At 31.8% G+C, this 134451-nt stretch overlaps 10 protein-coding genes, 1 non-coding gene and 1 pseudogene across 14 annotated transcripts; 8 read left to right on the top strand and 4 right to left on the bottom strand.

Moving 5' to 3' along the window:
• The first annotated feature begins 297 nt into the window (after nt 1-297).
• On the top strand, nt 298-4854 carry LOC124837143 (BED zinc finger and hAT dimerization domain-containing protein). 2 transcript variants are annotated; one of them, XM_047312433.2, is made up of 5 exons: nt 298-658; nt 796-865; nt 1287-1508; nt 2463-3334; nt 3697-4854. In XM_047312433.2, exons 1-5 carry the CDS (start codon nt 632-634, stop codon nt 4612-4614), a joined length of 2109 nt encoding a protein of 702 aa, XP_047168389.1. In that variant the 5' UTR covers nt 298-631; the 3' UTR covers nt 4615-4854. The 2 variants fall into 2 exon arrangements, with proteins under 2 accessions (XP_047168389.1, XP_047168390.1); XM_047312434.2 differs by having other exon boundaries at nt 300-658; nt 792-865.
• A 197-nt stretch (nt 4855-5051) lies between these two features.
• Nucleotides 5052-9507, bottom strand: LOC124837144 (uncharacterized). 2 transcript variants are annotated; one of them, XM_047312436.2, is made up of 7 exons: nt 9163-9507; nt 8921-9049; nt 8171-8520; nt 6849-7593; nt 6494-6590; nt 6353-6407; nt 5052-5517 (listed from the first exon to the last, which is right to left on the bottom strand). In XM_047312436.2, exons 1-7 carry the CDS (start codon nt 9368-9370, stop codon nt 5458-5460), a joined length of 1644 nt encoding a protein of 547 aa, XP_047168392.2. In that variant the 5' UTR covers nt 9371-9507; the 3' UTR covers nt 5052-5457. The 2 variants fall into 2 exon arrangements, with proteins under 2 accessions (XP_047168392.2, XP_047168393.2); XM_047312437.2 differs by having other exon boundaries at nt 8921-9044; nt 9163-9334.
• A 933-nt stretch (nt 9508-10440) lies between these two features.
• LOC124837156 (Oleosin family protein) lies at nt 10441-11427 on the top strand. The gene has a single exon (XM_047312451.2). The coding sequence runs from the start codon at nt 10467-10469 to the stop codon at nt 11109-11111; it is 645 nt and encodes a 214-aa protein (XP_047168407.1). The 5' UTR covers nt 10441-10466; the 3' UTR covers nt 11112-11427.
• A 7142-nt stretch (nt 11428-18569) lies between these two features.
• Nucleotides 18570-19355, bottom strand: LOC124837150 (uncharacterized). The gene has a single exon (XM_047312444.2). The coding sequence runs from the start codon at nt 19317-19319 to the stop codon at nt 18867-18869; it is 453 nt and encodes a 150-aa protein (XP_047168400.2). The 5' UTR covers nt 19320-19355; the 3' UTR covers nt 18570-18866.
• Nucleotides 19356-35227: 15872 nt separating this feature from the next.
• On the bottom strand, nt 35228-36186 carry CLE13 (CLAVATA3/ESR-RELATED 13). Its single transcript, XM_088115447.1, has one exon. The coding sequence runs from the start codon at nt 35831-35833 to the stop codon at nt 35516-35518; it is 318 nt and encodes a 105-aa protein (XP_087971573.1). The 5' UTR covers nt 35834-36186; the 3' UTR covers nt 35228-35515.
• A 2493-nt stretch (nt 36187-38679) lies between these two features.
• On the bottom strand, nt 38680-51103 carry LOC124841038 (transcription initiation factor IIE subunit alpha-like). 2 transcript variants are annotated; one of them, XM_088105135.1, is made up of 10 exons: nt 50945-51103; nt 50666-50788; nt 50125-50245; nt 46806-46931; nt 46505-46614; nt 46222-46405; nt 44347-44544; nt 43112-43351; nt 42792-42987; nt 38680-39124 (listed from the first exon to the last, which is right to left on the bottom strand). In XM_088105135.1, exons 1-10 carry the CDS (start codon nt 50962-50964, stop codon nt 39021-39023), a joined length of 1422 nt encoding a protein of 473 aa, XP_087961261.1. In that variant the 5' UTR covers nt 50965-51103; the 3' UTR covers nt 38680-39020. The 2 variants fall into 2 exon arrangements, with proteins under 2 accessions (XP_087961261.1, XP_087961262.1); XM_088105136.1 differs by lacking the exons at nt 50666-50788; nt 50945-51103 and adding an exon at nt 49797-49827.
• A 5525-nt stretch (nt 51104-56628) lies between these two features.
• On the top strand, nt 56629-83377 carry TAF2 (TBP-associated factor 2). The gene is made up of 25 exons (XM_088105137.1): nt 56629-56855; nt 57011-57350; nt 58717-58862; nt 58984-59050; nt 60518-60717; nt 60812-60965; nt 61124-61208; nt 61325-61416; nt 64584-64709; nt 64832-64885; nt 65707-65775; nt 66888-66985; nt 67079-67423; nt 67501-67588; nt 68500-68625; nt 68705-68761; nt 69696-69775; nt 69862-69904; nt 71141-71227; nt 78437-78526; nt 78928-78986; nt 79071-79161; nt 79241-79406; nt 79970-80153; nt 81875-83377. The coding sequence occupies exons 1-25, from the start codon at nt 56737-56739 to the stop codon at nt 83076-83078; spliced, it is 4170 nt and encodes a 1389-aa protein (XP_087961263.1). The 5' UTR covers nt 56629-56736; the 3' UTR covers nt 83079-83377.
• On the top strand, nt 60009-60081 carry TRNAF-GAA (transfer RNA phenylalanine (anticodon GAA)). The gene has a single exon. It is a non-coding gene; the product is annotated as a tRNA-Phe (tRNA).
• Nucleotides 71734-77381, top strand: LOC148206964 (uncharacterized; annotated as a pseudogene).
• An 8976-nt stretch (nt 83378-92353) lies between the features above and the next one.
• On the top strand, nt 92354-94097 carry LOC124847675 (transcription factor TEOSINTE BRANCHED 1-like). Its single transcript, XM_088115452.1, has 2 exons — nt 92354-93531; nt 93828-94097. Exons 1-2 carry the CDS (start codon nt 92482-92484, stop codon nt 93888-93890), a joined length of 1113 nt encoding a protein of 370 aa, XP_087971578.1. The 5' UTR covers nt 92354-92481; the 3' UTR covers nt 93891-94097.
• Nucleotides 94098-113734: 19637 nt separating this feature from the next.
• MSH2 (MUTS homolog 2) lies at nt 113735-122113 on the top strand. The gene is made up of 13 exons (XM_047317197.2): nt 113735-113999; nt 114139-114188; nt 114696-114728; nt 115370-116440; nt 116615-117169; nt 117369-117479; nt 117615-117704; nt 117810-117881; nt 118064-118174; nt 118612-118738; nt 119889-120088; nt 120936-121091; nt 121632-122113. The coding sequence occupies exons 1-13, from the start codon at nt 113948-113950 to the stop codon at nt 121830-121832; spliced, it is 2829 nt and encodes a 942-aa protein (XP_047173153.2). The 5' UTR covers nt 113735-113947; the 3' UTR covers nt 121833-122113.
• Nucleotides 122114-125526: 3413 nt separating this feature from the next.
• LOC124841031 (Transmembrane Fragile-X-F-associated protein) lies at nt 125527-133417 on the top strand. Its single transcript, XM_047317193.2, has 14 exons — nt 125527-125969; nt 127235-127325; nt 127579-127663; nt 127903-127987; nt 128320-128389; nt 129438-129507; nt 129736-129781; nt 129892-130138; nt 130216-130421; nt 131336-131410; nt 131990-132059; nt 132306-132386; nt 132856-132935; nt 133058-133417. The coding sequence occupies exons 1-14, from the start codon at nt 125854-125856 to the stop codon at nt 133134-133136; spliced, it is 1401 nt and encodes a 466-aa protein (XP_047173149.1). The 5' UTR covers nt 125527-125853; the 3' UTR covers nt 133137-133417.
• Nucleotides 133418-134451: the final 1034 nt, after the last annotated feature.

The raw sequence follows: 134451 nt of genomic DNA on the forward strand, positions 1-134451 counted from the left end.
AAATATGGTATGGAGGAACTCCTTTGTTGCTCAAAATGCTTTCTAAAATATATATTAACACTTACCACAAACCTGAATACATATTAACTCATTGTCTGGTTAGAAGTCAAAAGCATCACCCACCTACAAGTACCAAGATTGGGTGTCATTAATGTAATGAAAGAGAAAAAAACAAAATAGTTATTTCCAAAATTTGAAATTTGAGGGGTGCATAGAGAAAAATGGCTTAGGGAGCAAAAAGAGGACCCAAACCCAAATTTGAAAAGAAAAGAAGGAAGCCGAGTGACTAATGCGAGTGACGATGGGCTTACGTGAAAGCTAGCTGATGGCTCCAAAAGCCAAACTCAACTCCAAAACTCCCTTCATTACTATTCCTATTGCTGTGTTCTCTTTTTTTTTATTTTCTCATTCTAGTAACAATAAATAAATGAATAAATAATTCCCAAAAATAGTTTTAGGCTTCAGCGAAGCCGTGTTAAAGCTAACAAGTGCAGATCTCATCAACCCTCAGCCACGCCGCTTTCTCTTTCTCTCTCTTCGGCTCCGATCCACTCCACGCCGATCTTCATCAGCTTCAATCATCGCTCTCTCTGATTTCAATTGCAACTCAATTCTCCGCCAAAATTGAATTATGAGTCTCATGAACTCTCCCACACGGGTATGTCAAATTCCCTATTTTCATTTTAACGCCACCACAATACTACTCTCTTAACAGTCTCCAATAATACCAACACTGTCACAGAAATAAATATTATGTATCACATGCTTATGCTGTGTTTCTTGCTGATCAGACAGGTGACGGTTGGTGATGCTAATTACATGGACTGGACTGGCGTTAACAACCACTACAGAACTGCTTACAAAGGTATTTCAACAGTTTCTTGCCTATAACCAACTGGGTTGTCAAAAAAAAAAATTAAACTTGTTCTTGTAATATTGCTGTTCAAAATGAAGCAAACTTATTCAAGACTAACTGTGTTTGGAGTTCTGGTGTACTACTTGACTGTGTGCCTGTTTTAATAAGGAATCCATCAAACGATACTTATCAACTATATTTCCAACATAATGTGTGATCAAAGAAATGAGTAAATAGTTTGAAGAATGTTTGTTTTCTAATTCAACAGCAGTTAACGGTTATGGAAGATAAATTTATTGGATTTTGTTGTACTGCATATAAACTGCTTTTTCATTAAATGATGGTATAAAAACAGTATAAAATTAAAGTTGAAAGAAATGAACCTGGTTTTCAGCATTCTATGTGGCTTAGTTGTGTTTTTGTTTTTTAGTGGACGACCAAAAATCCGTGATGGATGTGGCACTCATTTCAAACATGGATCCTGTAAATATTGGGCTGGCTTGTTCAGACAAGCCAGGTCCCGTCACTTCCCTGAAGCCCAGAAAGAAAACAATGACATCAGTGTATTTGAAGTTCTTTGAGACGGCTGTTGATGGCAAGACTCGCAGATGCAAGTTTTGTGGACAGAGCTATTCCATTGCAACCGCTACAGGTTACTTTCTGCATCATCCTATATTACTCATTATTTTACCTTGTGTCTTTCTTTTCTAATGGGGTCGTGAATATCTTTTCATCACTTAGGTTTACATATAATAATCAAGCCTAACCTATTCTTAATTTGCCACGAAACCTCTAACAATAATGGATACCGATGGAACTTTGTTTTGTAACGATTAATATAAGATTTCGTCATCTCGTTAAGTTAACCGTTCCCGTCTTCTCTCTTTCACTTTTCTTATTTCAGTTTATGTTTAAAGTTTGGTCAAATCCAATTTTACAACCAAAATATATGCTAAGTTAACAAAAAAAAAAAAACTTCTTCTATCGTTTATTGTGATATGTTGTGTTACGTAAATTTATAATTTTGGTCATCACTTAATGTATAAGGTTGTGTATAGAGTTATTTTATATGCATGAAAGGTTCAAAAACACATCTTTAGAATTTTGCAGACATTTGAAGAGAATTTTCACATATTAAAGCAAGTTTATTGAATTCAGAAGAATAATGTTGATTGGAAATTCAAATGTTGAGTACAAGCCTGAAAGAATTCAAAAGGTAAAGTATGAGCCTAAAATAACTAAGGTCAAGTATGAACCTAGAGCCCAGTTCAAGTCTAAAATAATTAAAAGGCCAAGTTCCAAAATATCTTACAAGTTCGTTCGCACTCATGCTAAGAGCTTGGGAGCTTGTTTCAGTGAGAGTTGATGTCAAAGAGTAATTTGTAAAAACTCTCTCCTTAGTTTACTAGGACATATTTTTAATACCAACTTTAACAGAATCATTGAGCATCAAAATGATCAGTTTCTCATAATGCAATGACCTTATAATGACAGCAACAAACTCGAGATTGGAACATTGGTGATGAATTTTAATTTTTATACCCTATAACTTTTTCAAATAATTGTTCTTACGTGTATATGTACTGATGTTCCTTTGTTCGTGAAGGTAATCTGGGAAGGCATCTTGCTAATCGCCATCCAGGTTATGACAAGTCAGGTGACGCTGTCAGCAATTCAACTGCAAGGCCTATCACTGTGGTGAAGAAGTCACAGCCTCCAGGAAAAGCAAACCAGGTGGATTATGATCATCTAAATTGGTTGCTCGTTAGGTGGCTTGTTCTAACTGCTCTTCCTCCTTCAATTCTAGAAGAGAAGTGGCTTGTGAATTCCTACAAGTTTTTGAATCCTTCCATACAACTCTGGCCAAGTGACAAGTATAGAACTGTACTTGATGAAGTCTTCAGAAGCATGAGGGAAGATGTAAGAGCATTGTTGGAACAGGTTTCTTCAAAGTTGTCCATTACACTTGATTTCTGGACCTCCTTTGAACAGATTTACTATATGAGTGTGACATGTCAATGGATCGACGAAAACTGGTGCTTCCAGAAGTTGCTTCTTGATATCTGTCGAATACCTTATCCATGTGGGAGTACAGAGATATATCGTTCCCTCGTAAAAGTTCTCAAATTTTACAATATTGAAACCAGAATTCTGTCCTGTACCCACGACAATAGTACAAGTGCCATGCATGCTTGCCATACTTTGAAAGAGGACTTAGATGGCCAGAAAATAGGGCCTTTCTGTTATATTCCCTGTGCTGCTCGAACTTTGAATGTGATAATAGATGATGGATTGAGATCTGCAAAACAAGTAATTTCTAAGATACGGGAGTTTGTAATAGAGTTAAATGCCTCACCAGTGATCTCTGAGGATTTTATTCAAATATCCACTGCTTATCAAGAAGGCATGTGGAAATTTCCTCTTGATATTTCAGCGAGGTGGAGTGGAAACTACCAAATGCTTGATCTTGTTCGCAAGGTAGACCATTATATTTTCACCTGTTTTTAGTTACTGCGCACAAGAATCTAAAGAAAAAGATAATTCTTGCATTTTAGTACCAATGTTGTTCAAGACAACTTATATTTGGAATAACTTTACGTGCATCAAGTGCCCCAAGTTTGCTCGTCTGCTAACTGTAAGAATTTTTCTGTGTTTGGTGATGAATTCAGCCTGTCTTGATGTTGATATTTTTCGATTTGTTTACTACAACAATGTAGCATGTTACGTCACACGTGTAAATTGAATCATAGGAATTAAGATGTCTTGTGATGTATCTCATGCATGGCCATTTCCATCGAAATATGGAACAAGAGTAAAATAAGGTGTATATTGTGGTGCAGGCAGGTAAATCAGTGGATGCTGTTATTCGAAAATACGAAGAAATGCTAGGCAGCAGGATGCTGCTGGGATCTTCTGACAAAAGTGTGGTTAGCATCATGCATCAATATCTTGAACCATTCTACAAAACCACAAACAACATCTGCACAAGTAAGGTGCCAACGGTTGGGCTTGTGCTTTTCTTCATGGATCACATATCAGAGACCATTAATTCCTGCAGAGAATCGCGCCACAGCCCAGAATGGCTAAAAAGTGCTGCAGAAGAAATGGCTAAAAAGGCCAGAAACTACATCCACCAGGTTTGCAACATATTCACTTATATGACTGCAATTCTAGATCCTCGAATAAAGGGAGAGCTGATCCCTGATAGTTTAAACTCGGAAACCCTTTTGGACGAAGCGAGATCCCATTTTATAAGAAATTATTCTACCAGCCATTTCTCATCCATGAGTTCTGGATACAATGCTCAAGAAATTGAAGAAGCAGGAAGCGTTTCCTTTGCAGAGGAAATTGCACGCAAGAAGCGAAGGACAACCATGAGTTCTGCTACTGATGAGCTAACACAGTACCTTTCGGAGGCTCCAGCTCCAATACCAACAGATGTTCTAGAGTGGTGGAAGGTCAACAGTACACGCTACCCTCGACTATCTGTTATGGCTAGAGATTTCCTGGCTGTGCAGGCAACTTCAGTTGTGCCTGAAGAACTTTTCTGTGGCAAGGGTGATGAAATTGACAAGCAACGAATCTGTATGCCACATGACAGCACACAGGAAATTCTTTGTATCAAGTCATGGATTCAGGTTGGCGTCAAGTTTAAGTTTAAATCCACTGAAATAGATTATGAGCGGTTGATGGAATTGGCAGCAGCTGCTGCTGCAACAGATAATAGTCCTGCAAGTTCTGATAAGAAGCCAAAGTAATGATAGAAGATGGAAACGGCTACAGATTAATTGATTAATTAATCGGGCTTCATTACTGTCACTGTTAGATTATATGTTGACTTTGGGCCGTTGCCACTTCAACTTAGAAGGGGTAAGTGGTGGGTGTTTTGTTCTTAAAGTACTTCTCGTTGTATCATATTAATATATAATTATGATGTACAGTTCTGAAAATTACTAACCCAGAGAAAAATCAAATATGCATCAAGTAGATGGACTCCTCGCTTTGTGCCAACTTTTGTGTCCTCACTTCACACACAGAAAACGTATGCTTGAGCTGACACCATTGAGACCGAGGCTACATATCAAACACTTACAGGAAGACTTGAAAAAAATTTATTAATTCTGTTGTTTGTTTGGATCTAGAACCATGACTGAAAAGACAATATATATTTTACACGGGGAAAATGACAGTTAAATTAGTAAGAAAAGCAAAATAAGGTGACATTTCATTATTATAATAATATCCCAGGAGTCATATGTCAATCGTCTTCAGACTTGACGTTGTGATTATCTCAGCTTCGGCATGCTGCCAAGTGCTGATAAAAACATAGGAAACTAACTAATGGGTTGTACAAATATGACCCAATAGTAAAAGATGATGCTCAATTGCCTCAACTAAGATCCCTGTTATTTCTTCGACACATCATTATCAATCATTACAACGCCGAGTATAAATAATTATATAATTGAAAATAAATGCACCTCCGAAATTGCTGATGCTGGGGAATTGAAAGCCTAATTTACTAAAATGATATATAAAAAATTTCCATTAATCTAAATCGATTGCAAGGCTGTTAACACCACTTTCTGACTTTTCTGTGTCTACATCAACAAATGCTCTCGATATTCACGTACTATTACAGGCACGCTTGTAGGAGGAAGCTGTAACAGAAACAAGAGTAAATGGAAGTTTTGGAAACTAGTAAGCTTCGTCCAACTAAAAGGAAAATAAAAGATACCAAGTATCATCATGTGTATCATCGTATGAATATTCTAAAAATATTTGAAATTATAAAAAAAAATAATGTATAATTAATTCAAATAAATAAAATATAAGCAACTTAAATTAAGGGGGGGAAGGGGGAGGGGGGGAATCATATCTGATACCAGTAGTTGAGATTGAAACAAAAAAAGAAAACACTCTAATGCAGAATTTAAGAGAAAAAAATAGAGAATTCTAAAATTAGAAGGAAAAATCGAAATCAATTAACTTTTTGGTAACAAGAAATTAATAACTTGAGGATTTTTAAAAATATAAAAAGTAATAAATATAATAGTGAAGCCATCGTGAAAAAAAGAAAAGGGTGAGCATGACAAGTCATTTTAAAAACGAAAACTCAAATTTATGATGTAGGAGTTTATTCAGGTGAAAAGCATAACAGATGTGTCTTGAAGTGTATGTAGGGAAGAAAACTACATTTTTTCAAAAACACCACACCAGCATGGCGCTATTCCCCTTTCAACCCGTTCTTGCAAACGAAAAAGATAACTGAATTTAAGCTCACAAAGTATAGAGACCAAAGATCCATCAAAAGTAAACAGAATTTTAAAGTTTTGCCAATAAGTACTCAGAATTCTAAAAATTGATTGATTTAAAAATATGTGTATGAAGCAGTCAACAAAGTATGCTAATAGATTTGGAAACATAAATATAATGCACCAGGTGACGACTGATGGACCCAGTCTCACCCCATACTAGCATCAAGAATTAACTTACCATGCCATAATCCGTCACGATAACCGACACATAATCTGAAGGAGTAGCATCATACCTGTCAGGAAAAATAAATCAGTTGTAATCTTTCGTTTTTTTCTTGGGGGATTGGGTGTTCATACAAAGAAAATATCTTAACCTTACATCAAATTCAAAAGCCTCAAATTGTCTTCACTGGCCCAATTATCCAGATAATTGACATCTATTCGTCCAGGAACCCTGGCAATAGCATCTGGGTCACCTGCAAGCAATTGAAGTTTATCAACAGACAACTTCCAACTCCTTTACCAAAATATGAGAGCATGTATAAAGCCGACGATTAAAAGTGCTTAAATTGAATGGAATTGGGATGAAGATGCCCCCATTTTTGGTTTTTTGCATCAACAATACTTGCTGCAAAAGAAGAAGTCCATTCTAATCCCCCTTCTTGAAACATAAAGACAGTTTATACCAAAGGCAAAATGCAACATAATTTACAAGCTGTTACAACAAAATATACCTAGTTCGTTAGAACATATTGAATCCAGTAGCACCCTTTCATGAAATTTATATGCTTCACAACAGATCAATACAGGAACACGAAATGCATGAGCCACCATTGCAACACAAGAAGTCCCAACCCTTGAATATACAGTTCCATTAGACAAAACTGCAGAAGCTCCCAGAAGAACTCGTGTGACCTCATGCATGATATAAGAAACAGCATTTATATGAGTATATGTGCAACTTAGACCCTTAGCCACTAGCCTACGAAGCAAGGCCTGACCTTCTAGCCTTGGCTGGGAATCGACCACGACAACACGAAACTTTTTACCCAGTTCATGGGCATATAAAAGAATCATCTCAACAACACATGACAATCCATATGTGAGAAGCACATCCCCATCCTTAATCTTTGTAAAAGCATGTCGGACAATCACCTTATCAGCAAGAATTATTTTTTCATTTATAAACCGGTCAATATCTGAACATAGGGTTGTTTTTGCCTCAAACTCAGAATAATTTAAAGACAGGTTGACAATACGACTCTTTACAAACCTAATTGCATTTCCCATGCTCATTGAAAGTGGTCTGCATTCAGCAAAGAATGAAACATAACTGTTGATTTTTGCAGTTAAATTCCTAACAAGGGCCTTTTCATGATCTGTGCAGTAATCTCTAATGGCATCTTGAAGTGCTCTTAGCATTGCTATACAACGAGCATTACCCCCTGATATTTCTCCTGCCGAATAACGAAGACCTACCTGAAAATTAAATAAGACAAAAATGAGAACCATGTCCGAATTGCTATTTATGTTTTGACTTTACTTTCATACATACAAAAAACTCATTTACATTGAAGAACTACCTATGTGCTGTTCAAAGCTCCAAAAACAATTTCACGTCAAATCTGACTCCTACATACTAACCAGTCATGACAGTATACAAACCACTGGCTACAGAATCTAAAAAAAAAAATTAAATTAAATGGTTTGAATGAGAATTTTGATGAGAACTCTCATCCAAAGGAAGAAGAGTGAATGCCCAGCACACTGGGTGTATTTACATTGGTTAACATAATCTGAAGCATGCAAACAAAGGACATACAGTTTAAGTTAAATACTCGATAGCATCAAGGTCTTAAAAAATAAACAACAAGGCATTAAAAGTAGTGAGATTCAATATGAAATGACAATAATTAAGAGACAAGTGGACAACAGAGCAAATATATACAACCATAAATAATTAACTATCATGAATAAACAGTTGTCAGCATTAATTTTGTAGATCACAATGTCCTGGTCTACAAGTAGACCTCATGTGAATTAATTCCAAGAGTACCTCAAATACAGAAGGGTGAACTAAATCAAGGTGGAAAAACTTTGATTCAAGACTAGAAAGCTTAGTCCCGTGTTCATATTGAGGCAAATGCTGAAATAATTCAACTCTGGTTCTAGATTCAGTTGGATTGACTACTGCACGCCTTCTAGCCTTTTCCATTCGGCTTTCATCATCAAATTGCAATCGTGGATGAGGAGCATCCTTTTTCCTGTCTTTATCCGAAGGTCGATCTCCTGCTTTTTTATCAGCAGCCACTGGAGAAGAAGGACCAGCTTTCTTTTGTGAAGACTGCTTTGTACTTTTACCCAAGGCAGCTCTACCAGTTCCAGCAACAGCCTTACTTCCCTCGACTGTAAGAAAAATGACCAAAAGCCTAAGCACAAGTACACAAACTATATAAAAGGATGCAAAGTAATTCAAGTTCCTGAGTACTGCAACTGCACTATATAACGCAGAATTCCGTAGAAACCACACTAGCACGGACTAAAATTACACGAGTTTCATTGTAAAATAGGATTCATAATCCAACATCACTCTAAAATTCCAGTATGAAAACAAGAATAATTCAATATAACACGTTAAAATTTATAGTTTAGAAAAAAATGTATGCAGAGAAGTAATCAATCAACAAATACCATCTGAACTTTAAACTAACGACCATGATTTAATCAATTATACTCATAATTTTAGTCATGCTCAAAGTACAAGGGAGAGAAAAAATTGTAATTAACACCGAAAACCCTAATCAACCGTTAGAAGAAGCAGCTTTAGCAGCTCTCTGTGCTTCTTGCAAGGCTCGCCTCTCCGCTTTGGTAGTTTTTTCTTTCAGCGGCTTTGACCTTGATTTTATAACCTCTATCTCTTCATCTTCCCTCTTTTCTAATACATGAAAGAAAAAACACGTCAATAATCAATAATTAGAGTATAGTTCAAGAATCATACATGCACAACAACAGAGACATTGAACAAATAAATGAGAATTTCATGTGTACCAATGCCAGTTTCAAGGTTTCGGTTTTCCGAGGGATCATAGCTCCGAGATGTCACTTGGCCATGGACGGAATTCTGCATCTCCGGAACGGGAAGATGACTTGGCGACAGTATCTTGTGGGAATCGGTGGTGGAGGATTCGGGAACAAAGAAACCAACTTGACGAATTTTGGGATCCCCAAGGTTATGAGAGACACGAGTTGAATCCATGTGAGGATGAACGAGGCAATGTGTGTTTCAGTTAACTGAAGATTTGGAATTTGTTATATAAAAGGGAAATTAGGGTTTGTGTTCATTTGAAATTGAAGGATTTTTTTCCCTCAAAAGTTGCGTTGTCATTACGTTCTGTTTCTGGCCGTTATTTCATTGCCCTGGAGGCGGGAATCCAATTTTTATTTATTAACTACTTAATTTATTTATTAATTATTATTATTATTATTACATCCATGCGTGTTTTTTAAATATTTATTATATATTATATTATGACTGACATGTGTATCCCAATTTTTAAATAGTTATAATACATTATATTATAATTTATATATATGTTTATTCATTTTAGAGGTTTTTCTTTTTTTTTTAAATCTCAAATCAGTCTTTTATTTTTCTTTTGTTTTAATTGGGTCATTTGAATTATCTTTTGTCTTATGCAAAAGTCATTACAAATTATCTTCTAACTTTAGTACCGAGTTATACTACAAATATTATTGTAATGAGGCTATTATATATTTTATTGTTCAGGAGGTTTTTGTAAAACTAAATTGAATGGCCAATATATAGCAGCAAATATGTTGGTAGGGAGGGAAAGATTTGCTACGGTGCTCTTGATGAGACCCACAGAAATTGTTATGTTGTGGCTTTCAAAAGTTTTTCCTCTGACTCCTCTAGGTGCTTCAAGTCTTTATTGTCTCCTTCTTCCAATTATTATTCCAAAATTCATTAATATGGTAGGAGTTGACCTCCAAAAACACTATGATATTTAAGTAAAATATATATTTCTAAAATATATTTAGAAGAATTAGATCATGAAAAATACGTCTTTTATCTTCGTATCAAACCTAGATTTATAAACCTTATAATAACAATTAAGTCAAACTCATTAATTATCAATTAATAATTGTTATTATTATTTTTAATTGTCCCTCACCAAAAATTTAAATAATTTCTCATTAATCATGTATATGTTTACAAATATGTAATCGAAAATTTTAAATGAATAATATTGTAGTATTAGAGAAAGAGGGAGGAAGGGAGGAAGAGAAGATTGTTGTAGGAGAAAAAGTAGAAAAGAAAAAGTCTGAATGTGATGCAATTATCCAACACGTATCCTCTTGCATGTCACCATAATAGCCCTTCTCAATCTCACACCACACCTCTCCTTCATTACCTCTCTTTTCCCTCGATCACTCTCTCTCTCTCTCTCTCTGTCTCTCTCTCTCACACACACACAACGTTCAAACCTTCAGGCATGGCGGACCAATATCCAAGCCCGGCCCAAGCCCAGGCCCAGAGACCCTCCCTCTCTGCCGCGTTCCTCCAAAAGCTCCAAGACCGGGGCCCCAACTCTGCCCACCTGGGCGGCATCTTCACCCTTCTCGTAACCGCCTCCGTCTTTCTCCTCCTGGCGGGGCTCACCCTCACAGGCGCCATTCTCGGCCTCATCTTTTTCACGCCTCTAATCATTGTCTCAAGCCCCGTCTGGGTTCCAGCCACCATCATCTTGTTCGTCATCACCGCGGGCTTCTTCTCCGTCTGTGGATTCGCGGTGGCCCTTGTCGCCGCCTTGTCCTGGACGTACCGCTACTTCAGAGGCCTCCACCCACCCGGTTCCGACCGGGTCGACTACGCCCGGAGCCGCATATACGACACCGCCAGCCACGTCAAAGACTACGCCAGAGAATACGGTGGCTATTTGCACAGCAAGGTCAAGGATGCAGCGCCCGGCGCCTGAGGGACCCACCCGATTACCATTAGGTGTGTAACTGTGTAACTTGATTACCTTAACCTTTGTTATTCTTATGATGCTGTTTGTGATATGCTTAATTATTCCCTCCACGTGTATCTTTAGCTTCATCTGAGTCAGAATCACCTGCCACGTGTCTGTTTCGTCTCTCTCTGTCGGTTTCTGTTTTAGATTTCTTAATGCAGAATGTAGTTGTTAGTCATATAAACTTGGTCTGTTTTTTTTTTTTTTGCTCTCATGAAAACCATGAAAAGGGAAATAAAGAGATGCAGAAATGAAATGGAAGAAATGTGTATGATGACAATTTTCTTTTCCATGCATGATTAGGATAAAACGCATTATTTCGATGGAATTTGTAATTAGTTAGCTCAAGATTAATTATTATTCAACACAAACATGACAAATATAAAGAGGAAGAAAGAAAATGAAAATTATTATTTAAAAATATCGATATGTTAACTCGTGTTAACTTGAATATCAGAAACAAAACATTGTTTAAACTTGTTCTAATCTTATTAACCAGCACAAACAAACACATATACATAAGAGATTAGGTTAGACTTAACATAAATAAATATAGTATAAAAACTAAATGTCTAGTTTGATTAATTAGTTAAGGCTTTTTCCTTTTTATCTGATTTGGCCTTTTAAAAAATCTGACGACTTTATTAATTTACTTAGAAATCTTTTTCTAAGTACAACATACAAATAAGTTAATATAGTTCTAAAGCGTAAGCTTAACAAAATATAATATGCATATAAATTTTAATATATTTAAATAAATACAAATCGCCGCATCTGGATTAATATGTTTTTTAATTTAGGCTTAGTGTAATTAAACAGGTATTTTTAACAGTCTAAGCCTAGAACTTTTTTATTAAATAAGAAAATTATGCCCTTAAATGAGTCAGGTTATATTTTATGTGGTTCATTATCACTAATAAATATAGGATATTATTATACACTTATGTGTGTCCATTTATATTACGTAAATAAAAATAGTTGCCGCAATAATTACCACAACTGTCAAAATGTTTTTCTATTAATAAAAGTAATTTGTAAAACAGTTTTATGTTAGATGAAAAACTCTTATAATTTAAATTGAATCAAACTATTTTTATTTGATATTTTAACATAAGATTAGCTGGTTTCTGGTTTTTAAACGTATACACCAACTAATTTATAAATAATAATTATATTCTATAAAAATAATATATTATGATAAAAATATGTTATTAGATCATATGTATGTATTATAATTTATGCATAAAATCATTATATTAAAACTAAAAGGATTCATTGATATAATTTAAATTTTAAAAGTACATTCGTTTAAGAAAGGTTTTTTACTTCCTGCACCTCCATATCCCCACAATTTTTTCGTGTACCACCTAAGTTTTCAAAATAACTATTTTATCTTCTATGAAAGTAACTTTCCAATTATATGTTTCGGAAAGTTTTTAAAATGAATTTTTCATAATATAATTTCAAAAATATACTTTTTTGGGAATGTATACAATATCTTTCGAAACGAGTATTCCAAAATATCCGTGGTGTAACAATGAAGGGTGTTGGAGATTGTTTTTTCTGCTATTGTGGGCCCGTAGAAACAATTAAGGCAGTTGCTCCTTCCACCACCACCGAGTGCTTCCTGCATCATTCCATATCAATTTTGTCCTTTTCTAAAACGGATATCAACATTTGTTTCACCTTCAACGATCCGTTCGTTCACATATTTTATATTTTAATTTATTGTTTTTATTTTAAAAAAAAAATCTTCAACAGATGTGGCGACATCCTTTAACGGATTGCCACATGTTTTAATAAAATTTTTAAAACTATTTTGATTATTATTTAAATAATAATATATAAATTAAATTAATAATAATTATTTTATTAAATAAAATAAAATTAATTCATAAATAATTAAGTAATAATTTTAAATTAATTAAATAATATTTATATATTAATTTAAAATATAATAAATTAAAAACTAAAAATTTAAAAAGGAAAAACTTCTTGGATGTTGCCCACATCAATTTTAAGAAAATTTTTAAAAACTATTTTATTATTTAAATAATAATACATAAATTAAATTAATAATAATTATTTTATTAAATAAAATAAAATTAATTTATAATTAATTAAATAAAAATTTTAAAAAATTTAAATAATATTTATATATTAATTTAAAATATAATAAAATAAAAAACTAAAAACTTTAAAAAGAAAAAAACTTCACGGATGATCCGTATCCATTTTAATAAATTTTTAAAAAGTATTTTACTTATTATTTAAAATAATAATACATAAATTAAATTATAATAATTATTTTATTAAATAAAATAAAATTAATTTATAAATAATTAAGTAATAATTTAAAAAAATAATATTTATATACTAATTTAAAAACTTAAAAAAACTAAAAACTTAAAAAAAAACACTAAACAGATGTGGGACATCTGTTGAAGAATTTTTTCTTCAACGGATGTCGACATCCGTTCAAGAAAAAAATAGGAGGTATAGGATATTTTAAAATATAAAGGATAGTTTTGGAATTTAAAAAAAAATGTAATGGTACAAAAAGTAATGTGTGGTGGTGTAGGAAGTAACCTTCAACAATTAATTAACTACACATTGGGTCAGACTAAATAAACATGGGTTGAATCGTACCAGCCGACCCAAGTTTATTAGGTGGGCCATGAAATTATTAATCCGTTTAACAAATTTACCTACAGTAATTATTATTATTATTATTATTATTATTATTATATATCGAATTTAATATGTTTTCGTAAAATTAGAATTAATCCTTATTTTATATATTTTAATGTTAGATTTTAAAAATAAATAAATATAGTTATTTTAATTTAATAATGTTAATTTTTTTTACTTGATAAATGGTATTATGTTATGAATTGATATTTGAATTGAAACTTGTTAGTGTAAAAACTTCGTCAATATGATACATCGATTGTTCAAAGACTTTCTTTCACAAAGTTTGATTATATTAATTATATCTATTTGTTTTATAGTTTAAAATATTAAAATTTGAAAAAAAATCAATTTTAAATAAAAATTTAGGAAGTAAAGACATATTTAATTTTTATATATATACTGGTAAAAATATGTGTACGCATTTATTCACTTTTTTATGATTATAGAAAATAATAAAAATATTATTATATATACTTATATATTAAGGGACTATTTTTTAAATAGTTTTTATTAATTTTACACTTTAAGGTCTCCGTTAAGTTGATAATAACGACATTAAGTTCATGTTGATGTGGTCGTACTTTTTCTCTTCTCTCTTCTGTTGTCCAGCTTTTTTTCTCGTTTTGTTCAATTTTTTCTTTGATGATTTGTTGAACATGTTCTTTCTTTGTGGACCTTATTCATATATTTTTCATAACACAGGGACCCAATATCTTCATTTTTAAAACCGGATACTAAACAGAAATTTACCTCTTAACATGGGACGAAGTAAGCATTTAAGCCTAATTTATAAATTATAATATATTTGTTTAAATCATATTTTTGTGAGTAAAAATGTCCAGGGAAGGTTCAGTCTTACGTTCAACCTTGACAAGACTTACGTGTCTACACTTTTGGTATGAATAAAGCCAGACAATTTTCATCCAATCACAGGTTGCGGGGCGATGGCACAAAACCCAGGGAACGCTCTCCGAGAGCTCCTGGTCCTAAACTGAGTGGTCACAAGTATTCGGCCATACGGTCTCAAACCACAGCACACCGCCCGGTGATTCAAAAGGGTAATCACTCCTTCCCGCCACTTTAAATTCATCAGTCGTATTTAAACCCCTTCGCACCTACAAACAACTGCTCGGGACTTGAGGGACTTAATGTACTATACCTGGCAACCGACCGACTGTCAGACAAACTAATAAGGAAAGGTAAATATCATTAATGGCCAATTAATACGTTTAATGACCATATTTAATGCGAATATACGCTATTTATGAGTGTTTAACAAGTCATATTGCACAAGAATATGATATTAATGGACAATTAGCAGGTATATTAGCAAGTATTACTGGATTTATTGTCATATCAAATATGAATTAATGAGCTTGATTGTCATAAGCCTTATAAATATAGGGTTAAAACCCAGGTAAAGACATACTTTTCTATCCTAATAAAATATAGACCTCTTTATGAAACATATCTAACTTGAGCGTCGGAGTGTCTTATGCAGGTCAACAATTCATCAAAGTGAATTGCATTCTCGGAGAGAATTAAAGATTAAAAGAGAGCAGGGTAAGAAAGAACGACCGATCCTCGGACCAATTCAACCGAAACATATATATATATATATATATATATATATATATATATATATATATATATATATATAATTCATCGATAATACACATTTAATTTATTAACGAAAAATCTATCAATAATGTATATTTAATTTATCAACATAAATATTTGTCGATAAATCCACCAGTAATATATATTTAATTTATTGATAAAAAAATTGTTGATAAATCTTTCGATAATACAAATTTATTTTATCGATAGAAAAATTCGTCGATAAATTTATTACTAAAACATATTTAATTTACTGACGTAAAAATTCGTAAATAAATTAATCAGTAATGAATGTTTATTTTATTGACATAAAAATTCGTCGATAAATTTGTTGGTAATGTATATTTAATTTACTAACAGAAAATTCATTAATTAATTTTGTCAATAACGCATATTTAATTTATTGATGAAAAAATTCATCAATAAATAAGTTGGTAAAAAGAGCAGCAATTTTCTCGCTACTTTTTCTCTCTGTTTGTGACCTACAATATTCTTAATTGATAAATTTGTTTAGAACGTGTGTATTATTCTAGAGTGGTAAAAAAGAAAGATTAGGGAAAGAAGATGAAACAGATCACGATATTTACCAATGGAGTTTTCTATCGATAATTACGGATAGATTTACTAACAGAAAAATTCATCAATAATTCCCAACTGAAAAAAAATTTGTTGATAGAATTTTTCAAAAACAATTTTATCGACGAACTTTTTATTGTCAATAATTTTATTTTATCAACATATTTTACACATGTCAAAATTTTATCGTTAATAATATCATTTTTTTTTTGTGATGAACTTAATTTGTTAAAGATATAAGCTTTAAATGTGTTGAGACTATTTACTCTTCGTGGGACATGAAAATTTAAATTTTTTTAGATAAAGTGAATTATTTAGATGAAGAAATTAAAAAGGAAAATTTACATTTAAATTTTTTTGAGAAAATATTTCGAATAACTGAAACATATAATTTAATAAAACATAGAATTTAAGATCTACTATAAAAATTTAAATTTCCACTTAGTCACTTTTTCTTTATACACATAAACATTAAAAAAAGAATTAAATTATTAAATTGTATGTTTAAATTTGAATAACATTTTTTGTAAATGCTAATTCTAAAATACACATTTTTAAAATGAAATTTTATCTCAAAAGAGAAATTCAAATAATTTAGTAAAAATGAAAGAATTTAATTACAAATAATTTAAATCGTGCATCTTAATTTTTTGAAATTATTGAAAGTTTTCGTTTAAACACAATGTTAAATTATTTTATTAAATGAGTTGATTAAGTAAAATTTTAACATATAAAATATTATCAAATTTTCATCAAAATATTCAACAATTCAAATTCAGATGAATAATATTAATAGTTAATTGTTACATGACATTAATGGAAGAATTGAACCCAGAATCTCTTACAATTTTTACCAACCTTATAGCTCCAGTGTCTATTAACATAACGTGATACAGTTATTTTCATATTTAAAAGGATTAAAAGCGATAATGTTTAGTTTTTATAGCAGCCGTTATAAGAATAGTGTTATTATTATTATTATTATTATTATTCAATCAATCTAAAAGCGATATTCACAAGTGTCAAAGTTTTGAACACTTGACTTATGTATGATCGTTGAATGGGTCAGACAGAAGTTGAAGTCAACTATATCGTTTTTCATCAAATATTTATTAATGTTTATCTTTACATGCTTTTATTTTATTATTGTAAATCACGTTCACAAATTTATATGCCAATGCCATTTTGTCATATATATATATATATATGTAATTTCTTAATTACATTTTTCATGTGTGTTCTTTATCCATTTCTTTTTAAATTCTACCCTATTATCTCTATAAAATTATTAGTCAAAATATGTTACTAATCAATAAACATAGTAATAAAATAAAATGACTTTTTTAATTTATTATTTCATGTTGGAAAACAAAAAACGAACAGAACAACTTATGTTACTCCGCATTAAGGAATAAATATATTTTTCTTTTGCAAAATTAAAATACTAGTTAGAAATTTATAGAGACCAATCCACAACACTAACAATTAGTTACTTTCAGACACTAATGAAAAAATGAAATTCGTTAATCAGGGATGATACAATTAATAAAATAGATAATTAAAATTAAATCATGCATTTATGTAACAATTGAATGGAGTTAAATTATTGCTCATAGAATAAAAAAATTAACAATTTTGAAGATTCAAACAATGAATGGATGTAATAATTATAGCAGTTGAATAGATACATAATATGAATAAAAATAATAATAAAGGCATAACAAATCTTAACAATTAATGAAAAGATAAAACTTATAATTATACAATATAATGTTTTTCCATAGAAATTATATACAAATACAACTACTTTGTTTAGCTATTTATATTTTGTTTCCAGATATAGACATTGTTGAATGACATAATGGGGTGTGCTATTACCCGACCAAACTGCAATTTGACAAATCTTCCATTTCTCTTTCTAGCTTTTTAAATATCACTTCATGCCATTGTCACTGTGATCCAACCAAATTCGGATTAGACTTAATCAAATACACTGTTGCATTTTTTATACATATCTCACTCGCAAGGGAATCATCAAATCTATAATTAAATAAAACCGTGTTCTCGAATCTATTATTCTCTTTAAGTTATGTTTCATTATATTATCTCTCTCTATCTCTATTTTAATTTTCAAACAAACGCTTAATAATTGTTTGTGATTCCTCTTCCATCCTTGTCAAATATAAATTTCATACAAAAATTCTCTCTTTGTTTTTTTTACTCATAAGCTGCGTCGTTTCTCCAAATTATTTTTTTTTCTTCCTTCAATTAATTAAAATATTTGTTAATCTACAATGACTATACATATAAAAGTATTAGAATTCATTTAAATCATGTAAAATATTGAGAATTTGATCATTTTCTAAATTTAGTGGACCAAAAATGAGGATAAAATTTAGAGGAGAGGAATATATATAGTATAGTTTAACTTGTTTTTTTTTTAAATACACGAATTTAGGCACAAGTAAAGCTTGATTTTTTTCAACAAAGATATTTTGTAAACAAGATAAGCAGAGACTAATTCTTTTGAAATGTAGAAATACTTTTAATTAAATTATGTTGAGTACAATGATGAAACAAAACCCTAATAACATATATTGACTACGAAGTGAAGCTTGATGGTAAAATGAAAGCTAAGAAGTTGTAATTTAATCTCACACGATTAAGCAGAAGGAGGCTGCTGACAAGTGCAAAAACCCTGTACAATGTTTTCACCAACCAAAACAAAGGAACCACCTACGACTACAACGCTAGCAAAACAAACAGTGATTTCAAAATTAAAAATCTAAAATAAGAGAGACGCGCCGCGTGGTGACGCTGAAGGAAGATTCAGCGGGTACGTTGCGGGGTGAGGCGCGTGAGGTAACCGGGCAAGGGGCTGGCGCGTGGCGACCTGAGAGGTATTTCGCTCAGCTGTTTCCCGTTTCCGTCGTAGTAAATAACGCCGGAGAAATCTAACGGCTCGCACTTGCCACCCATGAGAATCTCCTTCTGCCAAACGCCGCCGTTTCCCCACCCTCCGTTGTTCTCTTCCTCCGCGCTGCTTTGCTTGTTGTTACACTTCTTGTGGTTGTGAAAAAGCGCTTTGTTGCTTATGTTGCTGAGAAGCTTCTTAGGCATCGATTTCTGCGACTTAGGATCCATTTTCCAATCATCGTCCTTGTTCGGCTTCGACTTGCGCGCGCCGCGCTTCGTCAACAGCGCCAGGATCGCTGAGATGGTTACGATGAAGCCGTGGTTTTGGCGCTTCGGCGAGTCCGAGGTAGCAGCTTCCTCAACCATGGTGTTTTGTTTCTCTTAGACTCTTTGGTTGAGTTAGGATTGGTTGCGTTATATATAGGTGCATGAGTGGAAGTGGAATTGGAACCACGAGAGAGTCCACCATTGTTTGGGTTGACTCGCTCTCTGTTTTGTTATTCTTATTAAATAAATTACTTTACTTAGGGGATTTTGTTAAACCCTACTCTTTTTATTAACATTTTTTTTTCTTTTCAACATTATAAATAAATAAATCATACTTACACTATGTTATTCATCAAGTTTTCAGAAAATTTTAAAATATTGTTTTTTCGGGTTTTGTATGAGAAAAGGTATATTAGATGTGTGAGAAATGGTATATGTGATAAAAGAAGAAAAATGTAAATAAATATTTATGAATAATGATCTTAAAAGTAATTTTTATATATATTTTTTTAAAGAATAATGATAATGATAATATTTTAATATTATTTTTTTTATGATTAATTTATGTTGTTATTTATGATTATTATTATTATTGATTGTGGAATAATTTTTGATTAATTATATAATGATATGTAAATAATATTAAAATACGTTGAAAATATGTTGTGATGTTATCGATATCCTGTCTTAAAATACTGCGTACATTGCATGTTGGGCATAGCATGATGCAGAATGCACGCCATTCTTCGGATTTCGTCTGCTAATTACTTGACAATGACATATGTAGGTTTCTTATTAGCAGGTGTGGTTTTTTTTGGGTAAACAAAAATTGAGTTTGAAGGCGAATTTAAGAAGAAATTGATAAATGTTTGGACTTTTTTTTAAAGGAATAAATGTTTGGACTTTTTAGTTAGTTTTAATTTATTTTATTTTTTATTGATGACCTATTTCTAGTTAATGAATAATTATTTTTAGTTTTTTAACCAAAACTAATTTGTTACCTTCCTTTGAAAAGTAAATAATAAATTACTCTTCCTTAATCAATAATTAATTTTTTTATGGTATTTTAAAGATAAGATTGTTTACGTAGCAAATTTTATAGTTTTTTAATTTATTTGAACAATTACATATGTTTGCAACAATTACATAAAAAGAAATGATTCGCATTTGTTAAACATTTTGAAACATTTGTAAACATTTTTTAGTAGAGATTATTAAACATTTTATGATTAAAACTTGTCAAGTATGAATCTTTTTATATGGTTGTTATCATTATATAAATAGTTTTATAATTTTCTCACATGTTGTAAATACATTGTATAATATATGATTAAATATTGCGATACAGATTCATCATTTTATAAATATAAATATATTTTAAATAAAATAAAATAAAAAGGAAAATAATATCAAATATATATACTTTATTCATATATATATATATATATATATATATATATATATATATATATATATTAGTTTTTAAGTAACATTGAATATATAACATTATATTTAAATATAATAAATTATTTATTTATTTCTGTTTTCCATTTTCAATCAAACTATTTATTTTTTCTATAAAAGTTAAAAAATAAATTTTGACGGCTTTTTTATATTTTGGAATTATTTTAGTTATTTTTTTAATTATTCGATTTGGAACACTCTATGCATAAGAACAATATCAGAATGAAAATAGATAAATAAAATTAAATATATATATATATATATATATATATATATATAATTATTATATATTCAACAAAAGTATTATACTTTTCATATTTATATATTTTAAAATAGTAATTAATTAGTAATCTATCAACAGCATTTTAGTATATACGTATGGTAAATTCAATAGTATGTAAATAAATAAAAATATCAATAATAAATTTAATTTATTATTAAAAAAATTTAATTATAATTTTTTTTGTTAATCATAATTTTTTAGAAAAATAAATTGTACATGTTAGTCTAAAAGTTTACTAAATCAAATGAAATTATAAAATGAAAATTAGTGATTGAACTTATAAACTTTAAAATACAAAATTATTCAAATGATATTAAACTTATAAAATTTAAAATACAAAAAGATATTAAGAATATTATATTTAGTCAAATATTTTTTTCTTAAAGTTTTCGTCGTTTGAGTTGTGAACATAACTTAAGTGAAGAGGAATAGATAACTTAATTTCAACATTATTTTAAGCGATATTTTCCTATTTCCAAAAACATGTTTGACTTTAAACAAATTATATTATAATTACATATACATACACAATTGAATTAAATTATTATTAATATTATTATAGACTCTTTTTTTATAATTACGAAATTAATTATGTGAAAATGAAAACAAATTAATTTGAGATTATGAAGCAATTTCCTCCTTCCAAACTTGGATGAAACAAAGTGAAATCATTGAGAGGAAGAGAGATTTAATATTTATTCTCAACACGAGTGATATATTTCACTAAATATCGGTGGTATATCCAAACCTTAAATTTATGGAATTAGGATAGTTTTTCTTTTTTTACAAAAAATATAAATAAACAATAGTGAATGAACCTTCTTTAGGTTTTCACTGCTTAATATCTTAATTTACTAAATTTAAATGATTACTAAAGCTAAGATATATTTTTTCGTAATTATCTTACCAGATATCATAACTATAACCTAATTACAATGTCATCTCATGCATCTATTTTACTTATTTTCGTCGTTACTATATATATAATATGAATGGGACATACTTAAATTAATAAAGGTTAATATTTAATGTGTCATACTTAATTAATAAAAGAAATATACTACACTCTCCCATTTGATTTATTTAGGAACAATATTTGAAATGAGTAAATATGTGTTAATATTATATCAATTTGATTAATTAACATCAATATTTTTTGTAATTTAGTTAGATTGATAATCTCAGATAAAATGGTTAGTTGTTCTGACTTATATGACAATCAGTGTTATTACACTTTTTATATATGGGTTAATATATGAAAATTTATATAATTTAGTTTAATTTTGGAAGTATTTAGTTTTAATCGTAATTCAATTAAATAAACCTAAAATTTTGGAGGTTAGAATAATGGCTCAAGCTTAAGCGTTTATATTATGTTTGTTGTACTTCATTTTTTTAAAATATTTTATGTAAGATTTTAATATATATATATATATATATATATATATATATATATATATATATATATATGGGGTTTGCTAACTTGTCTACGTCTATTTTCCAGTTGGTACATTTTAGCAATGTGTATCAGGTTTTAGTACACAAAAATACCCTACTAGTATATCATGGATTATAAGTTATAAGGTTAAGAGTATTTTAATAATTTTCATTCTCAAACTAAAAAAAATAAAGAAACCCGCCAAACACTTGCTCACCTCCCTCGTTCCTCTTAACTCTTACTCTTTCATCTCTCTCACTCCAATATTTTCTTTGTCAACGCTAGTTTCAATTGAAAAAATCAGAAACACTCATCTAACCCTAATCTACATTCCTCACTTATCCAATTTGTTTCTCTCTCATCTCCATACTTTTCCTCACTCACACACAACAACCCCCGACATCGCAATTTGTTGCTCTTCCTCTGTTTGTTCATTTGTTTTCCAGTTTAATAACAAAATAATTGATGACGTTGATGTTGATTTTTGATTGGAGAGCTTTGTTATATATTTTCTCTTCTGATTATTATTAAATTTTGTTTTTAAATTTTAGAATTTTGATGCGTTACAAACTCCCCCTCTGCAGACACACCACCATCAATAAACCAAGATCAAAATCAAACAAAGTTTAGCCAATTAAAAATTAAGTCAGAAGAATGTAATGATAAATAAAACCTTTAACTTCACAAATCACATAAACAAATTGGATAAGTGAGGAATATAGATTAGGGTTAAACGAGTGTTTCTGATTTTTTTTAATTGGGACTAGCATATGGATGACAGAGAAAATGTTGGAGTGAGAGAAATGAAAGAGAAAGGGTTTAGAGGAATGAGAAAGGTGAGCAAGGGTTTGAGGGAGGTGAGCAAAGGGTTTGCGGGTTTTTTTTTTTTTTTAATTTTGAGAATAAAAATTATTAAAATACCCTTAACCTTATAACTTAAAATTCATGATATATTAGGATATTTTTGTCTACTAAAACTCTGTACATATTACTAAAATGTACCAACTGAGGACAATAATAAAAACACAATTCTTAAAATATTTACGGTATACACTTCTCATTTAAAAGTAAAATGAATATGTGAATCATTAACAAGAAGTTTGTAGTGAATCTAAACTTAGACTATGTTTTGATTCAGTGCGCAAAGTTAAAACAAGTTGTTGAATCAACGGGAGGTGGAACTGACGCAGTGTGTTGACTTTAGATTTTTTATATTTATAATTGAAAGTTTTATATAAACTATTTATTTTTAATGATTTTTTTTTTAAAATTATTTATTGAATACTCAAAAAAGTTATATTTTTACTTAAGTTGTTATAGTTTAATTTTTTATATTAATTATGAAGTTGTTACCTTAATGATATTGTTCATTTATTTTAATAAATAATTTTCTTTAAGTATTCAATAATTTTTTTTAGCAGGTATTCATCTAAATATATTTAACTTTATGATAAAATTAAATTTTAGTTATATATATAATATTATATTGTGAGAATAAGTTAATCAGTCTATTAATACAAATTACAGATAAGAATTCATACTTAGTTCTAAGATTTATTTTCTTTTGAGAAAAGAAGATAAAAAAATGGAAGAATTTATTATGAATTAATATAATTTGATGGAAAGTAAAGAAATTGTAATATGATTTGGTAGGAGAGGATGATGAGTATTAGGTATTGATTGGTAGGTTACCTTCCAATTTGAAGGAATATCAGATGATGAGTTTTTGATTTGGTCAAAGAGAAGTGTGTTTCTGTCATGATCATGCATGGTTCAACTCTTGCCAAATCAATTACTAATAAATAATATTTAAATGAAGAAGAAAGTAAACCCTTTTGCTTACGCAATGGACTCCGACCTACCCTTTTAATGATTCCAAAGGATCATTTGAATTCAACGTCATGTCATAATCGTTCATCAACGCCTCTCTTCTTCTTCAAATCTTCTCTTCGTTATATACATACAACATGCTCAACCAATAACAGGATAAATCAATTACTATTGCGGCTCAAACATGTAATCATAATCACATTACTTTTTATAGCATTTTCGATTAATTATCATACTTTATCTAATCATATTTAATCCTTTAAGAGGTGGTCTTTTCTATGGGTGAATATGAGAGAGTAAGTAAGAATTAGTGTTGTTAAAATAAGTTAAAACTTATTAGTCAACTTGGCCTACAATGAATTTGGATTGAGTTTGGTTGGGTTGAAAAAAAATGAAACGAGTCAATTTTGAGTTCAATTCACTAAAAACTCGACTCATTCGGATTGAATATGTGGTGAGTTGCGTTGGCTTGCCAACCATCTAATTTTGTTAAAGTTTGGAGAGCAGGGTAAAAGGGTTGAAGGTAGAGGGTGAAACACCCAATTTTGTTTTTTGTACTTGTTTTTTATTATATTTAAAGTTTAAGATGATTTTGGACTGTATTTGTATCCTATTATTGCTTTTTTTTTTAATTATCTTTGAAATTTAACATGATTTTGGATTAAAAATTATTTAGATTTGAATTAGAAAAAAATTGTTATTTTTTTTAGAATTAAAAAGAAAATTTGTCATTAAGTGTGTTAGTGAACCAATCCGTAATGAGTTAGACCAGGTTCAAATTTGTTTAGTTCGCTAATAAATGAGTTGTGTTGGATTTACTCACTAGGTGGTCAATCCATGGTGAACCAGGTCGGATTAGGCCAAATGACTTGTTTTGACAACACTATTAGGAGTAACACATATGTTTTCTTTTAAGAGGTTTGTGGAAGAATATGTGAGACTCCGAGTTGAAATCCCCTTTATACTGAAATAAAGTAATTTGAAAGATAAAAATGTAATTACTAAATAGTCATTGATTTTTCTGAAATTTATAGTTATTTATTTATAGTAACTAATAATCATAATAAAAAATAATAATAAGTTTAACAACAATAATAATAGTGAAATATAAAGTATTTAAACTTAATATTAATGGAGAAAATAATACAACATCTAAATAAAATAGTAATAAAAAGTTATAACGATAAAAATAATTAGTTAATTACAGTATTAATTTTTTATAATTTAATATTTAATTAAAACTATTTTTTATCAATCACGTTTTATTTTAATTAATTACACTTCTTAATTTTTTTATAAACATATCATATTATTTTATTTTAAATTAATTTAATCAAGAGAGAAATATACAATTTTATCACTTAATTGGTTAAAACATTCTTTTTATCTATCATATAAACCATTTATTGACTTTATTTTCAAATATTTTGTATGAGTAGTCTCATTCAATACCTTTCTTAAATATTTTTTTAAAATTAATTTATATTTTACTTTTATTTTTTAAAGTTATAATTTTATATTAACTTTATTAATGTTATATATTATTTAGAAATAGTGAGAGCCTAAAAAATAGAGTATTATAAATAATAAGATGTTTTAAATAATGAAACTCACTTATTTTAATATTAAAAGTTTAAACGTATAAATAGAATTTCAACGAGTTTCATTATTATCTCTCTAAAACTCTTTCTCTCAAGACTCTTTGCGATTTCTCTAACCCTTTTCATTCCTTGTTCATTTGTTTAAAAACCAGAGAGTACCTAAGTTATTCTGAGACAAGGTCTTTAAATATATATGATTAATTCTTACAAAAGAATAAGTTAGTTTATGCTATTTTCTCTAGTTTGTATTTTATCATGTATATGGGTATTGTTTTTGTGGCATGTGTTATAAAAGTTTTCTATAAGACTCTCTACTGGTCACTGATGCTAATAGTATGACGTGATCATAATTTTGTTATTTATAAAAGTAGATAAAAAATTTTGAGCTAAAAAAGTAATTATAGATTCCATATAGCAGTTTGAACTTCTAACATAGCAGAAGTTAAATATCATTAAGTTCTAAGATGAATGGATTATATAATAATTTTCATTTAACTAATACTCATCCAAACATTTATTTTATTACTAAACAATTGAGTGAATATGTTTTTGAACTTCACATGTAATATGTTCATTGATTTATTAATATATTTAAAGGATATCCAAATATTGACCTATTTTTTCTCAATGTTCTGTTTTCTTAGAAGTACTTAAAGTAAAATAATATTTTTAAATTCTTCATTAAAGTTAAGTGTAGAGAATTAACATTATTTGTTCGTTCTTAAAATGGTTGTCTTATTTATGAGCTTATTTGAATATCTTAATTCATACTCCTTTTTTAACTTTCAATGATAACATAGACTATACACATAACAAAAAATCATACATTTCACGAATATACGAATCATGTTTAAATTTATTATCATTTAATTTGAGACAAACTTCAAGATAACTTACTACCAATTTTCTTGTCCTATCAAGATATAAAATTACTTACTAAACCTCTTCATCCTGAAGCATGCATACCAATTTTTTTTTTTCAATTTTCTTACAATTCTCACATATCATGTAGTGAAATATTATTTGTTTTAGTTTATAATCATTTTCGTTTAAATTTGAACTACATACAAAATTAAAAAGTAGTCAACAAATATTAAAAGTAGTAAAATAATTAATTTTCTCCATATAATTGAAATAAGTAATAATAAATAAAACTAAAATATAAAAATGTATTAATTGAAATATAAAGGATAATAACTAAAAAAAAGCAAACAAGTTAGTCTCTAACTCACGTAATGTACAAGTAAGAAACTCCTAAAATAAATTAGTTCAACTTACTTATCAAAGAATTGCTGAAAACACAATTGTTTCTTATTGTTTTCACACTCTTGCTAAACACACTATCCTATTTTTGTTTTAATTTTTTCCAAAATACAATCTGTTATTGCTACAATAATTTCTTAGATTAATGTCTAAAATACGAATGGTATTTAGAAAAAAAAACATGTAAGTGAAAAAGATAAAAGAAAAAAAGGTAGAAAGTGATATATATTTTTTTTAAACTGTTGGATAAGAAAGGAAATAAAAAAAAAAACAGAATTCCTTCTTTCTTTATGTTTGATTTTTTTTAAATAAAGTCAAAGAAAAGAAAAAAATACATTAATATAAAATAACGTTAAATAAAAATATAATCAAAGAAAAGAAATTCAAATAAAGGTATTTTATGTGTCATAGTAAAGTTTCACAACTATTAAAAATAAGATTAATTTAAAATATATTATTTGATAAAAATCTTATCTTAAAAGTGAGTTTCATGTCAAATATTATATATATATATATATATATATATATATATATATATATATATATATATATATATATATATATATATATATATATATATATATATATATAGATTTAGATTAAGTTAGGTTTAAAGTTATTATTTAACATTTTATTAAAAAAACTTATTTTTTCCTTTTACATTTCATTTATTCTTTAGTCTACTTTTTAATAAATAAATGGGGAGTTGAATTTTTAATTTTTCTCCTCTTTTTCATTCCATTCTTATACAAATCTAAACTCTAATACAAGGGGGAACACGTTTATCGATTTGTTTTCTTTGCTCTATTTCTTTCACATATATCTTCTCATATTACTAAAATTCGCAGCATTATTAAGTGATGTTCATAATTATCTAACGTGATAATTCAAAGGGATAAAACTTTGTATCTTTGAAAAGCCTATTACGTATTGGCAAAATACGATCACAATCAAATGTTTTTCTTTTTTTTTAATTGACATTTGGTAGGCAGTTGTCTTTTATATTTAATAAATTTCTCCTCACGTTAATGAAGAATTTGTTATCTTTGGAATTGATTGGATCCTTTAAAATTTTACTTTGGTCAATATGAAAGATAAAAGAAAAAGTTGGAGGAAGAAGAAACCTTGAGAGTGCAAAAAGCAACTCCGATTTAGTATTAGCAGTGGACTTGGATATTTTTATACCGAGAGTTGCTCCCACCATCACTATCAACCGCTTTCTGCACCTCCCCATACCTAATTTACCCTTCTATAAAACGGATGTCAACATCTGTTTCACCTTCAACGGATGTTGACATCCGTGGACGGATGTTGACATTCGTTTACATATTTTATATTTTAGTTTATTATTTTTATTTTAAAAAAAACTTCAACCGATGTGGCCACATCCGTTTAATAGATTTTTAAAAAATATTTTATTTATTATTTAAATAATAATATATAAATTAAATTAATAATAATTATTTGATTAAATAAAATAAAATTAACTTATAAATAATTAAATAATAATTTTAAAAAATTAAATAATATTTATATATTAATTTAAAATATAAAAAAATAAAAAACAAAAAAAAAACTAATTCAACGGATGTCGCCACATCCGCCGTTTAGTAGATTTATAAAAGAAATTTTAATTATTATTTAAATAATAATACATAAATTAAAATTAATAATAATTATTTTATTAAATAAAATAAAATTAATTTATAAATAATTAAGTAATAATTTTAAAATAATTAAATAATATTTATATATTAATTTAAAATAAAAGAAATAAAAACTAAAAAAAAAAATGCAACGGATGTCGCCACATCCGTTTTAATATATTTATATCAAAATTTTAATTATTATTTAAATAATAATACATAAATTAAAATTAATAATAATTATTTTATTAAATAAAATAAAATTAATTTATAAATAATTAACTAATAATTTTAAAATAACTAAATAATATTTATATATTAATTTAAAATAAAAAAAATAAAAAAACTAAAAGCTAAAAAAAAAATGGAACGGATGTCGCCACATCCGTTTTAATATATTTATAAAAAATATTTTAATTATTATTTAAATAATAATACATAAATTAAATTAATAATAATTATTTTATTAAATAAAATAAAATTAATTTATAAATAATTAAGTAATAATTTTTAAAAAATTAAATAATATTTATATATTAATTTAAAATACAATAAATTAAAAAACTAAAAATTAGAAAGAAAAAAAAAAGAAACTCAACGGATGTGACACATCCGTTGAAGAAAAGAGGTGGGGGTGTAGGATATTTTAAAATATAAAGGATAATTTTGAAATTTTAAAAAAATGTGGGGATACAGGGAGCAAAGTGGGGTGGTATAGGGAGTAACCCTCTTTCATACCCAGCTCTTGAAACTCAGTTAAGCCCACATTTTTAGCCCAATAAGATAATAGAGTCAGAGCTACTTCTTGAGGGTTACTCCCTACACCATCCCACTCTGCTTCCTGCACCACCACATTGTTTTTAAATTCCAAAACTATCCTTTATATTTTAAAAGTTTTCAACGGATGTGCCACATCCGTTGAGTTTTTTTTTTAATATTTTAATTTATTATATTTTAAATTGATATATAGATATTATTTAATTTTTTAAAATTTATTACTTAATTATTTATAGACTAATTTTATTTTATTTAATAAAATAATTATTATTAATTTAATTTATGTATTATTATTTGAATAATAATTAAAATATTTTTTATAAATATATTAAAACGGATGTCGCCACATCTGCAGTTGAATTTTTATTTTTTTTTAGTTTTTAGTTTTTTTATTTCAAATTAATATATAAATATTATTTAATTATTTTAAAATTATTACTTAATTATTTATAAATTAATTTTATTTTATTTAATAAAATAAATATTATTAATTTTAATTTATGTATTATTATTTAAATAATAATTAAAATTTTTGTTATAAATCTACTAAACGGATGTGTCACATTCGTTGAATTAATTTTTTTTTAGTTTTTAGTTTTTTAATTTTTTATATTTTAAATTAATATATAAATATTATTTAAATTTTTTAAAATTATTACTTAATTATTTATAAATTAATTTTATTTTATTTAATAAAATAATTATTTTTAATTTAATTTATACATTATTATTTAAATAATAAATAAAATACTTTTTAAAAATCTATTAAACGGATGTGGCACATCCGTTAAAGGATGTGGCCACATCCGTTGAATTTTATTTTATTTTTAATAAAAATAATAAACTAAAATATAAAATATGTAAACGGATGTCAACATCCGTTGAAGGTGAAACAGATGTTGACATTCATTTTATAAAAGGGCAAATTAGGTATGAAATAGTGCAGAAAGCGGTTGGTGGTGATGGAGGGAGCAACTCTCTTACTTCTTTGTGCACCCCCATAGTTTCATGTGCATCTCATGAGAATGGTAAAAGACCAAACTGCTCCAACTGTCACCATTGTCATTATCCCTTTATCGTCACTGTCACCCTTATTTATGTATTATGTTTTGGATGAACTTAAGGAAAAAATGTGTTGAAGTATATAATTCAAAAGTTACTTCTTTTAAAAAAAAACTTGTATATTGTGTGATATGCAAGACACTTTTTGGATTATGGTTAGTAAAATATTGATTTTTAAATAGTGCAATATAGAAGACAATTTCAGATAACATAGTTTGAAAGTTTTTTCTATAAAAAAAATTACTTTTGGATAATAGAATCCATTTTTTTCACAAAAATAATTAATTATAGATTTTATAATCCATAAGGTTTTTCCATACAAAAAGTTAATTTTGATATTGTAAAATCTAGAAGTCAAAAAAGTTTATAGAAACTTTGAATTGTCAAAAAAGTTTTGAATTATGTAATTTAGAAACTTTTTTTACGTGAACAAAAAAAAATGGGAATTGTAAAATCAAAAGTTATATGTTTTAAGAACAAAGTGAAAATTTTCATATTTATGGAGTGTACAAGGAAAGCACCAGGTGCAAAAAGAAATATCATTAAATTAAGCTTAATCTCTTAATGGCCCGTTATTAGAAAACTGAAGATCCGATCATAGTAAGGGTGTTGCTCCCTCCACCCCCACACATCTCTTCCTCCACCTCCCCTTTACTATTTTGCCCCTTCCTCCACCTTTCCTTTACTATTTTGCCCCTCAGTAAAATTTTATTTTTAAAATTGTTGTTTTTTAATTTTATTCATTTATAACATATTTCACTGATAACCTACGTAGTTTCTTGTATGAGTAAAATATTTTTCTACAAAGCTTGGTGATCGTGAAAAGAATTATCAAACAATCTTCTTCTTGTTCTCGGTGCAGTACGTGGTGCAGTGCGTTTATGATGTAGTGTCCTTGTCGTGGTTCCTCTCCAGGTACGTAGTCATAATCCTTCCAATAATCCTAAACCCTAAATCCTTCCCATACTTCCAATAATCCTTTTAATATCCAAGCCTATAATCCTTGCATGAGCCGCAAAACGTAGTAAAATAAAAACGAAACGTAAAAGGAACACTGCCTATGGACGGATGACATCCTTCAACGGATGTCAACATCCGTTTAAGGCAAAACGGATGTCGACATCCGTTTAAGGCAAAACGGATGTCGACATCCGTTTAAGGCAAAACGGATGTCGACATCCGTTTAAGGCAAAACGGATGTCGACATCCGTTTTGCCTTCAACGGATGTTGACATCCGTTGAAGGATGTCATCCGTCCAGAGGCAGTGTTCCTTTTACGTTTCGTTTTTATTTTATTTGTTTATTTTATTTACAGTAATTTATATTTAAATTTATAATTTTAAATGTTATATATGGTTAGTTTTTAAACGTAATAATTTTGTTAAAATATGAATTTGTTAAAATATGAATTTGTTATAGGTGGAGAAGAAGCTTAACGAAAGAGAGAAAGGTAAACGAAAATGGAAGAGAGGAAGAGGTGCAGAGGGAAGTAAATCAGAAGTTTTAAATAAATTAAAATATTAAAATAATAAAAATAAAAAATTTTAACTTTTGAGGATATAATTGTCATTTTAGAAGGATATAATTGGCATTTTAGAAAATTGGGGAGGTGGAGGAAGAGACGTGTGGGGGTGGAGGGAGTAACACCCTCATAGTAAATTTTTCCCACACCTCCATATATTTATTCCCACACATAAAACATTATCATTTTGCTCTTTTGATATAATCCATTAGTTAAAAATGGATTTAATCTGGAAACTATGTTTTCTTAACTTTTTCCAATTTTTAAAAGTTATTTTTGACTTTCTAGTTGTGTAATCCAAAAACGATAAAACGAGAAGTTTTTTCATATGAAGGTGTAGGAAGAAAATATAGAGGTGCAAGAAGAAACTGCATCCTATCATTATATCTTTAAGACTTATTGTTGTTCTTTGTTGATTAATTGCACTCCAAAAAGGACAATTGAAGTTTCTACAAACCTTTTGGACTTAACTAATTCACTACATATGAACATATTTCTTTGGAAATCTTAAATATGTAAAATATATTTCTTTGAGAATTTAATTTCGAAAAAAATTCTTATCACTTTCTAAATTAATTTGCTGAAAAAGATTTAAAACTTGATTTTTTTTGAGTGAATTTCATTCTCAACGAAGCGCTCTTTTTGAATTTTAATTTTAAAATATGTCAAACACTCCTCGTCAAATAATTACTGAGAGAGGAAATATAATCATCTTGATATTAAAACTCATAATATATTACGTATTTATTTTATATAACGTATTAATTAATGGACAATGTTATCCAAGATTTAATAAGTTCGTGCATGAGTTTCCAAATGTGTTTCTCTTACTTTGTTCATCAAATTATGCTTCATCATATGTTTTCAAAGTGATTTTTAAAATTCAAGACAATTTTAACTGTTTTTTATTTTTATTTTTACCTTTTATTTAATTTTTAACCACTTGCTATATTGTGATATTTAAATAACGATTAAAAATTATTTTATAAATATTTTATTGAAAAAATAACTTATTTATTTACTGAGATTTATTAAAAAAAGCTTAAATAATACTTTAAAAGGGTGAAATGAGTATAACCAATAAAGCCTTTTGTAAATCAATGCAAAGATTTGAGATACATTTCACTTATTTATAATCTTCCTTTACATTTGTTAACAACAATTTTAACAATGTAAGAGTCTTTATTAATGATGACTAAAAAAATAAACACTGTATGTCTTAAATTTTTTGAACAGCGATAACTAAACTAACGCCTGTTTACGTAGTCTTAAATTGTGATGTAACACTTCTGAAATTAAAATAAGTAAAAAAATACAATTTAACGAAGTTCATCAAGTTTTTTCATTATAGATTAGTCTAAATTTTTGTTTATTGAACCAATATCTAACTATCTTAATTAATTTCGATAGTTTAATATTATGACTATTATTTATGATGAGTTATTATTATACTTGGAATAAATATTATGATAAATATAGATCTATCAAAATACAATTAATATTTTTTTAAAATATTTATTTAATAATCACTCATATTACTATATTCATATAAATCTTAAATTTTTTTACTACTTCAACATAAAAAAATCTTTTACATATAAACATCTCCCTCTTAGCATTAGAGTTTAAGACTAGTGAATTAAAAAACAACAAGACTCTTTAAATTACCGAAAAAAGACTAACTTAATTACTCCTTGTATATAGTTATATCATTTTAAGCTAATTGATATAGTAAATGAAAAAATTGTTAAATATCTTATGCATTTATTCCTCCATTCATTAATTTTATATAATACATTAAAAGATAAAATTGGTAACTATTTGTGTTACATGTTTACGTGGTGACTTGGGCCTATGGGCATGCTTAATTTTGGAACTAGATAACTTTAAAACCTATCTACTCCATCTATCAAAATGGGTTAGCTCAACATCTAAAGCTTTAAAACAGGAGGCACAGTAAAGTGATCGTAATAAAATCATAAAAACAGTAAGAAAAGATATATCAACCAAATCCATATTTTGAATCCCAACTCTGTCAACTTTCTTTAAAAGACAAAAAATTAATGTTATTGGTGATTAAGTAATATAAAATAATTTATTCACAGGATCTTATAATGTGTGAAAAATGAATTGCAACAAGTTATATATTAAAATTTTGTTTAATTTGAATATACTGTTTTAACTAACAGGGTTTAGAGAGCATAAAGGAGATATTTTGAAGGGTTTTGAGAGGTCCCCAGGCACAATAAGAGCACAATAATACCACAATTAACCAATCCACCAAACAGACCAAAAAGAGGCCTAATTTCACTGTCCTTCCATCACTCAACCAGTAAGCTTTAAATCTCACGTGAAATTGTGGGGATCAAAATCAAGTGGTTAAACTTCTTCAAACTAATACCCACCCACTTCAAATTTCAAAGAGCAATTCAAATACAACAAAGGAATTTAATAATTTTTGTTTTTTAACAAATTAGACGTGATGACTTATAATTGGTTCGTTTCAAATACTTTTTAAAATAAATTTAAACAGATCAATAAAATAATAACACAGTCATTATAAAAAAATTGTTATAAAAGGTTGTTAATGTATCTATGTCCTATTACAAAATGATGGAAAAACTATAAATTTTAGAATCCCGATATTTTAACAACTTTTTTTAATAATTTTTTAACAATAAATTACGTGTTACTGTTTAATTGGTCTGTATATTTGAAACGAACCAATCACAAACTATCGTTGTTGTTGTTGTCAAAAAGTTGTCAAAAAAAATTGTTAAAAGAAAATTTTCGTAAATTTTATGACCATCATATCATATATAAGAACTTTAAAGTCAACCCTTTTCTAACATCCCTGCACGATCACATGTATTTTCAAACACCCCTTTTTCTCATAACTAATACCAATATTAAAATGCATTTCTTCTTCCTTGATGTCGTGCCGTCGCAACCACTACCAATCAATATCAATATACTATTTTTTATTTTCTTCTATCAATCGCATACTATTTAACCATCTCGTTATCGATGTATCTAGGACAATTTCATTAGTAGCTTATATTAATTCAAATTCGCGCGTGCTTCATCAAATCCTAACAATATATTTCGAACCACTTGATATTTACAAATGAATGCTTCTCGCTGGATCAATCATGGCGCAAATTCTAAATTAAAAACATCAACAGATCAAGAAGTGTATATATAACAGTATTCGTCGCACACATGTACACAAAAAATATAATATAAATAATAACGATTTTAGTTTATGAAGAGAGGAAAATATGTATATATAACACTTTTTTTTTACTAGAACTAGACAAATTCTCCTTTATGAATACATAAAAATTACAATATATGACGGTGAAGAATAAAAAGAAGAAAAAAAAAGAAAACAAAAGTATGAACCTCGTTAATGGTGCAATGGGTTTGGACCGGTTGGAACGAGGCGTTTCTCGACACCGTAACGCGGATCAATCTCGGGTCGGTTTGGGTCGGGCAGGTGAGACCGGTGGCGGTGACGGCGGTGATGTTGGTGTTGGTGGTGGTGGTTGTGGAGAAATGGGGTGAAGTCAAATCCTGTGGCGGGAGTGGCTAGGATTTTTCTGTTTGGGTGGAGTTGGTAACGAGTGTTGGAATTGAAATGAAAGCAGGCATGGAAGAGTAGAGAGAAGAGGAAGAGCCAAAGAATGAAGCTGAGTAGATGTCGGAGTGTGATGATGAGGGCCATGATGAAGTAGAAGGAGATCGGAATGATTGCATGGAGAGAGGTTTTTGGAAGGAGAAACAATAATGAGGCTTTAGAAGAAGATGAAGTATATCAGTTTTGAAGGGTTGACAGCTTGAAGATGGTAAGCATGCATAAGAAATGCTGCTACGGAAGCTTGGCATGGGGAGTGTTTGCTTCCATTATAGACTATGCCATATTATTTTTATATAAAACTGATAATAATTAATTTGGAGAGAGAGAGAGAGAGAGAGAGGAAGAGGGGTTGAGTTAATTTGGAAGGTCCAGTAGATGCGGAGAGGGGGCAGAATTGTCGAGCATTCTTCTTCCAATGAAGCTTCCTTTGCGTTCAAGAAACAAAGTCATTAAGACCGCATTGTCAAACCTTCTATTATATATTGACACTACCACCACAACACCCTCATCAATTTCTAACTAGCCTAGGCCTCTTTGCTACGCCTTTAAATATATAATTAAATATTTTATATATCAAATCATTTCTCCAACCAATTGCCAAAATTTCAATTCTTTTATTAGTATTGTAATCTTTCTCGTATGAAGCTGAAATATGATCGCTAATTGCCTAAAAAGATAGAGACGGAAAAAGTTGGGGAGGTCTTGAAAAGGTCCTTTGTCTAGTAAAATTCGGTGGCTTCTTAAGGTCCTCAAAACTATCAAGCCTAGCTTTCAACACTCGTGTATGTAAAACAGCGACACCTCCCTTTAGTACTTTTGTGTACAAGAGAAGTGGAGCAATCGAAAATGGTAAGAAGCTAAAATAGAAACACATTATAAATGCAAGATGAATACATTTAATTCGATCTATCTTCCCTCCTGTTTTCCCGGATTAAATATCTATTGTGAAGATATTCTTCGTCTGAACGCAGGGAATGGCAACATGATGTATAGAAACCGGCAGAAAAAAAGAGCTGTGAGATTATTTTGACTTAGATTTTTGTTTTATGGCTATTGACCGACGATTGATTTAAAATATGGAAAATGAACTTATACCAATTTTCTATTTTCAACCATATGTGTAATTATGAAATGTCATTGGTATTTGACCTTTAGCTCAGCTTCAGCACAAAAGAGCTGGCATTAAATATTCGGATACGTTTCACCAAAATTTGAATATAGTTATAACAATCATGTAAACAATATTATGCGAATTCACACTTCTGTACTCTACATTATATATATACATATACGTTGGAACACGCTAAAGTTGCATAGGAGAGCTGAAAACACTTGCTTCAACTAGACTCTTTCTCGCGTCCTCTTTCAAATATATTGTTTGTTTTGATTTACGCTGACAAATGAATTGATAAAAAATGTTCTCATATACCTCTTCTAATGGACTTGGGCATGTGGATGTGGGTCTTAAAAACTTTTCTAGCTTTCTCTGACTTTTTAGTTAAGGAACCATGTTATCACCACATAGTACATATATGTTTTGACCTCCATACTTTACAGTCCGCGGATAAATGCATGAAAATTGCAACTTGATTCTTATTAAATCTAAGGAAAACTAAATTGTAGCACTCAAATAGTTGGAGGTAGGGTAACCCAAAATATAAGACACCGAAAAGAAAGGAATCCGGGTTAAATGAAGTATTTTTCCTTAAAATGATCACCAAAATTAAAAATCACGATCACATACAAATTATTTTCAGTGATTTTTTAAAAAAAAAAACTTTAAATTTTAAAAGTATCATATAAATTAAAAATATCTTAGAATTTTAAAAGTATTATAAAAATTAAAAATATCTAATAATAAAATAGTAAATCGAATTTCATGGGATATCAATTTTGACTTCAATTGTAGATGCCAGGCAAGGCAACGACGACACTGCCCATCTCTAATATACTTTTTCGCCAAACAGACAACTTGGATATGTTTTGAAAAATAAGGGCCCTGTCTGGAATGGCCAGAGGAGGGAGCTTTTTTCTGCACCTCCATACATTTCAACCTACACTCCCATAGAGTTGTGAAATAATCCATTTATTTTTATCTTTTCTCTTTCATTTTCTTCTTCCTCCACCAACCCAGAGTCCTCTTCACCGTGCTTCATCTTCTTCCTACACCAATCCCAGATCCCTCTCTCCCACTCTTCATCTTCTTCTTCCTACACTAGTTCCACACTTAGATTGTACATTTTGAAATACAAATTGTGCAATCCAAAACGCATTTTTTATTTTTTGCATTTTAGAATGCAAAATCCGAAATACAAAACTTGTATTGTGTTTCAAAATATACAATCCAAAATACAGAATTTATATTTTAGATTATACATTCCAGAACATCACCATATTTTACATTTCAGATAGTACATTCTGAAATTCAAAATGAAAATCTTAAATTAAAGAAAAATATTGGAATTTTCAAGTGTATGGAGTACAGGATGAAATTATGGAAGTGTGGGAAGAACCAGCTCTCGAAGAGATATAATTCAGGGCTCACCATTTTCTTCAATGGTGTGAGCAACAACTCAGATAAAATGGCAGTTTCTTCCTACAACTTCATAAATTTTCTTCAGCTCCCCGATATAAAGAATTTGGTTTTTGCCCTTTTCAGTTAATTCAGAAGTCAAAAAGGATTTCCGAATTGTGCAATCCAGAAATATTTTTTTCTTTAACAGAATACAGAAGTTAAAAATGACTTATAGATTGTGTGATCCATAACTAAAATGACTTCCGGATTATAATCCAGAAACCTTTTTTTTTTTTAATTTTCTTCTGCTTTTGGAAGTCATTTTTTACTTCCACATTACTCAATCCGGAAAGGGAAAATTTTTAATTTTTTTTACATGGGATTACAGGAGAAAATTTATGGAGGTAGAGAAAGAAGCTGCCTGGTAAAACGTTGGAATGTCCATTACTAACAAATCTAGGCATCCACCGGCAAATAGTAATGTGATCACAATAAAATAAAGTTGGTGACACTGATTTTGGACAGATATAGCATGAAAAATTTCCGAGTAGTATTTTTCATCCAATGTATGATTAACAACTAAAAAGTCAACTGCGCACCTTATCTGAAGCCACGGTCGCATAACCACAATAAGATGCACAAGCAAGAACATGTGAACAGTTAATTCCGGTCTTGTACTTTGCAGCGGCATTACTATATGAGCACTTGCCTTTGAAAATCAGAAGAGGCCATTACACACGACTGACCAATAATTTTTCATCAACCTTCCTCCCAGTCTACATCATCGTCGTCGTCGTCATCTGCTGGAACTTTCTCAGCTTCAACATTCAAATCCCCGACCTTGTAACCTCCATTTCCATTGCCTGTTAAATATTACACCCAGCGCATAAATCAGTGGACACAAAAAACATTTCAATCAAAAGAAAAAAAAAATTAAAATCGTAATTGCTGAAAAGGAAATTTCAGAAGGGGACCTAGTCAATATTAATAATACAAAAAAAAGGTTTATTAAATTTTAATACTTCTCGGGCCAGTCAAATCTGGAAGGGGGGAGGCGTTTTGATCAATAACAAACAAACTACGAGTCCGTAGCTCCATCAAGCCAATCATAATGTCTAGTCCTCACATAACGTTTCCTATTATAGTTAATTGGCTTAATATACTAATTTGTCCCGCTATTATTGGACTACTCTCTATTTTAACCCACCTTTTTAAAAGTTCTCAAGTAAGTTTCTTTCTTGTAAAACGTATTCATGTGGTCCTTCCACAAATTTGAGTTTAAGTGGGTGGCAATTTAGTTGATTGTGTCACACGAGTTAACAGCAGACGATAGTTTCTTCCTCTCCAAACCCTTTTATCTGGGAACACAACCCCACCCCAAGAATGAAATAAGAAGGAAAAGGTGGAAGAAATGAAATAGCAAAACTCATGAGGTTGGATCATTACTTCAGACGGGAGTAGGCTCGTTGTGAGGTGGTCACGCGTAAAAGAGGGATGCAAAGGGAGAAGTTGCCATCAGTTGCCAACTCGTTTGACACATAATAAACCAAATTGTCTTGCCATTCCACTATTCTCCAATTTATCCAAATCCGCTAATATCTAGACTTCAAATCCAACTTTGAAAAAATTATAGCACCTCAAAGCTCACAAACAATTCATCAATCACAGGGATCGGTAATTTATCAAGAACTAGGCTATTTAGTTTAATCCACACAGAATTGCTACACACCATCTTTCTTCTTGACCAAAATGACAGGACTACTAAAAAGGCTGGTTCTGGGTCCAATATCTCCAGCTTGTAACATCTCTCTAATAATCCTTTCTCTCTCATTTTTTTGGCAGTGAGGGTATTGGTAAGGGTGCATATTTGGGATCTGTGATCTTGATCTCTCTTAGGAGGTACCCCTTGGCTCTCGAAAGAGATCATCAAACTTAGTCAAAACTACTTCAGACCATACCTGTAGTTTTTCTGTTTCACTTGGTACGGTAATTACAACCTGACATGCCTCAACAAACCCCTCCAGCTTGCATTGAAAGGCTGAGTAAGATCTTCCAAGCAGCTTAAGTTTTAAACAAGAAATGATCTCCTCTCAATTTTTTTTGGTTATCCTTTCCCCACTTAACAGTTAAATATTTGAGTTGGCTTCTCCATCCCCCAAAACTAACCAGCCTACATCCCTTTAACTATGTGAGGATATAAGAAGAAGATAAATTAGTTAAGATAGTTAGAATACTGATGAGTTAGTGGTCACTTGAGGTGTTAGATATAAAGGATGTTAATTTTGTAGATTGAGCACTAGCTCTTTGTGAAGGGGAAATCCTTGGAGGAGAGAGTGCTCTCCTATTTTTTGTTTTCATTCTATTCTATAAAAATCTTTCTTTTCTTTCTCTTTTCAATTATTGGCTCCTAGCAAACTACTTCAGTTCCTCCAAGTTCTGCTTTATGGCTATTCCCTGCTGGCCTGATAGTATATCCTTGCAAAATCCTTTATTTCTCACCAGGAAATAGCTAAGTGGAACTGGATCCAGCCAGCCACTGCCTTCTTTATAACCAGATGATTGGGAACTCCAAGACATCCACAAAGAAATCTTATCTGTTAGGACAAATCAGCAGGGAATCAAGGAAGCCTAGGTGCAATAGCAGCAACTACCAGCATGTGAAGGTATTGTTGAAGGGGGGAGAGATGATACATGCCCAAAAAGGCCAATTATTTCTAGGTGTATGTGAAAAGAAAAAAGAGGTTTATCACCTTTTAGTAAAGGAAAGGACATGTTTCAAAACTTTTGATTAGGTGGGACCTAGTTCTACTAGGATGATATATACTAAAAAGAGATTAGCCCTATTGAATATAGTAAAAACTGTATGGGATTAATCTCCCTTATGTAGAAAATGTTGGGTCTATCGAGGAAGAGATTCTCTGGAAGACTTTCAGAATAGGGACCATTATACTCATCTAAGCCGGTCACCAAGACAAACCATCGGCTCTGATACCACTATTGGGTCTATCAAGGAGGAAGACACAAACACCAATGAGACCTAAGCTCAACCATATAAGGGATTGACACCACTCTCTACCTTAAACCTTAAGGTAATGGGTTAATGGGTCTTTCATCTTTATATACTACTCTACTTTCTCATTTTTATCCAATGTGGGACTTTGACTCACACTTGGATTCCTAACAGAAAATACATATATGATACTTTATTTACAATAAAGGAAATATTGGCTAAACCCAAAATAAAAATAAAGAACAGTAACAAAGTAAAATTCACCCTCTAGTTGGTGCATATAAATTGTATGTATCAAGTTTGTTACAAATATAATCAATTCTCGATCGCCGTAAAGACTTAGTAAAAACATATAATCACTTGAGTTAACGAACTCAATCTTGATATCTCCAAATACAATCTTTTATCGAATGAAATGACAATCACTCTCCGTGTGTTTGGTCCTCTCATAAAATACAAGATTAGAACTAATACGAAGAACAACTTGATTGTCACATATAAGTGTCATTTTAGTAACATCTCCAAATTGTAACTCTATTGCTTAAGCCAAACATGTTCACAAGTGGTTGAGGCTATAGCTCCATTTTCTGCTTCCGCACTAGATCTTGCCACACAACACTTTGTTTCTTTCTTTTCCAAGAAATCAAGTTACCACCAATAGAGATACAATATCCGAAAGTATATCTTCTATCAGAAGATCATGCCTAATCAACATCTGAGTAACAAACAATTCTTGTATGGTTATTGGAACCATATAACAATCATTTTCCAAGAGATCCTTTAATGTATTTTAATATACGGATGGCTGTATTCCAATGATCTTCACATGGGGAATTAAGAAATTGGCTTACTATATGGTCGCCCAGCCGATACGATCAAAACTTTATGGTTGCCACCAAAATTGGAACATCATTCATTTTGTTGGAAGTCCCACATCGACTAGAGATACGGCCAATTCAGTGTATATAAGTGGGTGCAAACCTCACCCTACAAGCCGATTTTGTGGGGTTGAGTTAGGCTTAAATTCCACTTCTAACATGGTATCAGAACCATGGTTATAGCCTATCCTAGCGATATTTGTTGTTTGCTAGGCATATTGTTCCACCCCCTATCGAGCTCCTATCGGACCACCCATTAAAAATGTCTAAGTGGAAGTCGGTTTTGTGGGGTTGAGTTAGGCTTAAAGTCCACTTCTAACACATTCCAAGTAAATGTCACCTTTGTAGCACCTAATAATCTCAAAACCACAATCATAATAAGTCCTAGATGTGAATCCAAGGTGATGACCATGTTTATTAAGAACATAATTTAGATACAGCAAGAAATGCAAGCAATAATATAATCAAACTTATAAGTAATCACGTGAATTTCGAAAGTTATTGTTTAAAATTTTTTGCCTTGCCTTTATTAATCTTTAGGAGTTTGGGAGGGAGTATTAAACACAAAATTCTGAAACATTAGGGATTTAAACTTGAGGATCCAAATTTTAGTCGTATCACATTAAAAGACTCCAATGTTACCTGCAATAGGAGCCTCCTCCCACTCAGTACCATCGACATCTTCCTCACGTTTGGATTTCTTGCCAACCTGACGATTGGAAGTACTGCTAGAAGGATTGTCTGCAGCAACTGTATAGGACAATTGTCTTTTTGCAGCTTCTTCCATATCATGTTGTTGTTTAAGTAAAGCAGCATAGTAAGCCTTAATATACTCATCCTGTAATAATAAAATATCGGAGGAAGCGGAAAATTTAGTGAATAAAAACTGTCTTATACATTTGGGAGGAAAGGAAAATGAAGACAAGCAAAAAGGGGTAAAAAGTTTATCTTATTTTATGAACCTGTATACTTTTATTATGGTCATGCCCAATCGTTGACTTCTTGTCGTCTGTGTCCTGTGCTGCAACGGAAGTTGAAGTCCCATCCAACTTTGTTTCCCCCTTCACCTCCCCACGTTGTTCCTTTGTAAGATTCATACCTGATGTAATCATCCAGGGAGGCAAAACCTTTAAAGTTGTACTGTCAGTTTCAGACTTAAAGCCCTCTCCCTTTCCTTCAGTATTATTGAAGTCAACTACAACCTGTCACATTCATCAATAGAGTATTAAGTAGTTAAAACTATTTAAGGAATATACGCTCAATGCAAAGAATTGAAAAGCATCAAAGAAGATTTGTAGTCCATATTTATTCACATGTAACTTGTTTCACGATAAAATAAAAGATTAAACAATTTTAACAGCAAACAGAATGAGGAGAAAGAAAACAGGCATGAAACGAAGACAATCTAGCAAGTTGGCAAGTACGTTCATGATAAACATGGACATAAAAACTATCATGTTACCACCACAAACAGAAAAAGATCCTATTTGCATTCATTTCAGTCTGTTAGTAGTTCTCTTCGGTCTATATTGCTTTGGGAAAAGGTAAGTAAGTTCAAAAGGCTTTCACTTTGTATTAACTTTGTATTCACATGTAACTTGTTTCACGATAAAATAAAAGATTAAACAATTTTAACAGCAAACAGAATGAGGAGAAAGAAAACAGGCATGAAACGAAGACAATCTAGCAAGTTGGCAAGTACGTTCATGATAAACATGGACATAAAAACTATCATGTTACCACCACAAACAGAAAAAGATCCTATTTGCATTCATTTCAGTCTGTTAGTAGTTCTCTTCGGTCTATATTGCTTTGGGAAAAGGTAAGTAAGTTCAAAAGGCTTTCACTTTGTATTCAACTCAATAGTGATCCTGTTTGAATAAAGGAAGCTGTACAGAAATATAATCATAATAGATCATATAGAAGTACTATAAACTTTTTATTATAAGATACATCTATCAAGCTTTTAAGTCATTTTTACCAACATTTTGCAGGTTTTCTTATACAGTTCAAAGATAGAAATTCCACCTATTAAATATTGGCTGAGGAAAATCAAACCATAATCTAAATGGAAACAATCATCCTCACTTTTAACACTGTTCCTACTGATGGTTGAGGGAGTGGGGGAAGGAGTACCATGATTGCCGGGTTGCTCCACGTGCAAAAAACAGGACACCCTTAAATAGGAGAATGTTACCTTAGTGTCTCCACTGTATGGCATTGGCACTCCATTATATCCTAGTTGCGACATTTTAGAATCTCCAAGATTGATATCTCCACTAGCTGCACGGACAACAGCATTAGCTCGAGCTTCCCATGCTTGAAGACTGCCAAATTCTGGAACAGGCAAGTCTTTTACCCGACTGAGTTGATCCATTAAAGGTTTGAGTTGTGCCTGCACAAGAACTAAGTTGTGGACCAGTAGCAACAAAAATAATGAAGGCCATATTGAGTAAATTGTAATAATATATCACAAACTTCAAAAGAGGTTAAGAACCTGTAGGTAATGTACTATCATTCATAAACTAGCCTGAGTTTTGCACCTCTAGAGAATACTTACCCAACAAAAGATGCCCAAAACTAATAAAGCAGTTGACCTACTAAAGACTTGCATGTCAACATTTAGTTCAAGGTTATCAACTTCTCTTTCCTCATTTCTAAACTAAAGCAGGTCATTTCATATGATTGGAAATCTCACATTGACTAATGGTCAAATTATAATATATAAATGAGTGCAAAATCATCTTATGAATCACTTTTGTAAGATTGAGTTAGGTCTAATTCTCACTTTCTAAGATGGTATTAGAAACCTAGGTGACCACTGATGTTTGGTATCAAAATGCTACATTCAAGCTTGAACTGGCTGAAAATTCCTGTTTTGATCATTTCCCGAGTCCTAATTGGGGCCTGGACTGGAATGATATGAAGAATGGAAAACAGGGATGCTACCTTCTCTTTCTCTCTCATTTGAAAATTGATGTAGTCGGCCTGGCTATAATAAGATTTCTGTCTTCATCTCACACAGGGATCATCATTTTACAGTCACAACAGTAGTAAGGTGCAAACGCCTGAAACCTAACAGACATCTACACATGCGAGGATTTTCTTTTTTACTTTTCATAATTTGGCTTTTGGATGAATTTAGCAGTATCAAATTCCAAAATGATATTTTATGATTGAGTGTAAGGTTTTAATAAAATTAGCAAGCATTCATTATATTTGGGCTCGTACTTTTGCTCTTTAGAACACATGAGAGCAGGTTTACATGGTTTATAATATAGAAAATCCCACATTGACTAGACATATAGCTAAATTACTAGTATATAAGTGTATGTAAATCTCAGTGACTGATTTTAGGAAGTTAAGTTAGGCTTAAAATCAATTTTTGAAGGGTAAAATATGTTTTTAGTTCCAAAACTTATACCAAAATTGGAATTCCTCATTGTCCCAAACTTTTACACATTTTAGTCCCAAAACTTTAAAAATAAATACATTTAGTCATTTTAATCCAACAACGTCTTTTTTTTTAATGTTAAATGATGTTTTAGGTTAGCATTTGAGCTATTTACACCATTTGACACGATTCAGCTCAAATGTCAACCTGAAACGTCATTTAACACATAAAAAAAAGTTAACGTCGTTGGGTTAAATTTTGTATCCAAGTTCAGGGACTAAACATATTTAACCCATTTTTTAATACTCTACTTTCAATTTGTTAGTTTAAACATTAATTTGCAAAATAACATAAATAAATAAAATTAATTAACTCTTTTATGTAGCATAAAATCAATTAATAGAGATTAACCTTACCACCAAACGATAGTTCCTAGACCTGAAATGAATCTTTAAGTGGGAATCGCATTACACAGCTTATCTTAACAATAAGATAAAGAATCAGAGAGATGGCTTAATGATACATGCAAACAGGAAACAATCATTTATTGTTATAAACTAAATTTGCTAAGCTTCCCAATTCTTAGAAAGAACAATGAAACCAACTAAACTAAGTGAAATGATCCATCATAAGATGCCACAAATATGAATAAACAGCATAGCAAAATCGTATAAGAACCTCCATCTTTTGAAGCATGTCCTTTAACTTTTCACGTCGGCGTCTTCTTGCATTGTCATCTCCATCTCCCCCATCTTGAGCAGCTATCTTATCAATTTCAACCTCTAGTTGTCCATCACAACTTTCACAATGGAAGTCTTCATCTTCAAACGAAACTAACCGTAGAGCATCCAAAGCATTGTATCTACCATAATTCATATGCATAAGTATTATAGAATAAAAATTCATCAATACAAAAATAAATGAAATATATGATGTTGATACTAAAATGAATTATTGAAACCTTTTTCCACAGTTTGGACATATATATTCCTGAAGTGTATTTTTGTTTTCTAACTCATCTTTCAGCTTATGTTTCATGCGATGTAGTCTGTACCTAATCACATCATAAATCTGCAAGGAAATTTAACATAAGAGTTTTTTATACATGAAAGGGGCATAAATTGGTCGTACATTTGTAATGTTTCAAATAAAATGTCAATAAAAAAGTAAAATAGCATTGTTTTTTCCTTCTCCCTACAAATAAACAAACAAGTATCCTTCTTAAACCCCAATTATGGAAGAATCAGAGTGCAGAGACGGACCTGAGCATAATCTAGACAACAGTAAGAGTGTGTGTGCAGCTTGACCTTTTCTTCTCCTTCTTTTGCCAGATGACCATCAGCAGTAGCAGCTACAGCAGCACTATAAATTTTTGCACCTTTTGCTGTCTGAGGTCAAATCAGAAAATATGTACGTGAATACAGTCAATCGCAACTCTCCCACAGAATCAAATTTAACAATAAAAAATAACTAAACAACTCTATAAAACACACATCAACAGATGAGACTTATACACCGTAAACATAAATAACTAGTTAAGCTGAATTTAAACTTAACATAATAGATGGAAGGAAACTTTACATGATAGATAAAATAATATGAAATGCATCCAAAAGAGGGAGTGTTCCAAAATAATGATCTTAAAGGAGCTTACTTACTCTTCATTCATCATAATTCAGAAAAAAAAAAGTTCAGAAAGTAATCTTCTCCAGGTTATCTAGTCGTATTCTAAGTGTTTTTCCCTCTGATTTAGCATGGTAGTTTTTGGCTAGGGTTTTCAGTTTTCTGTTATAACTGATTACCTATGATTTCACTGTGATAACTGTAACAGTTAGGCGTCTCTGGTATAGTCACAGTTTTTGTATTCAGAAACAGAAATTCAATTTACAATATTCTCCCATGTTGAACACAGGATCTGAACACTTAGTTTGGTCAATGATAGTCTCTATAGTTCCAACACTAACCCCTCCTATGTTGTCTTCCTCTTTGCTGTATTTTACTTCTCCAAAACAACTTCAGAAGAACTCACTTAAGATAACTTCCAACTCTAGTGTCAAAAGATTGAGTCAATTTTCAAAGGTTGTATAGTCTTACCTCCTATCTTGTGAATCCACACACTCCACCACATTATCACCAAAGAAGATCACAGTAATGGTGCATTGAACGCTAAGTATCAAGCCCGGGTGCGACAAGATCAGTTGGCCCAATTGTGGCTTCAATCTACACTAAATAGTAGAATTCTCACTGAAGTTATCGATTGTGCTGAATCTTAGGAACTTTGAGGATCATTTGTTTCACAAAATCTTTTGGCATTCGCAGAATAATGAAAGTAAGAATACTTCTTCTCACATTTGTTAAAAGGTTATCAAAAAAATATTGGTTAAAACTCTTGGTTGATCCTCGTATTTATTCTGAAATCTCAATTCAGTCCTCACATTAACTAGAAATATGGTGGTCAAATGATAATATATGATTGGGTGTAAACCTTCCTTACAAGGCAATTTCGTGATATTGAGTTAGACTTAAAGTCAATTTTAAAGATAATATCAAAGTATGTTCTAGTGAAGTTTTTTATGGGCTATCTTGCCACCTGTTATCAGGTCACTCCAAGTTGCCAATATTTTTGCATGAAAGTTTACCCAAGGATTATGAATCTATTGTTACATTGATCCAGTAGCAACATCTCTCTGCTGCAAATTTCAAAATTCAGTCTGTGCAATAAAAAAGTTTACTGTGAATTAGTTTCCCATCAATTTGACAAAAACTCAAAATTTAACAACTGTCATTCAATTATTCAAACTCAGGTGATAATTGACAAGAAAACTAGTTACTTCAACATTTCTTTTGAGAAGATTTTAATTTAGACGTAGTTGGCAGCTGATCCAAAAATTCTATGTTTAACATTTGTTGATACATACTACATATTTGTGTGGCTGTACTTACTCAAACACAAGGCTAATATGTTTTCAGTTTCTAAACAATTTAGAAAATGGTTGAACTTCAATTTGGCTGTACCTTTAATTTTGTCCTTTGACTGAATTCCTTCAAGAATTAAAATTTTTGTAGATTAATATGCCAATGCCCCCATTTACATCAACAAAATGCAGATGTTGAATTGCAAGCATAGACACATCATGGAATATGGATTTCAGACTCAATCTCCATCAAGCTTCCGTTCCTATATAATTCTGAGATCATATGTTTGTTGCTTCTGTTTGTCTTGTAAGGAATTGAGAGAAACAAAAAGAAAAACGAAAGTGAAATTTTATTAAACTGTAAAAATGAATTGATTACTCCAACAGAGCTATTTCAGTTATTTTTACAGAGGAACAGGTTAGGCTACAAGCTATACACTCCAGCCATCATAATAGAATGACAACTGGCTAACCCAACTAACTCCAACTGTCATAATAGAATGACAGTTGGTTAATAACTTTGACTAAGTGATGACTCAGCAATCTACATATAGAAGTACACTATATTACCTTGTAAATAGGCTCCTTACATTTTCTCTTAAGTTTGAAGTTCCATATCAAGCAATGTTCAAATAGTCACCAAGTTACAGCTTTCTGTTCTTGTAGTGCCTGGACTCAATCTCACTTGAATCATTGCTCAAGCTGAACAGAAGAATGTCAAACAGGCCTTACAAGATTAGACTTGGCTTGCTGCCATGCAAGCTGAATTCACTACTCTGAAGCAAAATAACACCTGGACACTAGCCCTTTTCCTCCCTATAGGGGTATCTTAAATTCTGAAAAGGTGGAGGGAGATCTTAAGTTTGCCACTATCCCTCCCAACACCTGGCACATAAATGACTTTGTTTCAAAGGCTAGATGGATTTTCAAAAAGCCTCACTTATGCTGCTACAACCGCTATTTTGGGCACAAAATGCATTACTATTCAAACTTTGTAGTGGCCCAAGGCCACTCTGCCACGTTAGCACAGTATTGAAAAATGATAATTATGTCGTTTTCCCACATAACTAAACCTTAAAAGTTTGTTGCACCTTATGGATATTTGGACAATAATCTTGCAGGTGGTTCTATACTTTATAGAGTGAAACTCTCAAGTATCTTGACTTATATTCTTCATCAAATCACAGTGAAAAAGAAAAAGTTATAATAAGCATTAAGAAAATACCATATTGTTATCAAATGAAATATACCGTTTGTGTTGCCGATTTCAACTTATTTAGAAAAAACACTCCTAAATAATCTGTCAAATTGCTATGTCAAAGGATGGATTAAAATCACCTCCATTCATTATGTGTCTCTTTCCTTGTTCCTGAAACAATTTTTTGCTATGTCAATTAATATAACACATAAGCATTAAATGGAATTAACAGTGCTAATTGACGTGGCAAAAACTTATTAGAGGGACAAGAAAGAAGACGAAAAAAAAACGGTGCAGGTGATTTTAATTGGTCAAGAGATATGACTTAACACAATTCATCAAATGAGTCTCTTAGGTCCATTCAAAAGAGCAATGCTAAGCTATTTTGTGTTCTCACAATCAAAATATGAACCAGACAAAAGAAATTATCTACTTCAGTGGTTAATGCAGGCAGGAACAAATAGTTACCTCTCTCCTATGATCGCGAGTAATGATCTTTTCTTCTTCAAAGAATCGCAAAGTTCGACGAAGTTGTTTAGTATGCAGTTTGAGGTCCTTTGCCAAGTCTTCTTCTCTGACCCATTGCCGTCTGAAACAAATATTAATGAATGGGTCAAACACCAAATTAAATAAATAACGGGCCTGCGTTTTTTCAAATACAGAGTCAAGTTCAACTAATATCATTTAAGTCATTTTTTGTTGTTTTCATTCTATTCTCTCGGCTTTCTCGTTCTCTCTATTGCTTTGCACTTGAAAGTTCAAATAACTTGTGTTCTCTTCTGGTTTTCGCTCCTTTGTACACAGTTATTAGTTCCATGGTTCTGAATTGCAGTAACCAATCCTATATTGAGCTTCTTAGAGCCTCATAAAATATCATTGCAGCAGCAATAACAGCATTTGTCCACAATTTAACTACTCAACTACCGTAATTCAAATCCACGCGTTCTACTTTCAACACGGTAACACAGGCATACCTTCAGAAGAGTATAAACAAGAAGAAAACTCGAACCTCGTGAGCGCGTCAAGTACCACTACAGCAATTCCTCTGTTATCACTCCTTCCTGTTTTTGGTTGATTATCTCCTTTGCTCGTAAGATCATCATAGAAAGCCCTAGCAGCTAGTTTAACCAGCCTACGCAGATCCATTAATCGAATTAAAACAAAAATTAGCATAGTCATACATAGAGTTGCATGCAATTCAAAGCCGTTTATTCTTCTTCTTTTATACTTTCATTTGACTAAAAGCAATTTCGATGCACTCGAATTAGACAGAGATAGAATGTGTTACTTGTTATAGGGTTCAATCATGGATTCGACTTGGCCTGGAGTTTTAGCACGGTCGTTAGGGTTCCAGAGGACAGTGAAATTAGTTGACTAGAGTGAGGTGAGGTCTAAATATTTCTGCTCCCAACATTTCAATAATTGCTGCAAGAAAGTACTTGATTTTGTCAGTGGTATTTATAGAGGGATGAATTGGATCAGCAAGGGCGGTTCCACTAAAAAGTAGTTAGATAACCTCTTTCCAATGTAAACTAATTGACAATTAATTTATTGCCATAAATAATGAAAGTGGATTATGTAATGCAGTAAAAAATATGTTCACTTTTTTTACAATAAAATATAATAAAAATTATTTTTATTACAAGGGATTTTACGTTTTTTTAATTTCTATAAATAATTATTTTAATTTAACAATAATAATTAAATTAAAAAATTAGTCAAATTAAGAAAAAGAGTAAAATTTTAAAAAAAGTACCAGTTAAAGTGTAAAATATTAATTTAATTTTGAAATATTGTTATATAAAGAGTAAAATAATAAATAAAATGTTCATAAAAAATAATTTTTAATTTTTTGTACTCTTTTTATCTATATGTTTTTAATTCATTATTTAAGTTTCTATTATTTAAAAAATATATTTATAAATATTAAAAATATATTTATTACGTAATTATAATAATTAGCAAAAATAAAATATTTTATAACTACTTATCTATCATGTGAATTTTTTTTAATAACAGTTACAATATATTTTTATCATATAATAAGCATTGTAAAAATCAATGAAAAGTAATTTTGTAGTTGTTTTATGACTTAAAATAAATTTTAGTAATACCTTTAAATTATTTTTATTATTATAACCAGTGAAAACACATATGAAAATTAATTTTTATGATAATAAAAAAACAAATTATTATTATTATGAAATTTAATATGAATAATGTAACATCCCAAAAATACAGTATAAACTCATATACGAGAATATTCACATATTAACAATACTACATATCAGTTCTACACTTAACGGGATACGATTATGGCCGAACGGCCTTACATAACAATATTAAAATCGTACACTAGCTACAACTAGACCGAACGGTTTACAAAATAAATTATTATCGAACGGTCTTACAAAAGATTAAACCAACAACAGACCGAACGTTCCTAAGGTTCGGCCTTCACTTCCGCCTCTTCCAATGTTTCTTCCAACATTTCTTCTCCTTCTGCTCACATCCACACGGATGATCATTGCAACAGGACAACAACTGAACGCACAACACAAACAACAATGATAAACAGGGTAAGTTTATGTAATTTAATTGATTCAATACAACATACAATGCTCATAATTAAATTAACCACACCAAATCATAATTCATACGTAAGATCATATAAATACCAACCACTTGACTCTGACTGTCTGGACTGTATGAATCATGTGTAACTACGACGTTTGTGCACCCGGGTGATGTAGTAACTAGGATACCCTCAACAGCTGCCACCCGAGGTTAATCAATTCCGTCCAAGTTAACCTTTTGGACTAGGACCTCCTGTCATTCTCACACATGACTTACTCCTCTCTACTTGAGAATGAATAATCATGGAATATCAGGATAAACGCCCGCTAAGCTTTGCCCACATTCGTACTTTATAAATCAATAACCACTTTCTGAGATATTTCTCCATGGAATACTCGTTCATAACCAAACTATTTCATTCACATCACGTTTCAAATTCTCTCATACTTTATCGTCAATATATTCAACTGAAATAGGATCACACATTCTCATCATAGCACAAGTACGACTGGAATAACACTTCTTAGAAACTAACATGACCGAGCGCTATTTACGAATTTATCCACTTCCATAAACAGATCCCTAAGATCTCAAACCAGACGCCACGAAGCCTAGGCCAAGTACTAAGACTCTAGGTCGAACACCTTTTAAAGACTAACACTGTTTGACACCCAATACTAATACTGGTGAAAAACTATGAAGTAACGAACGCTATTGAGTTTGGCTGAAGACTCTTATTCTAAAAATGGTAATCATAGATTTCTGAAACGAAACTTAGCGCTTGGTTTAAGACCGAGCCCTATAGAAACCGAACACTATTGAACGAGCGCTGGTCCGAGACCAAGTACTTATCAGGAACGAGTGCTATTGAGATCGAACGCTTGGTCCAAGACCGAGCATTAATAAACTTACGTAGAACGAATGAATATATATATATATATATATATATATATATATATATATATATATATATACACACACACACACAAACACACACACAATTGTGCCACACTTATTTTTAATGAAAAATAACGATAACGTCTACGACTTTAAGTATTATAAAATACGTTAACTAAAATGTTTAGGAAACCTAAAGAAGGACTACACTTAGGCCGAACACTCATTTACATATATCTAATATTATAAAACGATCTTCATTAACGAAATCCGTTCTATAAGAAGAACTTAGTATAGACGGACGCTCAAAGGAAAACTGAACGGTTAATACTAACTCTCGGTCACAGTTTACTTAATCCTACAGAGTATTATAGGCAGGCTGACTCTTAGACAACATCCCTAAAGCATGAGAAATCAGTTACGACCATGCACTTCCATGAAGAATCGAACACTCACTAATGACGCTCGACTATACCATAACCTTTACTCATAATACTATAGTTTGAAGATCAACCCTATCTCAACTCAGCTCACAACATGTATCATTCATCCATCCACACATCCAAGCAAGCAGTACATGCATATTTCATACTCATCAAATAATCAAACAACTTGTCTTGCAAACATACCAACGTTTAAAACAATAATCTTAATCAAATTATATAAGCTTCTCTTACCTCTATACGTAATTGAACGCTCAACGATGCAAAATAGAGCTCTCCACTACCAAAGACTTAACGTTCGACAGTCACGTTTTAGGAATACTGAACCAAACAAAAAACTAGAAACACTCAGAATTATACGATTCACTAAGGCGACCAGAAATAGAGGTTTGCATGCGAGACTAAACGAACGTGCTAAAGAGAAAGAAACTCACCGGCTTAGAACCACAAACCAATCGGTTTAAACGAAAGCTCTTGACGTCGGGAGTGTTCAAACGATGTCTGAGAGGTAATCGAAAGAAGAAAATGTGAGATTTTCTTAGAGAGAAGGTGGAGATTTTAGAGAGAAGGAGGAGAAAACGTTTTCAGCAATTTGGAGAAGAAGGAAGAGAAGTGACACAACATTTGAAATTTGGCATTAAGTATTGCCGTCACCCAAAACCGAACGATCACTTTCCTCTAACCACCTGTTTTCCATTAACTGAAACGCTCACTCTTTCCTTGTCCCACTAATTGGGATTTTTAGTGGGTTTTTAAGGGGTCTGACAAATAATTGTTATAATTTTTATTGTAAACAAAATTTATTTATTTCATAGATATTTTTATAATATTAAAAATAGTTAAGTTAAAAAATGGTTAAATTAAAAAAAATGTTAAAGTTTTTAAAATATATATATGTATATTTATTACTATATATATATATATATATGTTAAAGTTATATATATTACTTTTCAATCATATGATTATTTTTATCAATGTAAGGAGTGGATATAGATTAACAATAAAAGATATTTTTTTAATTACTCAACTATTGTTTTTATCTGTTGCACATCATTTTTAACAGTGACTTTCATAAATTCTTTCTTAAACAGTTTATGTTATGTAAATATATGATATCCTTTGTAGAATGTTAATTTTCTTTCTTATCTTACTCTTTTAATTGTTTTCCATGTTCATAAGATTTTGGTTAAGTGCGAGACTTATGTCACTTACTCTTACACTCATTTTACCTATGCCTTTCATTATATGTAAATGTTACCATTGTCATTTTACAAATCTTCATAAAACAGATAAACATTATTATTTTATAATGTTATCTTATAATGTATTTATATCTGATAGAATTAAAGAGCGTTTTGAGGATGTTGTTTATAAAATACAAGTATTCATATATAATTGAAGTACGAGTTGATAACCACATTAAATAAAAATAACAAATTTTGATGGCATGTACTACAAAAATACCTGTAAACATTAATTTTTAGAAAAAAATATATTGAATGTGGTGTTAGATTTTTTTTTAAAACAATTGCTGTCTCAAAGATAATTTTTAGATTTGGTACTCCTAGCATTTATTTCAAATAATAACATTATTTCATTTTAATATTATAATAAATAAAAATTGGGAAATTTAATGTGAGTATTTATTTTTAACATTATCTTTTTTGGAATTTCTATATATTACTATAATCTCTACCATCAACAACAAAAATTTATAAATATACTTCACGTGAAACTATAGAAAAAGTTAAAAATTAATATAAAATTATTGTTGACACTTAAAATAAATTAATATACTATTTTTTATGTTTTTTATTTCGTGAACTCTTACTTCAAGGTATTTGGTGTCACATTCTAAATATTTGTGTGTTTTTCTTTAGGGAAACATTATTCTTCTTACATAACCATGGGCTAATAATGGGTTGATCTTCATTTGAAATGCATAACCCACAACTTAAATTCTTAAATTTCAACATGTTATATTTATTTCTTTTAAACAACTTGTTTATTTGGATTTATTCATTGGTTCGTCGAAAAATATCTCACTCTTTTATGTCTAGTCTATATATAAAAAAAGTAATTTATTCATTTAGGTTTTCTCTTTTGTTTCAGTTCAAAAACATTTATATTTTTGATATGTTTACTAAAAAATTATAAACTATAAAATTACAAATTATAGTTATTTAAGAAATGTGCGTATGAAGATTATCATCCCTACTAATTTAATTAAATAAAAATACAGTTATTAAAATTTTTATGTGAATACAATTATATAATTTTAAATTTATATTATTAAAAAATTACAAAGTATACATAAAATCTTAGTTTACTAATTTCATATAAAATTTCAAATTCATCTTCAAAATCAAGTTTCTAATGACAATTTTTAAATTATGTTACTTATATTTTATTTACAAATTTTAAACAATTAATTACAATAGATTTAATCTTAAGTTTAAGCTTATTCACATAATTGCATAATATTTTCAGTACCATTTTATTTATTTTCAAAAATTTATTCCTTTGTTATCTATAAAATTCAATTTGATTCTTTCCATCAAATTACTTTAACACCATGTTTATATATGATACTTGTAAATTCATATATTTTTTTAATATAAACAAACATAAACTATCACGTGATCATGTGTATCACATAATAATGATAGTCTGACGTGAGAGTCGCAGTCTGATGTGGTATCCTATTTTAATTTAGTTATTTTATTAAAAAATTCATTTTTTTTAAACGATCTAATTTTATTCTCTAATTTAAGATTTTAATTATTATTAATTTAATCTCAAATAGAAAAAAATAAAATTAAATCGAATAAAAATTTAAATATAAGAAATAAATTGAAAACATTAAAATTTTCACAAATTCATACCTGTCATATACAAACAAATCAAAATTAACGAAACCAAACAAATCACTGATTAAGTCTAGCTTTATACACCTCTAAAACGAATTTAGCAACATTGAATGCAATTGCATTTAGGGCACCATATCGTCATCGCTTGTCTAGGCCTGACTCAAGCACGCTACTACTGCTCTATTTATCTATAAATAAAGCATTACTTCATCTATCTTGGAGGGAGACACACTCGAAGAGAGAGAAAGATACCTCGATTCGAATTCGATTTTCGTTTCTCACTCTTCCCCCTATGGCGAAACCTCGCAAGACCAAGAACAACGAAGACCCCAAGCCCGAAAACTCTGGTGCCCTAGTTCACCACCAGAAGCTATGTCTCTCAATTGACATCGACAAACGCCTAGTCCACGGGTTCGCAATTCTCTTTTCCCCTTCCGTTACTCCTTAATTAGCATCTCTACTACACGACGCTGTTGTGGATTAGGTTTTGTTACGGCCGAGACTGTGTTTGAGATCGCGTATTTAAAATCGATCTAGAATTTTATTTCAGTTGATTTCACTTGTAGGTACACTGAATTGGAGATTGCGGTGCCGGAGATTGGGATCGTAGGGTTGCACGCGGAGAATTTAGGGATTGAGAGTGTTTGGGTCGATGGTGAGCCCACGGAGTTCGAGTATTACCCGCATCAGCAGCAGCAGGTGGAAGATGATAAGAGGTTTAGTTCTGTGTGTTCTCCTAGCTCTGCTGCCGATGCTGCTGTCTCAGTGTACATGTCCTCTCTGGAGAAGGAGCTGGTTCCCAATTTACTTATTAACTGCTGTAAACCTTCCAAGACTGAAAGTGAACAACAGCAGGAGCAACCAGTTCCCGAGAACGGGTTTCACTCCACGGCCGAGCCCAAACAGGTTATAGTTGCCGTCTATGAACTCTAGGTTTCAGAGCTAACCCCTTGCTGAGCAATTTAGAGAGTTACGTTAAACGAGGCTTGTAAACCCCAGGCATAGCAACTGAGTTGTACATAATATAGCAAATAAGTAATTTAGTCCCTCAAAACGTGATTAATTCTCACTTTATTCTTAGATTTAGTGTAATTAAAAAAAAATGTCCCTGCTACTGTGATATTTTACCGCACACTGACATCTTGGCCTTTTTATTTATGTTAATATCATCACCTATGTTTTTACGTTACAGCAACCTTGTACCATCTGAGGGACATATTGCGGTTTCAAGAGCTTTTTGAATTTTTTTAGTTCTAGGAACAGGAGTGACAGTGATTAGCAAATCACAACGGGGGCTAAATTGTCTATATGCTTATAAACAGTGTGTTCATACCTGTAATTATCTTTATTGAAAGTAATTAGGCACTGACTGGATTTTATAATTATTTATATAGATGTGTTTGCTGAATTGAATTTTATATTGTATTTATATATTTATTTACGTAGGGGTCTTGAAAAGTGCCTAGGGGCACTGTTTAAAGAAATTGAAAAGAAAAACTTTTTATTCAAAATCATATTGGAGCACATTAAAAAGTAATAAGGAAGCACATTTCTTCACATCGAAATAGTAAACTTTCCTCTTTTAAGTCCTTATTCTACGCTCTTAGGATGCTGGTTAGCATGTCATTTATATATTATATATAACATATTTAATTATAATATACTTGTATTTTTTAATAGACTTCCGGCCATGGGTTTGGGTTCAGTATGACCAACCTGAAGTTAAATTGTGGTTATGGTTATCCTTTATATTCTGGGAAATAGTGGACAATTTTAGCAACAATTGTGGTCAGGAAGAGTCCAAATCCAAAAGCCTTGATGTTGAGATCACATCCTTCACATTATGGGAAATTGCAGACTGATGCAGTTGCAATGCTGTCATTGAGTTAGAAAACCTTGCCATTGCTGGTGAAGCTACTGAACATTTTATGAAACTTTGGACCCATGTTCATTCTAAGGACTATCAACCCATTTATGAACATCGTCCTCTGCCTGCTTGGACTTTCCACGTGTTATTTAGATGCTGCACTAATGAAATTGTGATGTGTCACCAGAAGTGCTATTTTATTATGTCATTTCTAAATTTTCACCCTATTTTTGTATTTTTATTTCTATATATTTTTTGCCCCTCATAGTAGGAAATAGGTTATTTTTTAATGGTTGAGATAGTGCATCATTCTTCCATGAGAATATGGCAGTGAAATGTGAGAATGAGTAGTTTTGGTGAGGTTTACTATTGGTGTTTTCTCATGTAGGTTGATGTTGGGTGCAGAATGTGAGAATTGTTCGTATTGACTATTGGATAGAAAAGGCAGAGACAGGAATCCACTTCAGAAATAATCTTCTTCATACTGATAATCAGATAAGGAGAGCTAGATGTTGGTTCCCCTGTATAGATGACAATTCACAACGATGCTGGTATGGACTGTTATCACTTTCCCATTTGTGTGTCCATATCCATGCTTACATTTCATTATAAATTTATTTACTGTTCATCGTTTGAGCTTGAAGTAATTATTGTTGTTTTGCTAATGTTCAGCTATGACCTGGAGTTCACCGTAGCACACAATCTTGTGGCTGTTAGTACGGGATTCTTGCTTTATCAGGTAGCAATGACTGATACTATTACTAATATTCTGTTAAAGTTATGAAAGCACAAGCAATACTATTTTTACATAAGCTGATAACATTTTGGAGCTGTTTCTATTGTTGATAAGCACATTTAATGTTCTTTCAAGTCAAGTCAGGTTGGAAATTGGAATTTCCTTTGTTTCGGAAATTGGAGTTATGCTTAATTTGGTTTTTCTTTTCTTATATTCCATAGGTGTTAGATGATGATTGGCTTCAAAGTCAATCAATATTCTTTTTGGGAATATTCATTGCTGAAAATGACTGTCTGCTATCATAGAACTGTAGAAAACTAAAAATCACCAGTTTCTACATAAAAACATGAATGTTAAAGTTATTGGTTATCTAAAAAATATTCGAAATAGTGATTTTCTAACATGATTAGTTTTTTGCTGCGAAATAATTAAGCTTGAGATGTCTGGTTGAACAGTGAATTATCTGCTGATTTTTATTTTATGCGTTGTGTATTGTCATTTTCTAGTCCATTTATTCATAATTTGTTCATTGGACTCTTGAAACGCCTTAAAGGAAGAATCTTCTACAATGTTTAATTTGATCTGCTTATTCTTAAGTTATGTTCTTGCATATTGTGAGGCCCAGTGAAACTTTTGGAGATTGAGTTCGCTGTTCTGTTTTTTCCCTTTCCTCTTTGGATCAGATGCAACCTTCCCCTTTTCTGTTCTCTGTTTCTTGTCTTCTTTTTCTTAAATGATGAAATTCATCTGCCAAATACTCTTGTTGTCATTTGGGACACGACATCAACATAGTGATATTGTATGGATTTCAATTTGTTTCTGATGCAAGCTTTTCGGGTTTAATCCCCGTTAGCCATATATGGTTATCACTGTCAATTTGTTGCGAGGGGGTGTGGGGTTAATGCAACTCTGCAACACTATTGGCTGGATATTGGTTTCTGGTTGGTGGCATCTTTGATTTGCGGTGATAGCTTAGTTGGGAGAGCATCAGATTGAAGATCTGAAGGTCGCATGTTCAATCCATGCTCACCGCACCTCCAGGGTCATGGATCTGTTTAGTCAAAGTTCTCATCCAAGGAATTTGTCATTTCTTGTTTAGATCTTTGGGTTGAAAAGTTCATTTAATTTTTACAAAATTTAGAAGCAGTGTTGCATTTTGTCTTCTGCTACCATTTCATGGAAGGGAAGCATAAAGGAAAAATACCCCTGTCTAAGTTTGAAAACATAATTATTGTTTTTATTATTGACGCATTCCTTTACTTGATTCCATTCTCTACATGCAATGGAATGTAGATTATGTATGATAGCCTGGTCTGCCTGCCACCCACATTTCAGGGAAATTTCTTGACCCTCTCCTTTGTTGTAATGCTTCTCTTTTGTCTCTATTTAAATTTATAGTTCTATATGAAAATTTATCTTGTGTTACGCATAGTTAAATATGTTTTTGTTTGAACCTCCTTTCTTTTTCAGGTCTTAAGCAAGGACAATCCTCCTAGGAAAACATATGTTTATAAATTGGATGTTCCAGTAGCTGCAAGGTGGATATCTTTGGCTGTTGCCCCATTTGAAATTCTTCCTGATCACCAATTTAGTCTCATATCACACATGTGCTTGATGCCTAATCTGTCAAAGATGCGGAATACAGTGGAATTTTTCCACAGTGCCTTCAGGTTTGGCATGTGACAGTTGCAATTTAACTAGCAGGTTGCTTTTTAATCACAAATTGTATAATGATTGCATAGTTGGACTTTTATTTGTGAGCAGCTGCTATAAGGATTATCTTGCTGTAGACTTCCCATTTGACTCATACACGCAAGTTTTCATAGAGCCAGAGACGGCTGTGTCTTCACTGAGTTTAGGGGCCTCTATGAGTATGTTTAGTTCACAAGTTTTGTTTGATGAGAAGGTTATTGATCAGGTCAGTTCATTACTTCAATTCTTTTAGTTGATTTCCTTTTTTCTAATCATACAATTTCTGAATGAATAAAGAAATTTTTCCTCTTGTACTTGAGGGTTTTTATGCTTGTGATTTTACTACCCTGCCAGCTTATGATCAGCCTATGACTTTATTGACAGACTATTGATACAAGGGCAAAACTTGCATATGCTCTTGCAAGACAGTGGTTTGGCGTGTATATCACTCCGGAGACTCCAAATGATGGTAAATTATCAGAGGATATTTCGATTGCTGTTTTAATTTGAGTTGATTCTTTGGGAATTCAGCAAATTTTGTGTTTCCTCTGGTGTGATTGATGAATGCTTATTTGCACATTGCAGAGTGGCTCTTGGATGGACTTGCTGGCTTCTTGACAGATTTTTATATCAAGAAACATTTGGGAAATAATGAGGCCCGATATCGGAGATACAAGGTTTGTTCTTCTTTTTGGTTTAGTCTGGTCTATGTGAAGGCTAACTCTTTGTGCATATATTGTAAGTTAATGGACGTAGGCTCTTTATGGGTGTACATAGAAGTTTGAGGTTCAACTTGTTATTGTTGTTTGGATGCTTTGTAGTTTGGAGTAGTGTTCATGTATTCTCTTAAGTATTCTTGAGGATGGTGCTGTTTATAACCATTTTTTTTATCCCCTCGTAGTTTTTATGTTTCCTTCTCTACAGATTTGTTTTAAGAGTTTCTTTATTGAGAATTGTATTTAATATTTAATCACACATGTAAATACTTTATTTATAACCATTCAAAGTATACTATAAGGAAATCGTTATAATGGCTAATAATGGAGAATATCCCTATCTATTAGTTGTATATATTTCCCTAATTATTAAGATCAAAACATATTTCATACCCACCTCAAGCTCGAGCATATGTCATATGAGCCTAGCTTATTTCAAATGTGGTCAACCAGAGCTCTTATGGGATTTTGCAAGCGTGTATGCAAGTGGGTCATTTAAGTTTTCTCTAGAGAGCACCTTGTCTCACAAAATGACAATCATTTTTTGTGTTTAGTTCCTCATGGAAGACGAGATCAAGAAGTGCACCTCCTATTTAATCGTGGTCTTGTCCAATCGGCATTAGCATGACAACCAATTTTGGAATTGCCTTTGTTTGCATATATTAAACTGCTACCTGGTATATTATTGATGTATTTAAGTATGCATAATCTCAACGGACCTTTAGGAATTGGCTATCCACAATTGATGCATGTTTGATTTTTGGTCTATTAATAGTGAGGTAATTAAGCCTACCTACTAGACTGTGATATCTTCTAGGGTCTTTCAATGGCTCCACTTTACCCAAGAAACTTCAAATTAGGATATGTAGGACTATCATTGTCCGACCATCAATCATACTAATCTTGTTTGAAAAGTCTAAAGCATGCTTTCGTTGGGAAATGACAATGCTAGACTAGGATTGTGCAACTTGAATGCCAAGAAAGTACCTAAGTGGACCCATGTTCTTGGTCTGAAATTGATTGTGAAGGTGAGACTTGATTTTAAGAATGCCATTGAAGTCATCTCCATTAATGACAATGTAATCAACATATACAATAAAATAGATGTACATGCTAGATGAAGAATGATGTGAAAAAACCAAGTGATTAACCTCACATGAGTCATACAAGCTCATGCAATATTGAGTTGAAACGTTTGAATCTATTTGAAGTCCTACATTAATTATAAGAGGGTGTGAATCTCATTTTACAAACTGATTTTGTAAGGTTGAGTTAGGTTTAAAGTCCATTTCTTAACATGGTATCAAAGCCATGGTTTAGAGCATATCCTAGTGAAATTTGTTGTTTGTTGGATATATTCTTCCATCTATTATTGGACTGCTATTGAACTGTCCATTAATGTCTAATCCCACATACGGGATGTATATACCTTGACGTGAGAATGGTGTGTTGGAAGTCCCACATTAACTATTGATAAGGTCAATTTAGATTATATAAGTGAGTGCAAATCTCATCTTACAAGCTGATTTTGTGGGATTGAGTTAGACTTAAAGTCCACTTCTTAAGAGAATCAATCACAATGAAACTACTTGAAGTTATAGTCAGTGGCTCACAAACAAGATGCTAGCCATTAGGTACTTTAAAATCGGGTGACATGCATACTTCTTGCAACTCACCTTGTAGGCAAGCATTTTTTATGTTTGACAGGTGAAGATGCCAATGGTAGATTGCTGCCATGGCAAGAAAAAGGTGGAAAATATATGATTTTGGCCATATTTGAAAAAGTTTTACCAAAATTTAGGCAAAATTTGTAACAATCAATTGTACCATCAGGTGCAATTTTCATTGTACATGTTAGAATTATGAATTGTGTGAGTGTGTATGAGTTGTGTGAGTGTGTTCCAACCAATCTTAGCTGGTTGGAAGTGTAGCCACATCTTTTGTTTTTCTATAAATGTAACTTGAATTGTGGAGGTGCATCAAGCCCTCTAGAAATATATTTTTCTTTTCTAGTCTCAAGTGTATAGACTCAATGGCACCCAATAGTGTTTTGAGGGGAAGCAATGGAAAAAGGTCCCATGTGCTGCTAGCATCCAAAATAGCCATCTTTGCCAACATTGTTTGATTCTAATTTTGGTCAACCGTGACTTCACCTCTAGACCTAGGGACAAACACACTGTCCAAAGAAGATATAAAATAAAAGTAGGAAGAAGATAAATGGTCACATTTTTGAGCAAAGACATATGAAAGGTTAGGATGATGAGTGTAATGTATAGCTTTGCAAATTGCAATGGGAGGTTCAGGTGCAAACAATGTTGGTGCAAAGACATGAAAGGTTAGGATTATGAATGGAACGTATAGCTTTGCGAATTACAATGGGAGGTTCAGGTGCATACAATGTTGGGGGAAGAGCGATTGGAGCACAAGATGATGGTAGAGGATCATGGGGTGCCACTTCTGGTGGTGCTTAGGTCATTCGATGGTATATAAAAAGTGAAGGTGGAGTAGGAGCTAGTTCTAGGACAATAAGTGGAACCTATGGAGGGATGCCTTCAATGGTGGAAGAAAAGAAAGTAGTAGCTCAAACATAGGGACTTGATACTGTTGTTGTTGAGGAGAAAAATATCAATAACCTTTCTGGAGTACGGAGTAGCCCAAAAAAATACAATTTAGGATTGGAAAGGCCACATGAAGAGTGTGTATGAACAGTGCAATGCAGGAAACGGAAAAGGAAAATCTAGCTCTTTGATACCATTAAGAGTTTCTCTGTTGTGAATTGTGTGTTTAATCACACATGTAGTCCTTTATTATAATCATCGAAAGTGTAATACAGGGAAACCTAATAATGGCTCATCATGGAAAATATTCCTAATTATCAGCTGAACATATTTCCCTAATTACTAAGATCAAAACATATTTTTTAACAATATTAATTATTCTTAGCTACTTAGTTCAAATTTTCAAGGTATTCTTCTTTTTAGCTTTGGTTTTCTTTACTGAAATTTCATTTCATATTTAAGCATGGTTGTTGATCTGTCAGTCAGGCTGTAGAAATATTCTGAGTTGAAAGTGCAACAGTTAATATGTTAATTACATTTTTTTGCGTGCTAATGTAAATCACTCTACAGGCAAATTGTGCGGTTTGCAAAGTTGATAATGGTGGAGCGACAGCTTTGAGCTGTTCAGCTTCCTGCAAGGATTTATATGGAACTCAGTGTATTGGTTTGTATGGAAAAATAAGATCGTGGAAGTCTGTAAGTATTTTCCTTTCCTTTTCTTCTCCCCCTACCTGTCATCTTATAGCATTGAGCCAGTACATTAGTGTGATTCCTTAACCAGTATTGAATTATATAAATATTGTTTTACCCCTTTTCAGGTGGCTGTTCTTCAGATGTTGGAAAAGCAAATGGGTCCTGAATCTTTCCGTAGAGTGAGAGTCCTTGACATTTGCACTATTTATGCTTCTGATCATTCTAGATATATGTTGAATGTGTCTTAATCATGGTAATCAATAGTGTGCTTTCACACCAATATTGTGCTAGTGTGGAGTGGCGCCCCCTGCACCAAAAGGTTGCATGATGTCGCACCTCAGTATTCTGGCTGTTGTGTGCGTTGTGAGGACAAAACTGAAACATATTGCTCCTGCTGACATAAGGGATTCAATTCCTGGCTGGAAACAGGGTCGTTTGGGGGTTTCTGTTTATTTTTGCTGACAATAAATGGAAACTTTCTATTTTATCCTATAATACACAATTTGCACCCCAGTCTTCCATAAATCATCCTTCTCTCCCTTATTCTGGTTCTCTACTTTCCTCCTGTCTTGTCGCATCTTTCCTCTCCATATCTGGCAGGATTTCCAATGAGGTTTCTGGTGGCGATACCAACCTAATCTGCAACTTCTGATAAAATCTGTACAATTCTTTATTCTTTCTTTTCTGTTTAGCTGCAATGGCTTCATGTGACCAACCACCCTCTGCCACTCAACCTGTTAGATAGTGACGGATGTCAAATAATAGTTGTGGAATCTTGTGTAACAATGTTCACGCATGTATTCCAGAATGTACTTCCCTGGAGATAGTGGTCTCCTTGCATTGAACACCTTTTCCCATTGTTCATCATCTGCCATGAGCCTTTTACTGTGGTTTTTGTTTTTCTTACCAGTTTTTATGAAATTTTCTTTTTCTTTATTTCCCCTCGGAGGTTATATGCTTGAAGATTTGATGATATTTTTTGCTTGCTATTAATGTATAGATTTTACAAACGATAGTTTCTCGAGCTCAAGATAAAACACGTTCCATGAAGACTCTAAGTACTAAGGAGGTAATGTACTTTTGGTTCTGTACAATATGTGGCATATTACTGGAATGTAGCTTCTAAGACATTGGCAATTAACTATGCATAGTTGGCGGAGTTCAATAAATGTTATAGTGTGTCATAACCACTTCTTTTAGGTTTATCTATCTATAACATTGCATTATCATGAATATGACTGCTATAGGATAAGTAGATTGTGCCAAATTGATGTAAATGGGAAAAAGGGAGGATAGGAGCATGGGACAGAATTAGTGTCAGTGGACGATGGAATGAAAAATGTCTAACAAAAAATGATAGATTTTTTGTATTTTCACTAATTTGCCACATCTTAAACTTGGATGCACCTTTCTTTTTTTTGCGCCCTGGGAGGAGTGTTGACTGTTTGGTTGGGGAAAAATTGGCCAACAGTGAGTCAGTACCATAATTAAGCCTGAAACATTTATTCATTTCATCGACCAAGCTTCATTGTTATGTGACTTGCCCATCAATTTTCCCTCCTCTCAGTTTGCAATAATCTAGATTGTTCGGCTATGGGTATTTTTAAGATTTCCAAATTTTTCCAAATTTTCATTCTTCTAAACTTTCATTAATATGATTCCAATTTTCTTCTCTTTCCAATTTTAGTTGTGAACCAATACTTTATTTTCTGAAAAAGACATTGTTGTGGTATTAGTGCCTCTTGGATATATAGAATAATTAAGTTCAATAATAAGTTAAAGAGTAATGGACAGTTTGACAACAAACTATTTGCTACAGAAATAACTATCTTATCTGAACGGGAGTGGCAGACTAGGCATTACACATTTTACATATCCTTTATAACTCAGCTTGTATGCAAACTCCATTTTCGAGTATATATGCCCATCTCGGGCCTTTCCATGTTGCTCTATCTTATGCATTTAATTGATCAAACAATATGCATAAAAGGTGGACAAGCAAATTGATGAAATTTGCTCTGAATTGCTTTGGTAGACTAAATAATTTTGTCCTTGTAATCTCATGTAGAGCTGAGAAGTATAAATGTAGTTTAATCTTCAATGCAGTGATAGCTGAAGTATCTTTACTTTTTTTGCTTCTGACGATGTAAGGTGGATCTGATAAATTTTTTCAATACACAGTTTCGACATTTTGCCAATAAGGTTGGGAATCTTGAACGTCCGTTTCTTAAGGATTTCTTTCCACGGTGGGTTGGTTCTTGTGGGTGTCCTGTTTTAAGGTATAAGAAAGGATTTATTTGTTACTCTTGATTTCATTTTTGGAACGCTATCTGTACATGTATTGTGATGGGTTACCTGTTGCTGTTGCTAAGGATGGGGTTTTCCTATAACAAAAGGAAGAATATGGTTGAATTAGCTGTGTTGCGAGGATGTACAGCGTTGCAGACTTCAACTACATCCACTCTTGATATTAATCCAGAGACAGAAAATAGAGATGGAGATACTGGATGGCCTGGTATGATGAGCATCAGGGTATATGAACTTGATGGTATGTATGACCATCCTATTCTGCCAATGGCTGGTGAAGCATGGCAGCTACTGGAAATACAATGTCACTCAAAGCTTGCTGCTAGACGCTTTCAGAAGCCCAAGAAAGGGTTAAAACATGATGGATCTGATGATAATGGTGACGTGCCTTCCATGGATGTGCGCTCAAAGTATTTATCAGTTTCATATCTTTTTGTTTTAATTTGTGGTTGATGATTTAGTTCTGATGATTTTTCTGTTATGGCAGTACTGAGTCCCCTTTATTATGGATCAGAGCAGATCCTGATATGGAGTACCTTGCCGAGGTTCACTTTAACCAACCTGTTCAGATGTGGGTAAGGATGAATTGTTACAGCCAGTTGATTTTATTTGGTTTATTGTGATATAGTATTTTGCTATGCTATTAGAAGCACCCCATGTTTCAATTATTTTGGTCTTCTTTCTGGGTTTTATGTGTGATGTGTATACAACTAGTTTATTTATCCTATGCTAAGAAATCCTAGGAGAACCACTTGAGAAAAGCTAACCGTTGTAATTGACAAGCCTAGGGCCTCAACCCACGATATGAGTCTATATTTTGAATGTGGGACTTATTAGTCATACCTTGCAACTGAACACTAGCATCCTACCATGCTCCACTGCCTTGACACACATAAGCTGGCTGTGGAGTAGCCCTTATCCCATTCATTGTCTTTGATTTGCATCTCATAGTGAAAAGCATTGTCCAATTAAGAATTTATAAATCCAAACACCAGAAGTCATACTTCCGGTGTGGAACTTCCATACCTTCCTATTTGATCTTTACATCATACCCTGGTTGCAGATTTTTAATCTTTGTTGTCTTATATTAAAGTGAATGTTCAAATACTTTCCTTTTCTGGTCTTTTAGCATTTGTGGTGTTTGAATAGTTGATATGAAGTTCTTTGAAAATTTAAATCGAGTGTCTACCTGAATCATCTCTCTTTGTTTAAGTTCCTTTCTAAGTTTTACATCATGCCCCTATTTCTTGAACTTTTTTTATTCTATTAGGGAAGCTAGAAGACCCAATTACATAAAACGTGCAATGATGCAATGTTATGTAATCATACTCATTCACCTCTTGAGCCTTCCTCATTCTCTCGGCTATTTTAGAAATAAATCATGCTCATTCATTTGTGTGGGGTTCGTATTTGCATCTTTCATTATCATATTTAGTATTTTGTTGGTTATGTTTATTGATTCTAGATATTTAATTTTTTTATTTAGATCAATCAATTAGAGAAGGACAAAGATGTTATTGCTCAGGCACAAGCAATTGCAGCCCTTGAGGCATCACCACAACTATCATTTTCAATTGTAAACGCCCTAAACAATTTTCTCGGTGACTCCAAGGTGATTTTCTTTCTGTAATATATTTTCAGTAGTAGCTTTTAAATATGAAATTAATATCTGTAGTCTTTTGGTTCTCTAGGCCTTTTGGAGAGTACGGATTGAAGCAGCATTTGCATTGGCAAATTCAGCATCCGAGGTAATGCTACGTTACTTGTTGCATACTTTATGATATACCTCCTCCTGTCTTGAATATAAGTAAACAAATTATAAAATCTCTTATCTATTAGTCTCAAATATTAGAAGTATTAACTAAGTTTAACTTATGAGATTGTTTCCAAAATACCTTCATTTAGTGGAGGTTTTATTTCCAATGACTCATCTTTTTGTATTAATTTCCAAGGAAGGGTGGTTTGAGAAAGAGGTTTATGTTTTGAATGAGTTAGGTACAATTGATTAATGCTAACTCTTAATAAGTGGACTTTAAACCTATCACAACCCTACAAAATTGGGCTTGTAGGGTGATATTTGCACCTATGTATATATTGAAAAATGTATTTATCTCTACTCGATGTGGGATATCCAATATACCTCGGTCACACCGTGGCATTTGTATCTCAAGAGTGGAACTAAATATCTCTGGGTGTTCTGATAGTGGCCGAAAACAGGTGACATAGTAGTCTAACATAAAACAAACTTTACTAGGATTGGCTCTAATACTATCTTAAGAATTGACTCAATCTTACAAAACTAGCAAACTTTCTTAATTAGTATGAGCTAGTTATTTTTCGTTTATATTCAAGAGCAGTGGTATACATATTAAATCAATGGCTGAGTGGGAATGAAGTTGGCTGTCCTTAATTTAACCAAATGAGTTCAGATCTGGTTTTGAGATAATAGATGAACTTTAATAACTTGCTACTCACTGCTGTAGTAGATATCTGTACACAGGAAAAAAATGGAAGTTTGCCTTTTAGTTTTAAGCATGCCTTAATCTGGTGGCTATTACAACTTTGAAATCTATTCAATAGTTGTTCATGTTCAGGAATAACTGGGATGCCATATGTCTCACTGTAGTTAATGGGTGTAATAATTTGAAATGTGAATAATGTTGTCATTTAATTGTCTGACAGGAAACTGATTTTTCTGGTCTACTCCATTTGGTGAAATTTTACAAGAGTCGAAGGTTTGATCCTGACATTGGACTTCCAAAGTAAGATTATGGAAATTATTGTTCACCTTTTCTCATTTAACTTTGGCAATATCCCTTGACTAATTTTGTTGTACTATTATTTCCAGGCCGAATGATTTTCATGATTTTGCTGAGTATTTTGTTCTTGAGGTAATGCAAGGAGGTAGGATGTGTAAGTTACGCCTAATGTGATGTGATTTTGTAATGTTTGTTATTTATTGTGTTTTGAATATTTGTGGTGTTCCATAAAGTGTTGTTTCAGTTTTTATAATTTTTGAATAGAGTTTATTTTACTTTTTTGTAAATGGGTGTATGTGGTTATTATATTTGCATGTTTCAATATCTTCCTTTTTGATCTAGTGCAATATATTTGTCTGATTTCCATGATAGTGTACATGCCAGGTTATTGAAATTTGGTAGCTGTGATCTGTACGCAGTTTTACATTGCTTATTGAAATGTAAGCAGTGGTCAGTGTGGTGTGCTTAGCTGTATTCATTTGCTTAATTATCGTGATGCATTAAATGACACCAGATATGTACTGTATGAAGGTTTAAGTAGGAGTGAATATGTCTATGTTAGTTGTACCTGTAAACCCAAATGATTAAACCTTTTCAGTTTGATTCCATGGTTTGAGAAAAAAGAAAAACATTAGTCTCTGGGTTTCATTTGGAGACAATGATCATTCTGAAAGAATAAATGATTGCTTTGGGAATTATAACATTTTCTGAACTCGTATATTTATCTGGGGAGTGATATTTTGAGTCTCAATGCGAAGGACACAAACGTCTCACAATGACTGTTGTGGTTTTGATGTGTTTGTCACCTAGGATGCTTCTAACCTCGTACAAATTACTTTCGGTGTGCTCTATTTTGATTTCTTCTACTGTCTAGTTTTATGGTGTTAAACTTGTGTGCATTATGAATTAAATAAGTTCAAACTTACAATTTGTGTTGTCATCATCTGGTGATCCTACGGCCTTTTGTATTGGAATCTTGATCTTTGTTAACCTGGTCGCTCCACCCTCACGAACTTTGCTGCTCTTGTGCTAATTATAATGCCATCCATGAACTAAGATTCCCATATCCCTTTTACAAACTATAATGTCATCCATGAAATACCCCCTTTTCAAATTATAATATTATCCATGAACTCGACCCTTACTTATCTGTGATCATTTACATTCTTTTCTTTTACAATGGTTTGTTGTGTTTACAATTGAATATTGAATGTCTTGTTTATGATATGTTTTTGTCAGTTACCTTTTGTGATGGTAATTCTGAACTGGTTTGCATATTCTTCTTGTGGCTGTATAATGAATAATTGTTTATTGATGTGCTTTTAAAACGTGGCAAGTCATTTTTGGGTAAATAAATTGTTGTTGTAGGCTATTCCCCATGCTGTTGCCATGGTTAGAGCTGCTGACAAGAAAAGCCCAAGAGAGGCTATCGAGTTTGTTCTACAGCTATTGAAGGTTATTGTTTATGTTAGACTTTGTTTTATTAGCTGTATTATTTCTGTCAGGATTTGTGTTTTATTGTTTACTTATTTAGTAGATTATAATTACAATATATGGTAGGGATATGGATATCCCTGATTCATAGGGATTTGGTTGTCTAGGAGCTATTATTCTACTACCTAAAATAGCTTTCTAGCCTTATATATATAGATTGTATTCTCATCATAATAAGACAAATCATTCTACCCTAAATTATAACATGGTATCAGAGCTCTCAAATTCTAGGTGCCGTCTTTGACTGTGCACCCCAAAACCCTAGACGACAACCTTCACTGCTACCACCATCCCTTTCAGGATAGTCTTCATTGTTGTCACACACCAAACCCTAGCCACCAGCCTTCAATGCTGTCAATCGTTTTTTCAGGTTGCCTTCATTCACTGCCTTAAGGTTGTTGTACTGCATGGACATAACAAAACCAAATTCCTGAAGTGGTGCATACTGCGTCAAAGCCTACTGATTGAATGGGAAGAATTATTTGAAATGGGCCTAGCTTGTTTGCAAAACTTTGAAAGGTAAAGGGAAAGCAAACAACTTGACTGAAGATTCTTCTACAGAAGAAGATCCCAGATTTACAAAATGGGATGAAGAGGATTCTATAATCATGGCATGGCTATGGAACTCGATGATCCTAGAAATCATTGATACTTGGATGTTTGTTAATTTTGCAAAGGAGATTTGGAATGCCATGGAGCAGACATACTCCAAAGCTAAAGATGCTGCTCAAATATATGATGTGAAGGTGAAAACTGTCACTGCAAAATAGGGAAACAAGACTGTTACAATGTATGCCAATCAACTCAAATCCTATGGATGGAATTAGACCATTACAGGGTCATAAAAGCCAAGTGCTCAAATGATTCAGTAATGCTCAAAGAGTTTATTGAGCAAGATAAGTCTATGCTTTCTTGGTGGGGCTTAACTCTGATTTTGATCAAGTGAGAGTCCATATTCTTGGTAAAGACAAAATTCCAGGAAGAAATAAAGTAGTAGCTATGGTTAGAAGTGAAGAAATCAGAAGGGGAATAATGCTGGAAACCCTAACCATGAAAAATTCAGCCATGATAGCTTCTGGATCGGCCATGATGGCAGACTCGAGAAAGGGGGAATAGCCAATATAGACAAGAAAGCTGAAGGAGTGTGGTGGACATTCTATAACAAGCCTTGTCACACTCGTGATAAATGTTGGAAGCTGCATGGAAAGCCACCTAGTAGAGATTGGGGATCCCATAATCGTGACAAGGAGTGGGGAAAAAAGGAGACAACACTAAAAAGGGAGGACAAGCACACATAGGTTCTGCAACAAATGAAGAAAACAGAGGAGGAGTAATTCAGCTTAACTAGGAGGAAGTAGAGAAGATGAGATCATTCCTAAAAAAGATGGACAAGCCACCAGGTAGTTGTTCTCTAGCACATTTAGGTACGTTTGGTCAGTTTTCATCTTTTGGTTTTAATGCCTCAGATAAAAACCATAACCTATATTGGATACTAGATTTTAGGGCTATTGACCACATGACACCCCTATCTAAACATTTCTCAACTTACGCACCTTACCCTAGCAACAAGAAAATATCTATAGCTGATGGCTATTTGATGACTGCAGTAGGTCAAGGAGAAGTCCAAATAAGCCCATCCATAACCCTTAAAAATGTCCTTCATATTCCTAAATTGTCTGTCAGTTTGATTTCCATAAATTAACTCATACAAGATCTCTCATGTAATGTTATTTTTTATGACAATGTTTGTATTCTACCGAACAAGTACTCGGAGATGACGATTGGACATGGTAGAGAATGAAACAGCTTGTATTACTTGGACCATCCAAATATGCCACTAGATCTGGGAAAAAACACCTCTTTTTTCTCTGATTCAATGAAGACCAGCAGGGAGAAGGTCTTCCTACATCACTATTGCTTTGGACATCCTTCCTTTAGGGTCATAAAATCGTTATTCCCTTCCCTTTTTAGCAAATTAGATGTGGTAAGTCTCAATTGTGAAGTGTGTGAGCTTGCTAAGAACAAACATGTTCCTTTTCCAGTTAGTAATAATACAAGCACTTTTATCTTCTATTTAATTCATATTGATGTGTGGGGTCCCTCAACTAACCCAAATGTTTTTGGTGCCCATTGGTTTCTTACCTTTATAGATGATTGTACTTGTGTCACATGGTTTTTTTTTACTAAAATAAAACTCTGAAGTCAATTATGTGGTTCAATGTTTTTTCTCCATGATAAAAAATCAGTTTGGTGTTAGCATTAAGAGGATCAAATCTGATAAATCATGGACTTATATCCGTTTGTCAAAAAGAACATATCATTCATGAGTGCTCCTTTGTCAAAACATCTTCATGATTGCTGAGAAGAAAAATGGGCACCTTATAGACTAAACTCGAGCTCTTCTTTTTCAACATAAAGTTCCTAAACGGTTTTGGGGGAGGCAATTCTCATTGTCTGCGACCTAATTAATAGACTACCTTCTAGTATTCTAGCTTCCAAGAGCCCTATGGAGATTTTGTCCTCTTTTTATCCTAATGTGTTCACATCTAACCACCCTGTTCCAAGAATATTTGGGTGTGTCTCTTTTGTCGATCTCCATAATGGTGATAGAGAAGTAAACTTGATCCTAGAGCCGTAAAATGTATTTTCATAGGATACTTATCAACACAAAAGGGATATAAATGCTATAACCCACCATTCCAAAAGTTGTGTCTAGAGATGTCACCTTTTTTTAGCACAAAAGCTATTTCAACCAAGATCATCTTCAGGGGGAGATTGCTAGAAATGAAGATTATCTCCTTATGCTCCCTAATTTAAGTTTAGAACCAGAAATTGGGAATAAAAGTGTAACAACTGAGAAGGAACCCACTAAATCCACTCAAGATGGGGCTGATGTAATATTTGGGAAAAAACTTGTTTATACAAGAAAGACAAAGGCCATTCCAGAATGTCCTTGTCCAACAATCCAACCCAACATTACTTGAGGTAACTACCCGTAATCCTTTAATATACACTGAATCAACATCTGATTTTCCAAATGTACAGGAACCTGAATCCAGTTCAGCACCCCTTTATGAGGACCTAGATATTCCAATTGTCCTTAGGAAAGATACTAGGAAATGTACCACCAAGCCACCATGCCCTCTAGCCAATTACCTATCCTTTAAAACCTTCTCACCTACCCATAAAGCCTTCCTCACAAGCCTAAACACTACAACCACACCTACTTCTTTATTTGAGTCATTGAATGATAAAAAATGGAAGCATTAGAAAATATTAGAACATGTGATTTGGATGCTCTTCCAAATGGAAAGAACCAATAGGGTGCTAGTCGGTATATACTATAAAATACAAGGCCGATGGATCCATTGAGAGGTACAAAGCAAGGTTTGTAGCTTGGGATTCACTCAAACCTATAGAGTGAATTACATGGAAACATTTGCTCCGGTTGCAAAAATAAATACAGTTAGGTTGATATTATCCCTAGCAACTAATTATGGGTGGAACTTGCAACAATTTGATGTTAAAAAAGCCTTCCTCCATGGAGAAATTTAGAGGAGATTTACATGGAATTGCCCCCTGGGTATGGTGGAAAAACAACTGCAAACACTGTTTGGCTGAAACAATCACCACAAGCATGGTTTGAAAGGTTTACTAAAGTTATGATAGGTCTGGGCTTTAAACAAAGTCAAGGAGACCACGCTCTATTCATTAAACACTCTAAGTCAAGGGGAGTGACAATGTTACTGATTTATGTGGATGATATTGCAGTGACAGGTGATGATGAGGAGTAGGCTAACATCCGGCCAAGAATTTTGAAATTAAGACCTTGGGAAAATTGAAGTATTTTCTAGTAATTGAAGTGGCCCATTCTGAAAAGGGAATATTCTTATTTTAACAGAAATACATCACTGATTTGATGAAAGAAACTGGTAAGACAACATTTAAGCCTGCAAATACACCAATTGATCCAATCCTGAAATTGGGAAATGCAGGTACTCCTTTTGACAAGAAAATGTATCAAAGACTAGTTGGCAGACTTATATTTATCTCACATTAGACTTGATGTTGCATTCACTGTGAGTCTAGTTAGCCAGTTCATGCACGAACCAAAGGAGGTTCACTTACTAGCTGCACCAAGAATTGTGCAATATTTGAAAGGGAACCCATGCATGGGAATTTTGTTTGAACGAAATGGGAATGTAAGTCTGGAAGCATAGGCAGATGCATACTATGGATGGTCAATTGTGGATAGAAGGCTAATTATGGGATATTGCACTTTCCTTGTAGGGGATCATGTGACTTGGAAGAGTAAAAAAAATGTGGTAGCCAACGCAATAGCACAAGGGATATGTAAACTACTCTGGCTGAAGATCATCTTGGATGACTTAAGAATAAAATTGGATGAACCTATGAGACTTTATTGTGATAACAAATTTGCTATTAGGAGAGCTCATAATCTAGTGCCATGATAGAACCAAACATATTGATATTGACAAACATTTTATCAAAGAAAAGTTAGACAGTAGTCTGAACTGCACTCCTTATGTCTCTTCACAAGACAACCTTGCAGATATTCTAACAAAGGGGCTGAACAACAACAATTTTGAGAGTATTGTTTCCAAGCTGGGAATGAAAAATACCTATTCACTAGCTTGAGGGGTAGTGCTAGAATCTGTTTTATTAGCTGTGTTATTTCTGTCAGGATTTGTGTTTTATTGTTTCCTTATTTAGCAGATTATAATTATAGTATATGATGGGGATATCCATGAATCATAGAGATCTGATTGTCTAGGAGCTATTATTATAATTCCTAAATAGCTTTCTAGCCTTGTATATATAGATGTATTCTCAGGCATAATAAGATGAGTCATTCTACTCTAAATTATAACAGTTTACTTGCTGTATGGATTACTTTCTTATTTATCAACTAATGTGACATTGGTATCAACTGTTATACTCGAGATTTTAGGGGGGGATATTTGAGTGAAACAAACACTCAACTGAACATCAAATGTTGGGCTAATAATGCTTATCTTATTTTTTATTTTATAATGCACCTAATCTACCTTGTATGTGTTGAAATGTAATGTTATTTTTATTATTTTTCTTGTGTACCCAGATTTTAGTGTTAGGTTTTAGGCAAGTGCCTTCATTGTATCCTATATATACATCAATAAAAGTCCAAGAGAGTAGGTTGAATACAGTGTTTTCAGTCCTCCCATTTGTTTAAGTGTATAATAACTAAAGTGTTTCCCAAAATCCCAATGCATGCAGCTTGTTGTAAATAAAAGGACATGTTGAGTTTGGAAAAACATTATTTTTCATTTCCTGTTTTCGTAAATACTTATGAAAAAGCCACCTTTTTTTCACCTTGTTTCCTATTTTCAATGATTGTACACAAAGAGTTAACAAGGACATACTTTCTTTAGGGGATAGCAGTTCTTTGATCATGTGAAACTTCAAGCCATCGAAAGTATTTAAATCTGCCCTAGTTTTTGGCTTCTAAATGACCAAAGAAACAAGAAGATGCATTGAACATTGAATCCCGGTATAAATATTGTTTGCCCCGAGTTCTGACATTATCATTGATGGAGACCACATGACTGGAGACACATTAATTGAACAACTGGGTATACAATTTGGATTGATTTACGACATTTTGGGTCATTCCAAATTTCCAATTTTGTTAAAACTGAACGAATCTCCCTAAGCAACATGGATAGTGAAAATCTACAAGAGAAAGAGTGTGCAAATAATTTCAATTTTTATGTTACAATGCACCTGAGCTGCTTGGTGAGTGGGATAATAATTAAATCATGTAATTATCAACAGTTATTTGTTAGATTGGATAATTAATTGAATTGAAAATAGTATTATGAAATGACCTGTGCCAGAGATCTCACATCAAATGAATATATGACTAAACTATAATGTTCAAGTGGGTGCAAAACTCACTTTAACTTACTTTATTAAGTCGGTTTTGTAAGATTGAGGTAGGTATAAATTCCACTTTCTTAAGATGATAGTTGTCCAACCAAGGAGTTGGAGACTTCGTTACCCTTGGTTTGTGAAGTTTGAGCTTTATAATTCCTGAAGTTCTTGTTACTCTTATACCTGTTTCAGGTGTTAGAGGACTTGTCTTGGAATATGCTTGATTGGATTCCATCCTCAATTCTCTACCCGATCTCTCCTTGTCCCAAATATGGGTAATATGTTCTAAAAAATTCTTGCTCCAATCTGACCTACCTGGCAAGTGAGCCCAGTTCTCGACAGAGAACAAGACAGCAAGCGAGAGTTATTGAATATCTATTGTAGTCAAGATTGTTTGGACTTATTGTGTCATCTACTATCAAGTTCTTTCCCAGTTTTACACTCAATGTCTAGTCCTCGATGTGAAGCAGTGTATTAGGGTATGATCAATTTATAATATATATATAAGGGAGTGTAAATCTTACCTTACCAAGATGACTTTGTTGGGTTGCATAGGTATAAATTCTACTTTCTTAGGAACCATACTTGAATTAGTTAGAGGACATTGTAGTTTTTGGAGACAATAGATGGATGAATGACAGCTAGTTTTTTGTGATTCTAAAAAAATAGGGGTTTAGAACTATGACCTTTGGAACTGAAAAATCACTAATTTTTCAAGTGCCTCCATCTCTCCGACCCAAACCTCATCATTTTCTTCTGTGAAACCTTACTCATGCTGAAACTAGAGGTTTCTCCTTCAGTGATCATCACTGCCTTCCTTTTCTGATTCTTTCTACTAGTTTTACATTCTGTTTTGCTTTCATTTTTTTTTCTGTACTGTCTTTTAAATCCATTTATTTATAAATGCTTTTCACATGGTTGTCACGCTTTCACCATTTTCTGCAATGCCATCCTCTATAATTCTAAGGATATTTTTTCTGGCCAGTTTTATCCTTATTTAGTATTTAGGATTCAGCTACCCAAATCAAGGGTAATGACTGATTATATCTGTTTTTTGCTTCTTTGGGCTCTTGCAATATTGTAATATTTTTTATTATTCATTGCATACACCACCACTCTATGGATTCAAGTTATGTTGTTAGGGCAGTGTGATTACTTTTATTGTGAAGTTTTCTTGCTTCTAGTAATATAGAAGTTTCAGCTTCAGGGCTCATGTTTATCCTCTTATTTTTCCAGTACAATGACAACAATGGGAATCCTTACTCAGATGTCTTTTGGCTTTCTGCATTAGTCCAATCGGTTGGTGAGCTTGAGTTTGGGCAACAGGTTTAAAAACTATTTTTCTCTTGCTGATTATCTTTATTACCTTTACAAATTAATAATTTAGTATACTGATATGAGCTTCCTGAGCTTGTTTTGTTTTATATTTACCAAAGCTCCTTAAGTACCTTTCTATTAATTAAAATTTGAGCTGTTGAATAGGAAGTACTGATAGTTAATAGTTTGTTGGTGGAAAGTGTGATTTTGAGCTTTTCCAATTTCCATTTCTATTACAACTATGCAAATGTTGCTTGTTATGAAAATTGTTTGTGTGTGTGTCTGTGTGTGTATTTAACAGCTGTTACATAATATTTGTAATTGATATGGTTCTTACTTTATTCAAGATAATCTTAACTCAGCAGCCTGATTTGAGTATTAGGCTTCTTTCTGACTCAAAATTTTGACAGAGTATTCTATTGTTGTCATCACTTCTCAAACGCATTGACCGGCTTCTACAATTTGATAGGTGAAATGATGCATTGATTACTGTGGTGGATTTATCAATTTTACTTACAACTATAATTTACATTTTTGAAATGTCTTCTGCTAGTCTCATGCCAAGATATAATGGAATCTTGACTATCAGTTGTATCCGAACATTGACCCAGATTGCTTTAAAGCTTTCGGGGTTCATTCCTCTTGTAAGTACCTTGTTATTGAGCATCAAACTTCTTTTCAATGTTTGGTACAAATATTCTAAAAGCTTCATCTTCACTACAGGATCGAGTTTATGAACTTGTAAAGCCTTTTCGTGACTTGAAGACACTCTGGCAAGTTCGAATTGAAGCAAGCAGAGCACTCCTTGACCTTGAATTCCACTGCAAGGGCATTGATTCAGCATTGCTTTTATTTATCAAGTACTTAGAGGAGGAGCATTCCTTAAGAGGTTGTTCATCTTTTCCCTAGCGGAGGATCTATAGATGTATGTCAAACTAAGAAATTGGTTCAGAATGCTAAAAGTAAAGTATTTATAGAAATGTTTATTAAGTGGGACAAATTTCATAACATACATGGTTGGATGAGTTTCTCCTTAAATTAGTTTTAGGAAGAAAAAAATTGGAAATTAGTTTCTCCATTAACTAAAGTTAAAATTAGTTGATGCATGAACTAATTTGCAGAAACACTATAATTTCTCCAATTTTTTAATTTAACTTATGCTTAAACTAATTTTAGCTTTCAAAGAAGTTCAAATTCATTTTTTGTTCTTAGATAGGTTTATTGAGAAATTCGTCCAAACTAGTTTTGATCCTCCAATCCCAAAACAAGTTTTAATATACAACTTTATATATTTTAAGTCATCTTGTGGCACATGATTATCTTTTTTTTCAAATATTGACAACCTTCTGAAACAATCAGATCTGTATCTATTTTTTCCTTTCATTTTCATATTTACTTTCCCCTTTCTTCCATCTTACTTTTTTACAATAAAATTTCATTTCTTGATTGCAGGACAGTTAAAACTAGCCACCCATGTTATGAGGCTATGTCAGATGAGGGATGGATTGAATTCAGAAGAGGAAATTACTAGTCAAACTCTTGTCTCTATGCTTAATTTACTGGAAGGGCGTACTGCTTTTAATAATGTCTTTCTCCGGCATTATTTGTTCTGCATACTACAAATACTTGCAAGAAGGTATGTTTCTTATTGAAATGAAATGCAAGCTTGCTTATTTGTTAGCTAATGTATTGTGTGAATATTGCATGTACGTGATAAAGCAAAAGATGATTTTTAACTCTCCAATTTTTCATTTAGCTTTTGAAAATAATTTATTCACTGAACTTCTTTTATTGGTCGTAGTCGCTCTCTATTCACCTTTTTTACCTATATTTTGTCCAATTTTGTTGTTTGTTGAACTCAATGAAATTTGAACATAGTAGTAACCATGGTTATTGAATCGAGATTCGAAATTTCATGAATTTTGAATCCCATCGAATCTTATTTTGAATCTTAAGATACATAATTTGTATAGTTTAAAAGATAAAATAAACAATAACTATTTTTTTTATAGAAAAATAAAGAATATAACAAAAATTGTATATTAATTCAAATTTATTTCTTTTCAAAAATATTAAATAAAAAAATTCTTAAATATTGACTAATTTAATATAAAAAAATATAAGAATAAATATATACTAATTTAAATTTTTTTATAAAAGAAAAAAAATTTAAAAAAAATAGTAAACAATAACTAAATTATATAAGAACACTTATATATTAATTTAAACAATAACTGATTTTTTCAAAGAGATAATATTATTTTTTTACGAAAGTCAGAATAAAAAATAATATATAAATTATTACTGTCACTGTAAAATGTAAAAGTATGTTAGTATGAGATAAAAAAATATGAAAAGCATTTTATATTTTAAAATATAACTCTATTTAGAAACCTATTTAGAACTCTCAGATCTTCCTTCCATGTTCATCTTCTCACTGTTCATGGATTAATCTTTTCCCAGATTGATTTCCTCTCCCTCTTCGTTCCCATCTTCTGATGATTTCATCTTCTCCCAATTTATTTTTACTGTGTCTTCGCGGTTCTATTATTTGATGTTCAACTTATACACTGTTTATTTTCTCACTGTTTATCTTTTCCACTGAACTTTCATCTTTGTTGAGTTTCTTTTCCTATGTGTTTCTTTCTTATTTTTTCAGTTTTTGTTTCTTTCTTATTTTTTCAGTTTTTGTTTCTTCACGAATAGTATGTGACGAAAACCGAATCGCTAATAGCTGGGGAGAATTTTGTAACGAATCACGATTCGAATCGTACAATTCTTACTATTCTAACTACACTGAGTAGTAACTGTGATTCTTTAGGATTTAAACTTTATTTCAATTGGAGAGGTACTTAGGGAAGCTGTTTACGATTTCTGATTTTGCTTGATAATATTCCCCAAGAAATGAATCTAATGTAGAATATAATGACCTGTTTTATTTGACAAAATGTTTTTTCAGATGTTACCAAATATTTACAGAAATATTACTTCCTGTGTTTCCTTTATTTCCTTATTCTGTTTTCTGTACAAAAGAAGGTGAAACGGTTGGTTTTCTCTCTCTTTCATTTGATATTCACGTCTTTGGAAACATGAAGTAAAATGAAAAAAATTTGAAATTTTTGTAATTATTGATGGGAACAAAACATTTTCTCTATTTAATAAAGTCCTAATGTTTTATAGTCTGTAACCATTTTCACTTTGCTGCTACTTCTGCAAAAATTTAAGATCCTCTCTTAATAGGTTTAGCTGATGCCAAACAATGACAATTTCTTCTGGGCGTGATTATATTTACACTGCAGTTTTATCTGTATTTGAAAAACGAAAAATTCAGACTTTATTCCGTGCTTTTGTCTGCAGACCACCAACTCTTCATGGGGTTCCCAGGGAAAATAGAACGTTGCATATAAGTCTTACAGAAGCTTGTAACTATCAGAAGAACATGTTTGTTCTTGATTCGGATAGCAAACCTTTGGATCTGCCAAGCTCTACTCAAAACCCTACACCAAATCTTGGCCTGGATGGTTTGAGGGATGCACTTAACGAAGCTTCTAAGGACCCACCTGATGAAGCTCCGACACAGGTGCCTCCGACACAGGTGCACATTGAAGCTCTGAATGAAGCACCCTTAGAGAAAGCCGAAGAAGTATATACTGAATTTCCACAGGAAGCACCAATGGAAGCTCCAAATGAAGTTTCCAAGGAAGCTGATACTGTATCGAATAGCCATGAAAGAAAGAGGCTCATTAAAATCAAGGTCAAACAATCTTCTGCCACCAGTAGGGCTGATACTGATAATCAAGTGGTTGAACGTTCTTTAGGTGGTCGTAACGAAATGGACCATGGAGCTAGCAGTTCAGTTTCTGTAGATGCACCCCAGAGGAATTTTCCCGAGACTCTTAGCATGAGTAATCAAAATATAGACGAAGTTAATTCTTGGCATGATCGTGGTTCGCGCATGACTGCTAGCATTGGTAGTGCTAAATTTTTGAGTGACGGTGATGAATTGGTCAAAGAACTTCAGTGCACTGCTGATTCAAGTATAGTTTATTCACAACCTCAGCCAGAAGATCCGTCATCATCCAGTATTATACAGGATAACAATGTAGATGCTGATGCACGACGATATGCCAGCCTTCAAACTCTTTCAGTTGCAAGATTTGATCCTGACGGAGAATCATTAGGTAAAGAAATTTCTGCTCGTGGCAAGGAAAAACACAAAAGCAAGGAAAAGAAACGAAAACGGGAAAGTAATAAAGGACATCATGATGATCCAGAATATTTGGAGCGAAAACGACTAAAGAAGGAGAAAAAACGACGGGAAAAAGAAATGGCAAAACTTCAGAGTGATGAAGCGAAGAGATCCTCTGTAGACTTGTCAAGTAAGAAAGAGGAACCTGTAGTGGACGTTACCAGACAGATTAAATCTGTTGAGCCCAGCGACGGACATAATTCTAAATTAGAAACCAAAAAGATTGATAGCAAACCGGATCCATCTGAAGGCACATCCGGTGCACCAAAAATTCGAATTAAAATTAAAAACCGAATGCTCAACAAGTCATAGAGAATAAGATGTCCATTATTTTGTAGATGCTAGAATGAAAATTACAACGCCTTCATATTTTCTGGGTTGTATTTTTCTTTTCCTTACCCGGCGTACACGAATTAGGTATTTCCAAATATTGATTCGATGAGCTTCATTCGTTGTTAGTTCTTAACTATGATTGGAGAGATGTATATGATTGCAATTTCAATCATACAATATTTGTTATCGATGTAAATGATGCGTATCACGATTTTGTTTAGGATATTGTTGTAAATTTGTAACTTGAAGTTGTAAATTTATAATTTTGTTGTGGTCAAGTACTCGTTTATTTTTGGGAATTGTGGATAATGCTTTCAATGGCCATATCTTGCATAGATCCTTTGCAAATGTCGTATTCCACTTGGTTACGCCTTTATGAGTTTTCACTAAGTTTAGTACTCTATACTCGCACTAAAAGGGATGCCGGCGCATCATTATTTGTGATGTAGCGTACAAAATATACTTCGTATGTTGGACAACAAAATATGTTGTTTCTAACTTGTACATCAGTTGTATATTTTATTGTGGCTTTTCATGACTGTCTGAATATAATAATCTTGGTATCAGTTATTTTGAGGGAGATGTTAATTTCTAAATTATAGAAAGCATTATATATTTTTATTAGTAGCGGTAAATAACGTCTGGATATACAGAAATTGCGGCGGAAATTTTCTTTTCTCTCTATTTACTTATATTATGAGCTTTTCGGAGGAGTAGCATTTATTTTTCACCGAACCTTCTTAATGAATGAAATGGGTAGAAAAAAATGGAAAGGATATTTTCTCAAGAGAGATAGCGTTTGATTTTTATGCTCTTGCATTTAATATGGAAATAAAACAAATGCACACTGTATAATTATTTTTTTTACTTATTGTTTAAAGTCAACTTTTGTTTCTTCCATTTTATCTTCAATTAGAGAAAGTAAACTTATACATTGTTGTTTTTACTAATTTTTGTCTTTTCTGTTTCCAAACAATATCGTTAGAGTTTTTGTGAAACTATTTTTAGAGAAATTGATTTTATATTATTTAATATGATTGAGATGCGTGTTTAAGTTGATTTGAGTTATTATATTTATATTGAAGTATGTTTTCACTGCAAATCGTGTTAATTAATTGTATGACTCTAGAGGAAATGGGAGCTGAGTCCACATAAAAAGAGTTAGGTTTGCATAAGATGTTGAATCGAGATTTAAACTTCAACCGAAAAAGCTTATATTCATTTGTCTCACATACGATTTTATCTCTGAAAATGGATAAAGTGAAAAAGTGAAAAGAAAAAAAGAAAAAATAAGCTTACATCACTTGGGTACACATATTGTTGATCTTTTTCTGTAAGTAGTTACTACCTAATAGAGTTAATTGTAGTTGAGCTTATCATAATGTAAGATCTTACAGTTTTCGTTCAGCATTTAGTTTATAATTTTTTTCTCTGTACAATAAGATTAGGAAAATGTTAGCCAGGACATTTCTCTTTTTATTGGAAAATTTAATACTCCATTTCTTTATGATCTTTATATATTTATAATTAAAAGACTAGAAGATAATGTATATTTAACTAACTATAAGGATAATTAAATTATTATCATTATTATTTATAATAAAAAAACATTCATTATCAATGTCAAATCACTACTAATCAAAGATAATTAGAATCACGTCCGAAACATCTAACTTTTCCATATCTATCAGAGTCTGCCTTGAAATTAAAATAAAAAATAAAAAATGAATGTATTTAAATTTCACAAAAACCCTAAAGTAAATTAAGTTAAGTTCATTTTTATTTATATAAAAAAAAACATACTTATATTTTAATTTCTTACATCAAACAGATAAAAGAGTTTACAAGTTATGTGTACTGGTCGAACTTTTTTTGATTATTCGGTAGACATATCCGAATGTTGTAACTAAATGATGTTATCCCTTTGTGGCAGAATATAACTACATATCTTTGTCGCCCCCACCCTGTTATGTTTCTCCATGCACGCCAGAACAACATGATTCATCAACTTTGCACATTGTGTGTATGATTAACCTTTTAGAACTCTTCACCACATTCATTATATATATGTGCAGAAGAGAGTTAAACATATATTTGCAATGGTTTCAGTTTTGTGACAGAAATGCTGACACAATAACTAAACACTTGTAGCAGTAGCATTGCATATTGGCCCCCCCTCATACTCCTTTCTTCTTCTCTTCTGTTCATAAAAGAAACCCTCATAATTTCCACTCATCATAATCACTACTCAAGCAGATGTTACAAAGTTAATGCATGTACCATAATCTTTTATCATCACATCATACGCACTATATATACGTTAACCTCATCACCTTTTATTTACAGTTCTAAATCAATTACATATCATGGTGGTTTCTGTCCTATGTGCCTAAAAGTCATTTATTATTATTGCTTTGAATACCTCCATTCAATCAATAAAAAAGTTGAAACTCTGTTTAATCTTTCTTTAACCAGATAAGAACGAATCATTAACACATCAATTAACTGTTGCAACATTCATTTATTTTAATTAGTAGTTTTGGTTTTCAGTCTTTGTATACTTATTTTTATAATCTCGTTTAACCATGAATTGTAATGTAATTAAGTTTTCTTAATTTTAATTATATATTTTGGAAATTGCGGTTAAAATGTTTTATTGGATTATAGTAGAGAAAAATATATTCAAAGAGATGTATACAGTATCATATGTATTTAAATGAATTTTTTAATTTACACTTTCATATTAAAACAAAAAAAAAATATTTAAAATATAGAATAGGCTAATTTAAGTCATTAACTGAGAAATTAAAAGATTCTTTTTCATTGTAATAACAGTATTCATGAATATTGTTTGAATTTTTTTAAACAGTGGCTAAGAACACTGGTCAGAGAAAACTCATAAGAATGTTAATCCAAACGGGGAACATTGAAAGTGACAATACTCCCAGTTTGACCATTTAGCTAATCTACCTAGTTTCATCAGTCAAACCAAAATGTTCCAAAATAAGTGTTGTACATACTCCTCTCTCTTTTTAACTGTCTATTTCTTTTAAAAAAATATTTATTTATTTATTATTTGTCACATTAATTATTAATTTATCATTTTTTAATTATAAATTATTTACTTTCTTATTTATTGTATTAAATGAAAAATAAAATTAAAGACTACACATAAAAGAATTATTTTTTTTGTTTATTTAACTATTTACATTGAACCCTTTGGGCTTGGATGGAAGATAATTTCCTTTTTATTTCACCATGAATTTTAAGTCTATGTTCATATAGATAGAAATATTAAATAAATAAATAATAACATAAAGGGTATCAATTGATATGGTGTATTCAATGAAATAAAGATAATAAATTTAGTTTAAGAAGAATTCCATTAATTAAGTTAGTGGTTGATTTGGTGAAATAAATTTTAACTTGTGCTGTAATTTGTCTGCGTATGAGACCAAACATGAAAGAACAAGTGAAAGACACAATACCCTTTCATATAGACATGAAATGACAGAACTCTTTTATAAGTACCTATGATTACAATGTACCATTTTCTTTTATCATCTTTCCACCAAAAAAGAGTTTAAAGTGTCACCCCTCTTAGTCATAAAGAGACAGTAAAAAAAAGACTCATGTTATTAATATCAGTATCAGTTCTAATTAAATTAACCAATCATTCTTGATTAAATAATCATCATTGATGATCATACGTTCCAATTAATGTGTTCTATATGTAATTAAGAAAAAAAGTATATATGTAATTAGCAGATATCGCTTCTAAATTATAGTTATCTTCCAATCCATGTATTGTTAGAAGTCTATGATGTTAAAGGTAAGCATTTATACTTTAATGAAATTTTGAACTTTGGTTAGTCACTTTGCACTTTATATAAAGTCAGAACTGTTAGTTTAATTCAAAAAAAAAAATTGCATGTAATTTTACTTTACTTTTTATTTAATAATAAAAAATAGAAAAACTGTAAGTGTCTTTTGTTATTAAGTGACATTCAAATATCTTTTAATTTTAAAATAGATATTCGTTTTCCTTATTTAATTTCAAAATACTATATTAACTAAAACTTAAGTATAATAAAGTCATAAAAACTAAAATTTAAAGTTTTAAATATAAAAATTGAAGATTTTTTTTCCTGAGACAATAGTAAACGATTTAATTATTACATTTTTTTTAAAATGCTGTTTGAATATAAACAAACGAGTATTTATAAAAAGTTATTGTTAAATTTATTAATTCATTATCATATTTATATAATAATATTTTAATAAATATAAATATATAAATATAATAGGGATTTCATCATTGTTTTATTAATAGAATGAGGAAATGAAAGTTTATTTTACACAAAAAAAGAATAATGTGAAAATTATTTAAGAAAATATAAAAATAATTACGTATGAGCTTACTAATTTTAGGTTTAATTAAGTCTCCATTTTAAATTTTTGTATTTTTAATTAAGTCTTTGATAATTTTTTTACTGTTTTTTGAAAATTTAAAATTTTTAACCTTTTTAATTGAATTTATTTGACCTTTTTAATTAGGTGACGTAATGATTATTTATTTTCATTATATTTGTTAAAAATTATGAAGTTTTTTTAATATAAAACAATAAAACCCATTTGTTATTTCATATTAATAATAACACTGTTTTATATTAATTTCCATAATCTCGTATTTCTTAACACGTGAATATAAGAAAGTAAGATAATATAGTACAAAATAATAACTATGCCAAATGATTAAAAATTTAAATATCCAATATGTAAAAAATTATAATAAAAATTCAATTAAAAATATATAAATTTATGATAAACTGATTAACCCTTAATTTTATTTATCATCCTTTTGGTATACTTCAACCCTTTCCAAACAATGACGGAAAGGAGAGCAAGCTTTATGAGCAGAGGGTTTCATAGAGCATGCGGACGTCATTAAAACGATGAAAATATTTTCTTACACCACTTGCATCGGTTAACAATTTACAAAAATTTAAAAAATTAACTTTTATATTTATAAAAAAAAGGAAGAAATTAAACGGTAAAATAATAAATATAAAATGTGTGTAAAAGTTTGTTAAGTAATTATATCCTTAAAACAATTTAATGACAGAGAGTTAAGATGTGTTTTAGATGGACTAAAATGTCGCGTCGATTAACTTTTTATTTATGATTTTGTCTCATTTTAAGTGTTATAATTTTCTTTGAATATTTAATTGTTTAGATTTAAAAGATTTTTTACGTATTGAAATTTGAAACGTGATTGTTCACTTTTAACAAGTTTTCAAAGACTATATTAGAGTGATCGAAGAGTAGAGTAGAGTAGTAGTGTGATGGCCAAAAGCTGCAGCTGCTACTGAGTTTGGGGAACAAAGATAGAAGATGAGATGACCAAACTTGAACTCAGACAATGATAGTCACCACCATCTAACAATTTCAAAAGTCAATATTGGCTGCCACCTAAATCAAATCTACTTTTACAAATTACATTCATCAATTTTTTCATTAAATAAATTCGAAAAAACTTTTAAATAAGTAAAAATTCTTAAAATGTTATTGCTTAATCGTAGTGTTACTCCTTTTCAACTGGTGTCGATCCCTCCAACAGTCTCACCATTTTTCTTCGTTTTACTGTAAGATGTTATCCTTCTGTCATCTCACTTTAATTTTGGCTTCACTTTCAAATACCTCTTTCCATAAAATTGCAAAGATAATTTTCTGCACTATAAGAAGGTTAAACATATATAATGATAAGACATTGATACTTCTAACTTAAATTTTTATATATTTATTTTTAGTACTATTTCAAAATACTTTTTATTCGAAATATCTTATATATATAAATTCATGTTTATCTTTTATTTTATTAAATTTGTATTTTATATCTTGTTTTATCTAAAATGAAACTTTTGTCGATATCTTAACAGTAATAACATTAATTTTAGACAAAAAAGCCAGATATTCTAATCTTCTTCAATTTAGAATTTGATTTTGATGGTAAAAGTAAACATAAGAGTTTCTTTTTAGTAATCTCTTAATCCTTTGTCGGGTCTTTGTGATCTATAAAATAGCTGAGAAAACAAGTATAAAACTATGTCTAGGTTTGTTTATATATAGATAAAAAGGTACTGAGTAATGCTCAGTAATGAAAATAGACAATGGCGAAACCTTTGCAGACCTAACTTTAAAAGGACAAGAGACATTAATTAACGTATTTACTTTTATAAGCATTGTTGTAATGTAGAAGAAGATGATGTACTGGTAATTAATTAATTACAGATATCCAATCAATACAAGCGTTGGACAAAGTACCACAGTAGAAATCAAAATCAAAACCTTTTTTTGTCGCTTCTGTTTAATTCTACCATTGGAGGTAACCCTAACGACTGCGTGTAGATTTTAATCATCAGATCATGGGGCCCTACCAATTAACATTGATTTGGGAAAGTTGCCTGTGGTGTGCAAGAAACTTTAGGGCCATCTAATCAAATCATGGCAGAAAAAAGATAATGTAATTAATACAATGAAGAACCTGCTGTTATAATTTATGATTTCATTCCAGTTAAACTCTAGGTAGCAGACAAGTTCCTCTCATAATGGACCAAGATGGGTATGTTTTCTGCTTTCTGTCAAAAGCTATACTTCAATAATGAATACAGCTTCAACCAAAAACCTCCAAAAGAAGAACCAAACAATTCTATCTTGTATCTAGTAACTTCAGAGAACACAAACAACCTAGTCAAATTCCCATGTTGTGGAGAAGGGCCAATGGAATACTCCAACATGAAAAGTATCCGTGTAGTGCCCTTTCATGTAAAGTTTGCAGAACAGCTTGTGTTACTCGATTTAATGCCCTAATCACTAGCGAGGGTCCTTTTACTTCTGGCCCACTTCTACATTAATTAATTATCACACATGCCTGGTTGGAATTCATGAACTTCAGATCTTTTCAGCACGAGGAGAGCTGCATAAATTATAGGCCCATCATCCAGCACAATTTTACATGAAACTTGGTACAAAGGAAACATTTTATTTTTGTGGTAAGAAATACAAAGTGAGATAAATTGTTTTCTAAAGAGAAGCATATTTATCTGTCTTTTTAACAGTATAAAACAAGTGGGTTGGGTTGGGATATTATATACAAACAGTTCATCAAGCATAAGCCCACAGATTTAAGCGTGGAAAAAAAAGGAGAGGAAAGTTTTGAAAGAAAATGAGTTGAAATTAAAAAGGATAGAATTTGAACCACAGATGTTATCCTGTTCCTTTTTTTCCTTATATAGTACAGACAGAAAAAAAGGAAAGGCATCGAGATAGAAACGAAATAAACGCATTATGAGAAAATATAAGCAAGACTTTTATAGAGGATAATTGTGGTCTGGCAATGAAGCACTCCTAGATGTTTGTACTAGTACACAAATTGAGCAGTGCTTGGTTGTCATAGTTATCTCCTGGTTGAAAAGAACCCCAGACCAACCCTTTGCTTTGCCATATATCTATCGTGTGGTCCTTGCAATTATGCGATCTAAAGTGGTGTTGATCGAGACTGCTATATAGCTATAGATAGATAGATAGAGATAGTGAGAGAGTGGTGGAGAGAACGGCATGTATAAATGGAAAGACAGAAAGAGAAAGGGAGAAAAAACAGCAAATTTTTGGTGTACTATAGAGTGCTTTCAAGTGTGGATGGACTATTACCATTTTGACAACAAGTTGGGAGAGATCATGGGGTGTTTTTAGTTCTATGGCAAGTTCCAATTGGTTATTAGGGCTTGGATGGTCTCATTCTCTACGCATACATACATGACAGTGGCAAGTACCATTCCTTTCTTTCTTCACTCAGAGCCAGACATAGATAGAGAGAGAGAGAGAAACAATCTACTTCACTATATACATATATCAAAGTAAGCACAACACAGAAAGATAAGCACGCAGCACGCATGGGAAGAGAAACCAGCCAACATCAACAACATTCTCTAACACACTCTGATATCGATAGATAGATAGATAGATAGAGATAGATACTCACAAACATTGACATCCACCACAAACACAGCACAAAGAAGAGAGAGAGTGATGAGTGATGAGTGATGATAGAGTTGGATAGTGAGATTCAGAATGATGGCGCATCTCTTTTTGGAGAAAGTGACCTACTGAGCAACCCCAGTCAAAGGGAGCATTGGCTACCATTGCAAGCCGTTCCATGGAAATAATTGTACTTTGTTTCCCCCATTATCTACTTTTAGGGTTAGACACACACGGACACCTGGAGGTTTCCAACAGTGAATCGAAATTTTAGTTAAAAAAGACAAAGGGAATAATAAGAAGAAATGAAATTATTTGAGTTATGTGAATCTTCCCATAAAAAGTCACGGCATGTGACATCCCACTCCTACGCACCATGCTCTGTGGGACAACGTTGAACGCAAATAGTATAGTATAGTACCTTTAATTTCAACAATCGAATTACTTCTTCAACATTTATCCAATACCAGTTTAATTTAATTATCAGATATGATGAATTTCGTAACAAAACATGTCTCTTTCGGAGAAAACATTTTTCTCTGATAATAAATTTGTGAAAGAAAAACAGTGTAAGAAGAGAAACTGGTATAGACTAGGGAATTAAAGGTGTGGTGAGGTTGAGTTTTCTGTCAAGTCGCGTGTGTTCTGTGCGCACCACGTGAAGTGGCACAAACTATAACTTTTTTCCTATCCACTCACTTCTTCTTGCAATGTTATCGTTCTAAAGAGATCACAACTTTTTGCTCAAAAGAAACGATTAAGAAAAAGGATGGCCCTTGTCTACAATAAATTGCTGATGTTGGGTCCTTTGTCTCACACATTATCTTTAGTACTCACACCACTCTCCTTCTCCCAACCTCTCACCCTCTCTCATAATTCAACCCTCTCATATGCTTATAACAAGGTATTATTGTCTATGTGCTGTCATTCTCACACTGTACCACACTTTTCTTCGGCCTCCCAATTCCACTGTGCCTCCACTCTCACACAAACTAACACACACACACGAACACACACACACTTATAAGCTGCTGCATCATATCCGTAGCCTTGTCCCTCTCACTCATCAGACTCACCCCTAGGTGAAAATAAATAACTTTAGTACTAGCTGCTAGTAAGTATCTTGATTAGTAACACTCACATGCTTATGTTATGTCTTCCTTTACTTGCAGGGTAACAGCCAAAACCAAAAAGAAAATGAGAGGTTCTTTCTTTTTCATTAGGGATATAGATGCAGCAAAGATGTCGTTCTCAGGCATTCAAACTCCCAACCAATAACCAGTTCCATCCTGAAGGGTAGGGTTATTATTTTGGTGCAGTCTCCAGCTAAATATTAATTCCAGATATGTATTCCTCAAATACCTCCCTCAACGGCAATGACCTACTCTCGTACCCTAGCCAACCATTTTGCTTTAGGCCTTTTTCCTTTGAAAGCAACCCAACCAATTCTTCAAAAGATCAATCCAATTCCAATTACGCCCTTCCTCCTCCTCTTCCTCCTCCTTTGTCCTTTCTTCAATCCTTTGACGAAAATATCTTTCTCGAACATCACCATGATTTTCTCTTACTTCACCCCTCTCTAGCCGACCCCGGATTCTCAAAAAACCTTCACGTTGCTCCCGAAATCCCCGCAATTCCCTCCTCCTTCGGACAAGGTGGCGCCGCCCCTATGGACCACACTACAAGGAAGAGGTCCTGCAAGAGAGATCGCCACAGCAAAATCAACACCGCACGAGGCCTCAGAGACCGAAGAATGAGGCTGTCCCTCGAAGTTGCAAAGAGGTTCTTCGGGTTGCAAGACATGCTAGGCTTTGACAAGGCCAGCAAAACCGTCGAGTGGCTACTAAACCAAGCAAAAGTCGAAATCAAACAACTTGCTAGGGAAAAAAACAGTGTTGGTGGTGCCAAGAGTGCATCATCAACTTCTGAATGCGAAGGGGTGTCTAGCTTGGACGAGGTTGTCGTGAGTGGAGTTAACGAGGAGCAAGAGAGGGAGACACCCAACATGAAGAGAAGAACAAGTAAGGTTTGTAGAAAGAGTGCATTCAATACCATCGATAAGGAATCGAGGGAAAAGGCAAGAGAAAGGGCGAGAGAAAGAACAATAGAGAAGATGAGGACTCGAAGAGTACTTGCTGCAGATGCTTCAAACCTTAACCGTTTGAGTTCTTGGAACCCCTTTGAAACGGTTGAAGACTCTGCGGGTACTCAGAGCCAAAGCGTGAACCACCCCTCCTTGGATGCGCACCTTCCCGAGGCCGAAGAACCAACTTCTCACGCTAAGGAACATTTGGAGGACATGGCGCGCCATGAAGACAATTCTTTGGTGATCATGAACAAGTGGAGCCCAACCATGATATTCAATTCTCTCAACAACTCCGCAGTCCTTCACGAAGTAAGTTCAATCTCATCCATCATACAAAAAATGGCATGATTTAGCTATAATTAACAAAGCCCTTGTGGAATACCAGTTAAGAAATTAAACGAATTGAAAGAGTGTTACTGGTACACCAATTCCACCACGATTTGAAATAAGAGTTATCTGCATATTAAACATTGGTTATAAACTTATATTTCATATATGTCTGTGCATGCTTGGTTTGATCATTAGCATGTTGTTGTTTCAATGAAAACCATGCATTTTCTATTCATATAATGTTGCTGAGGTTCCATTGATGAAATTATTTGCAGCATCAATTTGCAGAATTTCAGTCCTTGGGAAAACCTTGGGAAACCTACAACGACAACATCTAGTATTTGCGCTCAACTTGGATTGCACCCATCATGTGTTTGTGTCAGCAGAATAAAATACAATCATGCTATGTATTTCTTTACTTTCCTTTTGGCATGTAATGTGGTAAGGTATCTTCCCATCAACTACCATATGGGAAAAATATTTCGTGAATTCTAATTTGTATGTTATCTCTATATATAAAATTTTACTTCTTTCTTTTACCTCCATCTTTCTGTTAATATCCCATAATTGTCTTACTGGTGTTTTAATTAAGAAAACACTTAATTGAATCCTTTCCCTAACTCTGGTTGGAAATGCATTAAGAAAAGGATTTATGCTGCTATTGCTGTCATGTCATTTTTTTTTACATATAATAGTTTGTTGATGCTACCCTGACATATTTGCTGTGGTGGTTTTTCTTTTTTCAAAGTCTAATCATCCCTCGGAAAAGTATTAGGGTTACTTCTCAGATCTATGTATGTTTCTAGTTGTTTGTGGATAACTTCATAAGTGTATTCCAATTTGTGAATTCATCTTATAGCTTTATAGACGTGACTGAATTGACACTTGGGTGATGATCCACTATGTATCCACTTTCAGAACTAGTTTATCCGTTTCAATTTTCATTATGATTATTTAGCTTGATCATATCACATAATTTAGGACACAGACAAAGACCAAACTTATAGCATGTCTTTAAGAATGTTATTTCACGCAAATGATAAAACAATCTTGAAAGATGGCTTTGGCATATGACATATATAGATTGTAAGATTAAAAGGGATGGCGGTAGAAAACAATTACAATACACGAAATTTATAAAGAAAAATGGATAGAATGTATTTTATATTCATATTTTTATAGCATTTTCATGAAGTAATACAAGTTATACACAAACAATTAAAGTAAATTTTATTTATCTAAATTGGCTTTTCATATGTACAATTCAATGTGTTTATTTAAGGGACTCAACTATATATGCACTTTACTTGTCTTTAATTAGTAAATTCTAAGGTGGCTCATATTATGAATTAAAAGCAACTACTTGACTTTAATGGCATTTGCTGTGTACCCAAAAGCATGGGAATTCAAATGTTGACTATCATATAAATTAGTGTGAAAAGTTATCAATATGGTTTATTGCGTAAACTATTTGGTAATATATATATATATATAAGCATAGTGAAATATTAGTGCTATACAATACACAAATTTTACGCAAACGTTTCACAAAGAACAATTATAAGCATAGTTCTAAAGATAATTATAATAAAAATCAATTTAGTACATGTCATACATAACCATTTGTCATCCAATAAAATCTTTTGACATGGTAAGTTTAGAAGTAAAATTTATCTAAAATAAAACAATATAAAAGCATTAATTTAAATGATATAACTGGTAACGTTGATAAGACGAAGAAATTCACAGAGAAATTTCATTCCTTTAACTTAAAAAGGCGAATATTAAAGTGAGTTATTCATAAAATATAACTATGAATTGAAAAGTTTGGCTCAGTAAAAGGGTAGGATTTATATTTTTATGTTCATCAATATTAGATAATTATGTACATAAATAATTTGGACTAAATTTTTTTATTTCTAATAAAAAACTTAAAAGATAAATATAAATATAGATTTTTTTTTTCTATATACATGATTTTCGAGCAAAGAGAAATATAAATACCATATTGGACACATCATAGTGTGGAATACCTATTGTTTATAATTTATAACATGAATAATTTAAAAATTATATATATAAAATAAGTAGATAAAAATAATTTATAAGATAATTTTCAAATATAACTTTAATGTATAAAAAAAAGAAATATAATTTCTCGCATAAGCAGTGATATATCACACAATAAATATAAACTACGAGTAGAGTAAAATCAAGAGACGTGTTAACTATGCCCCCCTTTTAGCTTGATTTCAAAGCATTTGGAATATTGGAGAAAGGAAAATGTATTTGTAACTTTCATGGTACAAGGATAAAGATAGACAAGAAAAGAAGAAAGAATTAAAAATTAAAAGCGACAGAAAGAAAGAAAGAAACTTATAGAATACAAAATATTTAAAGAATATATTATATAAAGTAGATGATATAACTTTTTGGAATTTTGATGCCAGATATCGATGTTTAGTCATTTCATGAATTTCACAATATAAAACACATAACAATATCAGCAGAATTTCAATGGTTTTTGCTTTCAGCTATGTTCTTTATGGATGGAGAAATAGTCAAATCCAAATATCACTACACCAAAAGATGATAATATCCACAACGAAAGTTCTTATAGTATAAGCACCAGAATATGTTGGTCCAAATATCATACTGTTATATTTATGTCCTTAAGTGTTTAATTAAGAAGTTGCAAAATAAAATACAACTATGTTTACCATTTACTCCATGTCGAAAATTTTATCTCAGAATTTAAATTTTCTTTGAATTTATTTAAATTTTAAAATTCTCTGGTTATACAAATAATATAAAATTTAGTTTGCAGATGGAAGGGTAGAGTGTTATATCAGAAGTATAAATCTGATATATTCGATTTCTTGCGGTCAAAAGTTAACAGTCAAAAAAGGAAAAAAAGAACCAGATTGGTTGGTTTTCTTTACATAACACCCATCCAAGACAGAGAAGAAGCCAAACAGTTACTGTTTTTTGGTTCAGAATATCAGCACAGTGTCACTTCAACTTATCCATGTTGCTATACTTTATTTTTTATTTAGAAAAGGTTTTGTTAAATTTGAGAGAATTATGGAGATTAGGTTTATTTATATAGATTATTTATCACTAAAATATTCATGGTAAAGATAATTTTTCTTTTGGCACACAGTGATAGCAGTTAAACCTACATATAAGTCAGAAAAATTGTTTTCTGTAGCTTTGATTCCTTCCTTCAAAAAGTTGGAGAAGGAATCTAAAAAGTTTCAATTATTAGTACTGTTGCTAACGGAAATTTTTGCTGTACAGTCTTCGAATTAATTAGCCTAATTTAATCCCTTATCACTTCAATTTTGCGATTTTTAACTAAAAAGATAGCTTTTATGTAAATAAAATTAGAGATATAATATAATTTTTAAATAACAGTACACGTGATTTATAACTAAATAATACTAACAAAATAATAAACTGTTTTATTTTTATTAGGTGGAAAATCTACCTTTATTCAAATTTCATTTCAAAATTATCATTCCATTAGGTTAAAATATTGTATTTCGAGTTACAATTTTTTGTAAAGTTCTAACACACATTTGATTAAAATATAAAGAAAAAATTGCATAAAGTTTGACTAAATCTTGTCCCTAACCACCCAACATCAAAGCAATCACAACAAAAAGACCAAACAGAAGAAAATACACTTTTTAAACGAGTAGTGTTTTTTTCTTCTCCATAAAAGATGTAACCTACGCATGCGCAAACAAACAAAACAATAATGTTTCTCAATATTAATTAATTAATTATATATATATATATATATATATATATATATATATATATATATATATATATATATATAGTGCTGAGTTTACTGGAGTTTTAGCCTTTTAAATACTCGAATCATTTAAAACGGATAACTTATCTCTTACAAAAAAATCTAAAAAATAATAATTTTTATTTGATAAGATTTTGTTTTAAATCTTCACATGGGGAAAAAAGCAAGTATTTTTTTCAGTTGAATATAATAAATTAGGCCAAACAAATAATATTACAAATTAATTCTCTCTTTTCCCTGTTATCACCTTTGAACATGGTGGAGAGTGGTACAGCAGAGCGACAAACTTATCAGAAGACAGAATTCTCAACCTCCTAATCCATTTTCTGTGATAATTTTCTTAAAAGTTTATGTCCATGGCTCCCATGAAAATCAATCCAGAGCTTGATAATCACGAATACCATGAGAGCATTATTTTGTTTTATTATGATCTAAAAGAAGAAAAGCAAGAAAAGATTCACTGGAGCAAGAGAAAGGAAGCCTGCAGAAAGCCCTAGAGACTACAGAACAGATGAACATACTGCAGCTCTTCCACAAATGGTAAACCAGCAACTTTCTTGCCAGATCCATACACCCATTTGTTTCAGCTACATCAGTGAAAGTGATCCATCTTTTTTTAGCAGAAAAAATAGTACAAAAATCTCACAGAAATCACTGAAACGTTCAAAATTTTGTCCTCTTTTCTACTACGGTTTCCAAGTCCATATGCATCCTAGAAACCCTTTTCTGGGATTTCATTTCTCACCCCTTTAATCAGGTTTCTTTTATCTGCAAGGCACAAAGGGGGAGAACTCAGAAGAGAGAAAGAAGATAAGTAAATTAAGGAAGAGGAATATACCCAGATAGATCGAAACATGAGGTATAATAGCAAATCCCTAAAGTTTGCAGATATGGTTAGGCAGAAGAGAGTGATAGGAATTATGATGAGAAACCCTAGGTGGGTAGGGAAATTGAACAGTGAGTGAGTGCAAGACATTGAGGCCTGAGAAACACCAAAGAGAATGGGTTGAAATGATTGCCCAAAGAGAAAACACCAAAGAAGGGCTCAAATAGCAACAGGAAGTGCGTCCTTGTATGACAGAAAATGACATTTTCTTTTAGGCTTAAAGGTTATTATTAGGGCAACAAAATAATTGCAGCAAGTCCCAGACAAGTGTGTCTTTATTTTCTGCAACTTATCTAACTCTCACTCTCTTTCTGTCATCTTTTGATTTGTGCACTTCTTAAGATACCCATACCTTCAAATCAAGGGAAGCACCATAAAGTCACATGCTTGGAATATATATCCTCTAGATACTTCCTCTAAACTCTCCAATTTCCCTCTTTGTAGTCTGCATCATCCCTCATACCTATATATTACTAGTCATAATTAAAGTGAAACAAATGCACTGTGATTCCATTGCTGCACACACTGAATAGACATTCCATTGAGAAAGATCCCTTCATTTTCTCACTAAAGTAATTCAAACCCTACTCATTTCTTTCTTCCATTTGGCTTAGTTAAAAACAAATAACTTTAACTCTATAGTACATATCCATTCATTTCTAATTTTCACTCATCCAACATTTTCTTTTACCAGCCATGTGAAACCTGTCGTCTCACTAAATTTTAAGCACACAGACGTATCAACATTTTCTGCCACTTCTTTCTTCAACTGCATAGCCTTTCAATTATTGAAATAATTCAAAAACTTCAATTTTCAAATTACAAGTTCTAATTTATCCTATAAGAGAAAGTCTTGCTTGAAAAAGTACATTATGTATCAACAAAATCACTCTGTTAGTATCGTATATATGTCGTTAATCGAAATGATAGTATATTCAAATCCCATTGGAACACGTAGAGTTCAAGTATTTTAGAGACATATGAGATTAAAACAAAATATTCAATTAAAAGTAATCGGCTAGAAATTTATTGATGAAATTATTCACAAAGTTAATAATTACTCTGCATGATCATTATCATGAATAATTAGCACAGTAAAAATTTTAAAATTCAAACCATTGACACTATTTAAATTTTTTTATGCTTCATAGCGGCTTTGAAATATTTTAAAGGTTTAGGATTTTTTTATTTATTTTTCCCACGTGTGTGCTTTTAAACTACATTTTTATTTAGTTAATTTAAAGTGAAATTAAACAATTTTAAAACATTTCAACGTGTGATTATATATTCAACTCAGCACATATAAGACACCTTTAGAATAAACGTGTTACTACGAGAATACGTAATATTAATAATAGGTGATGTTTTGGAATATGTAATTGATGTTTCTAATAAAACATTCAATTGATTTTTCCTGGTTTTCGTTCGTGTACTTATTGTTTGGTGCACTATTAATGCTCTTATAAAGGTTTAACAGTTCAGTTTTAAAAGGGTATAAAAATAAAGCCCCCATTTAGAAGACATACAATACTTTTTCCCATGTCTGTATTGATATTGAAATGAATTGCTAATATGTATTTTTTTTTTTAACAAAAGTGATCAATAAAATGTAGCTTAATTTTTACAATTGCTGGGTTTGTACGATTTTTTCTTTTTTTACTTTGCAACAACATCAAATCGTGATGATTTGTACGAAAGTGGATTATATAATCGTGCTCCTCTATAATACATAATAAAGAAATAAATGCTCAAATTGTTATTTGTTTCTTATGGCTGTTGGTCAAAACCGTACAACTACTGCTATCCGTCAATTTTCTTCTTACGTTTTTTTCTCTCTTTTACATGATTTCTGAATAAGCAATATACATTTATAAATGTTGCTTTTAGAAAATAGCTACCATCACACTTGTTTTTATGGAATTCATGCATCTTATTATTATTCGTAAAAATCAACCATATACTGACAATTATTAAATACATCAAATAAAATTATATTACAAAAGGGATTAAATTACATTACATAAAGAAACCTGGTTATAGTATGAGGGTATAGGAAATACGAATGATATTCTTTCAATTTTTTTACAAAAATATACTTAAAGCCAAAATCATATATAAGCACCATGTAAACCTATGAAATATTATAAATTTAAAAAAAAATGCAAAATTCATTAAGTAACTGAGAAGTAATGGCACGAATTGCACCAGACAAGTAAAGGGTATCTTATCGCCACGTTTGACTACCTTTTTTTCCTGACTAGCCCCTATAAATTCATAAACCACACTAACATATCTTTGTTATTCCCTTTGGTAAAGATATAAAAAGGGGATAAGACTTAGTTTCAGAATAAAGTATTTACATAGATTTATTAATCTGTTAGTCCTTCATAAATTATAAACCATACATTGATTTTATGCATCAGATGTACTGTTTTTTATGTTAAACTTATTTTGTCAAAACAACCAGAGAAAACTAGAAGTTCTAAAAATAGGATTCCATTCTTTATGTCTATGTCGGTCAGTAGTCATCAATACATACATATATATATATATATATATACGAGCAGACGAGATTATCAAAATAAAAATGGTATTTCTCACTTTAAAAATAGGATTTATAATGACACGCATCAAAGGATCAAACATATGAAGACTGCTGTTATTTGACCTCTTTTTTATAATAAAAGATGACAATTTCTAACACCCCAAAACCAAAAAAGGAGAAAAAGTAAAGTTTCTACCAAGAAAAGAAAATGAATACAAAACATTCAAGTTCAAACTCATGATAAAACCACAAGAGCAAAAAAGAAAAAGGAAATGGAAACAGGAAAACAAATAAAACTGCTTAGAAAAGTGCAGGTGCAACTCACCTTGAAAAATGAAGATCTGATATGTGGCTTTTTGTTTTCAGCAGCAAAATGTAAATAGTTTTGCAGTCTGAAAAAAGGCAATTCATATTGTAAAGAAGATCATCATTCAACATACATAAATCTGTTCCTTTATTGATGAATAAATAGATTTTGAAAGGTAACCAACCTGAGAGTCCAGGGAGCCATGGAAAATTTTACCTCTGGCCAGCAGAAAGATAAAATGGTCGATCGTATCAGTTGTAGATATATACATATACAAGGAATTTGAAAGCATTTAGTATTGAATGTCTACAGATTCAGACAGTGAAGGAAGGGACGAAATTCAAAAAAGAATGGAACAAATCTGTCAGAAGAAAGATTTCATTTATAGGCATGATGATGAAAGGTGATACTTGTTCGATTTTGCTACGTTGGTAACTTATTACTATCCCTATAATAAATAATAAGCAGTAGGGTTTATAAGTATCAGAGGCTAAGCCATTGTTGGCACGTAGAAGAACAGTGAGCTCTCTGGTATCTAGTGTCTACACAACTGCAACTCACACAGTTTGCAACAGTGTGTTATGTGCAGTGTTGAGAATCACATTTACTAGAATGGAGAGTCCTACTCCATCTTATAGTGGTATGAAATTACCTTGGTTTGTGTGGTGTATGTGTGATATATAAGGGTTGTATTTATGTAAGTATTTGTGTACATATAGGTCTGTAACAATAGACTAGCTGGCTAATCAATCACCTTCATATATATATATCTTTTGTTTTGTTAGCCTTTTTCGTTTAAGCGTAAGTTAAGCTGCACAGCTTCAGAAATTTGCTAATTGAGGGAAAGTGTGCTAGCTATAGTCACAGGTCTACTTATAGCATCTACACTTTAACATTACCAATTTTCCATATCTGTTTTCACTGTGTCATGTTTCAAATATACATACTTGTTTCGGCTACACTTCTTTTGTTGTTTTTGCTGCGCCATCAGAAACGTTACGATGAAATAAAACATAACAATCTCTGTTTCTGTTATTGATGTTATTGATGTTATGCAGAAGTGGCTGAGAAATGAAGAAATTCAAGAACGCCAAAACCTAACGGTGAAACAAAGAATCTGTGTTGTGGTATCTAATAGTTTTTTTAATTAATATATTTGTTTATTCCTCTCATGAACACCTATTTGTACCTCTGCTGCTAAAACTGAAAGATTTTCATGGGCTGTTATGGCTTTATCTCATAGAGAAGTCCCTTTCAACACTCACTTCAATTGAGATAAATGACAGTGCTTTGTATTGATATTAACAAGAAGGAAAATATTTTTTTAACTTTTTTTTTTATAACTTTTTTATAACCGTAATAATTCATTATCGATTTCAAATATACCAACCAATCAAATAATTATACTTCTTAGTCTATTATTTGTTAACAGGTATAAATCCTAATGATAATTACTACACATCATTCTTATCTCTACTACTTATCAAAGCCAATAAAAAGTATCAACATTCTACAAACCATACATTTTTTTTCATATAATACCTTTCTTTTGTTTACTTTTAATTATCATTATTAGTCATTTTATTATTTTTATATTTACATTTATTTAATTTTTTTCTTCCACCCAGAATGAGGTGGATATTTATATATTTCTCCTTCTTATATATTATGTGTAAATAACGTAAAAGCTATGATGTACAATTTAGCAAAAGGACAAAAACAAATTGCATATATATATATACATACGTGTGTGCGCGCGTATCGTAAAAGAAAACAGAAAACATTATATGGTGGAAGTAATAGCACAATCGAAAAAGTATAGATAACTTTAAAAATGTAAATGTTGAGAATATTAAGCTGCTCATTAAAAAAGAGAAGTTAGAGAGCTAATAAGCATAGAATGCCTATGAAAATAGTAGGGTTCTTTTGCACAATCCTTTCCACCCTCTTATCACTTTGTCACAAATGTATAATTGTTAAACACCTTTTTAAACTATCTTTTTTTCTTTTTGTTTTTTACACATATTTTCATATCGTGGATATGGATTTGTTTAATTTTTCGTTGAAACAACTCGGCTGAAAACGTATAAAAGATTCGTTTTCCATAATAACAAAATTGGGCACATAAAGTTCGATATTCTATTTTATTATTTACATATATAGAAAATATTAATCAAATTAGACAATAATATTTTTGTAAAAGAAATATGGGTCATATAAAATTAAAAGTAATAAATATGTAACTTATATATAAAGAGATAAATAAAAATATATAAAAATGGTAGAATAATTTCTCTTTGAACTAATATTCATTTTCTTCCATTCTAACATTTTCTATAGACACTGTAATGGTTGAGGGTATGGCGTTTTGTGTCCTGAACTAGTAGGGGTGTTACTGGAAGTACTGTTGTTCTTTTTGACCTTTGACATTGCTTTAATTAATTATATACGTATGTATGATGTGAATGAATATGATGAGCTATATCTATATGGGTGTAGATAGTAGCTGTGTGTGTGCTGAGATAACTGAGACAAGGTTAGTACAAGCCTATATATATATATATATATATATATATATATATATATATATATGTATGTATATATATATATATATATATATATATATGTATGTATGTATGCATAAGTAATGATACTTTCTTTACCCTCCAAAGCTGCTAAAAGAACACACCTCAATTCCTTTTTCAGACATGCATGGATTCAAATTAATGTAAGCAGATCTTAAACACTGTCGCCTTGTGATTCCCGAGTCCTGTCTAGTTATACTCATCGTTGTCATCATCCCAAATTATCAAAACTTTGTCCTCCATAACATCCTGGAATTTCCTGTCACATATACATCACTTTGAGCTTCAAATGCCATATCCAAAGTACATGTTGTTAAATTATGCATCCAGATCCATTATTATTAGTAATTAAACTTTTCAATGAGTAATTTTTAATATCTTTAAAAAGTAATATGCCAAAAGCATATAATTCGAATCAAATAAATTAAAGGTATTTCATCTCCAAATACTTTTTTGTTTTTTATTAACTTTTAATAATTTTAATTTGATTTCTCATCAAAGTCTCTGTACAAATTGTTAAGAAGTGAACTTTAAGTTTAATTACAAAACCAGCTTGTAATGTGAGGTTTGCATCCATTTATATATTATAAATTGGGTTTATTTCTAGTCCATGTGTGGAACTTCCAACACTCCTCTCTCATGTCGAGTATAGATATCATCTTGAGCATGTGACTATACATTAATGAGTGGTCCGATATCAGGTTGAATAAAGAGAATGGGCCACATCAGAAAATAATAGGCCCAATGACCTTTAACCCAAAACGCATTCTAATAAACCAAAACGCAAAGACTTTAGTTATAGACTGAAAGTTGTCCCGAGATCAGAAGAAAGTGAGTGAGAGCGCAGAGAGCTTCGAGGGAGAAAAGGAAAGTTCTAGGGCTTCACGGAAACCCTCTAGCGAAGCAAGGTGGCACCTTCACCGGAGGCAAGGAAGAAGACCAGAAGGGCACTGGTAACAGGTTAGTGATCAAACTCCTAGCTTGATTTAGGAAAAGGAAAAACGATGTTATTATTTGAATGAGTGTGTAAAAATTACAACTGTTGGTGAGAGGGAAAACTCTATTTATAGAGTTCAAGAGGGAAGGGAATACAAACTGAAAAACAGAAAAAAAAACAGAATAACTAAACCTAACAAAATTACTGTATTCAAAAACAGTAATCCACTACAACTGTAATATTTAATAGCCTCCCCTCAAGCTGGATGGTGTATAGTTGCCAGTCCAAGCTTGGGAACGATAGATCCGAACCGAACTCGGTGAGGAAACTTGGTAAAGATGTCTGCTAGTTGTTCATCTGAGCGAATGGGGAGAAGATGTAGAAGATTAGCTTGCACCTTTTCACGAACAACATGGCAATCAAGCTCTATATGCTTGGTTCTTTCGTGAAAGCTCTGATTATGAGCTATATGTCTGGCTGATTTGTTGTCACAGTATAGAGCTGGAATTCCAGCTTCCTTAATCTGTAAGTCCTCTAATAGATAGTGAATCCATTGTAGCTCGCAAGTAGTGGCTGCCAGAGCACGATATTCAGCCTCAGTGGAGGACCTGGAGACAGTGCTCTGTTTCTTTGATTTCCAAGAGATGAGTGATGATCCAAGGAAGACACAGAAACCTGTAGTGGACCTCCTAGTATTTGGACAAGTTGCCCAATCTGAATCACTGAAGGCCTTTAGCTGTATGGGAGAGTCAGCTGGAAAGAATAATCCTTCTGAGGGTTTAGACTTTATGTACCTAAGGACATGTTGGATAGCCCGATAATGGTAGTCAGTAGGAGATTGTATAAATTGACTTAGCAAATTAATAGAAAAACACAAATCAGGTCTAGTGTTAGTGAGATAAAGCAACTTCCCTATCAATCTTCGATAAGAGGTTGGATCTTTCAAATAGCTGTCATTTCTGTATAGAGTACTCGTGTCACTCAAAAAAGGAGTTGAACAGGGCTTGCAATTCAGCATTCCTGTCTCTTCAAGTATGTCTAAGGCATATTTTCTTTGAGACAAATGAATTCCTTTCTTGGACCTTGCCACCTCAAGCCCTAGGAAATATTTAAGTTCTCCTAGATCCTTTACTTGGAATCTGTTATGCAAAAGGCTTTTTATGTGACTGATTTCTGTCATGGAATTCCCTGCTAATATGATATCATCAACATAAACAAGTAAGGCTGTGAAACCAGTAGGTGTGCCTTTGATAAAGAGGGAATGATCACTTTTTGACTGTATATAGCTAACAGAGGTGAGGAAACTGGACAACTTCTCAAACCACTGCCTACTAGCCTGTTTTAGACCATATAGTGACTTAGTTAGTCTGCAGACTTGACCTTCTTTGTGAACATTAAGACCAGGGGGTGGCTCCATGTAGACTTCCTCATTTAGGTCTCCATGAAGAAAAGCATTATTCACATCTAGTTGATGTAAAAACCAGTTCTTAGAAGCTGCCAGTGCAATGAGTAATCTAACGGTAGTTAGCTTGGCAACAGGAGAGAATGTGTCCAAATAATCTATCCCTTCTTGCTGGGTGTAACCCTTAGCAACTAGGCGGGCCTTGTATCTTTCTATGGTGCCATCAGCCCTGTATTTAATCTTGTAAACCCATCTGCATCCAATTGCAGTCTTCCCTTGAGGAAGCTGTGTTAGAAACCATGTGTTATTGTCCTGCAAGGCTTTAATTTCCTTGCGCATTGCCTCTGCCCATTCACTCACCCCTTTGGCCTCATTATAAGAGTGGGGCTCACTGTTAGCAGTGATAGCCATGGTATATCTTGAATGTTTCTCTGTCAAAGAATCACAACATAATAAATCAGAAATAGGGTAAGGGGTTTTGAATTTATTTTTCACAGACAAGGATTGATTAACCTGATGGATATAGTCATCTAGATATCCTGGAGGCTTTCTGATCCTATCAGATCTCCTGTAGCCATGATCCCCTTCACTGTTATTGACTTCATTATCAATCCTATTCTCTTCAGCAATGTCATGCTGTATCTCTTCTTCTGCACACCTTTCATCATTATTGGAGGCAGGACTGCCTAGGGAATCATGGAAGAAAGTGATTCTGTCAGCTCCTTCATCATTCACACTTGGGTTGTTCTGCTGATGCTTCCAAGGAAAAATGTCTTCATAGAAAACAACATTCCTGCTTATAAAAAGTTCTCTAGTGTTGATGTCAAGGACAATATAACCCTTGACTCCACTTTTGTATCCAAGGAAAATCCCTTTCCTTGCTCTAGGGTCAAGTTTGTTCCTACCAGCTTCTAGGGTGGAGGCAAAACAGAGACATCCAAAAGTCTTTAAGTCTAAATAAGTGGGGGGAACATTATAGATACGATCATAAGGGGTTTTATTGTTAAGAATGGGAGTAGGCAATCTATTTATGAGATAGACAGCATGGCTCACAGCATAGGACCAATAGGTATTAGGTATGTTTGATTGAAACATAAGACTACGGGTTACATTTAGAATGTGTTGGTGTTTACGTTCAACAACAGAGTTTTGCTCAGGGGTCTCCACACAACTAGTTTGATGACTAATACCATGCAAGTCATATAAATTGACACAGTTGAACTCGGGTCCATTATCAGTTCTAACAGTCTTAATCATTTTACCAAACTGATTCTTAATTTTAATAATAAAATTCTGTAATAAGTCTCTAGTTTGGCCCTTGTTGTTCATCAAAAATATCCATGTGTGTCGGCTATAATCATCAACAATAGTAAGAAAATATTTATGCCCATGAACTGAAGGAACAGAAAAAGGACCCCATATATCACAGTGAATCATTTCAAAACATTCAGTAGATAAGGAATTGCTTATGGGAAAAGGCAATTTATGTTGTTTAGCATAGTGGCAAACATCACAAACAGTATCATTATTCATTTGAACATAAGGAAAATGTTCACAAATCTGTTTGACAGTCTTGTGTCCAGGATGGCCTAGTCTATAGTGCCATAGATTTACATCAACATGTTTAAAAGAAAGAACAGATCCTGGAACAAGGCACTGGTTAGGATTCTGAAAAGTTTGTAGATAGTAAAGACCCTTGTAAGAGTTAGCACACCCAATCATCCTCAATGTAGAGTTCTCCCTTATCTGACAAAGCTCAGAAGAAAAAATTAGGCTACAATTCAAGTCTCTTATAAGACTTTGAACAGAAATTAAATTGAAAGAAAAATCAGGGATATAGAGCACATTAAAGATAATAAAGTCTTTAGAAAATTGAACAGTTCCTGCATGTTTGGCAGTAATAACAGAATTATTAGGCAATTTAACAGTAATGGGTTTAATCTTATAGAAGGTGGCAAAATTCCCTTTCTCATGGGTTACATGATCAGTGGCCCCAGTATCAATAATCCAAGAAAGAGTACCTGGTTTGTCCTCCTTGTCATTCCTCTGCATTTGATTGATCTTATGTGTAGGCTCATCAGCTTTCTCAATCATTTTTAGAAGTTTTTCAATTTGCTCTGAGGTGAGTTTGTTAAAAACAGTGCTGGTGTCTCCCTGACGTGTATTCTCTGATCCAGAACTGCTTTGGCAGACATTAGTAGAGTTCCAGCTATTGTTTTTCTCTTGATTGCTATCATTCTTTTTGTACCAAGGTGGAAAACCATGCTTGGAGTAGCACTCATCCACAGTGTGATTCATCTTGTTGCAGTAAGAACACTGTTTTCCGTAATTAGGATTCTTTCCTCTCCCTCTTCCCAGATTATGTGACCCAGCACCACGACCTTGATTTTTCCAGGTCGGGTCTGTTTTCCAACTGCTGTTCTTGTTAGTAACATTGGCTATGACTCTACTGGTAGTAGAGTGATTATGGCTTGCAGTGCCAGATTCAGACCTTTCTTGTCTTTCTTGCTGCATAATGAGGGAGAAGACACGATTGATGTTTGGCAAAGGCTCCATCAACAAAATCTGGGTCCTGACAGTATTATAGGTATCATTTAACCCCTTTAAAAAACATATAACGTGCTCTACTTCTCTATATTTTAGAGAAGTTCTTGAGAGTTCACAGCTGCAAGGGATATCGCAGGTGCAGTTGGGTATGGGCCGAAGGGATTCCAGTTCTTCCCAGAGGATTTTTAAGTCAGTAAAGAATTGATTAACAGTTCTTTCTCCTTGTTTGATTGAATGAATATCTTGGAGAAGGTCAGAGATTTTAAAATAGTCACCTTTAGAGAATCTCTCCTTTAGCTCATCCCATAATTCTTTGGCTTCTTCAACATATATTACACTTTCTGCAATTTCTGGAGAAAGTGTTTTTACAATCCATGAAAGTACCATCATGTTGCATCTTTCCCATGCATCAAACAAGGCTTCAGTTTTCTTGGGTTTCTTGATAGACCCATCAATGAATTTGATTTTATTTTTGGATAGAAGTGCTCTTCTCATGCTTCTGCTCCAAGAAGAGTAATTATTCTCACCCAGTACTTGAGAGATGAGGGTTAATCCTGGATTCTCCCCTGGGTGTAGGTAGAAAGGACTGGAAGGCTGGTCTGTAGTATCCATGGTAAAAGAAAGCAAGAAACAATGCAAGAAACTAAGCAAGAATCATTAAGGAACAAAATCTGGGCAGCGGAAGTGAGTTTCTGCTCTTGATACCATAAAGAGAATGGGCCACATCAGAAAATAATAGGCCCAATGACCTTTAACCCAAAACGCATTCTAATAAACCAAAACGCAAAGACTTTAGTTATAGACTGAAAGTTGTCCCGAGATCAGAAGAAAGTGAGTGAGAGCTTCGAGGGAGAAAAGGAAAGTTCTAGGGCTTCACGGAAACCCTCTAGCGAAGCAAGGTGGCACCTTCACCGGAGGCAAGGAAGAAGACCAGAAGGGCACTGGTAACAGGTTAGTGATCAAACTCCTAGCTTGATTTAGGAAAAGGAAAAACTGATGTTATTATTTGAATGAGTGTGTAAAACAAAACTGTTGGTGAGAGGGAAAACTCTATTTATAGAGTTCAAGAGGGAAGGGAATACAAACTGAAAAACAGAAAAAAAAACAGAATAACTAAACCTAACAAAATTACTGTATTCAAAAACAGTAATCCACTACAACTGTAATATTTAATATTGAACAATGTCCAACAAACAAATCTCGCTAGTATAGATTCCAACTTAGTTATATATTACATAGTGAAAAACTATATATGCGATTAATCTCCCTTGTTTTGAATATACACACGGGGTCTCTATTTATAAGAAATAATAATAAACTAGTAAAAGATAAAAGATAAATATAAAATAATTATAGTATATCTAACACTCTTCTTAAGCTAGTACATACATATGTATCAAGCTTGTTACTGATATAATTCATCATGTCTTAGTGAAAATCTCTCAATCCAAATGAGTTCCCCTTAGCAACAAATATGGGAGGATGCTCTATGTAGATCTTTTCTTACAAATCACCGTTGAGGGATGTCACCAGAGGCACCAAAAACTTTTTCCTTAAAAGAACAAAAACTTTTTCCTTAAAAGAACTTAGCTCTAGATATGATGTTAAGAGGTACACTTGAAGTTACAAAAATCTACAAAACATAACTATGTTGTTAACTTGTCTTGAATGGATATTTATCTCAAAAGCTATAATAAACAAACTTTGCTATCAAAACCTTTCCCGTCATGAAAATGAATACTTATAAATTTTTGTCGGACTCTACTTATACCCCACGTTTATTTACTCTATATATCTATCTAATAAAACTAATTAAAAAAAACGTATGTACCCATATTGTTGATTCATTTTAAAAGTTAATTAAAAGATTTGAAAGCATTTCTTCTGAGAATAAGTATGGTGAGAACAACAAGTTAGTTTAAGAGTCGTATGAAAGTTGAAAAGTAAAAATTAAATTATGTTTAAAAGTTGAAGTTATAAAATGATTAAAAGAAATTAAGTTATTACTTCTTAAAATAACAATTATCTCCAAAACTCTATTTTTTTTTCTTCAATTTGTTTTATCATCTTCCATAATGGTAAAAGTCTTCTTCTTGGTGAGTAATATGAAAGCTCTTGATCAATTTATTGATTTGAATAAGAATTTTTTTTCTTTCTTTGAGTTTCAACATGATCTATGAGTGCACTTCACTTCTCTTGGTTATATGTAATGTTTTTATGTCTAAATTAAGTTTATATTGTCCTATAAGTTAAATGGTATGATTCAACTGTCAAATTGATGTTTCTTGATCTAGATATAAGATCCTTTTGAATTGTGGACTACGTGGGATGTGCTAGACTCATTATAGGAGGTCATCATATAGGTGAGGATGTTAATAATTTAAACTATTTTAAATTGAGAGTTTATAATCTACAAAATATTTAATTTGTTTGAGTTTACTTGAGTGAAACTTTGTGGTTTTGGGTTATATGTTCTATGTTGTTTTTGGTACAGACATGTTTTAGTTTTTTATGTATTGTATGAAACATTTGAACTGTTAGGTTGTAAGAAATTAATAGAGTTTATGTGGTGTGTTTTGAGACTTTGAACTATAATTAAATATATAAAGAGATATGTATAGACAATTCCTTTGTGGAAGCTAATTTCCTTGTAAATTTAATGTCTTGTTGTAGAAAGATAAAGATGGCAGTATGAATATAGTGACAAAATGTTGTTGAAGCATAAGAATTCCTTGCCATAAGTGTAAGTTTAATAGTAGTTGGATATTTTCCTTTTGAACATACAAAGTTAAAAAAATCGAGAATAAGAAAACTTGGTATGTATTGTAAAATTATCAAGTGTACGTGAAATTGTTGGATTAGACCGATTTAAGTGTGGTTGTCATTGTTAATATAAAGTGGTGATTGATAGCTATTTAAATTTACATGTTTTATGTATATTTTCATGAATAAAAATCTCTTTTGTAACTTTTATCTTCTTTTATCTGTGTTTAGTGTATCTTTAGGTCTTTGTGTGTGTTTTGGTTATTACTATATACTTGTTTTACTTTCAATATCTCTTTGAGTATGTGAAATAAGAAAATAGAAAATTATTATGATGTAGGAAAACCAGTTGTAACCTAGTGAAGCATGATTGAACAAGGAAAAAAATAATTTTAGGTAAATACTCGACTTTATAATTCACCAAAAGACTGCAAACACTAATAAAAGACTTACAAAAAAAATCATCATTGGGCATAGACGAACTCATAAGGCTAACTAGGTGAGTTTGACAACATAAAATTGTAGTATTTGAATCGCTGAATGAAAATATGGCTCGTATGAGCAAGAATAAACATGCTAGGAGAGAATATGTTCATATACTAATTAAACAAATCTAAAAATATATGTTGAATGAGTTTTGTCAACAAATTAATTATATAACTATAACAATTTACGTTATATCAATTTATTTATACAATCCTTTATATTTTTAGTGAGTCAATATATTTTTATACATATTTTTATCTTTTTTATATTTACAAAATTTACTATTTATAATTTCTATAGACATATTTTTTAAAACCTATAAATTACTTCTAATATTAATTTTATTCAAAACTTAATTATAAATTTAAAAATGATAATTTTTTTATCTCTAATTTTATTTTAATAAAAACACAACCAACATCATCCATAAAAACGAGTTTAAAATTAATTCATATAAAACAAATCACTCTGATCTGAATTAACAAGAAACAAATTATAATTACATAAAATGTAAAATTAAGATATCATACCCAATTGGATAAATTTACATTTGTACAAATTTAAACAATAATAATTATTTGTAATCCTGATTATAAATCAATAAACCCACCCAACATCAAATTTACGAAAAAAATTCAAATAAGAAAATAAGGGGAACGTAAAGACATTTATCCGTTCTTAAACGTCTTTGCACGACTTTTTATTATAGAGATGATATTTCTTTCTAAAATGATTGAAATCGACACATTTAAAAAATATATATAAGCATTGCAAATTATTATTATCTTAATTCAATCAGAATCCTTAACATTATAACTATGATAGGTTAGATTTTTAAAAGAAAATAAACTAAAGTCTGTGTGTGCAAATAAAATTTCATTTTTTAAAAGAAAATAAAAAAATCGCCAAATCCTCATTTATTTGTAATAAAATTGATGTTGTTTCGGTAAGATTGAGATTTCTGTCCCAAAACATTAAAAGGTGTTCGTTCTATCTTTTAATTGCGTTGTCATTTCTTTTCTTTTTGTCTTGGCCGTGGGTGAGGGTGCCTGCAAAGTTATGAACTTTAATAATAATCTTGTAATAAAGATTAGTTATCATAGTTCAAAATTACGTGTCTTTACTATCAAACAAATATTTATAAATAATTATAATGAGCTTACTATTAGGTTTGACTTGTTAATCACCAACAAATAAAATTATTCCTATTAATTATCAATGACAATTATTTTCATTAACTCCCCATCAATAATAATTATTATTATTGATTACCTTAACTACTGTTTTTATCGACTGTTTAACTATTTTTTTTTCAATCCATTGGCTTGAGAGACATCAATACGGAGATGTGATTTATATTCCCATATCAAAATGAATTCATATTTTTAATTTGCTAATATAGTGGATTGCAATGGTTGATAAGTCAACATTTTTAAAACTTATTATAATTAAAATAAAAATCATAATATTTATACTGTATTATTTTAAAAAAATAAAAATATATTATTATTATTTTTATTTAAATTATGAATATTTATAAATTAATTTCAAATATAAGATAGTAATTTATTGAAAATATTAATTAATTAATTAAAATTTGACAAAATATTTACATAATGTATTTTTATAGTATATATATATATATTTAAAAATTAAAAGAAAAATTAATTGACCATTTTGTCATCTTTGCCCTATATAGTTATCTCACTTCTTAATTTCAAAAATAGAAGTGAGGTGAAATCATTGGATTTTTTTTAAATAGATAATTACGAAATAGTCTCATCCAAAACCAAAAATTATTTTAAATAAAAATACTAAATTTTATAAAAAATGACAAATAGAAAAATGTGAAAAACTTCAAATATAACATTTTGGACCTGGTTTGGTTACAGTTGCCAGGTTTGAAGTCACGGGCTTCAGCTTCCGCGACGGGCCTCTAAAAAGCCCGCCAGTATTTCCCGCCACCAACACCACAGAAAGTGGAAACGCTCCCACTACATCACTCATACGCACAAACAAATGCGCGCCTTCTCACTGTTCGTACCACCATTTCACAAATCCCAGGCACGGGTTCAGACACAGTTTCGCTCTGAAACTAAAGCCTACTTTCAGCAATGGCTGAAAATTTCGACGACCTAACCAATAAGCTTCCTGAGCTCAAATTAGGTAATCCACCATTTTAAAGAAGAGAAAATTGCTAATATCTTAACATTGTTTTATATGCCAGTACATTTTTTTTTGTTATTGTTGGTTATTTGAAGTTTTGCTAACCGCTTTCCTCGTTTTCTTTTATCGCTGTTATTAGATTCTAAGCAAGCGCAAGGGTTTCTATCATTTTTCAAAACCCTACCTGATGTAAGTATTATAATATTTGTACTTTCTTGTTTCGTCTTGGAATCGGACTTGGTTCCGTTGCGAGATTATTGTTAGCATACATGATTGCGTCCTTAACTGTTGTTTTTTCTTGTCATTAAAGATACTACATATTTAGCGCATGATTTATACACTTCAGAAAGAGGCTAAGTATCAAGTACTTAGTCATATACTTATTATTGTTTACATTTTCTAAATTTAGTGAAGCAACTACGGTGTTTTCTCTACATCAAGTTATTTATCAAGTTTATGACATTTATACTGGTGTCAATCCTTTCCTTAGTAGTGAAAATTTAACATTGTTTTAAACAACTGTTGTTTGACACGTTGTTTAGCTACTTTTTTCTTTTCCTCATTATTTAAACGGCTTATATTCAATCCATTTTTTCCCCTTTAATTGATGCTGGTTTAATGATTTTGTTGCGTTGTAAATTGGTGTGGTTACTTTTCCATTTTTACGTTTATTCACTATTTTCTTTTCTGTAACAGGATCCAAGGGCTATACGGCTTTTTGATCGTAGGGTAAGTTTATAGATGAAATTGCTCTTTTTCGATGTTAAGTTTTGAATTACTCTGTTCAATAGATTCCAAGTGGTTCAAATTCCGTACAAGCATGTCTTGCAGATATCTTGAGAAGCAGCTCATGATCTCTGAAATGTGACAATCTCTTTTCTTTTGACATTTCTCTTATATTATATGGGTTTCTTAAAGAAGAATAATTTTATATAAAATGACTTTCTTCATCTCAGCAATATTTATCAGAAGATTTTTAAAATTTGTAATCCTGAAGTACTTTGTATAGAAATAGGTCCTAAATTTTAAGATTGACGTAGTCCAGTTAATTACTGTTTAATTTTGGCTAGAATATAAAAATATCTTGGTTAGGTATTATTTGTGGATTGTTTAAAATAAGATGCTTAAAGCTCAGTAACCTGAAAGTATTTCTAGAAAAAAATATTATCCATGGTTTTCAAATCATCTTGCTGCAACTTATTTTCATCTTTTGAAGAGTTTCTTCATTTTTTATTATAAATTTTCAGAATGTTTTCTTGTTACATGGAATTTTCTTATATTATATCAACAAGTTTCTTTAGCTTTATTTCCTCCTTTTAATGCATTATGATTATCCTAACTGGATTAAATGCCCTTTTAAAATTATTCAGGACTATTATACTGCCCATGGCGACAATGCAACTTTCATTGCAAAGACCTACTACCACACTACGACTGCCATGCGACAACTGGGCAATGGATCAAATGCTCTTTCCAGTGTTAGTGTCAGCAGAAACATGTTTGAAACAATTGCTCGTGATCTCCTTTTGGATAGAACAGACCATTCTCTCGAGCTCTATGAAGGTAGTGGTTCTAATTGGAGACTGGTCAAAAGTGGAACGCCTGGTAATATTGGTAGTTTTGAAGATGTTCTGTTTGCTAACAGTGAAATGCAAGATTCTCCAGTTATTGTTGCTTTGTCACTTAACTTCCGTGAAAATGGTTGCACCATTGGGTTAGGATTTGTTGATCTAACTAAGAGAGTGCTTGGGATGGCTGAATTCCTTGACTGTCACTTCACAAATGTGGAAGCAGCATTGGTTGCACTTGGTTGCAAAGAATGTCTTCTTCCCATAGAGTCTGTCAAATCTACTGAATACAGAATGTTGCGGGATGTGTTGACTAAATGTGGTGTGATGTTAACCGAGAAAAAGAAATATGAATTTAGAGCCAGGGATCTTGTGCAGGATCTTTGCAGGCTTGTTAAAGGTCCTATCGAACCAGTTCGAGATTTTGTGTCTGGATTTGAATATGCACCTGGTGCTCTGGGGGCATTACTATCTTATGCAGAGTTACTGGCAGATGAAAGCAATTATGAAAACTATACCCTTCGTAGGTACAATCTTGACAGCTATATGAGGTTAGACTCTGCAGCCATGAGAGCACTTAATGTCCTGGAAAGCAAAACTGATGCAAACAAAAATTTCAGTTTGTTTGGTCTCATGAACAGGACTTGTACTGCTGGAATGGGAAAACGGCTATTGCACATCTGGCTTAAACAGCCATTAGTAGATGTGGCAGAAATTAATTCTAGGTTGGACATAGTACAAGCATTTGTAGAGGACACTGTGCTTCGGCAAGATCTGAGGCAGCATCTGAAAAGAATATCAGACATTGAACGACTGATGCACAATCTGCAGAAGCGACGAGCTGGTCTGCAACATATTGTTAAACTTTATCAGGTAAAGTATTGTATGTATTTACATTTAGGTTTTGATAAGGTATGGAATTTTACCTACGGTATGGCTATCTTACAATTTTGATAATGTCAACATAAGAAATCTGATTATATATAACTGTTTACATGGCTAATGATACAGCATGCTGTTAACTCCACTATTATCTTTTGGTTGCAGTCAAGTATTCGACTACCTTTCATTAAAAGAGCTTTAGAAATATATGATGGGCAGTTTTCCTCAGTGATGAGGAGTAGGTATTTGGAACCTCTTCAGTTTTTGACTGATGATGAGCACTTGAACAAATTCATTGGGCTTGTAGAAGTTTCTGTTGACCTTGATCAACTGGAGAACAGGGAATACATGATTTCTCCAAGCTATGACTCTACACTAGCTAACCTAAAGGAACAACGAGAATTACTAGAGAGCCAAATACATAACTTGCATAGACAAACTGCTGATGATCTTGATCTGCCTATAGATAAGGCATTAAAGTTAGACAAAGGGACACAATTTGGACATGTTTTCAGAATCACAAAGAAGGAAGAGCCAAAGATAAGGAAGAAGCTCAATACCCAGTTTATTGTATTGGAAACCCGGAAAGATGGAGTGAAATTTACCAACACGAAGCTCAAAAAGCTAGGGGATAAGTATCAACAAATTCTTGAGGAGTATAAAAATTGTCAAAAGAAGTTAGTGGATAAGGTAGTTCAAACAGCGACAACCTTTTCTCAGGTGAGTATATATGTAAAGCAAGTTTAAATTCAATTAATGCATTGGAAAAAAAATTGTTTTGTTTTGTGTTTCTGATACTACTTCAACATGCTTTCAATCAAGCTGTATTAAATACAATTTAAGCTAATTCAAACACACTTGTTATGTCTTAAGATCACTTTTTCTTTTGCTCTAAATTGAAGAAATTTTTGTGTTGCAGGTGTTTGAATCTTTGGCCGAAATAATCTCTGAATTGGATGTATTACTGAGTTTTGCTGATCTAGCTTCTAGTTGCCCTACTCCCTACACAAGGCCTGATATCACTCCAGCGGTACTTAATTTGCTGTTTTCAAAATAACAGGATGCTTTTCGTCTTGCATTTGTCTCCCTCTCTATTTATCCCCTGTTTTGGTCGGAGATATCTTTTTTGGAGCAATGTTTAATGTTTTCATTTTTATTTTTATAGGATGAAGGAGATATTATCTTAGAAGGCTGCAGACACCCTTGTGTGGAAGCCCAAGACTGGGTGAATTTTATACCAAATGATTGTAAGCTTGTAAGTGTTAACGAGATCCATGGAAAGTCATTCACATTTCTTCATTTAAATTAGGAACTTATAAGTTGATTTTTTTTTTAATTTTTTCTTTTTGTAACAAACCAGGTCAGAGAAAAAACTTGGTTTGAAATAATAACGGGGCCTAACATGGGTGGTAAATCAACATTCATCCGGCAGGTGCTTATCTTCTGTACCATTTTAGTGGAAAAATTAATCACCATTTAATTGTCTTGTGAATTTTATTGTCGAACCTCATCCATCTTTTTTTGCACTGGTGTTTGTGTAGACATTTTATACCTCGTAATTCAGATATGAGCATTCTTGCTACCCACGGTTAACAGAGGTTGTTCTCTACGTAGGTGGGTGTGAATATTTTGATGGCACAAGTTGGTTCATTTGTTCCTTGTGACAAAGCCAGCATATCTGTTCGTGATTGTATTTTTGCTCGTGTGGGTGCTGGTGACTGCCAAGTGAGTCCTATTGTGCATTATTTGCCCTTGTTAGTTGCATATCCCCACCCCTATCTCTGAAACTGTTTGTGGCTTATAATAAAAATAAACCAACTTGTATATTGTTTTTTTTTTGTTGCTTTTAGACTATTTGAATGCATGAAGTTAAACTTCTTTCGCTTTTATGTTACTTTAATTTTAATTTCTGTTGCTAGAATATGTAACATCATTAATGGGATTTTGAGTTGCTTAAACTTGGTAGAAGTTGTATGTGTCTGTAAGGGTATTACCAACCGCAAAAGGTCATCACTTTTTTCAATGCCCATCTAGAATGGCATTCTGTTCATTTTTAGGCTTATATTTAAAACTGCAATTCTTAAGTTACTGTTTGATGCTCAGTAAATCTATTGTGATGTTGTCCCTAATTTAAATTCTGATTTTTTTTTAATTCTCCCCAGCTACGTGGTGTTTCTACCTTCATGCAAGAGATGCTTGAAACTGCATCAATATTAAAAGGAGCAACTGAAAAGTCTTTGATAATCATTGATGAGTTGGGGCGTGGGACATCAACTTATGATGGATTTGGTTTGTCTTACTCTTTATTTGTGTTCATGTTGCAATATCTTAAATCTGAATCGTTATTTTCAAATATATGTTTATCAACTAAGTTACTCATGCTGTGCTCTCTTACTGACCTGTACAATGGCTTCTTCTACCTGAGATAAAAAATAAAATTAAAAAGGTAGAAAATCTCATCTTCTATCTTAATTCTTAATGTGTAAACTTATGGCTTAAAATTTTGTTCTATTGCTTTTTCCTGTCTTCAGCCACTCATTAATTTATATAGTCGAACCATTTTTGGGAATTTTATGGCCTTGGAATTCTCTGCTGCCTGAGTCCTTGTATTTCATGTGCTTGTCTAATGTTTACTACTAAGTTAATATCTATAGCTGACGGCAAGGATACTCTGATACAACTTGTTAGCTCAACCTTCACTAGGCTAAAAAGTATAATTGATAAGCTTGATTGCAGCTTTGTTTTCTTGAGGATTGTCAGAGTTGCGTCCATATTAAGGGACTACACCCTTTATAAATGTCATGATCTGAGATATTAATTAGGGACAACATTTTAATTCCTTAATTTTTGAAAATATGATTTCAGTCCTAAATTCTAAATTTAAAGACCTAAAACAATTTCTAATAAGTCATTTTTGTCTATCAAATTTAGTGTTTGGGACTATAACTATGTTTTTAAAATTTGAGACTAAAAATAGACTTTTTTAAATTTGGGGTATCGAAATCAGGTTTTTAAATTAGGTCATTCTTTTGTTTTACTGGAAAACACCGTACAAATGCCAATTTGTAATTTTTTTTATAAAATAGTGTTGCATTAAAAGTTTGTATCAAATGAAGTATCCTCTCAACATTTCATGTGGATTTGAAACCAATTCGTACATTTTGATAATATAGCTTGTTAAATATAATGAACAAAAATAGTTGTCAGTAAAAGTTTATTGATATCCTATTTTCTTAAATTCAGCATGCAAGGTAAATTTGTGATTTTACTTGTAACGTAATGGTTGGATTGATAAAAATTTCTTTCTGCAAAAAGATTATTCAGTGGTCGCATTGGTGTAATAAACAGTGGTTTGAAACTGTTGGTTTAACCCAGGTTGGTAATAGAAAGCCCTTACACGTTTCAGTACATATAAACTTAAAGTCTTTATTATATGCAGGTCTAGCTTGGGCCATTTGTGAGCATATTGTTGAAGTTATCAAAGCTCCTACTTTGTTTGCCACCCACTTTCACGAGCTGACTGCTTTAGCCCTTGAAAATGTAAGCAACGATCCACAGAAGCAAATTGTTGGCGTGGCAAACTATCATGTTAGTGCGCATATTGACTCATTAACTCGAAAGCTAACTATGCTATATAAGGTAAATACATTCCAAACATTTTTTTTCATTTAGCAATTTACGCTTTTCCTATCAGTTTTATGACTAAGGTTCCTCATTAGCGGAAAGCACTTTTATGAAGCCTATTTGGAACTTTTTTTCTCCCCAGAAGTGAAGAACTTAAACTGCTTTTACTCTACTGAAAGTTAATTCAAGAATTCTACAATTTTTACTTTTTACCTCCGCATCACATGCCAGCAAAATCTTTGGCAGATTGTCACTCGTATTCCCCTTCAATTAGTTTTCATTTTCTAGATTTCGTCAATCCTTTAATGAGGTTTCATTTATACCTTGGTTTACTAGAAGGTGATATTGCTAAGAAATTTAAGGATTTGAGAAGCTTTAAAGGGGGCAGACAATGAAATAATATTGAAAAAAAAATCCTCTTGTCCCTTTCAAGTGATACATTTCTGCGCACAAACAATTGACCATTATTCTGAAATCAGAACAATCAATCAACAACCAGTCAGAGTCGTGTTTTCATTAGCCTAGCACTTACGGAAAGGAAAAAAAAGACCTACCCAGTTTTCTCAAAAGTAGTGTGAAGAGATTGAATGACTCGCCATTTACTTTGTGTCCTGTTACCAGTAAACGCCTTGTTACTGTTGATTACGGAAGTCTGTCCCAAATGCATCATCCACAAATAAATCTTCCAGGATTCTTGTTATTGTTGATTCTTAACCAATTTTTTAATTACATTTTTTTGGCAATGAGCTTACAACATTCCTTCTCAACAAGTCTGGCCATCAAGTTCGAAAACTATAGTAATGTAGTCAAATAGGAATCTGCATTTACATCACCTCTTTTTTCACTCGTTTCTACATTTTAGGTTGAACCTGGAGCTTGTGATCAGAGTTTTGGTATTCATGTTGCCGAGTTTGCTAACTTCCCTGAAAGTGTTGTTACCCTAGCTAGAGAAAAGGCGGCAGAATTAGAAGACTTTTCTCCCCCTGCAGCATCCCTAACTGATGATACTACACAGGAGGTATAGCTAATTGCAATTTTTCTGTTTCTCATTGATATATGATATTAAAAAAACATTTCTCAGAATAAACAGATTGGAAAATAAGGATTTCTCTTAAAAAGAGTTGGCTTATGTTATGAGGAACCAATGTGTTTCCTTTAATTCTGGTGATTGAAGTAGCCAGGTCTAATTTGAAAACTTCAGTGAGTGAAATGATGTTTGGTTAATATATGACTATTCTTGTAATACTCATCAAGGAGAGAATCTTCTATGTAAAACTGTTTCCGTGGGAATATTCCATGGAGTGAACATATCACATGCACGTGCACTTAACTTTAACCCTCTTCGAGCATAAGAGGATTTCACTGTCTCGTGCGTGCCTGTTTGCTGAGAGCCACTTTTAATTTCTTACTGTTGTATTTTATTTTTGACATGTTGAAACGTTTTCTTCACCTGTCTGAATTTGAAAAAAAAAAATCAGAAATAATAGCCTCGGCATTGGCAACAGTGAACCTACGGCATTGGAATGAATTATTAAAAAATTGCGATTATATTTTGCAGGTGGGTTCTAAACGTAAGAGAGTTTTTGAATCCGATGACATGTCTCGAGGGAGTGCAAGGGCACGGCAATTTCTCGAAACATTTGTTGCTTTGCCACTGGTGTCCATGGACAAAATGCAAGCGTTGCAAGAAGTAAGGAAGTTAACAGAAAGTTTAGAGAAGGATGCTGAACACTGTAATTGGCTGAAGCAATTCTTGTAGTTCGAAAAATTATTTAGTACCCATGCATGTGAATTTTGAAGAGCTTCTTGCTGTGTACATGATGTGTTCCATGGGTTAGGTAAAAACATAGTAGTGCCAGGGTGTTTTGTAAATTTATATACGGACTGTAGGGAGGTTAAGGAGAAATGTGTATTTTAATCTCAGTTTGCTTTTAATGTTATTTTTCAAAATTTTAGAAGACCGTATGGACTTTCTTCCTTGGAGCCTATGTATAATATATATTTAAAAGCTATTGATCATATTCAAAGCATGTTTATTGATGTCCTAAATTTCACCGTTGATCTTGCAGTTCCAACTTGAAACAATAATATCTCTTCTCCGGCCCAAAAAAATCTGCCACTTGTTGTCAAGATATTATACTGATTTTGAAAGCTTATTAATATAAATAATTTACTTTTTTGTTGTGAAGATATTCATTTTGGAAGAAAAAATAGCCAAAGAAAATGCGGCTGACGATAAAAGCTTATGAGCGTGTGTGTCTTTTCAACGTGGCATAATAATACGTATTCGTACTCAATATGCCATTTGGGTAAGACGTGGTCTATACTTATTTGTCACATTCCATTGAAGTGCTTCTTATCCAGATCGACACACAAATCATTAGTCGCTTGTCACTGTTCTTGGTTGTTCAAAGAGACAGGCGAGTGATTGCGATGTGTTAATTTTCAACAATAATAAGTGAAATAAATATCATTTTATTAAAAGCATGCATGTTATTTATTAAAATACCATGAAGGTGAATTTTTTTATTAAATGATAGAGAGTCTGCCTATTATTTATCAAGAATATAAAAAAGTAGGAAGCGTCTAGGTATGAGTATCATTAATATAATTCAATTAATGTTTCCCTTTCTATAATTAATATTATGAGTATCATTAATATAATTCAATTAATGTTTCCCTTTCTATAATTAATATCTGGTTGAAGTACTTTAATAAATTATTTTATATTTTTAGAAAATTAAAATACTTTGTGGTATTGTTTGCATAAAAAACTTTAAAATATGAAAATATCAAAATTTATATATTTTAATTATTTAACATTATGTAATTTCAAACTCTTTCTTAAAAATAGTAAGACTTTAATTTTTTTGTAAGCTGTCTTCTCTTTTTTTTACTCTGTTTTTCCTTTTTCTGTTCCCTCTTTTTTTTCACTTTTCTCTCTCTCTCTCCTCTCTTTATTCTTGTTCTTTCCCCTTTTTCCTTAATATTTTATCTATATGGACTCTGTTAGCTTTACCAAAAATAAAATATTTAAAAAATGAAGAAATTTAACTAATACTTTTTTTAAATATTACACCTTGAACAAAAAGTTATTTCCCAATTTGACAAGTATTAATGCTTATACTTTTTTTTGTCTTGCATTTCCTTACTTTTTTTTCCTTTACCATTTTAAAAATATTTTTGTGTTGTGTATTTCATCAATTTTTTAACAGAAAAACATCTTATGATTCGAAAAAAAAAGTGATACGAAAATAAATATTTCCAAAACATAATTTAAGCTAACTTTTGAAATATAAATCTCTATAATAACAGAAAATTACATAATATATATATATATATATATATATATATATATATATATATATATATATATAATGTGAGATTACATTATTTGAATGAGATTATATATAATATTTTCTTACATTCTTTCTATTATGATATTTAAGATGTGTTTATTTCCAAGTATTTAAAATTCTAACCGAGAAAATGATAAGTGATTTGCATGTTATTTTTAACGAATTTGTATATGAGAGTGTGAAGGATGATTTAAGGAATGAGTGAGAAAACTAGCTTTTGCATGATAGGACTAGTTTTGTACAATTTTGAGTTCGTGAAAGAGGATAATGGTGACTAGTTCTTGTGTGAGAGGAATAATCTTGATTAGTTCTCTCCTACAGGAAACACATGCACCCTACCATGCATAATTGGTTTTCATGCATGGAACTGATTCCCTCTTACTATTTTTGAAAGACTTTTGTTGTGTGTTAAAATTTTATTTCAATTTAATTTCAACTAATACCATTTAATTTTATATTTATTTAACCACTTAGACAAACGTGTGATCTTTAATTGTTATTTATTAAAACTTTTTTATCTGTCACTATTAAAATTTACACAAAATTTATCTTCAAATCGTTTATCTTCACTCCTCTTATCTTCACTCCCCTTAAAACAAACAACACAAATTTTATCTTCAATTCTTCTTAATCCATCAATTAATTTTCTCTCAAATTTATCTTTAGAACTATCTAAAATAAGAAGATTAGTGTGGATTCATTCCTTGTTATTTTTATATAATAATAATAATTATTCTTATTGTTATTTTTATTTAAAACATAATTATCCATATTTTATTTTACATTAATTTTAACTAATTAGATTTTATTTTATATTAATTTTACCATAAAAATAAAATTATAATATTATATTTTAATTTTTTAAAACATTTAATTATCTATTACATTCATCACATCATTCCCTAATTTTCATAAATTTTCTCTTCAAAATTTTTCTTTTTTACCTCTTCATACTTACAAACAAACAATATCATAATTCTCTAAAATATATCTATTCACCCTCCCTCAAACCCATCCATCGTTAAAAACAAACGAAAGAGTACAATGGTGCCTCTCTTCCTTAAATGCATCATTGAAAATTCATGCAAGTCCCAATAAATAAACTCTCTCGTTTATTCTCACCAGCATTAATTTCCTACTTCCGTTCTGGTTACTCAAAAGGCATTTATACTATATTCGTACGATATAAATAATAATATGTTATGTGTAAAGTAACTACAACAAAACTTTCAAGCCTAAAGAATAATAAAATAAAATACCTTTCTACAAAAGAGTTGAAAAATATATTTTAAAAAATAAAAAAATACAGCTTACAAAATTAAAAACTACACCATTTTAAACAAAGTGAACATATGCGTTATTTCTATCGTTTTTTATGAGAGTGATATTAAAAGTATCTCAGCAATGATTTTCAATGGATTAATTAAGAAAAAAAGGACAAAAAAGATGAACATTAGAAGGGAAGCTCGTGGGTCATGAAATTGTGACATTATTGATATCATGGAATTTTGTCTCATTTGGCCTCTTCTATTGCATTCCCAACCACTCTGTCAGATATCATCTGTTATCATGTTTTGGATGGATACAGTAGAAGCTGCTTATGTCTTTTATGTCGTAATTATTGGAAATTACGAGAGTGAACAAACCCTAAACCTAAGCCTTTATTATAATAATATACTTTGCTTAGCGTGTGATTGCGGATTCAGATCACTCATTACTTCACATTAGCATCATATTTTAACTTCCATTTATTTAACATAATTGAAAAAAACTAATAATGAAAAAAATCTGGTAAATAATCTAAAAATATAAAGAACGTGAACAGAAGAAAAGAAGCGGCTAAATGAAAAAGAACGAACAGTATTTTAATGAGTGGATTTGGATTCATTCTATTTAGTCTTCATAATATTGATAACGTTTTTATTTTGGAATTTATTTAAATTAGGTAAATGTTATCATAGCATTACTATTAAATGATTTAAAATTAAAAAAAACAGTATTTTTCCTACGTAGTTGATTAACGAAATTAAAGTTAGCATAAAAAAGTATATATATTATATATGAAATATTATATGTGCTAACATTAAAGAAAAATGTTATAATGAACTGTGTTGAAACGAATGTTTGCTTTCCTCTTTGATCGTGACCCAAAAGAAGGCTTGAGTTTTCATTTTCATCTTTCAACTTAGAAATTCATCCCACTACTAGACTGTGTCTCACTCAGTCACAAAATTCCTTTCATCGGAAACAAAGCTAGGGCTTTTTCGTTTATTGTTGGGTTGTTGTGTCCACCAAGTGCTTGCATAAATTCTGTGAGGGTTGTTTGTTTTTTTGTGGTTTTGGGATTGAGATTTGGTTTCTGGGGGGTGTTTGTTTTAAGATATCAATCGATCAGAAAGGAAAAGGAAGGAGGTTGGGAAGATGAGCTGGCGCAGGGTGTTGAACTCAGCACAGGCCCTGGCCGCGCACACCTTCCTGTTGTGCTTCACTCTCTTCCTCGTTCTCAAACTTGATCACGATCTCTCTTGTTCTTGGTGGTTGGTTTTTCTCCCCCCTCACTCCTCAATTCTCTTCTACCCTTTTAATTCTCGCTTCAATTTCGATTTGCCTACTTTATTATTATATTATTCTTATTATTGTTATTAATATTATTATTATTATTATTATTATGATTACTGGTATTATTATTATTATTATTATTATGATTACTGTTATGATGACTATTATTATTCCTTTGGAGATTTGGGTTTGGGACCTCATGAAATGCCTTTTCTGTTTTGTTCTGTGATAATTATTACTCGATTTTGGTTTTGCCTTCTGATGATTGACCTAAATTTTGCATGGTTGAATTTTTTGCTAAGAATATGGGGTGTGTCAGTATTACTATTAACTGATTTTTAAAAAAAGACGTGTTTCTATTCCTGGAAACACGTGCAGAGTACAAAGTGATAATGTTGGTGATTTTTGACATGGGAGGAAGTTCTGTGTAAAGTTTTTTCTAGTTTTTTTTTTTTTTTTCAGTTTTTTTAACTATTGAAATTATTTGCAAGAGTTATGCTCAGGATAAGACGCTGTAGAACCCATTTTTGTAATGGTATAATTGCTACCTGAGAGGTGGTGCTTGGGGGTTATTGCCAGTGTTAGTTTGTTTCCTTTCTCCATCTCTACTTTGGTGTAGGATGTGTTTGAGCTGGTAGAATGGAGATTGGGGCGAACATGATTGTGTACTAAAGTAATGGCCTAGAATGAAAATAAGTACTCTTCGGTATTGTGAAATAATAATTGGTAGACCAAGATAGTCAGGGAGTGTGCAAGCTTTTGGTTCAATTGGAGTTGGGATAATGCCTACGTGTTAGTTAGTAAGCTGCGAAAATGAGCACCTGACTAATGAAAGTGGTGCCCACCTTTAGGTTGAGAGGTTAGAAAGACTCCATAGGTGGTGAATTGTAAAGTGGCTTCATATAATCAGGTTATGTCGTGCTTCAAAAAATTAATAGTATCTGGAAGTTATTATGGGATTCAATTGAAATGATTGCTTTGTAATGCCAAAATTATTAAATGCAGTATAAGGACATATTATGTTGTTGGTTTGGTGGAAATCCATTAAAACTCGTAATATTTTAGCAAAATCATAAATAAATGAAAAAAAAGGTTAAGGTGTCCTAAAATGTATGCCATGGTGTGCTGGGAAGTTTATTAATATGGAAATTTTATGATCGTAATGATGTGTGGAAAGGTGTGGTGTATATAAGGTTCTGAGAAGATGGTGACTGTTGATGACTGATTCACCTTTAATATACAGGGTAGTATTTTTACCTCTTTGGATGTTCCATGGTGTTGTGGCTCGAGGAAGGTTTTCATTACCTGCACCATCTGCTCCACGTAATCGAAATGTATGCCATCATCATTCTTAACTGAAATTTAAGCCAGTTTCTATTTTCAGTTTTAGTTTACTCGTAGTAGTTGAGTATTGAGCCATTTGACTTTGAAACCATGATATGTGTATTGTTCTTTTGCTATCAAAGCATACAAACTCAAACTGGGGTGCTCCTTGTTTTCCTTTTCTTGTCTAACTAACTAGTTGTTGTTTTTCCATGACAATGTTGACACGACTAAATACGATACTGAATTTTTATATTGTGACAGTGGGCACCATGCCATGCCGTCGTTGCAACGCCGTTGCTTATTGCATTCGAATTGCTCCTTTGTATATATCTTGAGAGCATATATGGTATGCTTTCATTGTGGCGTAGTTAGAATTTCCAATTATTTTCCTGTATTCAATAAATATTTGTTTAAGTTACAGGTTGTTCATATGGTTAGCTTGGAGTTTACAAGTTCCAACCATAGGAACGTGGGCATTTTGCCATCTGTAAATGAAATAATTCTTTTGCAATATAGGAGCTAAATTTCTGTGGTGACATTGATGCAAAATCTCCCATTATACTAACGTATTTTGTTCTTACACAGATCTTGGCTATGCAGCAGTTGATCTAAAGATAGTGTTTCTTCCCTTACTAACATTTGAAATCATTATTCTCATTGACAATTTCAGGTAACTTCTTTTTAATAGCTCCAATAGACCATAGTTTCTTTTTGGGTTGTTCTCTAATGTTAGAGTAATCAATGTTGACATGAGTAATTTTGTGAATTCTTTACATCTGGTAGACCAGTTACTTAAGTGAATTTCTTCATCATATTTTACTTCTTTGGAATTTTTAAGTCTTAATCATTGATGTGCACATTTGGGTTTGTTATGATGTGATGTGCTTTGTTCTGGAGAGATTAATGTGAACCCCTTCAGCATGATTCGTTCATTTTAGGATCTCATATTCATCAATTATTCATCTGTCATTTGTAACCAACTATGTTGTATTTTATGTGCAGGATGTGTAAGGCTCTAATGCCAGGGGACGAAGAAAACTTGAGTGACGAGGCAATATGGGAAACTCTTCCGGTAAGGATTTATATCAATTTTTTGTAGAAAAAATAGGCATAAGCTGCAGTGTTTTCTTCTTATCAGTATATTTTTCATGTGTTTTGTTGGGTTCTCTAATATAACTAACTAATTAAAAAATACAAATCAAAGGAATCTTATGTTGTGTTTGAGCGGGATAAGAAGAGGGGATAGTTCAAGGAAGAATATGAGAAATAGATAACTGAAAGTAGAGTACTAAAACAGCTTAACAATATTTTGGTTTCTGATTTAAAAAACTGAAAGGAGTTATATTTTTTTTTAAAAAGAATTTTCAACAAGTACTCATGCTGAGCAATTTTTTAACTAATATTTTTTTTCTTCGAAAAATAGGAAACAAAAAGTTTCCTACTTAATGGTGCTCAGGCCTTTGAGATTCCTACTTAATGCTGCTCAAGTCTTCAACAACAGTTTTGTCACTGTCTATGTCATAGATTATATGGGGGAAAGTGACAGTATTTCTGATTTATTTAAGTATACACACCATGGTAAAAATGCATCAGGAAAGGATTCAGGAAACAATGTGTGAAAGTTGTGGGTTTTCAAAGTATTGTTTGAAGAGTGAAATTGTGGTGAATTTAGCATCATTTCCATCACCAATTACCTCCGTATCCACGCTCTTCCCTATTAATATTTGATTTTATTGTGCAGTGGAGAAACTGCTATTGCCTTTTTGAAAAACTTAATTGTAGTTGAGTGTTATAAATTGTTGCAGGTATCCTACTTTTTAGCACTCTAAAATTGTTTAACAGAAAGGGTTTTTTTTTTGCATTAGTTTACATGAGTGGATATCTTTGTCATGCCACAGAAATTCAGTGGAGTACTCTAATTGTGACATGCACCAAATAGTTAAAGAATATTAAAATTAGGAAATCTTTTGATTGCAATTTATGCTTGAGTCAAGTTGAAATCATGTAATGTTTGTTATGTCTCTTCAAGTATGCTATTTAATTGTCTCTTTTTATCATTAAAGTATTTTATAACTTGAAATTGCTAAAGCCTTGTTACACTCTTGTTATTGTTTTGGCAGCACTTTTGGGTTGCTATTTCTATGGTGTTCTTCATTGCTGCAACAGTCTTCACACTCCTAAAAATGAGCGGTAACTATTTTCCCTCTAAATTCCCTTTCACTTATTCTTTATAAATTCTGTCATTATTATTTTTTCATCTCACGGTAGCAATGTTTAATCTCATGATTCCTTTTGGAATTTGTCTTATTCTGCTGTGTAGTGTACAATATGTTTTGTTATATTCTTCTTCAATACTTTCCCTGGCGGCCCTAGTTATACAAATAAATAATTTGGCTTCATTTTTCTTGTCTAATACAGGTGATGTAGGTGCTCTCGGTTGGTGGGACCTGTTTATTAACTTTGCGTAAGTTTCTTTCGTATTTAGTGCTAACATGCATTTTTATAATTAAGCTTGTGTTTGTTGGAATGCTGCTGTGAAGGTTTTATAAAGTTTTATGATCTATTATTTTGCAGTATCGCCGAATGCTTTTCTTTCCTTGTATGTACAAAGTGGTCCAATCCTGTAATTCATAGAAATTCAAGAGAAGCCAGTAGTTCATCTTCAACTACTATTAGATATCTTGACTGGAACAGTGGTTTAGTGGTTTCTACGGATGAAAATCGATCCGAGGGGAGAATCTGTAGCCTTCAAGAGATAGGGGGGCATTTCATGAAAGTACCAATTATTGTATTCCAGGTTCTTCTCTGTATGCATCTAGAGGTATATGATACGGAATTGTGTGCTTGGTCAGCCTTGGGAATGTTGTTTTTGGAGATCTGAGATGTTGTTCATTTCAGGGAACACCTGCTTCTGCTGTATATATACCACTTCCAGTTATTTTCTCTCCGCTTTTCCTACTTCAAGGAGCTGGAGTAATGTTATCTGCATCTAAATTAGTGGAGAAACTTGTGCTTCTCCTTCGAAGTGGAGCTGCTGCAGGAATTTATTTTAGATTTTCTTCAAGAGTTCATGATTGCTTGGGGTTCTTGCATCATGGTTCCAGGTAATTGATTTTCTTTTATGACTTGTTAGGGAAACTTTAGATTAAAACTCTGTTGTTTGGTCTGACTACATTGTTGTCATTCTGTTTCCCTGAGCTTTATTCTGACTCTTTCCGATTTATAACTAATTTTAACAATCAGGGTTCGAGTGGGACATGTGATATAAAATTCTTTTCCCCTGATTTTTCTCAAATCAAATAAATCCTTGATTACCGTGTTTTATTTATGAGCCGTTTTCAGTTAAATTTGGATAAAAAAGCTTAGTTATATGTTAAGAATACGAAATTCAAAGATAGAGTGATTCTTTAAGCACCTTGAGTCCAGGGGTGTGCAAACTGATAACATAAAATTAGTTAAGTACAATTTTCACCCGATAAGAACCACTTTCAACCTTCTGTTATAACAAAACAATAAAAGGATAAAGCTATACTGCCGCTGGACATGGTAGAAACAGTAAAAAGTACATCAGATAGAGTAAAAATACTCTAATTGGTAGATAAAATATGGCATGTACTGAACCAATAGAAGCAACAGACTGTTCTACACTTCTTAATTTGGGACGTTTTATGTGGAATTTGCTAAACTAGATGTTCTTATCGGTTTGGTTCACAGATTGAATGTATGTCTTTCATCTATTATTATTTTTGCCACTATTAAATGCAAATCCAATATAAATTGGGGTCAAGTATTTCATAAAGATGCTCTGGTTAGTTCAGTGCACAAAATGAGCATAATATCTCAAACCTCAAGGGAGTAATCTGAATACTTATCATTATTTTTACCTCTATTTTTATCGGAGGTAATACATCTAATTTGGGGTTTTAGTTTTCTAAAAGGGAAGCTGTGATCTTGTTGATATACCATTTGCGTGTACTGTACTGGCACTGCATCTAAATTCTGACAATTGATGCATCAGATTGTTGGGTTGGTGGTCAATTGACGAAGGGAGTCGGGAAGAACAAGCACGAATATACCATGAGGGAGCATCTGGGTAAGCATCATTCATTTTATTACAAACCTTGGTGTGTATCATACCACAAAGAATGTTATATTCTCTCTCATACATATTCACTGCAATGTCTCTTGATAATTCATGTGCCTTGCTTGTGAATGTTTAATTTTCAGAAAGGTGCCATTTTGGTCCTTCAAAGATACGCACTTACCCATTTTCTCAATTTCCATTGAAGTATTCTTTTATTGGTCAGAATTATTATTTTATTTAACTTTTTTTGAGTTCTGCCCTTCATTTTCAGGGTGCATGGAATTCTAATGTAAAAACCAAATTTTAATAAATGAATCAATTAAGTGCTCAAGTGATTCTCTTAACATAAGATAATCAAATTAAGCTGATGTTTAATCTTTAAGTACCAAAATAGGTTCCTGTTTTTTCTTATTCTTTTTCTGTTTGGCATTTGAGCTTGTTTACAACACAAGTACTATATGAAGACATCTTTTTTACCTCTTCTCTCGTGTATTAAGATACGTTAAGCTATTTTCAATTTTTTTGCTATATGTTCATCTTGTAGTTGTTTCTAATGATCTTTGTACATTTGGCTTCGTACTGAAACAGGTATAATACGTTCTGTGGTTATCCTCCTGAGATTGTTAAGAAAATGCCAAAAAAGGAACTTGCTGAGGAGGTAATGGCAATTCTTATAATATAGATATAAATTTATAATGAAGTATGTTCAGGTCTACGTGTATAGGTGTATAGATGAACATGACCTTGTGTGGTATGTTCTTTATAATATAGATATAAATTTATAATCTGCTTAGCTCTTACTTCCTTATGTTGTGTTCATTGTTCAATATTAGGCTTAAAAATTCTCAGTATGTCTGTAACTCTGATTTCCTTCATTAGGATGCTTATAGTTTTCGAATGACAGGTTTGGAGACTCCAGGCAGCTCTTGGTGAACAGACTGAAATCACAAAATTCAGCCAACAGGAGTATGAAAGACTTCAAAATGTAAAACAGCTAACCTAATGAGTAATATAGTTAGTCGTGTGCTTATGCTGTGTATTTCCATAGTTCCTTATACGATGCATTTAGAGGCCATCCACAAGGGCAATGATATATCGGGTATCATTCAGTTAGAATATTGTTTATGCATGGACCCTGTTCTGATATCTGATGTTGTAAATCAATGTCTGTCAGTCTTTTGAATACAGTGGAACTATGAATAGCCTGTGAACGTAATAATCAAATATACTGTCATTGCTATGTCATAAAAGTGAAGCAGCAATTATGTGTTTGTTTGTGTCAGTCGCACCAATATAGTACCTAACCTCACACATTGTTTTGATTTGGTGACAACAATTTTCAATGAGTTCTAGCCCATTCAACTGCTTAAAATGAAGTTTCCGATTGCTGTCATCACTGGCATGGTTAGACCAATTGAAATTTCATTTGACCAATTTTATGTTGTGTGCAACAGGAGAAAGTGTTGTGCAGAATTTGTTTTGAGGGAGAGATTAACGTTGTATTGCTCCCATGCAGGCATCGCGTTCTTTGCAGGTGAGATCAAATATGTGATGGTCAATAAGGCCACTTAATGCATCATTACATAATATTTTATTTTTCTTCCATTTTCTTGGTCAAAATAGTTTTGGCCTTATGCTTGATTTGTGTTATTGCAGCACTTGCTCAGAGAAGTGTAAGAAGTGCCCGATTTGCCGTGACTCTATTGCCGAGCGTCTGCCTGTTTATGATGTTTAGATGTTAACATGGTTCTTTTTTTTTTTTAAGAGACCATAGAGAAAGGGGCTAGATAACATGTTTTAACTGAGTGAATCAATCCTTGGTGCAGTTTTGGCGATGATAATATTGGACGCCAACTTGCTCACTGTCTAATACAACATCAAAATGATAGGAAGAAGAATAGAGCATCCCACTTTTGAATTTAATTTGTTTTGCATTCACTCCCTTCTGTAATTTGTATATATATACTCTAGCTTTTTACAGGCTTTACAAATGAGTGTGATGAGTGTTGAATTATAGTAGCTGAGCACCGATTCTTTCCTTTTGAATCATTTTCTAAGGTTAAATGCGTGCCCGAAAACGTTTGAAAATACAGGTAATTTAGTAACTATCATGAAACAATATGTTGATATCTCGAAGTGATTGTGAAACATGATGTTGAATTGTAATGATGTAGAAAGTTTGATATTTTCATCACCAATCTTCTTTTCTAGTTGCTTCAATCAGAATTTCTTTTTCCGGTTCTGTTTATCAGAACCAAATTAAAAGTGTGGTTTGGATTTGTACAGTACAAAAACATTGAGAATCTTATATTGACTATTCGCATAATAGTAATTAAAGAATAAATATATTAACAATGAGAAAAGTAATGTTTGAAAATAAAAAATTAAAGCTAATACAATATTTGAAAAGGATTAATGTTAAATATAATTTTTAAGCATAAATTTAGGAGAAAAGTAATGTTTCTTATTAAATTAATATCTCTAACCTCGTTAATTAGGTTTTGTAAAAAGTCTAAAAGAGTATTGTTTTGTGCAGCAATACTTTTTTTATGACCAGCAACCATGTTTCTTTATCATAATTGCAGAAATTTCTCCATAAACGCTTTTAAAAGAAAAGAAAAGTAATTATTTCATAAATTAAAATTAATTTAGAACTACACGAATTTACAATAGTTATTCTTCATTAGTTCACTCAAAATTTGGTTTTTAATTCTATACAAGTTTATTCTGTTTTAATTTTCACTTTTAGAGGTACTTAAGGATATTTGTTTTAAATTTCAGTGTTTAAAAATTTAACCCACAGGATCCCATGCAGTGACAAACCAATTCCAATTTTTTTTTCTGTAAAAAAGAAAAACTATAGTGTGCATATAAAAAATCAGTTGATTTTTTTTATTAGAACCGGTTGATTTAGCTTATATTACTTTAACTATTCTTCTATTCTACAAGTGTTTATAAGTGTTATACCGTTACAATTGATTCACCTATTTTATTATCTAAATAGACATACAAATACGGCTATTGCTTCTTGCACTCCACAGTTACTAACT

The sequence above is a fragment of the Vigna umbellata genome, chromosome 1 (assembly GCF_029865625.1).
Source record: "Vigna umbellata cultivar VRB3 chromosome 1, Vumbellata_1.0, whole genome shotgun sequence".
Taxonomy (NCBI): domain Eukaryota; kingdom Viridiplantae; phylum Streptophyta; class Magnoliopsida; order Fabales; family Fabaceae; genus Vigna; species Vigna umbellata.

What these genes read in the sequence shown, in the direction of transcription:
- MSH2 (XM_047317197.2), top strand. Translation starts at nt 113,948, where the DNA reads ATGGCTGAAAATTTCGACGACCTAACCAATAAGCTTCCTGAGCTCAAA. An exon ending in ATATTGTTAAACTTTATCAG is followed by an intron (nt 116,441 to 116,614) that starts GTAAAGTATTGT and finishes TTTTGGTTGCAG; the next exon opens with TCAAGTATTCGACTACCTTT. An exon ending in TGGGTGCTGGTGACTGCCAA is followed by an intron (nt 118,175 to 118,611) that starts GTGAGTCCTATT and finishes AATTCTCCCCAG; the next exon opens with CTACGTGGTGTTTCTACCTT.
- LOC124841038 (XM_088105135.1), bottom strand. Translation starts at nt 50,964, where the DNA reads ATGATTGAACCCTATAACAA. An exon ending in TGTCCAAACTGTGGAAAAAG is followed by an intron (nt 46,406 to 46,504) that starts GTTTCAATAATT and finishes GAATTATGGTAG; the next exon opens with ATACAATGCTTTGGATGCTC. An exon ending in CATACAGTGGAGACACTAAG is followed by an intron (nt 43,352 to 44,346) that starts GTAACATTCTCC and finishes TGAATGTGACAG; the next exon opens with GTTGTAGTTGACTTCAATAA.
- LOC124837143 (XM_047312433.2), top strand. Translation starts at nt 632, where the DNA reads ATGAGTCTCATGAACTCTCCCACACGG. An exon ending in TTCCATTGCAACCGCTACAG is followed by an intron (nt 1,509 to 2,462) that starts GTTACTTTCTGC and finishes TTGTTCGTGAAG; the next exon opens with GTAATCTGGGAAGGCATCTT. An exon ending in TGCTTGATCTTGTTCGCAAG is followed by an intron (nt 3,335 to 3,696) that starts GTAGACCATTAT and finishes ATTGTGGTGCAG; the next exon opens with GCAGGTAAATCAGTGGATGC.
- LOC124841031 (XM_047317193.2), top strand. Translation starts at nt 125,854, where the DNA reads ATGAGCTGGCGCAGGGTGTTGAACTCAGCACAGGCCCTGGCCGCGCAC. An exon ending in ATTCTCATTGACAATTTCAG is followed by an intron (nt 127,988 to 128,319) that starts GTAACTTCTTTT and finishes TTTTATGTGCAG; the next exon opens with GATGTGTAAGGCTCTAATGC. An exon ending in TACCATGAGGGAGCATCTGG is followed by an intron (nt 131,411 to 131,989) that starts GTAAGCATCATT and finishes GTACTGAAACAG; the next exon opens with GTATAATACGTTCTGTGGTT.
- CLE13 (XM_088115447.1), bottom strand. Translation starts at nt 35,833, where the DNA reads ATGGCCCTCATCATCACACTCCGACATCTACTCAGCTTCATTCTTTGG.
- LOC124837144 (XM_047312436.2), bottom strand. Translation starts at nt 9,370, where the DNA reads ATGGATTCAACTCGTGTCTCTCATAACCTTGGGGATCCCAAAATTCGT. An exon ending in TTCACCCTTCTGTATTTGAG is followed by an intron (nt 7,594 to 8,170) that starts GTACTCTTGGAA and finishes TTTAATTTTCAG; the next exon opens with GTAGGTCTTCGTTATTCGGC. An exon ending in TTGAGGCTTTTGAATTTGAT is followed by an intron (nt 6,408 to 6,493) that starts GTAAGGTTAAGA and finishes TTTTCCTGACAG; the next exon opens with GTATGATGCTACTCCTTCAG.
- LOC124837156 (XM_047312451.2), top strand. Translation starts at nt 10,467, where the DNA reads ATGCAATTATCCAACACGTATCCTCTTGCATGTCACCATAATAGCCCT.
- LOC124847675 (XM_088115452.1), top strand. Translation starts at nt 92,482, where the DNA reads ATGTATTCCTCAAATACCTCCCTCAACGGCAATGACCTACTCTCGTAC. An exon ending in ACTCCGCAGTCCTTCACGAA is followed by an intron (nt 93,532 to 93,827) that starts GTAAGTTCAATC and finishes AATTATTTGCAG; the next exon opens with CATCAATTTGCAGAATTTCA.
- LOC124837150 (XM_047312444.2), bottom strand. Translation starts at nt 19,319, where the DNA reads ATGGTTGAGGAAGCTGCTACCTCGGACTCGCCGAAGCGCCAAAACCAC.
- TAF2 (XM_088105137.1), top strand. Translation starts at nt 56,737, where the DNA reads ATGGCGAAACCTCGCAAGACCAAGAACAACGAAGACCCCAAGCCCGAA. An exon ending in GACAAACGCCTAGTCCACGG is followed by an intron (nt 56,856 to 57,010) that starts GTTCGCAATTCT and finishes TTTCACTTGTAG; the next exon opens with GTACACTGAATTGGAGATTG. An exon ending in AGACTCTAAGTACTAAGGAG is followed by an intron (nt 65,776 to 66,887) that starts GTAATGTACTTT and finishes TTCAATACACAG; the next exon opens with TTTCGACATTTTGCCAATAA.